Source organism: Pelodiscus sinensis, chromosome 17, assembly GCF_052426305.1.
Source record: "Pelodiscus sinensis isolate ZL-2025 chromosome 17, ASM5242630v1, whole genome shotgun sequence".
Classification (NCBI taxonomy): Eukaryota; Metazoa; Chordata; order Testudines; family Trionychidae; genus Pelodiscus; species Pelodiscus sinensis.
The window spans coordinates 26,455,411-26,595,755 of record NC_143068.1 but is presented as its reverse complement, the minus strand read 5'-3'; the positions used below and the strand labels follow the sequence as shown (position 1 = coordinate 26,595,755).

The following is a 140,345-nucleotide window of genomic DNA, read 5'->3' as shown; positions in this document are numbered from 1 at the left end:
CCAAGTTCACAGCAGTGACTTTGGGGGCAGAGGAATGCTTTAAGATTCCCGATCCACTGTATGCTTAACAGGCTTCTTGAGCACACGCCATCATCTTACATTGCGGCTATGTCCACACTGCCAGTTTTTGCGGCAGAAAATATGCTAATGAGGAACTCATTTACATGAGTTGCAATCTCATTTGCATATTTTCTGCCAATCCGTTTTTGCGCTAGGTGTTTTTGTGCAAAAACAAGCAGTGTGGAGATTTCCTTTTTGTGCAAAACAAACCCTTTTACCGCAAGATAGGTATACCTCCTTTTTTTGAGGCAGAAGGATCTTGAGGAAAAAGGGGGTTTTGCACAAAAAGGAAACGTCCACACTACTTGTTTTAGTGCAAAAACCTCTAACGCAAAAACGGATCGGCAGGAAATATGCAAATGAGATCATGACTCATGCAAATGAGTCCCTCATTAGCATATTTTCTGCCACAAAAACTGGCAGTGTGGACATAGCCTGCAAGTCCTACACTACCTGCGCTGCTATAGCACCTTCCATCCACGGAGCGCTAGGCAGTGTCCAAGAGGGGCACTAAGCCCATCAAGGCTCCTGTGGGGTAAATTATTCCTGTGGCAAATTGGGCCACAGAGAAGTTAGGCGACTTGCACAAGGTCATACTGCAAGTTCATGGTGGTATTAAGAGCAATTTTTTGCTTACAAGACCCCCAGCAGTCACATTTCTACACATACCCTCAGCCCAGGGTACACTATATGCATACATGCTAATGAAGAGTACTCAGAATCACACTATAAAAGGAGGGCACCCAGACTGGGCAAATTGAGTTCCCAGTGGGAAAACTCCAGCAGGATGCAGGAACGATCCCTCTACTGATGATCAATTGTCAAGACAGCATCAGAGCTTAAGAATACCATTAAGGATGTGAGACTATACTTGGAACTTGTGCAGAGGCATTTATTGAATTTCTAGATGCTTAGAAACGTTAATAAACTTGTAAAACAGACTGGACCTTGAACTTGTAAAATATGTTGTGGTCACTCTCCTTGGTCTTCACATTCCTAGAAGCAGTGGTGGGCAACTTGGAGCCTGAGACATTTTGTTTACCGTTGTCCAGGTGCAGGGCTGCCAGATTCTGCTGGTTGTCATCCATGTAGGTTTTTTTCCTACTGGTGTTACTAACGTGACATGCATATAGAGCAAGGGCACCTGAAGTGAGCTGCATGCTGGTGGCATGCCACATTGACTGTGAGAACCGCACACTCCCTCTGCATCCAATCAAAGTGCTGCGATGGTGCATCCAGCACTTCCTGCAAACTCTAGGTACGCAAGCACAGTTAGCAAGACAACCCTATCCCAAGAGACCGTCTTAGTCATGACAGTCTTGTGGACGATTGTAAACCAGCTGTGTAAGGAGCTATGGGAAAACAATGGCCAAATCTTGTGCCGCCTGCACATGTTAGATGGACTAGCTGTAAGAGGAGGCTTTACAAAAATGTAAGTGAATCCCAATCAGAGTGAAACTAGTCATTTAGCTAAGACCATCTAAGGACTTTGTAAAGCAGAGTTCTATGAACTAATGCAATGACAGCTATACCAATTATTTCCAGAGCAAAAGCATTTTCATTCATTTTACTCGCTAACTGCCTAATGGCAGGTCTTTCATGAGTAGCAATAAATCTGTTTCTTGCCATGGTATACTGACAGCATATAAAAAACAAAAAATAGTCTAGCAGCGCCTTAAAGACTAACAAAGCATGTACATGGTATCTTGAGCTTTTGTGGGTACAACCCACTTCTTCAGATGACCGGAGTGTTAGAAGTCCAGATCCATGAATAAGTAAGGGATAGGCCAGAGTGGGTGGGGCGGGAAGGGGAGAAAAAAAAAAAAAAAGAGAAAAAAATAGCGAACAGCAGTATTCCTCTAACAATGGGCCTTAAGTGTTTCCAATAAAGATCTCAGGAAGGCTGCTGCAAACTGGCAGACCAGCAGGTAGGCTATGGCTGTTCACCTAAAAAGCACATGAACAGGTGACAAACTCCATTTTGGGAGCTTCGGGGGTAGCCGAGTTAGTCTGTTACAGAAAAAAAACAGCAAGCAAATGGTCTGGTAGCACTTTATAGACTAACAAAACATGTCGATGGTATCACGAGCTTTTGTGCGCACAGCCCACTTCTTCAGATGACCGGAGTTATGATTAGGGGATAAGAAAACTCGAAATAAATAGGAGAAGGGAAGCGGGGGAGGGGAGGAAGATGCTCTGTCGCCCACCCCCCTACCTCTATACATAATGTAGCAGGAGAAAGGGTGCTAAACCTGAACAGATAAAGATCCAAGTCAGTGGATGGATTGGTAAGGTACCTTTGCACAGGGAGAACAATGGAATTCCCTCCACACAGCCAAAAGTATAAAAGGATCCTAGGGGCTCCTTCATCTTTATTTTCACTACTGCTCTTCACTTCAGAAGCATCTTTGCTATGGAGAAAGGGCCCAGAAGGACTTGTTGACCCATTCTAACAGAGGATGTACTCCAGAGACTTTCCATCTCTGCAAGCCTACACCAGGAACTTTGTGAGTGGGGTCTGTAATGATTTCTTTAACAATTCTACTCCCAACCATTTCTTTCAATTTTAGAGCCTAAAAGATTAGCACAGCATGCTCTCTTGGGTAAGATCTGAGGGAATGAAGCTGTTCCTTTGGGATTGGAAGAATCGGTTCCAATTCGGTGCGATTGGTTTTCATAACCTCTCATCAGTGTAAGATGCAGTGCTGGTTATGGCACAGATAAAGCTAGAGAGTCTAAGGGGGTTGTTTGTGGGATTTCTTGCTGGCCAGAGTGGGAGCTGAAGTGTTCTTGGTGACTGGTTGGGTGTGCCTTAGAGCAGCCCCAGTCTTGGGCCAATTGGACCTTCTCAGTGGTGCCCCATTATATTACAAGAGCAGAAATACTGCAGTCTCCCTGTCCTATTTGATGCTGAGACTGCTGCCAACAACAGTACCAAATGTGAAGGATGTGTAACATGGACACCTCTCTGTGGAACCTGGATGAGAACCAACTGCACACTGCACTACTCACAGAGCTTCCTTCAGTTCGTGAGTCTACTGCCCTGAACAAACACACACACAGTTGCAAGCTTCCTCGCTCTTCAACCTGACCTCCCAGAGCCATCAAGCCTCTTGTCTCAGTCCACTTCTCTCCGCTCTTTGATCAACTTTAAAATCTCCTCTCCATGCTGGCGGACTCAAAGTAGCTGGAAGACAACTCTCCTTACCCAGACGAGCTCACCTCTGCAGTGTTCTTCACTCTTGCTTTTATGAGAATGTTTTCTTTCAAATAATGGGCAAATATAATTTCTGTGGACTCTTTAAACTGGTGAAAAGGGACTCAGTGCCCTGCCAGCAATTAATTTCAGGATGTGGGAAGCAAGGTACATTTCATACCCTTTACATTTTTGCACTGAAGAGAGCCTGCAACTTTTGCTATGGGCCTGTCCACCCTTTCGTTTCAGTTGATGTAACAAGCCTCACTCCAGGGTTTGAAAAAGCCCCCCCCCAACCCCCCACTAACATAAGTTACATCAGTTTAAAGAGGCATCTCCTGTCAGCAGGAGAGCATCACAGCTATATCATCCTGCCAATACAGCTGCTGCTGCTCACAGGAGTCCCTAGCCCTGAGTGGAGTAATCATACCAACAGGAGAGCCCTTTCCCATCAGCATAGCGCATCTTCACCAGTGTAGCACAGTATAAACTAGCCCTCTGACTTCAGACTTCTGTACCTCCCAGTACCATTGGGCAAGCCTGGTGGGGGAAAGGGTCTATTTTGAAAGGATAGTGCCAATCCACTCACTCCACACACTTGCTGACCAATCTTGCTGGAAAGCTGTATTGCCTGCACAGTGCTGATTAGTTGACTGGAGTATCATCTACTTGCTTCCTCACCCACTGCTGCCTCTGAGAGGCAGCAAGGAGTGGGGGGAGAAACAGGAGCTGGTGCTGGGGGGAGCTACCTTAAAAGTCTGCTGATCAGAGGCGGTGGGAGGGGGTGGAGAATAGGGGAGGCTGATGAAAAGCAGCCCCTGTCCATGGGGGTCCCAGCAGGGAGCTAGACCCCACTGCGGACAGGGGCTGCTGCTGCCAAGCAGCCCAGCTCACGGCAGCCCAGGCTGGCTGTGCACAGGGGCTATTCCGGCAGTAGCCCCTGTTTGACGTGAACAGGGACTGCTGGACTCAGAGCACAAGCCGGGACTGAGCAGTGCCGGCTCACGCTGGTGCAGGACGCTGCGCCTCTGCATTTTAATTGTCGTAAGAGCCCGGCAGCTCTTATGACTTTAAAATTCAGAGCTGCAGCACAGGCGGCTCCTGGAGCAGGCACAAGCCAGGACTACTCAGTCCCAGCTCAAGCCGGCTCCTGGAGCTACCCCCTGCCGCTCTGCAGAGCAGTCCTTAGCAACTAATTGTGTAGTCAATACAAATTGTATCAACTACACCAGTGGTCTCCAACCATTTTACACCCAAGATCACTTTTTAAATGACAGAACAAGCCAAGATCTACCGCCCCGCCCCTTCCTTGAAGCCCCGCCCTCTCTATTCTCCTCCTCTCCATCACTCGTTATCCCCAACCCTTATACTGCTGCTTTTTTTCCCCAATTCTTCTGTAGGAAATTTTTCCAACATTTGACCTCTCTACACTAGACCAAATGTCAGAAAAACCCTTCTTTTGGAAGCCCCCTTATTCCTTGTGGAAAGAGGAATAAAGGTGACCGAAAGATCATGTTTGCTCTTCCACTAAAAGAAGTGGAAGAACAAACGCATCCCTGGATGCGGAAGAGTTTTTCTGGGATATCTCCAGAATCCTGAAAAACTCCTAGCTGTACCCTCGCTGGGTTGAGACAGGATATGTAGGCGCTGGGGTGGGAATGAGGGATTTGGGTGTGGGAAGGGGTGAGAGGTGCAAGCTCTGGGAAGAAATCTGGATGCAGGAGAAGGTGGATAAGGGGACACTGGCTCGGGGAGGGGACACCAGGCCGGGCAGTGTTGGGGTCAAATGTAGGGTTAGGGTACTAAGCAAGCCACAGACTTCTGGATGTGAGGGGTCAGGAATTTGGGTTGGGGTACGTGAGGGGCTCAGGGCAGGGGTTCCAGTGTATTACAGGCTCAGATGTAGGGTCTGGGGGAAAGGGGAGTGCAGGAGTGTTATGATGCTGTGGCCAGATGGAGGCTTGGCCCCAACTGGGGGTTTGTTGGCCAGGCTTCATTTTTAAATAAAATACTATGTAAAACACAAAAAGTTTCTGCATTGTCTTTATTTCTGAGAAGGGCAGGGAACCTGTTTTGAGTCAGGGGTCTCTGATGCACAGAAAAGTCAGTTGGAGCCACACAAGGGAGATGCCAAAACCCCCCTCCAATCCCTCCGCCCCCCCCACAAGCTTCACTAATGTGTCCCCAACAGTGTTGGTGGGAGCAGGGGACATACTACTGGGGAAGGGTGCTAGTGGGTGCTTTGGCAGGGGACAGGGTGCCAGTGGGGGTAGACTTCTGCGGCTGGAGGGTGGGGAGAGGGAACAGGGGGCCATTGGGGGCAGAGAGTTCCCTGCACCTGCCTCCTCCCAGGATTCTCTCCCCCTCAGAGGGAAGCCAGCGCACGCCTGACCCAGGGCCAAACCCCCTCTGTGCTCGACTCACCCCTCCTGCAGCGCGGGAAGCCTCTGCACTCCTCCTCTGGGGCCGATGCCCCCTCCCGCAGAGCACCAGGCACACCACAGAGCTGTGGGAGGGGAGCAGCCAGCGAACTTCCGGAACCCCTGGAAGTGGCACAAAGCTGCAGGAAGGACTTCCGTCCACCCCGCGGGAAGCCAGTACTACGCTGGAGGTAGGTAGTGGGGCATCGCAGGGGTGGGGGGAAAATGGCGGGTGGGGTGGGCCCCAATGCCTCACGATCAACTGGTCAAGGCCTCGCGATCAACCAGTTGGCGACCACGGAACTACACAATTAGTCAGGTAACAGCAATTTAACATCCTTAGTGCTGACTGACAGTCTACACTGACAAAAGTGGCACTTATTAATTCACCCCAGCACAGCAATGCAAGCGAAGATGCAGAAAGCATTCAGGGGGGTTTCAGGCATTGCCTTCACTTGTCATCGAACACGTGAAGTGAAATGAAGGTACCAGAGCCCTCCCCCCGCACTGGTGCTGCATGCCATGAATTACAGGTCACACTTTCGATAACACACCCATAGACTGAGTTTTAGATTTCAAGCTATAAGGGCAGGTCAAAGCAAACATACACAGCATTCAGTGACGCAACCTTGGATGAGGTCCCAATGCCACGTGTAAGAGTTTAAACCCTACAACTTGAATCAACATTAAATAATCAATGGAAAGCATCGGTAGGCAGGGAGCTATGCTCCACCGAACAAACCTTGGTGTAAACTCCTGAACCACATCTCTGGAAGGCTCACTGCACCTTTTTCTGGGAACAGATTGTCGAGTGAGGCAGAAAAGGTCAGAAAACATTACTCATCCAGATGCCTTAGTCCAGTGGTAGTGCATGCATCACAACTGGCACAAGTCCATAGACCAAAGTTTATAAAGCTTTATTGAACATTGTGAACAGCTGTGCAGTGAACAAACAGTACAATGCTCTGGAAGTTTCACAGCTGGTTTTAGTTTTAACCCCCCTTGAGAGAGCAACAACCATTTCTGCTGCTCTGCAGTAAGAGAAGCTTGTATGGAAACAAATGGATGGCAAATTGGAACATAACCTTGAAAACATATAAACCCAGTGTATTTCAAAAACTGGTTAAGTTTTTCACAAGCAAACATTTGCCATAGCAAGGAACACCATTCCTTCTAGGAGGTGTTGCTATGCACTGGACCAGAAGAGCAGGAAAGAAAGCTGTACAGCAAGTACCACAAGGGAAACCTCCCATGGGCTCCCCAAAACCAGCCTGCCAGGAGAGAACAGAGATCCCAGGACTGCTCACTAGCCCTTTATTACTCTCACCCTCCATTGCACATTAACAGTGGTTGGTTTGCTTGGGACAAAAGAAAATGCACAGACAGCCCCGGCCTGCAAACACTGTCAGTTGAATGGATACAACCATATGCTATTTTGAACCACCCCAATCATGCTTACTAAAACTCTGAACCCTCCCTCTCTGCTTTCACCTCACTACTCCAGCTAGAAATGCTGAAAGTGTTAAACTAACAGTGAAATGAAAACAACCTCAAACACCACAGCAGAGCATGCTTCGTATCCAGAGTCAAGACCTCAGTAAACTGTGGAAATACAGCAGAGAGGGAGGCAGGCTCCGATGCCTGTGAGAAGCGCTTTAGACACAGCTCTGTGACAACGCAAAGGTTTTTCAGTTCTGATCTGGGAGAACGCAAGTTGTTCAGAAAGCACTTGGGCAGTGCACATTTTCAATTTGGCATGATGAGCAGGAGGAGATGACTCAGCAGTCTCTGGCTCCAGCAGCTTTCAGCCGAGAGCATCTGTTAAGTTATTGCAAATCCAGAGCAATGAAGACTGGCTCCCCCGCAAACAGCAGCATGGAGAATCTTCTCACTGCTTCCACGGAATTGGTGGGCCCAATGCTTCCAGAGACAGCTGGGGCTGTATACAGACCATCGAGAGCCAAACATGGATGACCAACACCATGCAACAGTGGGAGAGCTGCAACAGGTCCTTCTTCCACCACTTCCCAGAGGAGAGGGCCAGTGTCCATTCCCAGAAATAAGGGAAGGGAAAATATATAACTCTTCTGCTTCTAAAAGCAGGTGGCAGTGCCAGATTCACACAGTAAACAACGGATGTCAAATTTCATACGCCATGTGGGAGGGCTGATCAGGAATTTACCGCTCTAGTCCACACACACGTTATAGAAAACAGGCTGCTTGTACTCCAGTCACATGCCTAACAAGCCCTCCCTCCCCCCAACCTCACCCAAACCCCTTCTTTTAAAAGCAAACCCAGCGCTGTTAGCAAGCTGGAGGATCCTTTAGGTACCAACTATGCTGGGATCGTGAGCAGATTCAGGCAGCTGGGAGCCACTGCAGTGATACAAGAAGCAGTTTCCCCAGCAGCTGTAGCAGATGAGAAACAAGGCTGCCAGAAAGACCAAGGCACAGATTGTGCATGGCTTCCGCTCCAGGAGGAAACTCAGCAGATAGAAGCCCATGAACATTGAGTGACTGAACCACAAAGCTGGGTTGAGGGGCTTAGGGATGAGGAGGACAGGCAGTAACCACTGAAGGCAGTACATAGCGGCTGGCAGGCAGGGACCCAGGGACAGCAGCAATCAGAAGCGCTCCTAGAACCTGTTCCTGCAGCTCCTCAGGCGAGCAGGATTCCCAGCATTGTTCTGTACCGTGAAGATAAAGCTTTAAAAGAACAAACAAACAGTCGGGGTTAGAAGAACATTAGAGAGGCCAGTAGCAATTCTCATACACAATCATATATTTGCTCTCAATGTACTGTACCCTGACAAGCACAGCTTTGTTCTAACATGGTATAGTTAATATTAGGAGCTCCTGACAGTGAGATTTGAGGTTGCACTACAGTCGCCCAGGGGAAATGGTGGAAACACCACCGACTCATATATAACGCTAGGAAAAAAACCCATCAAGAGGTGCGCAACCCTGCACTGACAGGGAGATGGACTTGGTCTAATTTCCTGGTCAACACTTCTATTTCCCAAAGGCCAGCTGTTACCAGTGTGTCTGGCCAAAACTCTAAAAAAGCAGTAAAAACCCATCCCTTTATGCACAACGAGAGGCTAGAGGGAAAGCAAAGGATTCCATGGAGAAAGACTGGAGCCGCTGGTGGAGATTCCATGGAGATGACTGGAGCATTTCTAAGGATGGAGATTCTGCCACCTCCGTGGGTAACTCATTCCAGCGCTTCACCCCCGCCCCTAGTAAAATAGTGTTTCCTAATATCCAACCTAAACCTCCCTCACTGCAATTTGAGACCACTGCTCCTCGTTCTGCCATCTATCACTACAGTACTGAGAACAGCCTCTCTCCATCCCCTTTGAAACCTCCCTTCGGTGCTTAAAGGCTGCTATCAAATCCCCCACTCTTCTGTAGACTAAACAAGCCCAAATCCCTCATCCTTTCTTCCTAAGTCATGCCCAGCCCCTCATCAATTTCACACAGATGCAGGAACTATAAAGACGGTCCTTGGAAAAGAAGTAAACAGCAAGAATTAAATTGTTTCTCTCAACAGCTTCTTAATATCTCAGAAAAGGGGAGACTGGGGCAGAAATCAGAGAAAGATGCCTTTGTGGCATTTGGACACATTTCTGAAAAACTCAGATCCTGAGCCCATCCATGTACCATCTCCTCTCCACACACCTGGGCCAATTAAAAAGTCCCCTAGTCCCAAATACAGCATGCATCTTCTAATGCTGCACTGACAACAGAGATCCCAAACATGCAACATGAAATTCAAGCCATGTGTAGCTAACCTCTGAATGACGACTGCATGTACACTACACTATAATGCAGAAGATGAATTCACAATGTAAGCTAGACAGGCACGTTCTGACTGGACCTGGGCCGATCTCAAAACAACAGTGTTTAGAAACACGGGATTCCTCTATTGGATTATCCTGCTAAAACCATGGGGAAGCAGCATGTTTTGAGAAGACATCTGAATTAGGGATGTAAAAGAACGCTTAATCAGTGAACTGGTTAAATGTGGGGTTTGCTTAAAGTTTAACTAGTTAACCAACTATGCGGCATCTGGGTGGGGGGGACCACTCCAGCCTGGCTGGAGTAGCCCCCAGCCTGTGGGGTTCCTGCTCCCAGAAACCTATGCTGGAGCTGGCTCTTAGTTCCCAGTCCCCAAGCAAGGGCTGGGGCTGCCACTGACTCCCATCAAACAGCCCCTGTCCATCAAGTGGGTCCCCTGTGAGGCTAGAGAAGTGTCCTGCCTCAGGTGGGGAGGTGCAGCACCCCCACGATTACCAGTTAACCTTTCACATCCCTAATCTGAGTGGAGAGGGTGGCCAACCAGAATACACAATCGCACTGCTTCTATTAACAAACCAGCGGTAGCCACAATGAGCAACCTGAGCAGCTCCAGCTAGAATCTTTAGCCCTAGACAGCATTTTTCATCCAAGGTGCTCACAGTACTTTAGAACAGACAGCATCTTACAGACAGGGCAAATTGCTAGAAAGGGAGGATTTTGAGACTTACCCAAGATCACACAGCAAGTCAGTGTTAGGATTAGAGTACTTGGCCTGGTTCTGACCCCTAGTCTAGTACCCTGCTGAAGCAAGGTGGTGCAGTGAAGGAAATCTCTCAACAACAGTTAAGAGAACAGTTTACATTCACACAGCACCTTTCATCTCACAGTGCCTCGTAACTACAATATACAGCACAGCTGAAGGGAATGGCAGCCAGTCAAGACACAAAAGGGCAGGAGAAAAGTATGACCAAGGGCAACAGGCAAACCCCTCCTCTTAGAAGTGCCAGGGGTTCTAATGACCATGCACAGCAAACATGTTCTTGGTTTGTAACAGCTTATCCTATGGCATGGTTTGCTCTGTGTCAACGGGAAGAAGGGCTGAGCCAGGCAGGAACTTGTGGTTGTGGGGGAAGGGAGAGAAAAGAGAAGCTGAGAAGATAAACAACATATCCCTTAGCTAAAACTAGATGGGATTTCCTGGCTAGGGGAGTGGGGATGAGAAGGGAAGAAGGGGCGGGTGAGAACCACACACACACACACACACAACACACAGCCACAAATTAAATGCTTTCCTGCCAAAAGAAAGTGAAGTCATAAAACAAATTAAGAAGTTCCTGGGCATGTGTAAGTACCTGCTCCACCAGCTCAAAAGCTGGGAGCACATTCCAGCTTCATACTCAACATTCCTCGCATGCTACAAGCAAGAGGGTGTATTTTAATAGTGATGAAAGAGGAGCCAGGCCAGCGGCTCCACCTTTAGAGCATTTCTAGAGAAAGCAGGGGGTGATGGGCAGAAGGTCTGGTGGAGAGGAGAGAAAGCACCCTCCAGCAGGGAGCAGGAATGTGAGGTTTATTTTATCAGTAAAACTAATGAGTTTCAGGCCTCACGATTACTAAGTTGTTTGTTTTGTGTGTCAATGTTTTCTAGTGGTTAGAGCCAAGAAATAGGAATCTGACTCCCAGACTCCACTGACTGGCTGGGTGTCCATGGGCCATAGTTAGTTAATAAGTTAGAAAGAGAATTCCTACTTCACAGAGGTACAGAAGGGCTATTAGCCATTGTAAAGCATGCTGAGATCCTCAGCTGAACCTCATTATAGAAGCTAAGTAGCAGTTAGCTCCTCCCCAGGGTAAGTTTTTACTGAAGTGAGTTAGCAGCACAGTTCCCAGGGGAGTTGAGCAGCTAAGTCACTGCTTCTTCCCTGCTCTCTCACTCATTTTTCCTTCTTATCTATTCAACCATCGGGTATGACAACAGGTAGCAAAAAAATGGTGGCAAGTCAACACTTTGTAGTGCACCTTGAATCCTTCTAAACTGCTCCTTATCATGTGCACAACATGAATCTCATTATTACTTATGTAGCAATTTTTGTCCCTATTTATCCCCCAAAGCACTTTGCGCGCACACTCGTTATATGAAGTATGTGCAAAAATCACTATGTCCACCAATGGACTGCAGCGTACTGGAATATGTTAGTTATTGGGCCCTTTAAGATTGAGAGCTGTAGTAGTAAGTCATAGACTCACAGAATACTAGAACTGGAAGGGATCGCAAGAGATCAAGTCCAGTCCCCTGCTCTCACGGCAGGACCAAGCACCGTCTAGATCATCCCTGACGGATGTCTATCCAACCTGCTCTTAAATATCTCCAGTGATGGAGACTGCACAACCTCCCTCGGAAATTTATTCCAGTGTTTAACCACCCTGACAGTTAGGAAGTTTTTCCTAATGTCCAACCTAAACCTCCCTTATTGTAGTTTAAGCTCATTGCTTCTTGTCCTATCCTCAGAGGCCAAGGAGAACAATGTTTCTCCCTCCTCCTTGTAACACCCTTTTAGATACTTGAAAACTGCTCTCTCTCTTCTAAATTAAACAAGCCCAATTCGTTCAGACTGCCCTTATAGCTCATATTTTCTAGACCTTTAATAATTTTTGTTGCTCTTTTCTGGACCTTCTCCAATTTCTCCACATCTTTCTTGAAATGCGGTGCCCATAACTGGACACAATATTCCAACTCAGGCCTAATCAGTGCAGAGTAGAGCGGAAGAATGACTTCATGTTTTAGTCGCAATATTTCTGTTAACGTATTCCAGAATCATGCATCGCAGAATCATGTTTGCTTATTTTGCAACAGTGTCACGCTGTTGACTCTCATTTAGCTCGTGGTCCACTATGACCCTTAGGTCCCTTTCTGCAATACTCCTTAGACAATCTCTTCTCATCTCATCCTGTATGTGTGAAATTGATTGTTCCTTCCTAAGTGGAGTACTTTGCATTTGTCCTTCTTAAACTTCATCCTATTTACCTCAGACCATTTCTCATGTTTGCTCTCAAGTGCCTAAAGGCAATCAGAGAAGGCTTCTTGTCCTTGGTCAGAGAAACGGCCAGAGGAAGAAGGCAGACAAAACGACACCTATAGGGAGCAGGGACTGGCTGGGGAGAAACCTCAGTAGAGTAGGGCTGTGAAGTAAGAGACAAATGCTAACACACAACCCTGAAGGGTAATAATAAAGCAACCCAGTATAATCTTAAGACGCCAAGATTCAAAACATTAGAACTCTGAGCTAAGGAATTAAACTGTGCATTTGTCTGGAACACGGATCCCATCTTCCCTGACTGGTGAATCAGCTGTAACTAGTAACAAGTACTCTCTTTCTACCTGTTTTTCCTCACTCACTCAAGTCCCACTATGAGAGTGTCCCACAGGGACTCTGTCACCTTACCCATATCACCTTCCTTTTATTAAAAAGGTGAAATATTTGCTTGCTTGGGGTCTTTGACACTATGTTTAATCTACGTTATGAAAGTATTTTAAAAGTGTCCAACTATGCCGAGACTTGTAGGCAACAGTCTGAGGGAACACAGCAAACACACTGAATCCCCACCTGATTTTCTTTTTCTTTCAGAAAATTAGAGTTATCTGCTCTTGACCCCAAGAGGAATGCTTTCCCAGGTACTGACAGCAAATTATTAATTGACATCCAGCAGCATTTTATTGTCTGTGCTTCCTCTTCTCACAATGGCAGTCTGCTTCTTCCAAACCTGCTGATCTCATTCACCTCTCCCTCATCTTGGCTAGGATGGTGCATTGTCATCTTTCCAGACTGCAGTTCTTGTGCTCACTCATCTGGTTTGTCAGCCACTCTTGTTAGTCATTCCAGGAGCAGTGACTCCTCTGAATCCTTAGCAGCTGTTAGCCCATTAATTTAACTTTAGACTCCTGAGTCACAGAGTGCACAAAAAACTGCCTAAGATACTCACTGCACTCCACAAATTCACAGCTCCTTTCTATGATTTTCAAGCAGCACGAAGTCTCCTGCCCCAGAGTTCCTGCAGTACCCGCAGGGACTGAGCCACAACACATCAGAGGTAAGCAAATACAAATGATTTTCCACATGCTCATTAGTGAATCCACTCACATCCTTTCCACTTACTCCCATGAACAATATTTAAGCACCAAGAGGATAATAGGATTATAGGGAATAGCCAACATGGATTTGTCAAGTACAAATTCCCAAACTAATCTGATTGCCTTCTTTGACAAGCTTACTGTCCTGGTGGATAGCGAGAAGCAACAGATGTGATATTTCTTGATTTTTGAAAGGGTTTTGACAGTCATACATGCCATTCTCATAAACTAACAGGAAATGGGATCTAGATGAAACAACTATAAGATGGATCACAACTAGCTGAAAAAACATACACCCACACAAGAGTAGTTATCAAGTTTGCTGTCAAACTTGGGGATGTATTTAGTGGAGACCCCTGGGGGATGTCTTAGGTCCAGTATCACTCATGACCAGGGCTCGCCAAGCCGCGGCGAGCCTCGCTCGCCAGCTGTGCTGTCCGGCGATCTGCGCATGCGCAGATCGTTCTGCACATGAGCAGATTGCCCAAACCCAGCTCTTCCGGATTGTAATCTACTCGCCACCAGTGAATAGATTACATAGTTTGTCGAGCCCTGCTCATGACATAAATGACTGAGTGGAGAGTTATATGGGTATATAACTGTAGAGCTGTGTTTCTTAAACTTTTTAAGAGCGAGGAACACCAAACAATAATTACTTTTATGAGGAACACCAAGAATTTTTTTTGTTGAGGGGAGGGGGGGGGAAAAAAAAAGGATAGGGGAGGAGAGGGGGGGGAAGATATTGAGAAAAAAAGAGTTGCCTGCCCCTTTAAGGGTGGCCATTTTGAACTCTGTTGTTCCAGTGTGCTACGGGACACAGTTTAAGAAACACTGCTGTAGAGCCTTGCACAGATACAAAATGTTGTATCCGCATCCAAAAAAATAAGACGTGGATATGCATGCATTTGCAGGGCTCTAGAGAACTGGTCTGAAATTAAAAAAAATCAATAATGAACCATGAATAGCTCTATCCTTAGGAAGAAAAAAAAAATCAAATGCACAACCAGAAAATGGGAAACAGCAAGCTAAGGGTGCTGCTCAAAAGGATCAGGGGATTGTAGTAGAACACTAACTGAATACAGCAGAGATAAAAGCTATGACTTTGGGGTGTGCTAGCAGGAGTATTGGGTTGAAGACACAAGAAGTAATTGTTCTACTCTTCTCAGCACTGGGGAGGCCTCAGCTGAGTACCGTGTCCAATTCTGGATGCCATGCTTTAGGAAAGAAGACAAATGAGTGAGTTCAGAAGAGCAACAAAAACAATGAACAGTTCACAAAACCTGACTATAAGAAAAGATTAACAAAACTGAGCATGTTTAGTCTTGAGAAACGAAAGCTGAGAGAGTACCTGAAAACAACCCATAATGTACTTGAAGATTGTTATGAAAGGAAGGTGGTTAATTGTTCGCCATATCCATTGGACATACAGGACAAGTGGTAATGGGCTTAATCTGCAACAAAGGATATTTAGGCCTAGTCTACATCCCAAAATTAAGTCAACAAAGTGCTTGCATCAACCTAGCTTTGCACATTTAAAATTTGTCAGGCCAGATTGACACTATGGGAGAAAATTGACCTAAGATACAAAACCCCAGGTACCAGAACAGTGTAGCTGGAGTGGACGTACATTAGGTCAAATTTCTGCGGCATCCCCACTGTGGGAGGTCCCTGGAAGAAACTCTTGTCCACTTCCCTTACTCCTTGCGACCCAGTGGTGTACTGGGGTCAATGTACACACCAACAGTGTTTGATTTAGCAGGAGTTTATTAGACCCACTAAATCCAACCCCAGATCAATCTCTGGAGCATCAATGTCAGGGTAAGTGAAGATACACCCTAAGTGTCTTGTTACAGCACCACAGTTAACACCAACTTCCTGAACAGGGGTGAAAGTAACTTAAATTTCCTACAGGATACTGTCCTCTCCTACTGTTCTTGTGGGGGGGGCGGGTTAGGGTAGGGAAATGGCAGCATGTGGAAGAAGTGAGAGAGGCTCAAGGCAGGGAGTTGCGGTGCAGGAGTCAAGGCAGAGGATTGCAGGTTGTGGGAGACTCAGGTCAGGGCATCAGGAGTGCAAGAGTCAAGGCAGGGAGTTGGAGTGTGGAAGGATTGAGTACAGGGGGTTGAGTGTGGGGGGGTACAGGAGTCAGGGCAGGGCCTTGGTGTGTAGGGCTCTGGGTTGGGGGTGTCATGATTATGAGGGTTACCCAGCAGCATGGGGATTAAGGGGTTAACTACACCTAGCCAGGTGGAGTGACCAGTAGGAATGTAGGTGGGACTTTCAAACTGGGACAAAGGAATTTGGGTTTTTTCTTTTCTCCCTTTTCTCTCTCTGGGTGGGTTCTCTGCAGCTACAGAGAGGGACAAGCATGTCTCTCTCTCTCCAAGACACCATTCTTCATTTTCTGTAAGTAGGGTAAAGTTTAGATAGTTTCGTTAGGCTTTATTGTTTTAAGGGTTGGGTATGGGATCTGAGATCTGGCACGGTTTAAAAGATGTTTTGGCTTTTCTTTGTAACTAAGTTCTAGGCCCATGGAGTTTCTCCATGAGTATATTTTGTTACCTTCCTATCTAGTCATTATGCTTGCAACAGGAATACTGTTGTAATAATAAAAGTTCTTTCCTTTTTATTAACCTGGCAGGGTTAATTGTGTGCCCTGATTTTTATTTTAGGGGTGAGATTTCCCAAATGATCTCTTCCCTGATTTCTTATCAACATTTGGGTGGTGGCAGCAGAAGTTTTATTCCCAAGATCTAGGTTTTTAAGATTTTGGGGGAAGTTTTATACCAAAGCCTGGTAGATGAGGCTTTGGGATACACTTGCTGGCCCCCACTTCTGCATTTATCATGCCAGAGTGGGGAAGGAGCCATGACAGGGGGCACTTAGGCAATCCGGTGAAGGGGCTCTGGGCTGGCCTGGCAGTCCTGGTCACAGTAAGTTACCTGGTGGTCCCTGCTCCATGCTGCTCTTATTCTTGGCCAAAAGGAGCTGTAGCTTTGGGGGTGCTGCTTGCCACTTGTGGCACATGAAGACCCCCAGCCACTTCCTTCCCCTTCCCACAGGGACTGCACATTGTAGGGATGGCACATGCCTGTGTGACATCCATCTAGCGTGGCAAGGGGCAGCAGGACAGGCTGAGATGCACCACCAGGAGCCTGGCTGGGAGCACGCCTCCACCTGCATGGCCCCCCAGTTTGCCTCTTTCACAGACAGCATGCATGTGACTGCTGCTTAGCACAGTGCAGTGCCAGGCTGCAGGACAGTGGGAGCCCCACTGGCAACTAGCAGAAGCTTGGTTGAGTGGACATGACATCTTCACCTGCAGCAGAGGGCCTCCAGTGCAAGCCCCTTTCTTATCCGTGTGGCACACTGGGATGTACTGCTTGAACACCAGTACGCTCAGAGGTGAAGGTAGGCTGGTACAAGTATAGACACTGCTTTACTGATATTGACCCTAACAGTCTTTCAGTCCCACAATGACTGATGCTGACGGCTCTGGTCACAATTGAGAACTCCACTGCCTGCAGCCATGGAGACCAGCCCCTTTCTTCCGTTTTAAAGCCCTGCATATTTCTGAAATGCCTTTTCTTGATTGTCCCAGTTGGTGGGCACACCTAGCAGCTCTACTGTTTCATGAAACTCCCCAGCTGACCATGGTAGCTACATATTCCAAATGCACTTCTGCTAAGAGTAGACACGAGATACTGGATCTCCTGAGCCTGTAGAGAGAAGGAGCTTTGCAAGCACAGGTACAGATCTACCGTAGAAACATGGACATCCTTGAGCAGGTTGCTTAGGGGATGCAGGAGAAGGTGTATGATGGGACCAGCAGCAGTGCCATATGACAGGAATGAAACTAAATCAGGTATCTCAGAAGACCAGGCAGGCCTATAGTCAATCTGGTGCTAAGCCACAGACCTGCCATTTTTACAAGCCGCATGTCAAATATGGCAGAACTCCTACCACTACCCTGCATACCACCATGGATGCCCCCAAGCAGCCTGGCATGAGAAGTGAGAACAATGGGAGAAACAAGACCTGGAGGTCCTGCTATGCCACAAGACAAGACCTGCTGAGACTCCACCACAGTGGAGAATGGGTGAGCCTGATGCAAGAGAAAGAAACTTGTGTACATGTGTAAATTAGAATGATGGCACCCCCAACTTTAGAGCACACAGCTACTAACTTCATTAATTTACTCATACTAGAAAAGGTAGCAAAGAGAGGTATCACTATCATTTGATTTTCATTCCCCTGTAAAGTTAAGCACAAGGGGTCACGCAGAGCATTTTGTTGTAAATAGCAATGTCCCTTGAGAGGTCTCGATGAAACTTCCATGGAGGTACTCTGAAATCCTCTCCAAAAGATTTCTAGAATAGCAGCCTTTTTTCTTCCTCTGATGTAGGACACTTTTCCCATACCAGACAGTGCTAACGTCTGACAGGCACCACTGCAGCACACAGACTAGCAGCATACAGTCCTGGGTAGCTTCAGGATGCCATAAGCAAATGTTCTCTCTGTGCCTTTGCTACCTTCCGGAGTGAGATAAAAGCTAAAATCATTACCACCTGTCAAAAAATGATGCCAGTATTCCAGGGGCGGGCAAAAGCTTCTCACCAGGCCAGATCCGTCCTGCCTAGGATTTTGATCCAGCCCGCAAGGCAGTTCCAGGCCCCACCCCCTAATGGGCATGCCCAACCTATGGCATGTATGCCGCAGGAGAAGGAGCTCAGCCCCGCCCCTCCTCCCCCCACACACCCGCTGGAGAGGAGGCAGCCCTGGGGCCACAGCTGACCCATGGCTCCATGCGCAGCAACACCGCACAGCTGATCCCGGGCTCAGCTGTGTGGGGCTGCCCCTTTGAATGTTGCCTCTCCCACCGCCCCTGCTGCTTCTATCTGATAGAGGCAACAGGGGTGGGGTGGGGTGGAATCGACTCGTCCTCAATATCCATAATCCTCCACTCTGGGTGACATTAAAGAATAACCACAACTTCACCCTGATCTGGGAATGCCACAGTTGCTGTATGTGGATGTAAAATGTTCTTTCCCCTTGTTAATAAATTAATGGAACAGAACTTAAAACTTTTAATGTACAGGCAGTCCCCGGGTTATGTACAAGATAGGGACCGTAGGTTTGTTCTTAAGTTGAATCTGTATGTAAGTCGGAACTGGCGTCCAGATTCAGCCGCTGCTGAAACTGACCGCCAGTTCTGACTTACATACAGATTCAACTTAAGAACCCCAAGCGTCCCCAAGTCAGCTGCTGCTGAAACTGATCAGCGGCTGATTCCAGAGCAACTCTGCCTCGGGCTTCCTGTAGTCAGCGCTGGTCAGTTTCAGCAGCGGCTGACTTGGGGACGCCTGGGGCAGAGCAGCTGGGGTGCTGCTGGGTTGGTCCAGTAGTGCCCAGAGCGGCGCTGCGGGACCAACCGGCAGTGCCCCAGCTGCTCTGCCCCAGGGTCCACAACAAAAGCCTGGTCTGCTGGGGGGGGGGCACACTAGCTGCGCCCCCCCCCCCAAGCAGACCAGGGACACAGGGAGCAAAGCCGCAGTGGGGTGCCGCGCCTCTGAGGCTTTGCTCTGGCAAAGCCTCAGAAGCGCGGGACCCCGCCGCGGCTGCGGCTTTGCTCCCGGTGCCCCTGGTCTGCTGGAGACGGTCCCCAGCAGACCAGGGGCACCAGGAGCAGCTTTTCTCGCCCCGGAGGTCGAGGTGGCGGGACTGCTGCCTGCGAGCTCCAGGGCGAGAAAGCCCCGTTCGTAAGTGCGGAGCCGACATAAGTCGGATCCGCGTAAGTCGGGGACTGCCTGTACTTGCTTTTAAATTGCACAGATTTTTCTTGGCACTGGTTTTGTTACTGAATAAAATTCTATTACCTGGAAAATAGTTCATCTCATCTTTATTAGTTCACAAACACATGCTGCAGAGTCCCAAGCAGTTCTGAAACCACGCTTGTTACTGCACAGTGTAACTCCTAGGATCAGTAGCAAACATTGTAAAATCAAATGTATAGCAAGCACTGCAAAATTAAGGGGTGCTCTGACAGGTATATTCATAGATGTACACTAAGCACCATAAAATTCTTAATAAGCCCCAAACAGCAAGGCCAGGTAGAGCACAGTATACCACCATTGTGGCTTGCTGTACAAATGCTTTTCAAAGCCTTCCTGAGCCATATAGCTCCTTGTCGCTGGCTGCTCAAATACTGCAGACAGCTACTCTATCTTCACCCTTTGCTTCACAGATATTACCCACTGGGATATTTTTCTCACTGAAATCCAAACTTGATAGTAAACATCAACATCCATTCAAACTACCAAAGCACATTCAACTCTCATTCTGCATCTGCTGAGCTGGTAGTTAAATCTTTCCTTGGAATCATCAAGGAGACCAGTGTATAACTTCACAAGCTGGGAAGCTAGAGGTAGGCTAAGTCCACCAGGATCACTACTGGCATTTCTTCTTCACCTACGGTGAGTGTCATGCACCTTAGCTGACCAGCCAACACTCCTGTCTGTAAAGCATCCCTGGTGATCCTCCAAGGCTTCCATAGCCACAGGAAAGGAGCACTGTTATGTACTCTGTGGCATGGTGGTCTGGTGCCAAACAGATTTGTGGGCTGTCTAGCACCCCACTACTGCAAATCTATCCACTGTGCTCTGCACATTGTTGAAAGTCACAGTCATGCACAGCAAGAGACAATTAATTGACCTGAATGTTTGCAGAACAACTCCCCTCAAGGTGCATTTTCCAATTCCAAATTTCTCATTGATCAGTAGCAATCTGGCACTGCAGGTTTTCTCAATGCAATCATCACTTGTCAGTGCAGCTCTCATTTCAGCATCCAGTGTTGGAGAGCTGGTGCAAGGTTGGCATACAGATCCAGGAATTTAACCTTGCAGAAACTTCTGCACCCACTTCTAGTCACCTCAAGTATGCGGTATGATGTAGTCTCACCAGTCAGTGCTCATTTCCTCAGGCCTAGAAGTAGCATCTGTATCTGCTGAGTGAATGGCACCAACTACATTCCTCAGCGGCATATCCTCCAGGAAACTGTCATGTTCCCCACTGACTCAATTATTCTTATAGCCCTGCAAATACCAGAGGAGCATTTATCTTGTGCTTGCAACACTTAGGACAACAGTACAGAGATATGTGGGCTTCGTGCTTCTCTCAGAGATTGAGGACAGTGAGAAGGGCCGACGCAGGTTCATGGGACTTTTACTAAAGGTGCAAAGTATATAGATGACTTGAGACACACACAGTTGCATGCTAGGAAATTGACACTTAGCTCCCTATCATTTCTGTACCACCAAAACTTCCCAAAAGACAAGCGTGCTGGTCAGTGGTGGGTTGCACAATAGGATACCTATCCATGGTTCACCGCACTGTTCATCAGTATAAGCACTTCTGGTAAGTACACACAACGCCAACACAAAGAACCAAGCATGCATACGCACATGCAATATACTGACTGCAGCAGCTTTATGACAACAACACGAATAGACAAAAGTTTGTAGAGTAGACTTGGCCTTAGGGCAGATTAAGAAAAAACTAACTATATGGGTAGTTAAATTGGTTGAAAGACAGGAAACAAAGGTAGGAATAAATGGTCAGTTTTAAGAATGGAAAGAGGTGATGAGTGGTGTCCCGCAAGGGTCTGTACTGGGACCAATCCTATTACACACACACACACACACACACACACACACACACACTATATATATCAATGCACACACACACACACACACACACTATATATATCAACACACACACACACACACTATATATATCAATGATCTAGAGAAAGGAGTCAACAGTGAGGTGGCAAAATTTGCAGATGATACTAAACTTCAAGATAGTTAAAAACAAAGCAGACCATGAAGAGCTTCAAAAGGATCTCACAAAACTAGGTGATTGGACAACAAAATGGCAAATTAATTTTAATGTTGATAAATGCAAAGTAATGCACATTGGAAAAAATGATCCCAACTATATATACAAAATGATGGGGGCTAATTTAACTAGAACCACTCAAGAGAGCTCTCAGAGTCATTGTGGATAGTTCTCTGAATACATTCACTCACTGTTAAGCAGCAGTCAAAAAAGCCAACCAAACGTTAGGAATCATTAAAAACAGGATAGAGAAAAAGACAGAGAATATCTTATTGCTTCTATATAATTCCATTGTACACCCACATCTTGAATACTGCGTGCAGATGTGGTCTCCTTATCTCAAAAAAGGTATGTTGGCTTTGGAAAAGGTTCAGAAAAGGGCAACAAAAATGATTAAGGGTTTGGAACGGGTGCCATATGAAGAGAGATTAAAAAGACTGGGACTGTTCAGCTTAGAAAAGAAAAGACTAAGGGGGAAAAGATAGTGGTCTATAAAATCATGACAGATATGGAGAAAGTGAATAAGGAAAAGTAATTTACTTGTTTCCATAATATAAGAACTAAGGCTCACCAAATGAAATTAATAGGTAGCAGGTTTAAAACAAACAAACGGAAGTTTTTCTTCACGCAGAGCACAGCCAACCTGTGGAACTCCTTGACTGAGGATGTTGTGAAGACCAGGATTTTAAAAGGGTTCAAAAAAGAACTAGATAAATTCATGGAGGTTAGGTCCATCAATGGCTGATAGCAAGGATGGGCAGAGGTGGTGTCCCTAGCCTCTATCGGAGACTGGAAAAAGATGACAGGAGAAGGATTACTTGATCATTACCTGTTCTGTTCACTCTCTCTAGAGCATCTGGCATTGGCCACTGTCAGAAGACAGGATACTTGGCTAGATGGACCTTTGGTCTGACCCAGTATGGCTGTTCTTAGGTAACTTCTAGACTAGGCTTCAAGGGAGTCAGAGATGTTCTAGGTTTACTTGGTCCTGCCTCAGCATAGGGAGATGGATTTGATGAGTTCTTGAGGCACTTTCCAACTCTACTTTTCTACGATTTGGTTATTTAACCCATCAAGTACTAACTTGTTAACGGGAACAATTTTAAGATTCACATGTATAAGTACTTGCACATTCAGGGAACAGAAACAATACTATAAATTATCTAACCAGTCACAAGTTACCAGTATGGCTCAAACTTTTAAATGTTTGCAATGAAGTATTCAAAAAGCTCTAGAATAAATATATTTGAGTAGCCTGTGATATGTTCCTGGATAGGAATTCATCATAACTTTAATTGTAAGGTATTTATTCCCTAGACATTAGTCTGTGGATACCCATTTTATAACCCCTCTCTTTTGCAAAGAGAGCATGACTTTCCCTCTAGTTTTGACTAATAGAGCCCTATTGGGAATAATCAGAGGTGGCTTTCATTAAACACCCAAGGAAGTGCTTAGAGGTAATCTTATTCATCCCTCCTTAGGGTTGCTGTTAAGCAGTTGTTGGTCCAGAGGGAAGGCAAAGCTTAGATGATTTATGAATAGTTCTCTCCCAGCAGGTTAGTCAAGCTGCCACCCGGTCTGACAGCTGAAGCACTTCTCAGCAAGAAATCACTTACATGCCAGCAAGAAACTGGCCAACTAATCAGCTTTTTAGAAAACCAAACGTCTCCATGGAATTTAGAGACATCAGGTGTTTAGAGCAAATGAGATTTCCCAAGTTAATTCAACAAAGTTTGCATATACTTCCGCCCTAACTGCAAAACTGAGCACTTCCATACAGATGTACATGTTCGAAACATTTTACGAACATCGATCCAGCCTCACAAAACATCCCCAAAAGGGAAGGGCATGAGACAGATTAAGTGACTTGACCAAAGTTCTGATTCTGTCACTAACTCTCTGCCATGCGTTCACTATATAAGGTCACCTCAGAAGCTCACTGTAGGAGCCCTTCTTATACAGCTTATCTACAAAACCATTTTTAAAACTACAGTTCAGCTGGAATAAAAGCCTTGTCAGGACCATGTTCTAAATTCTCTCTCTGTTTCGCACATGGTTTTCTTTTAAAAGAAGGTTTTGACTCAGGCCTGAGTTTTTCAGCTCTTAAATCAGTCCCACATGGGGTCTATAATTGCTACTAATGCATATTCTGACACCCAAACCTCTGCAATAAAAGTGAACCAAGGAAGTATAAATGACAAGTACCAGGGAACAGCTTTAGTAGCACAGTCAGTAGCAGAATGGCTTATCTGGAGTTCCACAAGATTTTGCTGTTGTGTGGAAGCAGTTAAATTCATCAGTGCTTTGAAGATGAGCTGTTTCTGGAGACAGGAGTTGTGTTCTATAACTGATCATGACTATAGGTGTTGCTGCCTCAGTTCTTTCAAAATCTGTCACCAAGATTCAAAACATTCCTGCCTGGAAAATGAGTCTACCTGTTCACATATTCCATTTCCCTGAGCTGTCTGAGCCTAACATTTTAATTGTACATCTGCACAAACATGAGACCAGACTTTGTACTAAATAGGAGTAAAGCATGTACTCAATGTAGGTTTCAGATCACAGAATACTGAACTGCTCAGCATAGCCTATATTTTTGGTATTGTGGAGGGCAATTTCAATGGCACACATTATCCAAAGTGCTTAGGAGAGAAGCAACCCTGGGAGGAAGTTTTGCTTCTCCATAACTTGAGTGGATCGGAAAGAGGCAAAAACATTCATGGAGTTCTGGTAGTGTCTACATTCAGGAGAAATGGTAGTTTCATAACTAGGGACGTAAAGAGTTAAACAATAAGCATTTACCTTACTGGCATGCTTATCGGGGAAACAAAGCCCAGGCTGGGATGATTTAGTTGGAATTGGTCCTGCTTTTAGCAGGTGGTTGGACTCAATGACCTCCTGAGGTATCTTCCAACACTATGATTCTAACCAGTTAACCAGCACCCAGCCTGGCTGCAGCAGCCCCCCACCTGCAGTGCAGAGGGGTCAGACCGGCCTGGCCAGAGGAGCCAGCACTGCAGCAGGCCCAGACAGGCTGGAGCTCCCCCTGCCTGCAATACTATATGGTGGGCTGCTTAACCAGTTAAACATAGAGTTTAAGTGGTTCCCAAACTTTTTGGCATCACTCCTCCTTTTTGAAAAATCCTTACCCCCCCCCTCCAAAATAGCAGCAAAACTTGTTGATCAAAAAAACCAAAAACAAAAACAAACTGACCGGGGCAGCAAAACTTGATGGGGAGAAGGAGAGGCTGGGTCACCTCGCGCTCTCCCCCCCCCCCCCAGAATTTCTTCACGCCCTTCCAGGAGGGCACCCCCCCAGTTTAGGAACCCGTGGTGAAGGGGTTAATGTTTTAAACCGTATTTTACATCCCTATTCATAACCACTCTAAATCAGAACATACTACTGGCTAATAAAGCAGTACTGGATTACTGGTATTTATGTTTTGTTAGATGTAATAAAACCCCAAATACACATCTCCTTTCATGAATAATTCCACTTAAAGTATTAAGTTGTCTCTACAGTACAGCTAGGTTGACATAAGGCAGCTTCTTATGTCAGTGTCTATATTACAACCTTGTTCCCGCAGATGTAAGAACATGGGGAGGCAAAGGGCTTCCGTCAGTGTAGCTATTGCAGGGCAGGCAAAATATGGCCTCCGGGCCAGATCTGTCCCACCATGAGGGAAGCCTCCCTTTACCCTACTCCATCCGGCTGGGAGTTCAGAGGTGAGAAGCCCCAAAGGACAGATGAGTTCCCAGTGTGGCACTGCCCCTCACAACACACACCCTCTTTACTGGGTGGAAGCATTTCTTGCAGGATGTACACTGCCAACAGAAAGAGAGTAGTGTGAACACCAGCCACCACAGTAAGTATAGCAGTGGCTGTAAGTAAACCTAACAAAGGTGGTCTCTGTACTAAATGACTGAAGAATAGTTAATGTAACACCAATTTTTTAAAAAGGCTACAGAGGTGATCCTGGCAAGTATAGACCCACAGGCCAAATTTCAGTACCTGGCAAATTGGTTGAAACTATAGTGAAGAAAAGTAGTATCAGACACACAAATGAACAAAGTGTGTTGAAGAGTCAATAAGGCTTTTATAAGAAGCAATTAATGCCTTACTGATCTATCAGAATTCTTTGAGGGAGTCAACAAACATGGGCACAAGGGTTATCTAGTGAGTACAGTGTCTTTGGCTTTGAGAAAGCCTTTGACAAGGTTCCCCAGGCTCTTAAGCAAACTAAGCTGTCATGGGATAAGAGAGAGAATTCTTTTATGGGTCACTAACTGGTGGGAAAAAAAGGATAGGACTAAGTTGTCAGTTTTCATAAGTGGAGAATGGTAAACAGCAGAAACCCCCAAGGATCTATACTGGGACCTGTGTTGTTCAACGTATTAAAAAATTATTCGGAAAAAGACTAACAGTGAACTGCCAAGATATACAAACAATACAAAATTACTTGAGTTACAAATAGACCTCGCATAACTGGGTGACAAAACTGCAGATAAAATTCAATGTTGATAATTACAAAGAAATGCACATTGGAAAAAATAATCCCAACTATACATACAAAATAAGAGGGTCTAAATTAACAGTTAACACTCAAGAAAGATCTTAGAGCCATCATGCATACTTCTCTGAAAATGCCCACTCAATGTACAGTGGAAGTCAAACAAGCTAACAAAATGTTAGGAACTATTAGGAAAAGGATAGATATGAAGACAGAAAATATAATAATGCCACCATATAAACCCATAGTATGCCTATACTGCTTGCAGTTCTGGTCACCTCATTTCAGAAAAGTTACATTAGGAGTGGAAAAGGTGAAAGGAATGGCAACAAAATTAATTAGAGTTATGGAACAACTTTTATAAGAGGAGAGATTAAAAAAGACTGGGACTGTACAGCTTAGAAGAAAAACAATTAATGAGGGACTATAAAAACATGAATGGTGTTGGAAAAAGTGAATAGGGAAGTAATATTTACCCTTCATATAATACATGAACCATCTAAGGAAGTGGGGTTTGCCCACGAAAGCTAATGATACTAGATGTATTTTTGTTAGTTTCTAAGTTGTTTTTAAAGTTACAGACTAACAGGGCTACCCCTCTAAGACTTTTAAACATGAACAAAATACACATGCAACCGGTTTAAAACAAACATAAACCCTACTTCACAATAAGGATGTTAAGAAGTGGGTAACTGTCTAATCGTGTAGTCGATACAAATTGTATCGGCTACACAAGTAGTTGAAAAGGGGAGGCGTTCGCTACCTCCACTGTGGCTCTGCAGTTTAAATATAGTAGGAGCCAGGCACGCAGGCTGCCCAGCTCCTACTACATTTAAACTGCAGAGCCACAGTGGGGGTAGCTCCCAGGACCAGCACAAACCAGGACTGTTCATGCCGGCCTGTGGACTGCTGCAGCTCTGCATTTTAAATGCAGTAAGAGCCCCGCAGCTCTTACTACACTTAAAATGCAGACCCACAACCGGGGGATAGTTCCTGGGGCTGGCGCAAGCCAGGGCTGAGCAGTCCCGGCTTACACTGGCTCTGGGACCACTGTGGCTCTGCTTTCCTGCCCCCCCCCCCAACCCGTGCACTGCAGAGATGGTACTGTGGGGAACCAACTTTCAAGCCAGCTCAAAGAGTGGGGGGGAGTTAACCTGATAACCCTAGACTTATGGAGTAGTCAACTATTCAAGGTACTAGTCGCTTACGTTCCTACATCACACAACAGTGTCAACACATGGAACTCACTGCCATCAGGTGTTGTGAAGGCCAAAAGCATATCTGGGTTCAAAAAAGAATTAGAGAAGTTTATGGAGACTAGATCCATCGATATCTATTAGCCAAGATGGTCAAGGACACAACTTCATGCTCCAGATGTCCCTAAACCCTCAAATGCCATAAGCGGAACAGACAACAAGGGATGGTTCACTTGAAATTGACCTGTTCTGTTCATTCCCTCCGAAGCATCTGGAACAGGCCACTGTCAGAAGATAAAATACTTCTGGACTATTGGACCTTCATGCTACCTGCTTGACTCTGAAAGGAGAGAAAGAACACAGATACATAGAAGAGAATGACAGCATGGAAAGAATAGCAAATGCAATTTAATTTTTCCACTGTAAATTATAGATAATTATTGCATCACTAAAAAAAAAATATTTGAGAGCCTGAACTATTTTGCAAGTAATTAACCCTCCATTGGTCTTCAGGTAATAGTATAGTATCCCTATCACAATTTTAAAGAAGAAAAATCAAACCAAAGTAGTCTATAAAACAGCGGCACAATTATTTGTCATGTCATCCATCTATGCTTGCATCTCAGCAGGAGGTGTAACACAACATCCACTGACATGAATTATATGCCTGTTATAATTAAAACAAATTTTCAACATATTTGTTCAGCGCAGTGAGCCCTACCAGGTCAAGCACTGCCTTACAATCCTCAACTGCATCCAAATTACAAGCCTGGTTCATCACCAGCAAAGGAATGGATCAACAGTAAACAGAACTACTGCTGTTTGTGGCTGTCAAATTTAGCCCAGACCAGTTTTTATGAGGTGTGCACATTTTTTTTTTTTTTATTAAAAAAAAAAATCAAAGCTGTGAAAACTAAGAACTGGAATAAAGGACATCTATAGACCCAAAGGACACGAAGGGGGATTAGAAAAGAACTACATGATTACAGTGGTTCTCTTTTATAATGGTAACCCCTTTGACACAGCAAGCCTCTAGCATAATCCCCTCCCACTTAAAAAATAAAACATTTTTATATTTAATACTATTATAAATGCTGGAGATGAAGTGGGATTCTGGGATGGAGGAGCAAAATGCAGGACAATGTAGCACTTTAAAGACTAACAAGATGGTTTATTAGATGATGAGCTTTCGTGGGCCAGACCCACTTCCTCAGATCAAACAGTGGAAGAAGGAGTGGGATGGAGGCTGACAGCTCACAATCCTCCATGTAATAATCCTTGGGGCCACAACCCCCCGTTTGAGATCCCTGTGGTAGAGGATTCAAAGAGGAGGGGACTATGTCGATCTAGAGAATTCAGTCAAATGGCTCAGCAAAGAAACGGCAACGGAGGCCACATTCCACGCCCCTCCCAGTGCACGAAAGGCAGATCTGCCAGAGCACCCTGCTCTGCTCTCCGCGTACCTACCAGCCCCTGGCGAGACGGGGGCCACCCCTGCCGTTTGCATCTCAGCTCTAGAGAGCGCCCCGCGGCTGATCTTCGCCGAACACTGGAATCAGACCCCCCCCCGCCCCGGCTTTAAGCAGCGCGGGACTCCCCAGGCAAGGGAGGCCCCGCGGAGTCTCCGGAGTCACTGCAGCCCCCGGGCGAAGGGAGACCCCCCCCGCCGGCTGTCAGAGCCCGCGGAATGCGAGCCACGAGGCGGCTGACGGGATCCGTACCTCGGGGGCAGCAGCCGGGCCCCAGCGCGCTGAGCGAGCCCCGGCTCCCAAGGCAGCTACCGGCCGGCGCGGGGCGGAGCACCGGAGACAAGCCCCGCCTCCCCCGAGCCGGGGGCCTCACTTGGGCTCGGAGAGACCCCTGCGGTCCCAGGCCTCACAAGCGGCCCAATTACCTGCGCTGTCCGCCATGGCGCTCGCCCCAGCCCGCCCCGCTCCCCTTTGCGTCCGTCACTCTCTCAGGCCACGAGCTCGCTGCCCGACGGGTCCTCCCTGGGGCTGCCCTTTACAACCGCCTGACTCTCCACCCCATGTCACCCCGGCGGCCTTGCTCACTAATGGGCAACACGCTTCCCCGCTCTGTCTCAGCGCCCTCCGGGAAAACCTGGCCCGATGGAGCTGGTCTGGGCGTATTTTGATCAGGCAGCGTCATGGACAGCCCCGGCTGCGTTCCGCGGCCGCCTGGAGATTCCAGGCTCGTGCAGCAGGCTGGTGGGGAGGGGGACAGAAATCGCTTGGAACCTCGTGGTCGAACTGCAGCAGGCCGGGCTGCGTGCGCTGTAAAAGTCGTAGGTGCATTCAGCTGGCGGTGGCAACTGAATAGCTCTGCTTGTGTCTGCAGCACATCCCTCCCCAGGCACAATGCAGCGGGGCATTTAAAACCAAAGCAATGCACGCATTTCTCTGGGGATCTTACAGATCCAATTTTGCAACGCCGGGGGCTGCGAGCTGCCTCCATATGCGCCCTGCGAATCAGTGGAGCAAACTTCTGTGCGGGCGGAATTGGTGGTGATGGCTGGGTCAGCCTCAGTGGTGCATCTCTGATATTCTCCTCTCCTCCCTCAGAAAACCTCTCGTGCACAACCCAATCATCTATCATGCACTGCAGTACATAGTGAGGGGAAACGCACTTTTTATACCCAGAAACATGACTACCCTGGCATAGCTTGCATAATAAGGACATGGATTCTGAACTAATGTAACGGGCATAGCTTAATTGACTTTAATGAAGGCTCATCAATTTATCCCAGCTGAGAAAACAGACTTGCCAATTTCAAATATTAAAAATATCATGAATCAAGCCCCCCAAAGCATTAAACAGGCTTAGTAGTCTTTAGAACTATCTTATACTTTTATCTTTGTAGCAGATTCAATGAAAACACTAGTTCCAAACACCCTTTGCACATCAGTTTTAATGGCTTTGGCTTACCTGCAAAGCTAGGTAATACCTAGAGCCATGGGGCTAGTTTGTCATGTGTCTCTGGTGGATAAGCATCATAAAATGCACATAATAGGGAAAGGTAAAGAGCTACGTTGCTGATGTTACCAAAATTACAGCCCTTCTGTGACTTTGTACCGTACCGTTGTACCTCCAAAAACCAGCATTCTCTGGTCTGGCAACAAACATCCGTAAGCCAGCGGGACCACTGATGCTCCTGGACCACAGTGTTTTCATTTAATCTGCTACAGGGCTGTGGCTGGAGCCCCCTGGCTGCTTCTTGGAGCACAGATCTGGGGCACTGCAGCAGCCCATGGGAGCTTGGGGCTGGAGTCAAGCCCTGCAGCAGAGCAAGGCCAGAGCCCCACAGCAACCTGCTGGAGGATGGGGCCAGAGCCGGGGCTAGAGCCCTGCAGCAACCCCGGTGCCACGGAGCCCTGCAGCAGCCTGCTGGAACACGGGGCCAGCGCTGGGGCTAGAGCCCCGCAGCAACTCTAAGGCCATGGAGCTTGGAGGGCAGAGCCAGTGCTGGGGCCAGAACTCCGCAGCAGCTTGCTCGAGCAGGGGTCTGGGTACAGAGCCTCTGCTGCCTAGGAAGCTGGCAACAATAGGGCAAGGGTTGCGGGTGCGGGAGGGTGAGGCAGGATGCTTGCTGTGGCAGCCTGCCAGCAGTGGGCGATGGGCTTGGGAGCCAGTGGCAGGAGACCTCCCCTGGTCTGGCAAATTCTCTCATTTGGGACTGGTCAGGTCCCAAAGGTAGTGGACCAGGGAGATCCAACCTGTAATAGAAATATTGTTTGTTCATGTACATCTCATTCTGTGTAGCAGACTCAATTGTTAATGGTTCACAAACCTGCTCGAAAGGTATAACAAGTGGGGTTCTGCAGGGGTTTGTATTGGGACCGGCTCTGTTCAATATCTTCATCAACGATTTAGATATTGGCATAGAAAGTACGCTTATTAAGTTTGCAGATGATACTAAGCTGGGAGGGGTTGCAACTGCTCTGGAGGATAGGGTCATAATTCAAAATGATCTGGACAAATTGGAGAAATGGTCTGAGGTTAATAGGATGAAGTTTAATAAAGACAAATGCAAAGTGCTCCACTTAGGAAGGAACAATCAGTTTCACACATACAGAATGGGAAGCGACTGTCTGGGAAGGAGTACGGCAGAAAGGGATCTAGGGGTTATAGAGGACCACAAGCTGAATATGCATCAGCAGTGTGATGCTGCTGTAAAAAAAGCAAACATGATTCTGGGATACATTAACAGGTATGTTGTGAGCAAGACACGAGAAGTCATTCTGCCGCTCTACTCTGCGCAGGTTAGGCCTCAGTTAGAGTATTGTGTCCCGTTCTGGGCACCGCATTTCAAGAAGGATGTGGAGAAATTGGAGAGGGTCCAGAGAAGAGCAACGAGAATGATTAAAGGTCTAGAGAACATGACCTATGAAGGAAAGCTAAAAGAACTGGGTTTGTTTAGTTTAGAAAATAGAAGACGGGGTGGGCGGGGGGGGCCTTAATAGCCGTTTTCAGGTATCTAAAAGGTGTCATAAGAAGGAGGGAGAAAACCTGTTTATCTTGGCCTCTGTGGATAGAACAAGAAGCAATGGGCTTAAACTGCAGCAAGGGAGGTTTAGGTTGGACATTAGGAAAAAGTTCCTGTCAGGGTAGTTAAACACTGGAATAAATTGCCCAGGGAGGTTGTGGAATCTCCATCTGAGGAGATATTTAAGAGTAGGTTAGATAAATGTCTATCAGGGATGATCTAGACAGTATTTGGTCCTGCCATGGGGGCAGGGGACTGGACTCGATGACCTCTCAAGGCCCCTTCCAGTCCTAGTATTCTATGATTCTATGACTGTAGCATGATTACGTGTCACTCCTATCTGATCACATTGGGAGAAACCCATGTTGCCCCCTTTGACCTGAGTAACTAGCCAAAAATAGGGTCTAGTAGGTTTTTTTGGTTAGGAGTTGAAATTGGTGACAATGGTGTATTTTCTTGAATGCAGCTTTGTCTATTTAGGAAGAATGTACAAAGCCCTGTGTCTCTGAATGCAGAAGGGACCAAATAGAAGGAAGCTGCCTTTGTTCAAACTCCAAGGGTGCTCTTTTCAGCCTGTACCCCTGACCCAAAAACCAAGGTTTCTTCCTGGGACAGTCACTGGGCTTTCAACTGCTCTTTCAGGCTTTCTGCAGTCCTGTGTTCTATACCCAGCTCTGGCACAGAAGTCCCGGCTCCTGCATCAAACCCTGTCTCTTCATTATACCTGTGCAAAGTGGGGAGTTAAACAGCATGGTAGATCTTTTTGCTGTGCACAGATGTTGCCTAACAAGAACTTCACAGTGTCCTGCCCAGTCTCTCTTAAAGCCAGAGCCCCTGCACAGAGTTCCTGTGTGACTTTGGGCAGTTACTTGGGTCCCTGTGTATCAGTTCTCCATAAATGGGGGCAATAATACTTCCTTTCCCCCATCCTTGTGTGTCATCTATTTATGGTGTATGTGCCTTGGAAAAGGGACTGTCTTCCTTTTCATGTACATACAGTATCCAGCATGTCAGCAGTTGGGTCCTGTGGTGTACTAAGAATCAAGCTACAGGTACAGGCTATTATTTTAAGTTTTGAAGGGGTTTCCTAGTCCGGCTTGCAGACGAGGGGGCTCTGTTGTGACGCATGTGATCTGGAGCGAGTGGTATCTCTCTGCCTTAGTAAGCAGCCTGCTTTCTCGCGGGGTGCATCTACACAGCACCTTTTCCTCGAAATAAGCTACGCAATGTGCACCATGCAAAAAGCGTAGTTTATTTTGAGGTAATTTTGAAATAGCTTATTTCAAAGACAACGCCAAATTTTGAAATAAGGCGTGAATCCGAAATGTCCCTTAACCCTTGTGCAATGAGGTTTACAGGGACGTCGGAATAGCGCACCCATTATATTTCGATAGAACTGGCTTGCTCTTAATATGTGGAATAGCTCCACATTGTAGACGTAACCTCAGTGTTTGATGATTGTGAGGAAGAGTTCTGGATTATTAGAAATAAAGAGATGTTACATTTGCAGTCTTCCAGGAAGATGTATGGGAAGAGGGGTTCTAATATTTTATGCATATGCCATCAGTGTAAGAGGGGTGCTTCTGTAATATGTCATAATCCTAAATTGACCTAGACTGTAGTGTAGGTTCTTGGTACCAGCTGATAAATATGTTGTCTTAGTGATGTTGCAAAGAAACCTCCATGTTAGAGTGGTGATGTCTCTATGTCAGATATTTGTGCGGCTGCTGAGGTCACAAGTGTAGTATAGATAGGCCCCAAGTACCCCCTAGTGCTGTGATGTCCAACACACTAGCCACATGTGACTATTGGCTGGTTGAGTGTGGCTAGTTCAGAACTGGTTGGACACTGCGGCCCTAGTGGCCTAGCAAGACTCATGAGGCATAAAGGATCTGATAACAAAGGGTTCTGGGGGCAGCTGACCCCGTATAGACTACCGCTCTGTGCTGACAATCAGCTGATTGGCACAGCGTGGCGGCCATTTTTATGTACATTTTGCTATGTCTAGTAAACTCATCTTCATGGCTCTATCAACAGAGCCATGTAGTCTAGACACACCCCAACGTTCTAATGTGGTTCCCTGCTCCAAAAGAAAGCATTAAGGCACTTGATCCAGCTCCCCAGCTGCCTGTACAGCTGCTGTTCAGTGTCAGCATGAAGCATGGATGTCTATACTTACATACCTGAGACCTCTGCCAACCCATACAGCAGGTAGTTATCATTGTCAGTTTAATTACAACTCTGCTGCTGTGGTGCCATGCAGTGACACATTCTATTATTGTCTGGTATGTGGGTCTCTCATCCCAGAAGGAGCCATGCTGCTGTCAGTGCTCACATTACAGCCCCACTATGAATCCGCTCTAGCTCTGTTTGTGGGACTAATGGCAGACTAGGTAGTACCCTACTGGTTCTGTGAAAGGCTGGGGAATGCTACAAACCTGAACAGGCTCCATTGCTCTCAACTGCTGCCAGCAAATGCGGGAGGCAGGAGAAATGTGTGTTTGAAAGAGGGCTGGAAAAAAAAGGTAAGGATCACACTGGCTTCAGAAATCCTCAAGGCACAGCTTCAAGGGAGGTTTGGGTTGGATATTAGGAAAAGCTTCCTAACTGTCAGGGTGGTTAAGCATTGGAATAAATTGCCCACAGAGGTTGTGGAATCTCCATTATAGTGAATTTCTAAGAGCAGGTTAGACAGACATGTGCCAGGGATGATCTAGATGGTGCTTGGTCCTGCTGTGAGAGGAGGGGACTGGACTTGATGACCTCTTGAGGTCCCTTCTAGTTGTAGAATTCTAGGATTCAGTTAGGGACTATGAGGATAATAGACTTGGTGCTCACTCCCAGCCAAAGGTATGGGGCCTCCTCACCAACTCCTGATGTTAGTGTAACCCAGGGCCTGTAACACATGCTCACTAGTGGGTTACAATGGCTCTAAACTTGTGCCATGGCTCTGCTTCCATTTGCAATGCAGTGCATCTGTGGGTGAACATGCCTGTGTTCACCTGTAATGCCTGCCCACCTATGTTCGCATGGATGATACATAGGCAAGTGGGTGTGAAGCCACAGCCCCCTAACAGCCTGAATTCATTGACATCTTCAGTGAGATGGCACAAAGGTGGTTGCAGCAGAACAACAGGGCTTCCTGCTCTCTATGCCTTTCTGAACTGTGGGACTTCAGCGCCTCATGTTCAAACCATAGCAAACCACGAAATGGTCAGGTAAGATGTCTCTAGAAAGGATGGTAGTGTGACAGGAAAAAGCAAACCCCAGGCTCACCAAATGCAGGAAATGCTCAGCTGAGCTGCTGCTTTACACACAACATAACCTTAACTCTGCCTGGCACCTTTTAGTCTTATTCTTGTGGCAGTAGGGTAAGAGGACGATGGACTTGTTTAGGACACACTTTAAGGATGACTTCCATAGGAAGTGATAATATACCACCACCTGGAAAAAAGAGGACCACCAAGAGACCTGTAACAGAACCACAGAAAAACAAACCAAATCCATCAACATGACACTCAGAAGCTGGAGTAAACCAGCACAAGTCTGAAATAAATGGCAGAAACTGATGGATACCTAAACATCTGAAGGTGCAGGAGGACAAAGAAGATGCTAATAACAAATCAAAATCAAAATGAATGTTTGATCTAGTCAAACAAAATGAGTTTGAGGGCAATTTTTAGAAAATCACAATGAAAAAATTTAAAAATTCAAAATCTTTCAGGCAACAGAACTTCTGGAAGCTGCACAGCTCTGATTATTTACCATTTGGCTGTGACTGAAACAAAGAGGAAAGGCAGTTCCATGTGCCCTGCGTGGTACATGCCACAAAAGGGTACCCACAGACCTACCTGCCATTATTCTTGAACCCCTGGGTGCTGGATAACATACAAAGCCTAAGGAAGAGGACAAGTGTAGAATCCTGCACTTGGGACGGAAGAATCCCAAGCATTATTACAGGCTGGGGACCGAATGGTTAAGTAACAATTCTGCAGAAAAGGACCTGAGCATTACAGTGGATAAGAAGCTGGATAGGAGTCAACAGTGTGCCCTTGTAGCCAAGAAGGCTAATGGCATATTAGGTTGCATTAGGAGGAGCATTGCCAGCAGATCTAGAGAAGTGATTATTCCCCTTTATTCAGCTCTGGTGAGGCCACATCTGGAGTATTGTGTCTAGTTCTGGGGCCCCCACTATAGAAAGGATGTGGACGCATTGGAGAGGGTCCAGGGGAGGGCAACCAAACTGATTAGGAGGCTGGAGCCTTGATGACCTATGAGGAGAGACTGAGGGATTTGGTTTGTTTAATCTGCAGAAGAGGAGAGTGAGGGGGGATTTGATAGCAGCCTTCAATTTCCTGAAGGGAGGCTCCAAAGAGGATGGAGAAAGGCTGTTCTCAGTAGTGACAGATGGCAGAACAAGGAACAATGGTCTCAAGTTACAGCGGGGGAGATCTAGGTTGGATATTAGGAAAAACTATTTCACTAGGAAGGTGGTGAAGCACTGGAATGGGTTCCCTAGGGAGATGGAGAAATCTCCATCCCTAGAAGTTTTTAAGTCTCCACTTGACAAAGCCCTGGCTGGGTTGATTTAGTTGGGATTGGTCTTGCCTTGGGAGGGGGCTGAACTTCATGACCTCCTGAGGTCTCTTCTAGCTTTTTGAGTCTATGAAGCGACAGTCCCTGGTTCCAGGAGCTGACAGTCCTGCTGTCAGCACTGCTGCATGGAGGATCTTGAGACTGCAGGGCTGAGTTACTGAGGACTCATGAGATCTGGAATTGTGATGGGCATAAAATGACATTGCTGTTAGGGGCAGGTAAGGTAGCATGATGATCCCATTGCCAAAAAGGACAGAATTAAGTCTGTGTGGTTGTAGCATATTTTAAAAAGTTTTTCAGTTTTTTAAATTCTTATCTGAAAGATCATAACCCCTTACTTATTTGTATTATTCTCCATCCTCACAGGTTGGATTTCATCAACTGCTCTTTGCAAACACCTGCTTCTAATAATTTCCTCATGTCCCATTTAGACACCTTCATCAATTTCATTGTGGACAGTTGCTAGTCATCACTGTCACCAGCGCATGTCACAAAAGGGCTACCCAAAGACATGGTCCTGGAAACACAACCAAATCTTACTGGCTTAGCTCCTACTTTCTAATTTAGTACTTTGAGTACACCTTGTGGCTAGACTGAGCCATTGCAGAAATGGTTGTAATGACTAGAGAGAGGAGAGGAGAAAAAAGTAGAATGAAACTATGGTTATGGGAAGTTTATTGTCCTGTATTGAATGGGATGTTACTCCTAGACTAGGGGTGACACCAGCCTTCAAATGTGAAACAAGATGGGTCTTGTAAAATTTTCCTTACACAGAAGCTGAGGGCAAGCAGGCTTTTCTTTGATGGAAAGAAAAATAGCAACAAGGTGCAACTGCACAAGAGTGATCAGGACTCTTAAGACTAGAGAACTGTGTGAAGAAAGCAGCATGGGAGCAGGTGGGATTAATTGCTGATAAATGCAAAGGGATGCACATTGCAAGGAATAATCTGAGCCACATGTGCACCTTGCTGGGATCTAAAATTAAGTGTCTCAGAAAATAGAACTTGGTCTCATTCAGTAAAGAGCTCTGCTCAATGAGCAAGTTATAAAAAAACAAAAGCAAATAGCTAAGAGATAAAAAGGACAGGCTAGACTAGAGAATCGCACTATAATTAGGTTAGCAGTGGTTGACCCTTACCTGGAATACGGGGTTCACTTCTGGTCACCCCATTTCTAGAAATCAGAAGTAACAGAATTAAAGGGGATTCTGATACAGATAGGAAAAATAGCTAATGATCTACAGAGATTTCATAGGTAAAGAGAAGGGATTAGGACTGCTTAGTTTGGAAAGGGAACACAGGAGAGGAAAATACACTAAATGACAAGTACAACAAAGGTCAGAAGGTGCTCCTATTTATCTTCCCATTTTGCCAGGGAACAATTAATGAAATAAGGCAACCTATTTAGAATTGTAATAAAGGACACATCTCCCCCAATTTCCCCCTCCCTCATAATTAATCTGTGGAACTCCCCACCACAAGATCTCAAGGATACAAAAAAGGGTCAAACACCTATGAGTACAGGCAGTCCCCGGGTTACATCGGATCCGACTTACATCGGATCCCTACTTACAAATGGGGTGAGGCAACCCAGCACTAGCTGCTTCCCCCCAGCAGACCAGGGAGACGCGAAGCGGCTTTTCTCAGCAGACACCTCAGCTTGAGAATAAAGGACTGAGGGAAGTGAGGTGTGGGAGAATAAAACTGAGCTCTGGAGAAATGTTTGGCTAGAGTTTCCCCTACAATATGTACCAGTTCCGACTTACATACAAATTCAACTTAAGAACAAACCTACAGTCCCTATCTTGTATGTAACCCGGGGACTGCCTGTAATGAGCACATCCTCAGCTACTCTAGAGAAGGCAATAAAGATAAGGGATCTGAACCTGCAAGCCTTGTGCCACACACGTAACACATACAAAAGGCATACAAACCTTTTTGTTCAGCACTGGGGAAAAATAGTTGCCCACAGCAGTTTCTTTCTCTAAAGCAGCTAATCTTTGCCCTGGGGAATCAAAGTATTGCAGAGTATAGCAGGAGCTGTAGCTCTAGGCTGACACTATGCAGCTGTTCTTTTGTTACTAAGGGATAAGAAGTTAGCTAGAACATACGGTCTTTTAAGAGATCTTCCTGGCACTGACTAAAATATAGGGAGCCCCCCAAGGACTCAAGTGAAGCTCATGGGAGTCTTGCTAAGGACACTGATCCCAGATCTGGGCTAGGGAGATGCAGTTCCTCTCTAGGTGCATTTATAGTGTGTTAATTGCCCACTACTCAGAGCTGCCTAGATAAGACCAGCCTGGAGTCCTGGGGTGTAGCAATGACATTGTGGAGGTAGTTTTTGCTCCAGATGATTGCTTTATTCTCTGAAATCCTGTATCATTTTCCTCACTGCACCAGTGGGGCCATGTCACTAAGCTGGATGTATGGTGAGAAATAAACACATGGATGTGGACCCATAAGAACTAGGGATCATCAAATGAAATTAATAGGTAGCAGGTTTAAAACAAAAAAGTTAGTTTTTCTTCATACAGTGCATAGTCAACCTGTGAAACTCCTTGACTGAGGATGTTGTGAAGACCAGGACTTAAATAGGTTTCAGAAAAACTAGATACATTTATGAGGATTAGGTCCATCAATGACTATTATCCAAGATGGGTAGGAACGGTGTCCCTAGTCTCTGTTTGTCAGAGGCTGGAACTGGATGATAGGAGAGGGATCCACATGATGATTCCCTGTTCTGTTCACTCCCTCTGGGACATCTGGCATTGGCCATTGTCAGAAGACAGGATACCGGGCTAGATGGACCTTTGGTCTGACCCAGTATGGCCGTTCTTGTAACCCTAACAGGTCCCTTTGTGTCACTATGGCTCAAGGCCAGAAGAAGCATTCAAGAAGAAATCATCAACCTCCAAGTCTGGCCAAAGATGAACTTCAATGTATGATTATTCCACCAATCCACTATTCCCAGCTCCTATTGGCCCTGGTTCCATCTACAGTAAGATTCCTCTCCTCCATGTCTGTTTAGTGTTACTACAGCAGCTGAGGTTGAGAATGTTCCCAGGGAGCAGAAGAGGCTGTAAAACAGCTTCTGACTGAACCTCAAAGCAGGGCCATGGCTCCAGCCCCACTAACGGTATTCCTGTTGCAACATGGGGAGGAGCCACAAACCCCAGAGCAGAGTGTAGGACTTGTGGCCACATGGGGTTGTGGCTGTTGCTTCTCCCTCTTCTGTACTTGGTCTTCAGAATTTTGCCAGCTCAAGCCCAACGTTGGCCCCAGCAGGGCAGCATTGCCAAGGGATTTCTACAATTCTATGTCCAAGTTCTCGGATGTTTATACTACAGAAGCTACAGAGAGAACAGTAACTGTTCCATCCTGCTACAGGAAAGTCTTGAGTGCAGACTCCTGAATGTGACAAAAAACCCATGTGGCCAATCAAAACCTGCTTCCTGTGTAGAGCTAGATAGATAAATCACTCATTAACTTTGGCCTCTCTTTCTATGAATACATTTTAGTTTGTATGTGATTCTCTGAGTATCTGTATCGAAAATTCAAGATCTTTTGCTCAGTTACAGGTCACATGATACTTTTCTGTTCTGACTGGATGAGAGCAACTCTTGTAATCAGGATCCAGGGTAAAGAATTACAATTACACTAACATTTTCTTACCACAAATATTTTCCAAGACGTCATTAATTCATTTTTAATGCTCCAGACAAGTTATCACATTCCTGGCAACTGAATGCCAAAGGAGTGAGCCTCACCTCCAAAAAAAGAAATGGAAAACTTCAAAGTAGTGTTTAAGAAAGTCTTTCCAATTATCCAAGGCAGAGTACAACTGCCAACAATGGAAAGATGCACACATCTACATTTGCATGTTCACGTAAGCGGTCTGTGCAAAATCAAATCACTGTCCTTTCACATCCATTTGCTACTCATGCCCTCACTAGAGACACAATCCTGGAAGAGTTGCCCTTCTGCCAAATTTTTTTTTTAGACCCTGGGCAACAGAGACCCCCTGCTAGCGAGATCCCCAGCTCATGACTACTGCATTGGATTTGACTGACTGTCGTTCTCCATGCTTAGTGAAATGTAATTAAATTTCAGACTTCAGAACGTACAATGATCCAGGCAGCAGTCAGGCGAGATTTTAAAATCTCCATGCAGCATTGCTCCATCAGCCAGGGAAAACATGGGGAATTGTTAGTGTTTCATGAAACCTCACAGACAGGCACTGACCACTGCTGCATGCTGGACATACCCGTGAGCTGGTGCAGAATGGCAGGTAGAAGCAATTAAAAAAAACAAACACCAAAAAAACCCCACCACACACAAACAGCACAGGCCTACAAAAACAGCTCAGATTTATTTCTTGAATCTTTTTACAGAACATAAGTTACCCCTCCCCAGAACTGGACTATAACACTTCTTTCCTGATTATTTGGCTCTGCATTTCCCTGTGACAATTCCCAGCAGCCTCTTAACTGGTGGAAGTTCTCTGACCTGTTAGTTTCAAGGACTCCAGGAGACAGAGGTACATGAGGCAGCAGGGCGCCTCTCCTCTCTTCAGGAGGAGGTAAAGCAGCAATGTTTTTTGTCCCCTTGCTTTCCCTGCAAGCCCTGGCTACAGCATTCCCACTGAAGCCCACATTACATGCCAACTGCACTGGCTGAGTTGGCTCCTCTCAAAGGGGTGGAACCCCTCGGACTCTGCGGATAATGTTGGCCAGTCGCTTTGCTAAGCCATCCCTGCTTGGCTCTTCCACATGAAAGGTTCTGGTCAGCAGATTGTAGAAGGAGCCATAACACACGGCCACCACAGTGCAGGTCAGGCAGATGACGTTATATGGCATGCTGAAGTCAGGGGTTGGCAAGTTCACCAGTAGTGGCTCCGTGTAGAGACGCACAAAGTAACTGGAGCCATCGGAAGAGGGAAATCTGGAGATGAAAACAGGAGTGGGAAATGTCACCCAGCACAAAACATTCCTGAAGGATCCTTCCTAGTGTGATGGAGAGCAACGCTGCCCAACTTCTCTGACAGACACCCCAAAGGAGTGCCTGTTAGATCCCACTCAAAACCCCTCTCTCCAGCCAGCGTTACAGACAGCACCTGAGCTCCATGGGAGAGGCCAACAGCACCAAAGGGAAAAGCAATTGTAACCCACACCGCCTTTGGGTGTGGTGGCACCAAGATCAGTTAGAGAGAGAATAATGAGTCTGCTCTACAGTCTTAGGTAACAGGCTTTTAAGCTCATGTGGTAGAGGCTCACACATTAAGCTCCAGAGGTCCCAGGTTCGATTCCTCCCACAGACGACTGGGCTCTGTCTGCATTACACAAACACAAGAGGAATAGTTCATCTGGGCACAGGACTATCCCAGACTAAGTGTAGGGCTTACAGGGGATACCACTCTACAGACTCTATAGGTTCACACTGAACCTGTAGCTGTCCAATCTCACAGAGATGGTCACACATGGTTCCCCCTCCTGGAGCTGGCCATTCCCCTCACTTGGGCTCCTAAGGGATGCAGCGTGGGGCTCAGATTCTGAGCATGCCACCAGCAAGACTACCGAGTAGCTACAGGGAAAGAATGCTAGCACATGTATTTTAGCACTTACGAGGTGGGAGACCCGTGTGCAGTAAGTAGCTAGGAATTCCAGCCCAACACATGCAACCCTCCCTTTCCCCCATGGTCAGAGACAAGGTCCACTCACAGCGAGGTGAAGAGAGGACTCTGCTCTGCATCTTCTGCCTTCATTGCTATGACACTTGGCACCAGGGCACTCAGGACAGATGGGCTAAGGAGACAAAAGCAGCAGCAGAGTAGGAAAGATGCTTGAAAACAAATGGCAAGTAATATACCCAATGGGAGCCAAGTACTGTGAGCTGCACAGGGCCCGGAACCCATGACAGATCTAGAACAAGAAAGCCCAGCAGAAGCCTGGCTCAGTTCTGTAAGTTGCCCCAAAACTTGGGCACATGGCCTTACCTAACATAAAAGCCATGGTTGGGGTCAGGGGTATACTCTGTCCACTTCAGTAAGGCTCTCTCAAACTGGATGGTGATTTTGGTGACAGAGTTTGCTGGGAGCTGGATCAGCATCTCCAGCAGATGGGGCCGCCTTCGGTCCTGAGCCGGCTGGTAGTGGATATAACCTAAACCAAAGACAGCCACATGTCACCCTGCGGGGAACTTTCCCCACTAACAGACTGCCCTGAGTGATACTGATGCCTCCACCCTCCCCTTCAAGAGTCTGCGAGAAGGGGAGAGGGAGGGAGGGAGGACGCACGCACGCACACACCCTTCTGTTCTTCACAACTAGAACATGAACTCCCTGAGGCAGGGACTGAGTTATGCTCTGTTCTGGACAATTAGAGCTCAGCATGTAAATCACGGGAATATTACAAGGCAAAAGATGCTCCAGTTGATCAGCTCTCACTAACCCAAAATGACACACAAAGATAAATACGATTCTCATGTCCGAGGCTCTATGATGAATACACAGGATGCCTCTCCCCATCCACGGAGACACCATCGTAAAGGAAGAAGTTCTCACCCACCCTGTTCCACATCTCAATGGAGGAGAACGGAACATGGACAGACGGACTGTTCTATGTCCGTTATCAGTCCAACCTCTTTACTCTTAAAGTGTAATGCCCTCGAAAGCCAGGCTGTAACTGAACTGATATGTGCAAGCTTCATGAATGCACAGCTCTGACACCCTAGGCCTGGCCTGCTGCTATTCCAGCCCAGGGCGCTCCAGAGCAGACACTGCTGTTAGTGGTAAACTTGAGAGTGTTTCTGAAATTAGCTTTCCACAATAACACAGCATCTAAGGAGCTCACACTGAACCTCTGGTGATCTGGGCAGGGACTGATCTGTCTGGAATAAGACCCTGTTACCAGGGGAGGCTGCAGAGTGTGTATTCCTTACTTGGTTTGTTTTCCTTTCCCTTGGTGGTGATAACCAAAGTGTGAACATAGAGTCTCAGATACCAGGGCACCGTCTCCAGTAGTATCACAGGGAAAGCCCGGTATGGGTGGGTGTTATAAACCAGGGTGCAGATTTCCCCTGTCTGCAGGCCATATCCACTCACATAACGCTGAGCATAGAGCACAGGAGTTGACAGATCCGCTGCAACAGAGTAATCACACAGGAACCAGTAACACCTAAACCCAGCTGGAATTCTGAACACAAAAATATTCCTATTAACTCAGCAAGGAGCTGAGAGGCAGGGGGCACTTCCGTTTCACATGGCTCCTACTGCCTCCCGTTTCACAAGGAGCAGAAGAGGGGACAAGGAGTAGTTTTTTATCTCACGCCCTGAGGAGTACAGGAAGGGTTTCCTGAATGTTGCTGCTCTGTGGCTCTCCGCAGCAAGCAGCTCGCAGTCTTCTCCCCCTTCTCAAGGCTCACACAGTGGGTAACAGCAGCAGGAGCCTGAGAACCCCCATCCCAGATTGGCGCATTCTGAACTGGGGAGGGAAGAGGGGTAGAATGAAGCCACTCATCACTCACAGCTGTCCTGCGGACGTTTCCACTTCAGCTGCACATTGAGGCTGCGAGATGCATTAAAGAGCAGTGGGCTCAGTAAGTCGTAGACTGCATAGGTTCTCCTGTCTCCTTGCACAGATGCTTCATGCAAAGACAGTGGGGACGGGGTTACCTCCAGCAGTTCATTCGCCTGAGAAGGCAAGCAGAGCATAACGGAGGGGAAAGCAAGTCCTGCATTAACCAGTAGACAGAGAGGCAGTCCTTAGCATCCCCCTCATGGAGGTGACTGGCCTACAGTCTAAGTATACTCCCCTACCTTGCATGGGGCTGGTTTGCATAGGGGCCAGCTGAGGCTCTTCCCTAACACAACTGCAGTAGCTCTGTTTCTGGACTGTACTACAGTTATTTCACTCTTCCAAAAAATAGGCACATCTGCCCAACTTGCAACAGGAAGCCTTTGATCAAGAATCCCATTCTTGCAATGAGCTCTAGATGGGGGCATTCCAAGGAGTTCCATCTCTGTGCTCTGATGCAATTAGAGATGGCAAACAATGCTGTAGGGAATCCAAATTCCTCCTATCAGGGTGCTATGTCAGGGTACTAGGCAGAAGAATGAACAAGTGTTACCTGGGTCTTACTAGAAATATCAACATAGATTTTGCTCTCAGATGCAAGAGGACAAGCATCAGTGATGGTGCGCGAGAACATCTTAAAAAGGGACCAGTCTGGAGGAGAAATACACAAAAAGAGAAGTCAGCCAAGATGCAAGTGAATGAGGCTCAGTGCACCCACAGAACACAACATATTGAAGGTTATTCCAGTTACCACTCTTTCCTTGACCAATGGAGAAGGTGTCAAAGACCACGGTAAGCGTCTGTCTGAGCTCCCAGGAGACACTGAGACACAAAGCATCCTGCAGGACAAGACAAACCAGAGTCTGGGTTCAACACAAACTCAAGGGCAAAATATCATAAGAGGGAGATGGGGCTATAATAGGATAATGAGACGCACTGCAGGGCCCAGATGGGACTGATAAGAGTGGAGAAGAACAGCACAGAGTTGGATGAGGGTAGATTAGGTCCCACACGGCCAATTTCACAAGACCAAGGGTAGAGCTGTTCCCTAATGAGTATTCTCCAGAGCTTTGTCTGGTTCAGTTTAATGTCCCAAATGATTAGGAAATGATACACTCCCAGTTTTTGGACACGAACAATGGTACTCACCCTGCAGATGGGGCGAATATGCACTGCCTGGGAGTGGTAACTTGTGTGGAACAAACGTTCTGCCTTCAGCAACACCGCAAGACCAGCCTGCAGACAGGGAAGGAGAAAATGTGATTTACTCACCAGCCATATATGTAACCAGTCCCACACTATCAGGCATCCCAAACTTTCAAAGAGCCAAGGAGAGGCTTCACCACTCACCAAGTATCCCAACTCCATCTGCTCCTACTGAGATGGGAGCAGACTCCAATGGACGGTATAGCCATTCAGTAACATGCTATTTGGGAACCCAGTTCCAAAGACTCTGGCTATGACCTCATCGGGCTGTAGAAAGCTTGGAATATGCCCTTACCTTTGAACCACATGGCAGCAGCTTTTTCCAAGGTGTGAGGTTCTCAGTGCAGACAACCTCCCGGGGCAAGACAGCATATCTCAGGAGATGGTGATCTGTAACTGGAATGGGAACATGGAGGATTAGGAGCATGGGGTCAGTCTGACCAGGTGCATCAAAGCAAAAACTCTTCTCTCCCCAAAGCTGATCAGTCTCTGAAGGGATCTAGAATCCCAAGAGTTCTGTGGAAAAGGGAAGAAACTACTGCAGGGCTACTTCATCAAACAATAGATCTGAGGGGACAGCTATGTGGTGTGAATCCAGCATATAGGAAAAAAATCTGTTGGTCTAGTTTCTGGAAGACAACCTGAAAGCTTCCAATCCCCATTACTTTCCAAAGTCCTTTGCATGGACAGGCCTGAACAACTTGAGATATGAGAGGGTCTTTGCGTCACAGGTTCAAATTAAACCCAGTTTGGTAGGGACTAGAAGATGCTTCCAGCTGCCTAGTATCTGGTCTGAAGTTTAAGATTTGAGACCTGTTCTTGCTATGCAGGTATCCATATCACAATAATCAACTGGCACTAACTGACCCCCTTGTCAGAAGTCTCAGAAAAGAGGCAGAGGACCAAATGAGTCAGAGAACCTAAATTCCTCTTTCCCCTAAAAGTGTTCCCTTCAAGTTAAGAATGAGACCCAGATGGGAATAATCTAGCATCGCTGCTCCCATGCTTTTTATGTCCTGTGGACATAGGTAGCTTCCATTTCTAGAGCTGTCCAATACCTCACCACTTCCAAATTCGCTTAGAAGACCTACGATGTTAGCACAACCAAGTCCTCCCAGGACCTGCATCCAAACTCTGCACTCAGAACAACAGTGACCTGTCAATCTACCAGCATTCTCCCGCAGAGCAAAGCAAGCCCTTCCACAAAGGTTGTCTGTCTGTCTCACCATTAGCCAAACCCAGAGGTTTGAATGATGCTGTTGGAGTGACGGTGTTGGTGGAATCAATGAAGTTCAGAGAGGCACAGAATATCCCAGAGAGGATATTACTAAGTTCTTTCCAGGCTTTATCAACACTGATGGAAAAATATAAGAGCAACAAGTTATACGACTATCATTCTCCCCATAAACTATAGGGGTCTGCTTAAAGTTAAAAGTTTGGAGAGTTTTTTAAATAAATGAATAGATCACTGCAGAGAGAGCTTTGTTAGTAAATGTGTAAATATAATTACTGGAGCCTTAACGAGACAATAATAAAACAAGGGCACAGGAGACAGCCAGAAGGAAATGAGGTTATGGAGCACTGACATTGGAAGGAGGATAGGGATGATTGCTATGTACAGTAAAAACTCCAGTTGTCCAGCATCCAGTGGTCCAGCACTCCTGATAGTCCGGCACCACCTGGAACCCAGAAGTGCTCCAGCCAGCCAGACAATTGGAGCTGCTCTGCCTTGGGCTTCCCCAAGTCAGCCGCAGCAGCGGCTGACTTGGGGATGCCTGGGGCAGAGCAGCTGGGGTGCTGCAGCGCCGCCCCTCAATCTATGCCCCCCTTATTGCCATAATGTTCAAGCATGATCATTTATGCCATCAGATGAATCACCCCACATTGTTTGGAGCATGCGTGAACAACAAGCAGCACCATGGGCTGGATACAGTTTGTCAGGGCTATCTCTTGGCAGGATACTGAACTGTTTACTTGATAATCCACAGGTACAGCTTCTTGCAGTAGTTGTGGTTTGCTGTTTCCAGCCAATGGCCAGTAACGGCAAACTACGGCCAAAGGGAGCTGCAAGCAGTCATATCTGCAGAGGCTCATATAAATAAAAGTGTCTGGAGGCTCACCAAGGGCTAACCCTGATGAGTCACATGTGGCCTGTGACATGTCTACCAATTAAAGATATGAGCAGCTGCAATGGAGTCTATTGGGTGAAAGCTCAGTGTGACCCATGGGCTGCTGGGAACGGGCCATTGCTACATTCTTGGATGGGGAAGCTATAATACTTCCCTTTGGAAAAGTGACTTGTGGTACCACCTGAGACACTCACTCGGTCACAGTGTCCTGGAACCAGACCCAGAGCTCAGCCCCGGCTGGAGCTTGCAAGTAGGGTTGTCCCCAGGTCCGCGTTCGCCAGAAGCCCTGGGTGAGGGACAGGTGCAGTTCCCGCACCAGGTACTTGGAGAGGAGCTGACCCAGAGCCTTGGGGAAGAGCCTGTAGTGAGAGACTGCGGGACGCAGAGTGAGCGAGACACGTGCACAGCGGGGCCAGTCATCCCGTAGCGCCCGCGCCCCCATTCACCCCGCCGGACACGTCACCAGCCCCGCCCCTAGAGCCCCCCCAGGCCCCGCCCCTCACCTCCCTCCCGGTGCAGCTCCGAGTCCCAGCGGGCCCGGAACTGGAAGGTGGCAGCGAGATCGCCGGAGGGGAGCGGGCTGAGCAGCAGCTCCTCCCGCAGACTGTCCCGGGGGGGGGCCGTCGAGCCCCCAACGCCGCCGGGGGCCCCCAGGAGCAGCAAGAGGCCCAGAACCGCAGCCGCAACCCCCGCCATCCCCGGCGCTTCCGCTTCCGGCCCGCTCATCCAATAGGGCGGCACTTCCGGCACCCATGACGGAGACTGACGAGCTCTCAGAGCTTGTCGGGAAGGGGTGGGGCGCGATCAGGGCTTTCAAGCAGAAATGGGGCGGGGCCTTATGGTAGCCTCACGCCAGCAGCGTTCCCGTTGCCGGGGTAACCGCTAACCGCCCGGTGCGGGGGGGCCACGTGCAGCACACGTGCTTGGTCTCTCGCGCAGGGAGTTCGCAGCTGCCCATCCAGAGCGGACAGGACCCTGGTCCCCCGCGGGGCAGCCACAGAGCGGGGCTTGGTCACCGCCATAGGGAACTGGAGCCTGGGGGAACGCGGGGTGCACAGGGAGGGGGCATCCGGGAGCGCCCTAATTAGCAATTAACATTTTGGCCAGGGCACCTCCCCTATGTCCGACTGGACTGGATCCAATACGGTGCTCGCCATGCAGAATGCTCCTTGTGCTCTTCCCTGCCCCTATATCCCCAGCTAGCTAGTACCCCTCGCCTAGGGTCACACTGGAGATGAAGGCCTCTGTATCTCCATTCCATAATTGCAAAGACACATTCTCCGGCCTGTCCCAGTTCTTGGGGGTGGCACCTTTCTTAGCTGTGGGTTTGTGTGTGTGTGTGTGTGTGTGAATGCAAGTCAATATCTGTTTTTCAAGGAAAGAATAGATGGATCATCCTGGGGAAATGAGACTTTTATGTGTATATCAGATCCAACTGCAGTCCATCTAAACCACTGGCTTGTCTCAGACAGTGTGGTCTGTTGTAGATACTTCAGAGGAAGATGCTAAAAACACACAATAGACAGTTATGTCTTAATTTGCCCAAAGGAATTTTCTTCCTAAAATGGCCATACTAAGTCAAACTAAAGGTCCAAATAGCCCTGTATCCTGTTTTCCAACAGTGGCCAATGCCACCTTCTCCAGAGGGAATGAACAGAAAAGGTAATCATCAAATGATCCTTCCCCTGTCACCCATTTCTGAAAAATGCTAGGGACACCGTTACTGCCCATTCCTGGCTAATAGCCATTGATGGGCCTATCATCCATGAATTTATCTAGCTCTTTTTTGAATGCTGTGAAGCAGGAAGATTTCTATTACATTGATATGTTTACCTTAAAATATATCTGAATATATGTGTACCCAAGAACCCCTTAAAGCTGTGTTGGTAACTAAGTGCATTTGCTAGAGTCCAGAGCCAGAGCAGGGTATGCTGGTCTCTCCACTTTGCCTTGCTTTCTTATAAAATTCTTCTACATGAACCTGAAATTCCAGTTCTGAGAGAGTGTTTGGTCTTTTATGGCCTTTGCTACGTGCTCTAACATTCTTTGCTTTGCTACTGTGGCCAATGTATCTGTGATTTAGCACTGGGATTATTCGTCTAATGAACATTCTTCAGACACCATGTTCCTGTTGTTTTGAGGTTTTGCAAATTTAATCCTGGAGTTGTCAGTATGGACAACAGGAGGCCAGACCAGTTCCCCCAAACAGCTGGCGTGATAAAGCAGACTCTGATCCTGGCAAACTTTCCCTTGCTTGAAATGCTTCATTAACAGTACTTTGCAGTTGTTTAAATTCTTCTGGAGCTAGAATGTTGTGTTTGTTGAACTGTACAAGTGCCTGGCAGTTGTGTTTGCTCTCTATACCAGTGTAAAACATATCAGCAGGCCTCCTCTGTAAGAGCATGGCATAGCGTATAGGCCAATTCCTGAACTCATTTCTAATATCTAATTACATTCCCCACTAGGGGGCAGACACAACACACATCTTAACTTGAAATTTTATTGAACCATTAACCCCCATGACTACATTGCAACCTCTTCAGGGTTAATGGATTATACAACACAGGGCAGGTTTAGCATCTCACTATGAATAGTCTGACCTACCTGCTGGAGCAGGGTGCAGCCTTTCAGCAAAGCTTTAACATATGCTAAAGAGCAGGATCTTACATTATAGAGTAGACACAGTACAAGGACCCCTCAGCTGTACAAGAGACCTCCTGGTTCCGCCCTACTTATCCTTAACTGTACATAAAAGCTACTCACATCAGTTTGTATCTCAGCCAGACAAGCAGTCACAACAGTGCTGTTGTTTTGTCCAGTAAGTGCATATGTAAAAAATCATTCCTAAAATACCACAGTCCAACCTTGTGCCATTTCTGCCATCTCCAATGTATGCTGAATTCCAGAGCTCCCCAAAAAACAAAGATAATGAATACTACGATCCATACAAAACATTCAGGGTATGTCTAGACTACAGGCTTACGTCGACATAAGTTTTGTCGACAGATACTGTCGACAAAGAGCGTCTAGACTACATTCAGTTCTGTCGACAAAGCAAGCTGCTTTGTCGACATGGCAGTGTAGACGCAAAGGACAGTTTAGATGCAATAACGCCTTCTGTCGACAGAACTCTGTCGACAGAAGGCGTTATTCCTCGTAAAATGAGGTTTACCAGCGTCGACAAAACTGCTGAGTTCTGTCGACGTTAAGTCCACTTTTGTCGACAAAACCCTGTAGTCTAGACATACCCCTCAGAAACAAGTCCCGTATGTTGGAACTGCTCCCTAAGTATTGACATGAGTGTAGGGGAAATTCAGCTAGCCCATTTAGGGCTTGATCTTGCAGTGTGTAGAGCATGCTGGCTCTGATCAAGTGAAAGTCTTATGCTTAACATTCAACACGTGCTTGTGAATAAACCCATTAACTTCAATCGGCTAGCCACCTGCTCTAATGTTCATGCTTCTCTGCATCAGGGTCAGAGTGCTCCACACCTCGCAGGCAACAAGTGCTTGCTCAGAAGCCCATATGGAATCTAGACACATGAGCTCTGTGCCAAGAATTTGTAAGAGAATATGAGGGACTCCATGCTTAGGAGATTGTCTGGGGGCTACAGATGCCGCACAACAGATCTAGCTTGAGTTTGTGAACTAAATCTAACAGCTGGGAAATATCTGCCGAATTCTGCCTTGCGAAGTCACAAACAAGTATTTGATGCAGCCCCAAGTAATCCCCCAAAAGTCACAACATATGCCCAGCCCTACCTCCCCCAAAACAGCTGGGACCTGAAAAAGCACTTCTATAAGGAACGTGCCAAGTTTCCTAACACAGGAGTAGAGACTTGCAGTGCTGGAATGATTAAGCTACGCATGAGCCCAAATGGCCAGAGGCACTGGACAGAAATTCTCGGTGCTTAGGCAATTCCATGCACAGCTCTGTCCCCAGACTGCTGCAAACTGGTTCTAAAACCAGGGTTCTGGGGACAGCCCTTGCTCAAAAGGGCTCTTTCATTTCTTGGAGTTTTCCATAGGCTTAACTGATTGCTAGAACTTTGTATGAGCTACCCCCATCTCTCAGGAGTTGCCAGTCCCCTGAGTCACTTCCTCTTTTCAGTAGAATAGTGATAGAAATGTAGCCGTGTTAGTCTGGTGTAGCTGAAATAAAATACAGGACTATGTAGCACTTTAAAGACTAACAAGATGGTTTATAATAAAGTTGGTTTATAATAAAGCACTTACAAAGTGCTACATAGTCCTGTATTTTGTTCCTCTTTTCAGGCCTTTTCCCTTAGTCTCTTTCTCTGGATAGTGCTTTAGGAGGCAGTATTGTGGACAGAATGTGACTCATCTGCACCTGGCTAGTAGTTTTATGGTACCTGGGGTGCTAACTGCTGCAGCCAGGGGTCAGCAGTGTCTGCTGAAGTTAGTATATGTTCTGTGCTGCTCTGAGAGCTCCCTGGGAAATGGCCTGGATCTACAGCACTACGCAGCCTCTGTTAATTATATCCTAGACTCCCCTCCTTGCTGCTCTACATTCATCATGGTCCTTACTTGGTTTTTCCCTTTACATACAGTTTCCTTTTGGCCAAAGCTTTCCTGTATTAGAGCAGTTGGTGGCAGTAGCACACCTCCCTAAAATGGTAATGCAGCTTGATCTGCATGTGGCTGTGCTCACTGGAGAGGGCAGGGAAAGGGCAAGATAAATAGCAAGGAATCTTTCACTCAGCATGTAACATCCTGGGTAAGGCAGCCAGCGGTCAAGCTGGGTGTTGTGCTGTACTTAAGGGGCTAGTCTGCTATGCTGCACTAGATGGGTGCTAGACTCAGGGACATAAAGTTCATGGGGAATTGCATTCTCATGGGGTCATGTTACAGATGTCAGCGCTCTCACGCCCACCAGTCCTGTGGGTTTAGCCCTGTGGGAATCGGTGTTCTCACTGCGGTCTCAGGCTGTCTCGTCTGTAAGCGTAAGTGCAATCAAAGCCTATTGAAAATGCAAAGCACCAGAGAAGTTCTCAGTATTCTTATTGGGATGGGTTGGTGATTTTGCCCCATTTACCCTCATAGTTCTCATGATGTGTGATGAGGACTATGCTACTTGTATTTATCTTGGGCATAGGAATGGCCACTGGATCGGGCTGGTGTCTGGTTTGGGAACAAACAACCTAAGACCCGCCTATACTCCAGCAACTGAGAAAATCTGGCTCATCTGCTACTGTGGTCTTGTCCTTGATAGTGCAGCTGTGATTGCTTCATCCCCTCCCTTAAGCCTGTCTCCCTTGCTCTCTGCCCTTCTGAGGCCAACCTTCTCCAGCCCCACATCCCCACCATCCAGTGAGCATTCAGGGCTCTCCAATAACACACACCACCCTGACTGCTTATTTGACAGGTTATTGAGTGTTATTGCTCTGTAGATTCTTGTTACACATTTGCCTGGAGAGGGAGGTCCCACTGGGACTGGGGGGACTGAGATCCTGTGGGGAGGCCTTGCCAGGAATGGGCACAACTCAATCCATGGCTCATGTCACAGCTGAGGTGACTGAAGCGGGGGTTAGTAGCAAAGCCTGAAGAGTTAATTTCGGAAGCACTACAATACCCCCTCTGCTTCTGCACCACTCTCTTCCCCTGGCTGACTGAAGAATGTGCGGGGAAAGACGTCTCTCCGCATCTTGAGGGCGGCAGCAGCTTGGGATGGGGAGATTGCTCGGCGTGCACTGAGCAGCAGTCAAACAGCCAGCAGCCTTCCTTCCTCTCATGCTGGCAGGTCCATGCGGAGGGTGGACGAGGAAAGAGCAGGGAGCCTGCTGCTAGCTTCTGGCTGCCTGCGCTTCAGGGCTGTCCTCCTGTGGCTCCTCGTCATCTGACTGCACCACGGGGGTCTCAGCCCCCTCCTCACTGGTGTCCAGGCTATTCAGGTCTGTGGAGACGGAGGATGTGGATGAGATCCGAGATTTTATCTCAGCCGTGTTGGGCACTTGCAGGGTGATTTCCTCCTGGTAATGGCTGGGCTCTGCCCAAGAGAAAAGCAAGATTAGCAGAAGGAACCAACACCCTAGCACAGTGGTCACAGACCAGTCGATCGGGATCTGCTGGTACATCCTGGAGCCTCTGACAGGTGATCCTGACTGGTTTGTCCAGGAGGTTATCACCTGCCAGCACTTTGGCTGCCCCTCCCCCTTGCTGCCATGGTTCTCCTGCCTTGGAGCCTGCACTCTACATAAGAACGGCCGTACTGGGTCAGACCAAAGGTCCATCTAGCCCAGTAGCCTGTCTACCGACAGTGGCCAACACCAGGTGCCCCAGAGGGGGTGGACTGAAGACAATGATCAAGCGATTTGTCTCCTGCCATCCCTCTCCAGCCTCTGACAGACAGAGGCCAAGGACACCATTTTATCCCCTGGCTAATAGCCTTTTATGGACCTAACCTCCGTGAAATTATCTAGCTTCTCTTTAAACTCTAAACCCTGAGATCTTCTTGCTTGCTGTGTATAATGGGGGAGAAAAAGACGGAGTGGTAATGTCAGGGTTTCCCCCTCTTCCTACCCCTGTACCATATCTCCACAGAGTGAGCAGGGCGAGGCCTCTGAGAAGGAGTGGGGCAGGGGCAGGGCTTCAAAGGGGTGGGGAAGGAGGTGGGGCAAGGGTATTTGGGTTTCAAGTAGATCCTGGATTGACTTAAATAGAAAAAGTGATCTTGTGCTTAAAAAGGTTGGAGGCCCCTGCGCTAGCATCTTCACTGGCCCTGTGCCCAGCCCCCTTCACTTCCACAGCAGGCTAAGCCGTCATCCCTTCCCCAGCCCATTGCAGGGGCTATATATGTGCAGAGCACCACTTCCGCAGCGGCAGTGAGCCTGGTGCACGGGGTTTCTAGGCCCTTTTGGAGGAAAGGAGACGAGGCAGTGATCCCTGGCAAATAGAGATGGGGTAGGAAGGATCTGGGTCGGAGGCCCTGGACTCAAAATGTGCATGGTCCAGGAGCTGTCTGTAAGCAGGGCTGTTATGCAGACCCACTGACCTCCAGCACAAGCTGAGCTACTAACCCCTACGCCCTGCTTTGATCCCCAGCGGCAGCCAGCTGCTGCTGGAGCTGGGTCTCCTTCCCCAGTTCCAGACTTTGGCAGCAGGGCATGTGGCTCACATTCCTTCTCCATTTTTGGCAGTGGAGCCTTTTCTATCTCACTTGTAAAATTCCAGCTTCGGGCCTTCATGTGTGCAGCCGTTTAACTGGAACAGAGGGGAAGCTGCTGGTATATGGCTTGACTCACTCTCGGTGACTCATTCTCAGAGTCACTCCAGGGAGTGCAGTCTGGGGCCATCAGGCTCCTGATGGCTCCTCCTCATCCACTGCAGCCTGCTCCTCCCCCGACTGAGGCTCCCCTCCCCAGGTAATGAGCTCAACACAGGGTACCTGGGGTCTGCCTGGCTCCCCACTCTCATGCGGTGAGCCCAGCCTGGGTGCTCACGCTACCCCTGCCATGCACAAGGTCGCTCACCGCAAGACAGGGCCTTGCCACCACCCCACACTTCGTGCAGAGAGCTCACCATGGGCAATCAGGCCCAGGGGGAGTGAGTGTGACAGAGCAGTGGCTCTACAGCAGGTTGGAGGGCCCAGACCTGCAAACCCTAAAAAGCTCAGAGTGCCTCCACCCTGGCGAACTTGGATCTAGAAGTCTCTGCTCACTGCAGTGGTGGCTATTAGACAGGAGACAGGCGTTTGTACAATGGTATTGCTCCCTCAGATTAGATGTCGTCATGCTGAAAATGCCTGCGCCCTTTCTGCTCAACAGCTTCCCATGCCCATGTCGCCGAGGGAGCTGCACTAGGGGAGCTGGTGTGTACTTTTCCAGCCCTACCAGCCAAAGCCCAAAGTTTGTTTCCGGGACTGGGGAAGTCACAGTAGTTCTTGGACTGGGTCAAAGAACTAAGTAGGCAGGCAGCAGGGAGCTAACAAGCAGGAGTGAGGATGTACCTGGCAGGAGACCAGCAACACTGTTATCCTCTGTCCCGCAGCTGAGAAACACATCTACAGTGTCCTGGTCAGAAAGGTCCATCATGTCCATCTGCTCCAACATGTCCACGTTCACCTCCATGGAGGAAATGCTGCCCAGAGGAGCTGCAGAGACAAGGACCAGAAAACCAGGGAGAGACCATCACTTAGCCCAGCCACATGAAAACCTATTCGCCCTGGACCTTTCATGGAGGTTAGGTCCATAAAAGGCTATTAGCCAGGAGATAGAAATGGTGTCCCTGGCCTCTGTTTGTCAGAGGCTGGAGAAAGATGGCAGGAGACATATCGCTAGATCATTGTCTTCGGTCCACCCTCTCTGGGGCACCTTGTGCTGGCCACTGTCGGCAGACAGGCTACTGGGCTAGATGGACCTTTGGTCTGATCCAGTACAGCCGTTCTTATGTTCTTATGACCAGCAGCAGCTGGAAGATGATGCCATAGGAGGCCAGCCCAGGAAACTATCCTACTGGCTTGTTTATATTGTGAGCTCTTCAGGGCCCTTATCTCTATGGCCTGTTCAGGGCTCAGTAAATAACAGGTCACCCCCTCAGCACTGCCTTCCATCCTCTGATGTGTGTGACAGGCACTCCCTCCCGGCTGCACTTACGTCTCCTGTGCTCGATCTGCAGGTGGGACATGGGGAAATAGAAATCCACATCATGCTGGAAAACCTCCTCAAAGAACTTCTGCCTGTCACGAAATTTGAGCTGCTGCTGCATCTGCTCTGGCTCCAGTCCCCGCTGCCCTTGCTCCATGTCAGCTGTAGAGGAACAAGGTGGAAGATCAGGCACAGGCTAGATGCTGTCACATGTGGCATGGGAGACGAGCCAAGGCCAAATGGGGGCTGTGCAAGTCCTCTCTGTTCCTTCAATGGGTGCCTTGCAGGAGAAGTACTGCTCTCTAGGGCTGTGTCCAGACTCCATGCCTCCGTCGACGGAGGCATGTAGATTAGCCAGCTCGGAAGAGGGAAATGAAGCCGCGATTAAAATAATCGCGGCTTCATTTAAATTTAAATGGCTGCCCCGATCTGCCGATCAGCTGTTTGTCGGCAGATCGGGAGAGTCTGGACGCGATGCCCCGACAAAGAAGCCTTTCTTCATCGACACAGGTAAGCCTCGTGAAACCAGGTTTACCTGTGTCGATGAAGAAAGGCTTCTTTGTCGGGGCATCGCGTCCAGACTCTCCCGATCTGCCGACAAACAGCTGATCGGCAGATCGGGGCAGCCATTTAAATTTAAATGAAGCCGCGATTATTTTAATCGCGGCTTCATTTCCCTCTTCCGAGCTGGCTAATCTACATGCCTCCGTCGACGGAGGCATGGAGTCTGGACACAGCCCTGGGGTGCCTTTTGACTTGGTAGCAATGGAAGAGAGATTACAAGCCATGGAGCTTGCTCCAGCAGTGCAGTGTGTGCTGTGTGTGGGGGGGTCACTGCTACAGATTCTGCTCCTGTGATATGGCCCAGATAGTTCCAAACTTTGGGCTTCACCACCCGGGATCTCAAAGCCCTCTACAAACTTTAATTCTCACCCCCTCAGTGAGTGGGGGGGGGGAATGTTGGGTGATCCCCATTTCCCAGTGAGAGAAACCGAGGCATGGAAAGCAGAAGTGACTTGCCCTAAGGTCACACAGCAAAACAGTATCAGAGGCAGGAATAGAACCAGGTCTCCCAACTCACAGGCCTCTGCTCTAGCCACTAGATGATGCTCCTGCCTCTCATGGCAGAGAAAAAACAGGGCAGCCCAGATGTTGAACATTCAGCATTGTGTAACCAGGGAACTCAGGTGTGTGTGCTAGGAGGTAGTCTCAGCTCCAGCCTGTCACACTCTGGTTTTCCTGCTGCTTAACAAAGGGTTAACCCACGAATTGCTTTTGAATATTAACATGCAGCAGAAACTCTCCAAGGAACAGAGTCCCTGTGATACTCAACTAAGAAATTTGACAGTAATATAATGGGATTAAGATTCCCAGCTCCACCTGCAAACATTCCCTTCCATAGGCCAGTCTGTAATCCCAGCCCCGCTCTCCTCCCACATGCACACACACAAACAGGCTCCTCCATTCGCCCCACCCCTTCCACACACAGCCAGCCTGGATTTTGCTTCATCCCTCCCATGGTTTAACTCTGCTCCAAAGTGCAAAGAGGAGCCACTGGGAAGCGGCAGGCTGAGCCCTCTGCAGGGAACAAGGCATGGAGGGTCAGTTCCTCCTAAACACAGCAGGGCCTCTCTCTGTCCCTCCGGCTTCAGGAACCCGGAGGAGCAAAGAACAGGGAGACCTTCTAGCTTGGCCGGTTGCTTTCTTGGGCCCAGATCCGCTAAGGTGTTTGAGTTCGGTGGAATTTAGGAGCCTAAATACCTTTGAGGAACTGGGCCTTGCTGGAATATTCCAGCAGCTGCCTGGATGCTCCTAGACTGGAGTCTCATTCCAGGATCTGTCTCCGCTGCCCCCGGGGCAGCATAAGTAAAATGTGACAAACCAGCGGAGCAGGGCAGTAACCAAGGAAATCAAACAAACATCCCAGCCTGTTCCCAACCCAGCACTGACCAAACCCACGTCCGGTAGCAAAAGGCAGCAACTGCCTGGGAGCCCCACCCTGTCTGGCAGGGGCTGTGTCAGTATCAGGACTAGAATGGTAAAACATAGGACCCCAGAGGAAACAAACTTTCCCCTTTCCCCGGCACTTGCCCCAAGGAAATCCTTCAGGGCTACTCCCGGCCAAACACCTGCTCCAAGGAAATCGTTCAGGGACAAATTCCCTGCCCATACATCATCCCCAGGGAAACCCGGAAGCCTCTCAAGGCTAAACTTCCCTCATGAGATATATGCCTCAGGGAAACCCTGGCCTCAAGACTATTCCCCCCACCAAAAACCCTTCAAAGCTAACCTCCCCCTGGAAATCCCTTAGGTTGCACATGGATGTGTGCACCCCCCCAAAATCCCTTAGGGTGCACATGCACAGTCGTATTAACCTTCCACCCAGAAATCCCTTAGGGCGCATGCACATACATGCAGAGCCCCTCCCTCAGAGCTGAACTCAAAAGAACCAGCTGCTAACACTTCAGAATATGTGGCTCAGAGTGACCTGCACATTTCCTCAGGGATACTATTATTGCTGGTTCTGCTTATCCCATCACTACTGGGCCTAGGTCCGTGCTCTAACCCGCCTGGGATAAGTTCTAGTTTCCCGGTCTAGGCCTCTCCACTTACTGCAGCCCGTCGCCGTCTGTCTCCGTGTCTATCGTCAAGGACAGGCTGGAAAGGTGCCCGTGTAGCCAGGATCTCACACGCTTTGCCAAAAGACTAAACCGCATGTTGAAAGCGCCTTAACAGGATGCTGCGATTAAGCCCATTTTGCTTTCCTTGCTGATCTCACCATCTGCTGCTGCCCACTGGCCAGGATCTCATTCTCCTCCTTATCCTGGTGCAAGGCCACACAGAAACCAAGCCCCCACCCTCACCCCCAAACACATACCCACTAATCCATCAGCAACTCCAGGCCAGTGTCACAGAGAGTCTGGGAGGCAGAGGGCGATAGGGGGTACAGCTCCGGCACATAGGCAAGGAGGAGACCGGGGTGGTCTAATTACAAAGCTGTGGATTGCACAAAGAACAGGTTAACCCTGGAGGATTGTGTCTCCTTCAATTAGCATCGAGGTAACTCGGCCCCTTTGACAGTCGGTGCAGGGTAGCTAATGACACAGCCCAGCTGCATGGAGCCTGCCCTATTGTACTCTCCCACCCAGGCAGAACCGCAAGCTTCCCACTGCTCCAGGAAAGCTGCAGCTGTACCACTGTTGGAATCCGTGGCTAACGGGCTGGACTAGCCAGTGGCTTGTCACAGTTTTCCCAGGGAAAGTGGCCAGCAAAGTTGAGATGCCAAGATTCATATCCTGGGGGCATTAAAAAGCTCCTAGCAAAACCACCGAGAGCTGGGGACACTTTGGAGTAGGTGATTCGGAAGTTCTTGCACCTCACTTCATCTCAAGGTCTGCATTCCCCATCTCCTTGGTAACCACTGTGGGCAACACCACCACAGGCTGGCTTCCAATTCATCTCTCTGTGCTGCAAGTGTGATTCTTGCTACGTGTTTGTACAGCACCTAGCATGGCTGATCCGGGCCTCTCGATCCTATTGCAATATCAATATGAACCAGACAGATTAATAACACTACTGTTTGGGGGCCCAAGAGCCCACGTTACAACTTCACTTTCCAATGGAACAACAAGCACCATGCGATCCACTTAGTGCACCTATTCCAGTGGAACAGAGGACACAGAGACATGCTGACCCCAGTCACATGAGTGGTGGAGGAAAACAAAGTACTCTGGCTTCCCTTTGATTTGAGCCCTCCTGTCTGTAGAGATGAGCTCCCAACAGCTGTCAGTGGGGGAAAAGGGGAGCTCACAGCTAGTCCAGGCTCAACCTCCTCTCTTCCAAGAACATTGCAGGATAAAGGGCAAGGCCAGCCTAAGAATTTGACATTTTCTGCACAGTTAATGCACACGACACACAGCTCTCTCCAAGGTGTGGCCATTGCCACCATGGTATGCAGCCATGAATCCAGATAGAAGGGTAGGTGCAGGGAGGTGGCATGGGTTGGCACATTAATAGTTGCTGGTGGTGGTGCATTACCCTCACTCAAGGGTTGTGCTGGAGCCTCAATGGTAGAGCCCTAAACAGATACAAACTCTGTATCCCCATTCATATCTGTATCTGCAAAAATGTGCTACGGAGATCTGCATCCATATCTGTGGATACCTGTGGATATAAAGTGGATATCCACAAATTTGCAGGGTTCTAGATACAAATTTGTATCTGCCTCCCCAAAAATGAGTTGTGGCTGTAAAGCGGATATCTGCGGATTTGCACGGCTCTAGCAATGATGTGCCTGGATTTATTAGCAAACTTGTCTGTAAATTCCTCCGTGAGATTTTATTAGCCAGCTGGGCAGCTGGCACTGCAATACCATTATGTAACTAAAGCAGACATCAAGCGAGATGTGCAGCTGGGTGACTGACAGGTGACTGCAGTGAGAAACGGAGACAGAACCTTCTTCCCACTCCCTCATTTCCCCCTCTCCCCTCCCCCTCGCTCTGCTCCTGGTATCTCAGCACTCTGGCAGCCAAGAGTTCTGCTCATGTATTTGCAGCTAAATAACCACCATGAAGGAAATAAAAGAGAGTAACATTCCCTGTCTCTGCCCTTCTCCACGTGACTGATGGTCGCATTCTCCTCGCTGTCAGTCGCTGTGATTGTCTCATCGGGATGGCATGTTCCCAGCAAGTGACACACACACACACACAATGCAGCCCCTGTGAGCTGCAGGCAATTCATTCTGATGTTTAAATACCTGCTGGTGGTCTTTTTTACAGGGCACTCAACCAACCGGCTGTGGGTTGAGGCTTATGCTCATTCACAGCTGGGACACAGCACTGCTTTCCCTGGATCGCTGACCCCCCTCCCCCCCAACACGTCAGCCTGTCACTTCCCAAGAGTGTGAAATGGCACCAGGCTCCCTGCTGCCTTCAAATCCTTCCGGCTCTTGCTGCTTATTAGGCACCAAAGCCTATAGAAGACCTGGACCTGAATGCTAGTGTGGGGAATGGTGGGAAAGGAGCCAGCCTACCACAGGCCCGTGAGAAGGAAACAGAGAGAGGGGATTTCTTTCTCCTGCCACTGCTCAGTTTCTCTGGGCTCAGCCTGTCCCAGCAGGAAGCAATGTAAGGAGTAAGGGGAAGCATTCTGACTCCATTGCTACCCTGCCTTTGCAAGAGGAGCTGAAGGAGACAGGGCAGAAGTGCAGCTGGGTTGCACAGCGGGGATCATGTGAACTGAAGTAGGGTGCCTAGAGAAAAGCCAGACATGAAAGGTGCTCATAGCTTCTCTGTTCCCCCATCTTCCTGCAGGAGGCATAACAGTGAATCGTGTAGGGGTGCCAGCCACGAGGAGTACCCAGCTATTCCAAGTCAGCAGGGAATGGAGCGTGGGCACTGGCAGTGGGTAGCTCCCAGTGAGGGAGGGTGACATGAGCCTGGGGGTAAGAAGGCTGAATGAGTTTTCTGGGACACAGAGAGATCTTTTCATCAGTGTATTGGGCCAAGTGCTGAGTGCATTGCAGTGTGTCTGACTGTGCTTCCGCTGGGAGTGAACATGTTTGTCCTTTTCCCTTATCCTGCTGGATGCTAGTACAACCCTCACTCTGTGCACCAGGCAGTATGAATGGGTGAGGAGGGCATGCTTGTTAAAGCAGGCACAATCCAAGAGGAGATGGAGAGAGGCTTTCTTCAACTGATGGCTCTTTAAATGCCTGAAAAACTCTCCAAGAGATTAAAGAGACAAAGTAAGCCATGAATGGGGTATGGTCAGAGGGGGAAGGGGAGGTTAACAGAGTATAAATGAAGGAAGGGAGTACACTCTGCAGGGTATGGATCAGTTCTTGAGTTAACAACTCCAAGAAGCACAGCTTCACACCTAATCTGGCCATGTCATGACTGGGCACTCCCTCAAAAGCATCACCCCTGGTCCTCTGAACTGGAACAGGGACACAATGACTCCAGTCACACTATTGGTGGAAGAAATCACAGTATTCTGGATTCCCTTTCACTGGAGCCCTGTCTGCAGGGGTGAGCTCCCAACCCCTGCCAGAAGGAGGCACTGTAGGGAACAAGTTGGGGTACTTACTGTGGGGGAAGCAGGCACAGCCCCTCTCAACAAGACCCTGCTATGTAGAGCCACCCTACAAGTCTGCAACTTTCTTCAGTCTCAGAGAAAGGCAGCTGGAGCAGAACCTTTGGGATGATCTAGAAGAGGCCTGTGGTGATGAACTGACCATAAAGTGGATGCTAAATGATCTGGTACAAACTCTCTCCACAGCCTCCCTCTCAGACTCCGCATCTGGCCTCATGTTGCAGCTAAAGGCAAAACTAACCCCAAACCCGCAGGGCGAGGAATGAAGAGGAAGGGGAGTGGGAGGGAGATGGTTTTAGCAGACAAAGCAGGAAAAAACAGGAGAGAGTCAGTGGGGGGAGGAAATGGCACCTTGTGATCGAGGTCTCTGACACGGATTCTTAGTGAACGTATTCCAGCCAATCCTCAACTCCTCTGTGACTCCACACTAAAAATATCCCCACAGCCCAGGGCTCTCTCCTCAGCAGAGGCTGCGTCACAAGACCCTGCTATTTACAGGACCTGATTCACTTGACATAGAACCCTGAGCAGGATAAAGTCAGGAGAGCACTAGGGAGGACGAAAGGGGGTGGGAGGCTCGTAAGCCACAGAGGAGACCTCTACAAGCCGGCAGCAGGTTGGCAGACAGGCCAGGAGAGCTCGCACTAGAGCTCTAACAGCAGCGAAGTAGACACCGCTGTGAAGTTGTGGTGCAGGCTGGAGCTCTGTAGCCTGGGGATGGGATTCCCAGCCCGAGCTCCAGCCCAAGCGTCAAAGCGCTGCCCGCACAGCTACTTCTAGAGCACTCGGGTGTTAGCCTGAGTCTGTCAACCCAGCAGGGAGGCTCACAGCCGCAGGCTGCATGGACAGACAGCCTCTGTGCCACATGCTGCCCCACACACCAGAGCTCTTCCAAGTCCTGCTGAGAGGCCATGAAAGGAGCTGGGATATCACCCGGTCTCTCCTCCCCAGCTTGGCCTGGAGCTGGCCTGGCTGTGCAGAGACCTTACTGACCCTCTGTCTGCTCAGCTCCACAGAACTTCTCTACCCAGAGCACATGCTGCTTCCCCAGCCAGCCCTGGGCCTGGCTTCTGGCAGCAGCCAGTACCTGATGCTTCACAGCAAGGAAGGCTGCATCCCACCCACAGGAATGCCCCAGCCAAGGGCCCAGAGTGACCCTTGCAGGGGCAGGGCAAGCCCTCCCTGACACCCAGCATGGTTCAACTGCCTGGATCTCAGCATGTAGAACTACTAAGGACATCACAGCAAGACATGAAAGGATGCAGGGGCCGATCACTATGCGGTGTGTGGGAAGGGAAGCTTTAGGGGAGGTTAGTGCATGGTGACTGTGACATGAAGGTGGGGGGGTTTGGCTGCGCAGAGGTGAGCAGCCAGGAAATAAGAGCTGTAGAGCTGGGGGCTTTGGTGAGGGAGCTGCTGCTTAGTGGGGTAGAGAGGTAGACAGCACAGAGGGGACGGAGAAGAGCTGGGGGATGGGTTGCGTGGGGTGTATGGAGGGACGTACGTAGGCAGGTGCTGGCAGAAAGATATTTTGGTGTGGTGAGACATGAGCAGATGCTGGCCGAAGGGTGTTGTGGGGCTTGTGGAAGGGTGCTGTGGGGTGTACAGAGGGATGCAGGAGTGCGCTAGTGGTTGGATTGTATGGGGTGGATGGAGGGACCTGGGCGGGTGATGGCGGAAGGGTGCTGTGGGGTGGATGGAGGGACGCAGACAGGTGCAGGCAGAAGGGCTGTGTGGGGTTTACAGAGGGATGTGGTAGGGTGCTGGTGAACAGACTGTATGGGGTGGATGGCTGAGCAGTCTTCGGAAGGATGGAGAAGAACTATGCCTATGAGAGGAGAGGGCTGTAGTAGCCATGGGACCATTTGTGGGGGGTGTTCTGCCTGGTGCCTGTACCCAGCACATTTTGTGGCTGCTGCTTGGTGAGTCTCTGCAGTTCCAGGCAGGGTCTGGCAGCTGCTTCCAAGAATGAGCCAGAGCTAAAGAATTCACTAAAAAAGGAAAGGGGTCGTGTGCTGGGGGGAAGCAAGGAGGTTGCCAGGGGAGCAGAACCCCACCGAATGGGCACTTCCACAGGCACCAAACCCCAGCTCCCTCTGTCACACAGCTCACTCCCTTATGCCACGGGATCCTCTCAATCAGTACCTTCTGGGAAGTGTACACGCACACGCACAGACACGGGACTGACAGAACACACAGAGGCGTCTAGACAGAGCAGACGTATGTGGCTGAGCAGTAATTGCTCATGTCTGACTGTACATTTACAGAACAAACGTTTGGCTGGGAGATGAACATAGTGGGGGCTGATCCAGGTGTGGCTGAGTGGGTGTGTCAGTGTGTGAGTGAGGGGCCAGTGGGTGTAGGTGAAAGTTGTGAGAATGCGAATCAGACGGGAAGTGTGTGTGAGTCACAGGAGGGACAGTGCCAGTGCCCATGATATATGATACTTTGGGGACAGAGGTGAATCAGCCTGTTCCTGTGCAATAGCCAGGATTGTTCTGAGCTGCTGACGGCTGCAAGATAATTGTGAATCCCTAAACTCAGTGGCTCAAGGGGCCTGGAAAAAGCGGGGGAGGGGCGGTCTGTGGTACTCCCACCACTAGGACCAAACGCTAACAGCGCCCGACGCTCGTGGCATCCTTTTTTGCCGGGACTGGGACCCACTGCCACCCTGCCCACTGTAAGCCCGGCCGAGTGTCAGCAGGGTGCCCCGCCTGCGGGAGGCTGCCCAGACAGCTGCTGTCCGTGCGCGTGGGGGAGCGGGCACTGGCAGGGGTGCGGGGGCTGCTCCCAACCCCGCTCTGCGCAGCGAGCACCAGGAGCCCCACGTGGGTCTCGGCCCCGGGGCGCTGTCCCGGCCAAGGAGGGCGGGTCCCTCCTGCGGGGAGCGCACCGGCTCCGCTTCCCCACCCTGCCTGGGCTGCCCGGTCCTGGCCACGTCCCTCCACGCCGGCTCCCGGACCGGCAGCGAGCGTGGGGGGGACAACGCACCAGCCCCTCCAGCCCCCAGAGCCGGGACTTACCGGGCAGCCGCCGGCTCTGGCTGTGAGCTCCGGGTCCGGACATGGCCAGCAGCGGGCGGGCGCTGTCTGCGGCGGGCAGCCCGGGGCGCGCTCAGGGCTGGGCGGGGGCAGCGGGCGCTGCAGCCCGGCGCTCGCTCATCCCGCCGGCTGGGCAGGCAGCGCTCCAGCGGGGCTGGCCCGGCCGAGAGTCCGGGGGGGGGGGGGGGGGCTCTGCTCCCGGCCGGGCTGGCTGGGGCTCGGCAGACTGTACCAACTGCGTGATCCGCCAAGGGGGGAGGTGCTTGTGCCCGGGCCAGGCGCGGGAGGGAGCGCAGGGCAAGCGCCTGTGGCTGGCCAGGCAAGGGGCAGGAGAGGGAGGAGGAAACGCTACGGGCCCCCGAGGGAAGCAGGTGCAGGCGGGACCGCAGACAGCGGCCTGCGCCCGGCTGGGGGGCGGGGGGGATCTATGGGGAGCTTCCCAGCTCTGAGCCCGCAAGTGGCCCCCTGCCCCCCAGGAGCTGCCGCGCTGGCCGCCTGCACAGCGTCCCCTCTGGCGGGCGCTGGGGAGCCCTGCGGCAAGGGGGCACCGTGCACCAGGGCACGGGAGCGGGGCAGCGAGGCGGCGCCCAGGGGACTCCCGTCGGCTCCCTGTCTTCACCCCTCCTTGGGCCGCTGCATGGAGCTTGGTCTGCAGCTCAGCACTGCAGCCTGAGGCCTGCCAGCAAAGGGAGCCAAAGAAATGACAGCGGCCTCCCTTGCTGCGCTGCACTCTGCTGCACTTCGGGCAGGAGCCGGGTGGGGCTGGAAGATCAGCACCTCCCCCCCTTCCCAGAGCAACAGGCAGCCCCTGCTGTGGAGAGAGCTCTGGAATCCAGCCTGCAGGACCCAGTGCATCTGGAAAATGGCGTCCCCCTGTCTAGCTGGTGCTAATGTTAATAATTGATGTTTTGTGCTTTATATGCATGGCACAGATGATCCCCTAGAGAGCAGACAAGGGGCTGCCGACTCCATTGGTATCATAACTGATTCTCTGTCGCCAGGACATGGATTCCCTAGAGGCCTCTGTCTGCCCCAGTCTGGCGTGTTATCGTCATTTGCTCTTTGGCTGTCACTGAAACTACTGGGCTTGGTTCTGCTCCTACTGGAATCAATGGCAGAGCTCTCAGGAACAGGGCCTCTGTTTCCTTCCTCTGTCTCCAGCAGTGACTCAGCCCCTCCATCCTACCAGTCCCCACTGGGCAGGCAGGATCTGATCACAGCCAGGCCAGGGAGCAGGATTCCCTTCCAGGGATACAGACCAACTCAAGAGTGTGTTTTATGGTCTCCCTGCATGAAACAGCCAGAAAGGGAGTTTCCAGCCACCATTGTCCGTCCCACCCAGTCTGCTGCCTCAGAGGGTTTGCATCACCACGTTACCAGCCAAGTGAAGAAGTTGTGTTTGCGTCCCGGCTGTTCCTGGCATGGTCACTCTGGGTACGTCTACACTACAGCGCTAGTTCGAACTAACTTAGTTCGAATTAGTTAATTCGAACAAGTGCATCTAGAACTAAAAACTAGTTCGAACTAGCGTTTTGCTAGTTCGAACTAGTAAGTCCACATTGAGTGGACTCTGAACAGGGCTTAATGATGGCTGGAAGCAGTGCCGGCAGGGCATAAAAGGAGGACTTAGAGCATGGAGATACTGTCTCAGGCTAGCCGAGGGCTGCGCTTAAAGGGTCCCGACCCCCACCCCGGACACACAGTTCTAAGGGGTGCCCCGCTTGCAAAGAAGTTCTGGCTTGGAGTGCCCTGAGTGCCCACACTGGGCACATCACACCACTCGGCCATCAGCCCGGCTGCACTTGCCGCAGGCTGCCATCTGGGGAGAGGGAGTAATTGGGGGGCTGCAGGAGAGCTTCCACCCCCAGAAGCCCGCAGAGCCAGCCCAGTCCTCCCCATCGGGGGCTCGTACCCCATTCCTCCCTCACCTCCTTCCACTTGCCCTTCCCTAGCCCCCCTTCTTATTGATGTACAAAATAAAGATAACGTTTCTTCCAACATTGACTCTGTCTTTATTGAAAAAAACTGGGGGAGACTGGGAAAAGGAGGTGGGAGAGGGGAAGAGAAAGGCTGGGAGAGGGGAGGGCAATTAACATGATCAGGGGTTGGGAACAGGTCCCAGATGAAGAGAGGCTACAGAGACTGGGACTGTTCAGCTTAGAAAAGAGGAGACGGAGGGGGGACAGGATAGAGGTCTCTAAAAGCAGGGGTTGGGTGGAGAGGGTGCATTCAGAAAAGTTCTTCATGAGTTCCCATAAAGAAGGACTAGAGGACACCAAAGGAAAGGAATGGGTAGCAGGCTTCAAAGTAGTAACAGAAAGTTGTTGTTGTTGACAAAGCAAATAGTTAACCTGTGGAACTCCTTGCTGCAGGAGGCTGTGAAGGCTACAACTAGAACAGAGTTTAAAGGGAAGTGAGATCAAGTCATGGAGGTTGGGTCCATGGAGTCCTATTAGCCAGAGGGTAGGAGTGGTATCCCTGCCCAAAGTTTGTGGAAGGCTGGAGAGGGATGGCACGAGACAAATGGCTTGGTCATTGTCTTCGGTCCATCCCCTCCAGGGTCCCTAGGGTTGGCCGCTGTTGGCAGACAGGCTACTGGGCTAGATGGACCTTTGGTCTGACCCAGGACGGCCATTGTAAGCTCAGGGCTCAGTGTCGGGGGTCTCAGTGGACCCCCTTGATTTTCATGCACACCTGGTCCTGGGTGGCCAGGCTGGCAGCTCTCCTGCCCTAGACGGCCACTTTCCTGTGCCTAGTGCGGAGATCGTGGACGAGGTCCACGATGTCCGCACTAGCCCAGGAAGGTGCCCGCCTCTTGCAGTCCAGGGGAAGCTCCCGGGAGCCGCCAGCCTGGTCCCGGCAAGAGGGGGTGGGCTGGGGGGCATCGGGTGGGTGGCTCTGTGCCGTGCCAGGTGCAGGGTCTGCTAGCTGGGTGCTGGCAGGCTTGCACCTGGCACGGGCACCGTAGCCAGCCCGTGCCCCTTTAAGGGGTCCGGGGCCGGGAGGGGGGCATAGAGTTTCCCTGGTGTTGGCCAGAGTGGCCACCAGGGAAACCTGGGGAGGGCTAGCCTCCCACTAGTTCGAACTAAAGGGCTACACAGCCCTTAGTTCGAACTAGCTAGTTCGAACTAGGCGTTAGTCCTCGTAAAATGAGGTTTACCTAGTTCGAACTAAGCGCTCCGCTAGTTCGATTCAAATTCGAACTAGCGGAGCGCTAGTGTAGCGCATAGGAAAGTTAGTTCGAACTAACGTCCGTTAGTTCGAACTAACTTTCTAGTGTAGACATACCCTCTCTTTGCTGTTGCCCAACCCACAACTTTGGCCCCTCAACATGGCAGTTGTAACACAAGCCCCTGCCACCAGTGGCAGTTATCCTGGTATAGTAGGGTGCTGGTCTGAGGGAGCGAGATGATTCACACCTCATGCTCAGAGATTTATTTGTGCAGATTTGATGCCACTGGTACCATCTGATGTAAGTTAAATTAGTTGTGAGGCTTCTGTTTTGCCCATTTAGCCATATTGATAACACACCCCAGATTTTCCTGTCATAGTTTTTGTCCAGGATTGGAATAGCCTGGTATCGGGGCTAAAGATCATTAGTAAGAGCCCAAGATTAGCAGAGGGACTGCAGGTCAATATTATGGGTCTCAGCAGAGTGTCTGTCAGGGGCACAAGATTAACATAACAGGAGTACTGCAGAACTGAAATGGGTACACTAGTAATGCTCTACAGCCGTGGTCACCAACCAGTAGATCGCGATCTACCGGTAGATCTCAGGGGCTCTAAGAGTGGCTCTTGAGCCCTCTCTGAACTGCGCACCTGCACAGTACATTTACATTAGATTTCCTCATGTAATGTAGGCGGGGCTTCAAGGAAGGGGCGGGGCAGTGGATCTTCGCCTGTTCTGAGACTTAAAAAGTAATCTTGGGTGTAAAAAGGTTGGAGACCACTGCTCTACAGAGAGCTGTTGCACAGAATCTATGAGTATTATGAGTTGCTTTAGCCAGTAGTATTTAGCCAGTAGTATTAGAGGATTGGGCCAAAAGAAATATGATGAGGTTCAACAAGGACAAGTGTAGAGTCCTGTACTTAGGACGGAAGAATCCCAAACATTGTTACAGGCTGGGGACCAAATAGCTAAGTAGCAGTTCTGCAGAAAAGGACCTGGGGATTACAGTGGATGAGATGCTGGATATGAGTCAACAGTGTGCCCTTGTAGCCAAGAAGGCTAATGGCATATTAGGTTGCATTAGGAGGAGCATTGCCAGCAGATCTAAAGAAGTGATTATTCCCCTTTATTCGGCTCTGGTGAGGCCACATCTGGAGTATTGTGTCTAGTTCTGGGGCCCCCACTATAGAAAGGATGTGGACGTTTTGTAGAGGGTCCAGCGGAGGGTGACCAAAATGATTAAGGGGCTGGAGTACATGACCTATGAGGAGAGACTGAGGGATTTAGGTTTGTTTAGTCTGCAGAAGAGAAGAGTGAGGGGGGATTTGATAGCAGCCTTCAACTTCCTGCAGGGAGGTTCCAAAGAGGATGGAGAAAAGCTGTTCTCAGTAGTGATGGATGGCAGAACAAGGAGCAATGGTCTCAAGTTACAGTGGGGGAGATCGAGGTTGGATATTAGGTAAACTATTTCACTAGGAGGGTGGTGAAGCACTGGAATGGGTTCCCTAGGGAGGTGGTGGAATCTTCATCCCTAGAGGTTTTCAAGTCTCAGCTTGACAAAGCCCTGGCTGGGTTGATTTAGTTGGGATTGGCCCTGCATTGGGCAGGGGGCTGGACTTGATGACCTCCTGAGATCTCTTCCAGCTCTTTGAAGTAGGAATAAGATCCTCCGGAAAAGGGCGCTTTTTCCGGAGGATCGGGGCCAGTGTAGACACTCTTTTCCAGCTTTTCTAAAAGCCGGAAAAAAGCGGCGGACATTTTTATTTAAATGCTGTGGGGGATATTTAAATCCCCCGCGGATTTCCCTATTGCGATCTCTGAAATTAACATGCCCCTTCCGGAAAAGGGGCCAGTGTAGACGTAGCCAGTAGGAATAAGAGAAGCCTAATCTGGCAAATAACACAGCAAATATGCACCCATTTGCTCTCACACTTTACAGTTTCCATGGCGAAGAGATATCTTAATTGTTAGATTTAAGCAACATTGCCTGCTGCAAGTAGAATATATTGAAGCATCCTGATGTTTCATTATAGGCCCACTACTTCTTGCAAATCAGTTTTACTCAAATTAACTTAATGTAAACCAGTCTTGCAAGTTCCATCTTGGGCTCTGCTGCTTCTTTCTGACTGGTACCTGAAGGGTCTGGTACTTTTCTTTACACTCGCATCACTTGTGGAGCGAATAAAGTCTCCGTGAATTGAACTGCCTCTCTCCAGGTCATCATGAAAACTAGTGCTCAAAATTACTGAGATGACATCATAATCACGGGTCTGCTGTGACACCCTATTGTGAATCTAAGTGGGAGACATGGTTCTTTCATCACCATGACATAAAGTTCAGTTCCTGCCAGAGCTCATGAGGCAAGCTGGTAATCTGATCTTCAAAATAAAATGCAGCATGATTTGTTCATCCTGCATTTCCTGCTCATGGTTGTTTCTTTCCTCTATTACAGGTTTGCAGAATACAGGAGGTTACTCAGGCTCCTGGCCACGGGGGTGGGGTGGGAGGATTAGGGAATAAATCAGCTGCAAAGTAAAAGGTGAACACGCCCCAGCCAGACACTGAATCATTAAGCAGTGAAAATAAATCTTATTCTTTGCAGGCACCATGCGTAAGAGGTTGAATGCGAGATCTGGCTTGATTTGCTCAGTGAGTTGCTGGAGTGAAGGAGGAAATGGGCTTTTTGCCCATTTTGGGGACAGGGCAGAGTTTCTATCCTAACAAATGAGGCAATACATGACAGCTGAGCCAGAGTGCAGCCCATTCAGGGTGAAACACCATCTCTGATCCCAGCAACCCTGCAGTTCCCTTAAAAGGGAGAATTTGATGTTGGACAGATGGGAGCCTGAAAAGCCATAAATTCCATTGAAGGAGTGTGGCTGCTGTGACGTGAACTGTCTCAAGAAGACCTAACTGGCTTTGACGAGAAGCCCAGCAAATCCATTAATGCTGCTTCAGAGGCAATGTCAGTGATGTACGGGAGGCCTTACAATGGGGTCAGTTAGGCTGTCTCCCCTTTGTGCTGCTCCTTTAGATGGATGCACCACTCTGACCTGCTCAAGTCACCTTCTAAGTCCTGTCTTGGGGCATGTGGAGCTAGTTAAGGTTTGCCAGAGCCAAGGAGGGAGTTCACAGCAGGAAGTTACATCTTTACGATCTCTCCCTGTCTTCTGCTGACAGCACAATATGCCTAGAGCAGGAGTGGGGAACCTTGGGGCCGGATCAGAGCTGGCCCAAGCTATGGGCTGACTGGGCTATTGACCAGGATGCCCCATTGTATGGGGCACCGTGCGGGGCTGCTGCGCATGCACTGGGTGCCCAGGGTGGGGGGCGCGCATGCCCTGGGCCCCTGGGAGTGGGACCACACGTGCCGCGCTCCTGGGGGCGGCGCTGCGCTCCCGGGGCCTTGGGCACACAAATGGCTCAGGCCAGCCCTGGGCTGGATGTAGACCCTGGCTTGCCTGGATCCAGCCCCTCAGTATCAGAGGCCCCTCCCGCCCCAGCATTTGGGAGCCCTCACTGGAGCTCCAGCCCCACTGCGGAACTGGAGCTGCTGCCCCACTGCGGAACTGGAGCACACAAAATCTAAAAGGCTGGGCCGCCCTTGGCTCTGGTGTGCGAAGGGAATATGGGGGGTGTCTTTCTCTTCAGTTGGGGGACTCGTCAGTGAAGGGGTTTTTTTGGTTATGAGTTTTTTGTTCTTTTGCTTCTCACTTGTGTGTGGCCACCCGCCAGATTTTTTGTGGGTCAGCAGCCCCCGACCCAAAAAGAGGTTCTCTACTCCTGGCCTCGAGCAATAGAGCATAGATGTTTTGAGATCTGGGGACTCAGCTAACAGAAGGTTGTTGAACTCGACATCTTAACTTCATCTGATATGCTGTCTGTCCCATGCACCTCCTCTAAGGAGACACTTCAGGTAATGTCTGCCCCCCACCATGTGCTTTTACCCTTGCAAGAACTTTGTTTAGCTACTTTTCTGGGTTCTAAACAATGAGGAATACTGCCACTAGAGCAAAGAACTCTGATTTGTCAGTAGAGCTCTGCAGAGAACAGAAATTCTGTTTCATGGAGGATTTTGAGATCAGATTTCCCATTTTGTTTCTATTCTGAACAAACTCTGAAAAATCTGAAATCCTCTGCAAAAGAAAATATTTAAAAGAGTTTCATTTAGATCAATCAAAATGTTTCCTTTTGATTTTAACTGTATTGTAGTATGACAATACTAACTCTAGTATAGAATACAAAACAGGTTTATACAAATAAAAAGGAAAAGGAAAATGTTTCATTTTGAAAATGTTAAGCTCAGATGTTTCAACACTGTCTGAACTATTCACACGCCTTTTGTTGTCCTAAATGAAATTTCAGCAACATTAATACAATTCCATGAAACACTGCATTGTTAATGGAATTGCATTTTCAGCTGGAAAATTGTTCCAGCCATGTTCTTCTGAACCACTCTACCTGGTAGGTCTTCACCACCACTACCCTCACTCTTGCAAACCTCCCACCATCCCACATCCCCAGCATTCTGCCCTCTCCCCCTATATTCCCAAGACCTTGCCCTGGCTACTGCACCCTCCTCCCCCCATACCACAAGCCCCCTGCCCTGAAGGACTCAGGCAACGCCGGGTAAGTCTTCTAGTAATCTCTAAGGAGAGGAAACTCACAGCTGCACTCCCAGGTAGGGGACCCCTTTCTCCATTCATAATCCTCCTCACCCCAGTGTTGCACTCAGTGGAGTCTGCACTGAGAACAGTTTGCTCCTCCCTTACTCCAGCTGTTGTTAGGAGCAGCAGAAAAATGCTCCAGACATTCCCAGAGTGGTTGATTCTGAGAGCTGATGAACAAAACAGAAATGTTGGTCCCTTCTTTGCTGCCCATCTCAGGACCAGCAGGGATCCAGTGCCCCATGGCCTATGGGGACAGGGATCCAGAGCCAACAGCAGGAACTTTACACAGCGTGTTAACAAGGCAGCTTTCACAGGTAAAGAAATCAGCTATTCTTAAAAGAATTAGTCAATTAGCCCGTTATAAGACGGGATTTTCAGGTCTCTCCTCCACGTCAGTCTTCTCTCCTGAGCAGCCTCCCCCTCCTCCCTCTCTCTCTCAGCTCTCCTCTGCCTCCTGCCTCTCTCTCTGTCTCTCTCTCCCTCTTCTCCTCCCACTCCTGCTTCTCACTTGGGGGACTACGGAGCCCAAATAGCTGTTTGGGCACCACGCTCCCCGTACTGCATGGGGAGCATGGAGCCTACACAGTCACTTGCGTCACTTGCTCCCCTGCGGCAGCCTGGCTGAGTGGCGCAGAAGTCAGCTGAGCCCCACTGCGAGAGGCGAAGGAGGGCGGGGCAGTGATGTTCACGGCCAGGGGGCGGGGCCTGGAGCCACTGTCAAGCCCCCCCGTCACTGCCCCGCCCCCCTTCGCCTCCAGCCATGGTGCTCGTCTGACTTCTGCGCCACTCAGCCGGGCAGCCGCGGGGCCCTTTGGGCTCCCCCGCGGCGGCTCGACTGAGCGGCACAGAAGTCTGCTGAGTGCCACGGCGGGAGGCGAAGGGGGGTGCAAAGGGGGGCGGGGTGGTGACGTACACAGCCAGGCCCTGTCCCCTGGCCGTGTACATCACCGCCGCACCCCCCTTCCCCTCCCGCCATGGTGCTCGTCTGACTTCTGTGCCGCTCAGCTGGGCCACTGCGGGGGAGCAAGCAGCGCAAGCAGCTGTTTGGGCCCCGCGCTCCCCGTGCTGCATGGGAACCGTGGTGCCCAAACTGCCGCTTATGCTGCTTGCTCCCCTGCGGCAGCCTGGCTGAGCGGCACAGAAGTCTCCCGAGCACCACGGACGTGACTCAGGCAACAGCGCCACCCAGAGGGAACAGCCAGCATTTCAGTGTTACAGAATCACAGACATCGGGCTACTATATATATGATGTCTCTAAAGCAGGCATAGAATCATAGAACATTAGAACTAGAAGGGACCTCAAGAGGTCATTAAGTCCAGTCCCCAATCACTGTCTAGATCATGGGTTCCCAAACTTGGGGATGTGACCCCTTGGGGAGAGTGAAGAAATTCCAGGGGGTGTCTGAGGCAACCCAGCCCATCAATTCCCCTCCCCCCCAAGTTTTTCGGCCCCGGTCAGTTCTTTTTTTTTTTTTTTGCTCAATAAGTTTTGCTGCTTCTTTGGGTGTGTGTGTGTGTGAAGGTTTCTCAAAAATCAAAAAGGGGGCGAGATGCCAAAAAGTTTAGGAACTACTGGTCTAGATCATCCTTGACAAATGTCTGTCTAACCTGCTCTTAAATAATACAGTTCTATTTCCCATCTTCATAATGTGCTTTGATATCTTTTGATGAAATGTGTTTTAAGGGCAGAGCGATAGCACTGTCCTCAACACCAGTGATATTTTTGACATCACAAAAACCAAGCACACAATTTGGTACTTGAGTAGACAATGCCAACTGTCAGATCAGAACAGCGATATCGATACAAAACAGATCGCTATTAACTGGCAGACCCACCTGTGATGTTACATATGTGCAGAGCACAAAGGTGTTATAGCAGATTACGGTGCCTTGGCAGCATGTGTGGGAGGAAGATGTTTTCAGAGTGTCTGCTTGTAGTACAATGGGCTCAAGCTAAAGCCATATGTCCTTCATTTCCCCGAGTGATCCATTTAAAAGGCACCCATATGCAGTTACCACTGATTTATTCATAACCTTTATCTTCAAATACTGCATTAAAATAAAACCATCGAGAACTCACTGAATGGAAGGGGGAAAGGAAGAAAGGAAAGTCTGAACAGTGTGAAAAATAACTTAGTCCCCCTCTAGTCCAAACCTGCAGAATTCAGCCTTTGTGCTGCAGCTCCTGTCTCTTCTGTGCCTCACTGATGAATCATACACTGACCCCACTAAAAGGAAAGAAAAGAGGGAAAGTTTCAAACAGGAAAATGCCCTCACGGGCATAAGAGCATCAGAATGGCCAAAAGTTCATTTACTTCAGTCTGTCTTCTGATAGCGGCTAGTGCCAGGTACCCCAGAGGAATGAACAGTACAGGTACTGTTGTTATTATTTTGAAATAACTAGTGCCAGTCTGAAATAACTTAGTCCACGTCTACACATCAGGCAGTTATTTCGAAATAATGTTGAAATACTGTCAAGCTGGAGGACTTCTTATTCTGACTCCTGTAACCCTCATTGTACGAGGAGTAAGGGATGTTGGAGGAAGGATGCTCTATTTAAAAATAAAATACAGGACTATGTAGCACTTTAAAGACTAACAAGATGGTGTATTAGGTGATGAGCTTTCGTGGGCCAGACCCACTTCCTCAGATCAAATAGTGGAAGAAAATAGTCACAACCATATATACCAAAAGATACAATTAAAAAAAAGTGAACACATATGAAAAGGACAAATCACATTTCAGAACAGAAGGGGGATGCGGGGGGGGGGGGGGGGGAGGGAGGAAGGTAAATGTCTGTGAGTACTACACCAGACTAACACGGCTACATTTCTATCACTATTTAAAAATAAGTGCTGTGTAGATGCTCCCTATTTCAAAATAGATACGCAACTGACATAGCTCATTTTGCATAGCTTATTTCGAGTTAAGCCCTGGCAGTGCAGACACACCCTTAATCATCAAGTGATCCATTACCTGTTGCTCATCCCCAGTTTCTGACAAAGAGAGGCTAGGGACACCATCCGTGCCCATTCAGCCTTATAGCCATTGATGGACCAACCCTCCATGAATTTATCTAGCTGGTTTTTTTTAACTCTGTTATAGTCTTGGACTTCACAACATCCTCTGATGAGTTCCACAGGTTGACTGTGCATTGTGTGAAGAAATCTTTTCTTTCTTTCTTTCTTTCTTTCTTTCTTTCTTTCTTTCTTTCTTTCTTTCTTTCTTTCTTTCTTTCTTTCTTTCTTTCTTTCTTTCTTTCTTTCTTTCTTTCTTTCTTCTGGTGATCTCTAATTCTTGTGTTTTGAGTAAATAGTATTCCTTATTGACTTTCTCTACACCAATCATGATTTTATAGCCAACAATCATATCCCCCTCTTTGTCATCTCTTTTCCAAGCTGAAAAGTCCTAGTCTAATCAATCTTTCCTCATACAGAAACCATTCCATGCCCCCTAATAATTTTTGTTGCCCTTGCTGATCTTTTTCCATTTCCAATGTATTTATTCTGAGATGAGGTGACCACATCTGCACACAATATTCAAGATGTGGGCGTACTATGAATTTATATTGAGGCAATATGATATTTTCTGTCTTATTATATATTCCTTTCTTAATGCTTCCCCAAATTCTGTTAGCTCTGACCGCCCCTGCACAGTAAGTGGATGTATTCAGAAAACTATCCACAACGACTCCAAGATTACTTTCTTGAGTGTAACAGCTATTTTAGACCCCATCATTTTATATGTACAGTTGGGATTAAGTTTTCCAATGTGCTTTACTTTGCATTTATCAACATTAAATTTCATCTGCTGTTTTGTTGCCCAATCACCCAGTTATGAGAGATCCTTTAGTAGCTCTTCACAGTCTGCCAGGGTATGTCTACACTACAAAGTTAATTCGAACTAACAGACGTTAGTTCGAATTAACTTTGATAGGCGCTACACTAGCAAACCGCTAGTTCGAACTTAATTCGAACTAGCGGTGCGCTAAATTCAAACTAGGTAAACCTCATTCTACGAGGACTAAGCCTAGTTCGAATTAACTAGTTCGAATTAAGGGCTGTGTAGCCACTTAATTTGAACTAGTGGGAGGCTAGCCCTCCCCAGCTTTCCCTGGTAGCCACTCTGGGCCAAACCAGGGAAACTCTTCTGCCCCCCTCCCAGCCCCGGAGCCCTTAAAGGGGCACGGGTTGGCTACGGTGCCCATGCCAGGTGCAAGCCTGCCAGCACCCAGCCAGCAGACCCTGCACCTGGCACAAGATGAGCCAGCCACCCACTGCCACCCAGCCCTCCGCCTCTTCCCGGGACCAGGCTGGCAGCTCCCAGGAGCCTGCCCAGGTCCGCAAGAGGCGGGCGCCCGCCTGGTCTAGTGCAGACATCGTAGACCTCATCCACGACCTCCGCACTAGGCACAGGAAAGTGGCCGTCTAGGGCAGGAGAGCTGCCAGCCTGGCCACCCAGGGGCAGGTGTACATGAAAATCAAGGTGGTCCAGTGAGACCCCCGACTCTGAGCCCTGAGCTTAGAATGGCCGTACTGGGTCAGACCAAAGGTCCATCTAGCCCAGTAGCCTGTCTGCTAACAGCGGCCAACACTAGGGACCCTGGAGGGGATGGACCGAAGACAATGACCAAGTCATTTGTCTCGTGCCATCCATCTCCAGCCTTCCACAAACAGAGGCCAGAGACACCATTTCTACCCCCTGGCTAATAGCACTCCATGGACCCAACCTCCATGACTTTATCTCACTTCTCTTTAAACTCTGTTCTAGTTCTAGCCTTCACAGCCTCCTGCAGCAAGGAGTTCCACAGGTTGATTATTTGCTTTGTGAAGAAGAACTTTCTGTTATTAGTTTGAAGCCTGCTACCCATTCATTTCATTTGGTGTCCTCTAGTCCTTCTATTATGGGAACTAATGAAGAACTTTTCTTTATGCACCCTCTCCACACCACTCGTGCTTTTATAGACCTCTATCATATCCCCCCTCAGTCTCCTCTTTTCTAAGCTGAGAAGTCCCAGTCTCTTTAGCCTCTCTTCATATGGGACCTGTTACAAACCCCTGATCATTTTAATTGCCCTCCCCTCTCCCACCCTCTCTCTTCCCCTCTCCCACCTCCTTTTTCCAGTCTCCCTGAGTTTTGTTCAATAAAGAGAGTTTCTATTTTTAAACACACGTGTCCTTTATTTTGTACATCAGGAAGGGGGGCTAGGGAGGGGTAAGTGGAAGGAGGTGAGGGAGGAATGGGGTACGAGCCCCCGATGGGGAGGACTGGGCTGGCTCTGCGGGCTCCTCGGGGTGGAAGCTCTCCTGCAGCCCCCCCGATTGACCCCCCTCCCCGGATGGCAGCCTGCGGCAAGTGCAGCCGGGCTGATGGCCGAGTGCTGTGATGTGCCGAGTGTGGGCACTCAGGGCACTCCAAGCCAGGACTGCTTTGCTGTCCCTCATCGAGTTATACAAGCAAGCAGGGAACCCTGAGAACTGTCTGTCCGGGTTGGGGGTCGGGTCCCTTTAAGCACAGCCCTCGGCTAGCCTGAGACAGCAGCTCCTCATTCTAAGTCCTAATCTGATGCCCTGCCGGCACTGCTTCCGGCCATCCTTAACCCCAGTTCAGGGTCCACTCAATGTGGACATGCTAGTTCGAATTATCAAAATGCTAATTCGAACTAGTTTTTAGGTCTAGATGCACTAGTTCAAATTAGCTTAGTTCGAATTAACTAAGTCGAATTAAGTTAGTTCGAATTAGTGCTGTAGTGTAGACATACCCCCAGGGACTTAACATGTATGCAGGACTGTTAGATGCATGCACAGGTACATGTGCCCACACACACATACATACACTGGGAACATACATACATTGGTAAAGCTCTTTGAATTTAGTAGTGTTTTGTACACAGGCAAATATGCTACTATTATGTTGACATGGATGCATTTCTAGATTTATACACCCATTTGAAACACAAGCATATGCACACATAGTTCAATGCACACTCACATGCATATATATATATATACACAATGCCTTCAACCCAGCAGCACTGTAGGCACACAATCTACACACACATCTGGGTCCACCATCTCTAGGCCCGACAGGAACAGTAGCAAGAGTGGCAGTCTTTGTTCACCTAGTCATCCTGATATTAAAAGGAGAAGGTAGCACTGTCCTTGTCTTGCTATATATTTTAGAAATGTGGGTCTGTCTGTCCGTCTGTTCATCCGTTTGTCCATTTGTTCAGAATGCCTCCTAAACGTTAAGTACTAGGACCACCACATTTTGCATGGAGCTTCCTCGTATCACAGCTTAAAGCAAGATCAGGGTTTGGTTATGTCAGGACAAAGGGATGTGTCTGGAATTTGATTGTTTCTTATAAAATGGAAAGGGAGGGGAGTCTGATTGTTGTACTGAAGAATGACCACAAGGGGGCAGCAAGGGGCCAGAGATGGGGACCAGGACAGCTATAACCCCATCGGGCCAGCAGGGGGCAGCTATCTCCTATATATTTCAGAGAGTTTGTCTGTGTGTCTGTCTGTCCCCCAGCCAGCCATAGACAGGGGCTTCTCATCTAGCCCTAAGCTGCTGTAAAGACAGAGAGCTGGGGTTGTCCTCTCTTCCCATACTGACTCCCTCAGCCCCACCCCAGAGCAATGATTCAAATGAAAAAAAAACCAAAATGTATTTTAGTTAAGGACCCAAGCAACATCAGATATATCTTCTAGTTCTGTATATGTGATCACTGACCCCATTCACTCCTTGGCCTTTCCAGCCCCATCGGGAAGCTCCATCCTCTGGCTACGTCTAGATTGCATCCCTTTTTCGTAAAAGGGATGCAAATTAGACGTATCGCAATTGCTAATGAAGCAGGGATTTAAATCTCCCCCGCTTCATTAGCATAAAAATGGCTGCCGCTTTTTTTCGGCACAGAGCTTTGCTGGAAAAAAGCGCCAGTCTAGACGCGGATCTTTCGGAAAATAAAGCCTTTTCCAAAAGATCCCTTATCCCTCTTAATAAATAAAAACACTCCAGTCCTAGCTTTCCCCTTCCTTTTTGGGCTCAGTTCTCCTTTATATTATTCAACTGAGGGTGTGGGCCAATCATGAGGTGTTGCTCAGCTGTGTCAACCAAGCTCCCAGCACCTGCCTCTGGACTTCTCTCTGGGGCAGGGGCAGGGGCAGGGGCAGGGGCAGGGGCAGGATTCTTTGTCCCCCTTCTGCCTGCACTATTAAAGGAGCAGACTGCCCTGTTATTGATGTTCTCTCTAATTATTTTCCATTCGTGTGTGGAATACATTTTGTCAGTGAGCCAAGGTGTGTGGATGTGCACCACCAGTCAACACACATACTGCTGGCTGTGGGAACTCTGCTAATCAGCTGCATGGCATTTGAATCTCTCCTGTATAGCTGCCCAAGTGCTCAGCTCAGGGAGAACACTGCCTGTTATACCCACTTTTACCTCCAACCAATTCATCTTCCTTTATTATGAATGACTGGCATCAGAAATGCCGGCTCGGGAGAGAGGTCACCAGAAACATTCTGTATGTAAGAAATCCAAAGCTGGTTCCTTTCACATTTCCCCACCTTTTCTCACCGTGGGAAGGACAGGTCTGTGCCCTTACAGAACTACCCAGAGCCCCAGCACATGGCCAGTCAACGCTTTTCTAGTGCCAGGAATCGAGAGAGCTCCTGCTAGTTATTTATTTATTCTTAATCATAATTAAGTTTGCACAGCTACATTGTCTTTCATCTCAGGATCTCAGCAGCTTCATACCTACTAATTAGCAAAACCTCACAGCCTCAGGACTATTCCCATTTTATGGATGAGGAAACTGAGGCATGGATTGGTTTTTCTCAAGGGATGGCATATTGGGAGTGGAGCCCAAGAGTGGCTGCCAGTCCTCTGCCCTGAACATTTGCTGTACTGCTCCACTTCTTGGTTTCCTATGTTATATTAGAAACTGTCCTATTGGGGAGATAGAACTTCTCACTACTAATGTTACACCCTTCTTTTTATTCCTCCCCCAGGTATGCATCAACCCCCCCCTCCCCCATCATCCCATCTGCACCTCCCCAAGCAGACCCTGTTATCCTCAATACTGACATCTGGTTTCAGGTGTCACAGATAAATGAGGTCACAGCCTCTGTCTGAGTTGACATCACCCCAAGATATCAGACCCCGGAGGGGGCAAGTAGCATCTCAGAGCAAGAGGGAGCTCCCAGGTACCTCTCAGATATCTTGCTTGTCTGCTACAAAACCTCCTATCCAAACCCTTACAGAACTATCCCTGAAGGACTATGAAGGCTTCAGGGAAGAAGAAAGCCCCTGTTCACCAGGTACGGTCAGTCCTTCTTCAGACCCTTCATGAATTGTAGTGATCTCCTCCCTGAACCTCTCGAGTGGCAAAGGGACTGTGTGTGTGGCCGGGGGAGAGGGGAGAATTTGCCCTCAGATGGGAATGTTGCAGACTCCCAGGCCTGTGGGCCGGGACCTGGTTTTCCTACACGTGCTGTATAATGCTGAGCACTTTGATGGGACTCAACCACGAAAGCAACAACCAACACACCCAGAGGGGGAAGTCCCAGCAAGGCCCTGATGTAAAGAACTCTAAGGCAATGCTGCACACGTAGTAGGGTGTTCCAGCAGTGCTATTTAAAATGTGGCCCTAACTCAGAGACTCAGAGACATTAAAGATAAGAAAAAGACTGATCAGGTCCCATCTAGACCCTGGTTCCCCCAGAGAACAGGGCTGCATTGCTCCCTACAATGCATTTGCTAGTGCTTTGTCCACTCTAGTTTTAAATAGAATCCTAGGGCTGTTAGAGGCCGCAGGAGGCCATTGAGTCCAACCCCCTGCCCAAAGCAGGACCAACCCCAACTAAATTATCCCAGCCAGGGCTTTGTCAAGCCAGGACTTAAAAACCTTCTAGGGATGGAGATTCCACCACCTCCCTAGGGAACCCATTCCAGTGCTTCACTGCCCTCCTAGGGAAATAGTTTTTCCTAATATCCAACCTAGACCTCCCCCACTGCAACGTGAGCCCATTGCTCCTTGTTCTGCCATCTGTCACTACTGTGAACAGCCTCTCTCCATCCTCTTCGGAGCCTCCCTTCAGATAGTTGAAGTCTGCTTTCAAACTCCCCCCTCACTCTTCTCTTTTGCAGACTAAATAAGCCCCGTTTCTTCAGTCTCTCCTCATAAGTCATGTGCTCTGGCCCCCACATCATTTTTGTTGCCCTTCCTGGCACTTTCTCCAATGCATCCACAACCTTTCTGTAATGGGGGCCCAAAATTGGACGCAATGCTCCAGATGTGGCTCATTAGTGCCGAATAAAGGGGAACAATCACTTCCCTAGATCTGCCGGCAATGCTCCTCCTAATGCAGGGGCAGCCCGTGGCTATAGGACAACTCGGCTGTTGCCTAGGGTGCCACCTTCAACGGCACCTGATGCTGATGTCATGGGGCACCCAGAGCACCCGATGATGATATCACCCCATTGACAGCCGTGCAAACGGAGACACCAATTGCGCATTCCGCCTGAGGCGCCAGCTGCCGCAGCCTGCCTCGGGCCACTCCTGTCCTAATGCATCCCACATGCCGTTAGCCTTCTTGGCTACAAGGGGACCTCTCTAGCTCCAATCTATTGCCTTAAGTGTGCCTGGTTTTTCCCTTTCACAGACTGAAGATGTGGGGATTGCACCATGTCAACTGAGTGACATGGAACAAGAGAAGAATCATCTAAAGAGAGTAAGAAGCCACCCTGGTTTTGTGCATGTACCAGCTGCTGGTAGATAGGTGTCACCCTCACTATGAGGCAATAGACACTAAAACTGGATGGTAGTGTGAGATCTGTGCATGTCTCTTGTACCCTGCCCTTCTGCAAGCCGAGCAGCAGTACATGGATTCCTGAGATGTATGTTCATCTCAAGGTGTCCCAGGCTTGTGGTTGGAATGTAAACAGAGGGCGATGGTGTGCATGTCACCATCTAAGTGTTTCTCTCGTCTATGGGCCAAGGGCTGTACAACTGGGGATCTGTCTGACATGATAACCCAAGGGGCTGGAAAGGATGTGTGGGTGGATGGAAGTGACCTGTAGCTCCTGTCCTGTGACAGCCTCAAGGAAGGCAATAAAGTATTTCAGCCCGTAATTCCCATTGTATCCAATCTGGCAGATACTCAAGAAACTGTCGCTGCTGAAGCTGCTGAAGAGCGCTGATCGCAGGATCCTCCGTCTACGGGCATTAGCTGTCAGCTACTGGAAGTCGCTGGCATTCGAGGAACCTCCCAGCCTCCCAGCTGTCCCCTCAGGGTGAGTCACTGTGTAACAGAACCTGTGGCTTTTTGCTTCCCTGTGACTATCTCATGGACATGCTGCATGGGACTGAAGATGCTTCCGTGATGGGGAGCATTATGTGAGTACAGTGTGGGATGGGGTGTCTTTGCAGGCTGGGCCAGGAAGCATGACTGGGGCCCAGGAGAGGGGGAAGTGAAAGGTGGCAGGTGGCAGGTGGCAGGTGATGAAATAAGTTCATTCCGAATCTTTTAGGCCTCTCCACTGTGATTCCGCGGGGTTGCACAGTCTGATTTCTGCTTCTGAATGCGAGAGATAAAAAGAGGGAAATGGTTTTGTGCCCAGATCTCTCCAAGAGGCTAGTGGGCAGGGGTGGAGGGACCAGAGGAAGGACCCCCGGTAAGTGGAATAGAGGGATTTCAAATAAAAGGTGGCTATTTGGAGTTGGATCCTGTAATAATCTTGGGGGACAAGAGCTGTCTGGAGATGGGAGAGAAAAGTGCTTGCACTTTGTAGGCAACATCAGCAGCAGCCCATTCTGCATAAGCTGGAGTTGGGAGAGCTGGGCCATGGAGAAGTGTAATTGTTGAAGCAGGATGCAATGATGGACAGGATGAGGCTGGGAAGCAGGCTGTCCTGAGGTCTAATCCTGGCTCTGCCACTAACTCAGAGCTTGGCCTTGGGCCATTTCCCCCTTTAAATCAGGCACTCAGAAATAAAATGGTCTGAAGTACCAGGATAAAATTCAATAAGGACAGCTGCACAAATGTATCTGACTTAGGAAAGAACAATCAATTGCATATGTACAAAATGGGAAATGTCGGCTTGGGAAGGATGGTGGAAAGGAATTTAAGAGTCATAGTGGAGCACAAGCTAAAAGCAAACTTCATTCTGAGTGTATTAACAGGAGTGTTGTCAACACAAAAAGTAATTCTTCTGCTGTACTTCATGCTGAATAGGGCTCAGCTGCGGCCTAATCAGCATGACATTTTAGGAAAGATGTGGACAAACTAGAGAAAGTCCAGAGAAAAGGAACAAAAATGATTAAAGGCCTAGAAAACATGACCTATGAGGGACGATTGAAAAAACTGGATTTCTTTAGTTTAGAAAAGAGAAGACTGAGAGGGGACATGATATAACCTAAGTACATGAAAGGTTGTTACAAGGAAGAAGGAAAAAAATATTTTCCTTGAACTCGGATGAAAGGACAAGAAGCAGTGGGCTTAAACTGCAGCCAGGGAGGTTTAGGCTGGACATTACACACTTCCTAACTGTCAGGATGGTGAAGCACTAGAACAAATTGCCTAGGAAAGTTTTGGAATCTCCATCATTAGTGACTTTTAAGAGTAGGTTAGACAAACACCTGTCAGGGATGGTCTAATACTAAGTCCTAACAGGAGAGCAGGGACTGGACTGGATGGCCTCTTGAGGTTCCTACAATTCTATGATTCTAGTCATTTCACCTCTCTGTTTCAGTATCTCTGTCTGTCAAAGAAGAATAATACAAGTTCCCTTCCCTTCCTTCCTCATAGGATGTCGTGAGCTGGAGTAATCAGTTAATTTGCCTGATGAAAAAGCCATGCATTTGAAATAACAGCAGTACAGTCACAGTCTGGACCACTGTGATCATCTCTAAAACTTTGTTTTCCTTTCACTCATGTCATCGTTCCCCACCTCAACCTTTTGTCCAGGCCCTTGAGACTTTCAAAGTGGCAGGTCCCTTGTGAATGTCACCTCGCAGGACCTCATCCTTCTCTCTTTGCAGCAGCTCCTTTCCAATGCTTGTATCCTGCCCTCCGTCCCTGAGGGTATGTCTACACTACCCCCCTAGTTCGAACTAGGGAGGTAGTGTAGACATACCCTGAGTGACTCTCAGACTGTTCCTCCTCCTCCTTTTTGTAGCGAGGTATCTGTTGTGTGAATGGTTCCCAGCATGTTTTCTTTTGGGTTCTCTCCCTCCTGCGCCCACTTGCCAGAATGATCATTACCATTCCCCACGGGTTCGGAGCTCAGTCAAAAGGGGGTCACTAACTAGGAGATCTGGGTCAGGAGGAATTTGTTTCACAAGCTGTTTTGGAATCTGCAGATGGTTGGAAGTGGGACAAACAAGCATGTTTCTGGATTTTGTTTTAGGACAAGTGTCTCCTCCAAGGACCCAGACACGCCTCCAGCAGATGCCAGTGCTGATCCGGTCTCTGATGCTGATGCTGAGGACATGGATACAGACCCTGCAGCTATGCAGAGTAACCTTGAGCTGCCCTTGGAGACCCAGCCTCTTGATCTGCCCCAGAAGTGCCGGTTCGAAGGCCTTCCCAAGCGGCTCCATGTACCCGCTCCCAAGGTGCTTTGTAGACCAGCGACCCAGCGATGGATGAAACCCTGCTGCACCCGGTCATGTGGCGAGACTCTGGAGCACACTCTGACCATCCAGTACCAGGAGTGACAGGGTCTGCTTCCTGTAAGCTTCCCGCCTCTGGCTTTCCCCTGCATCTTTCTCTCCTAGGCGTTAAGTCCCTGCAACTTTCTCTCCCCTAGCCAGGCTGGTTCCTTCTAAATCCAGTCAGGGGCCAGAGGAAGTCACTGCAGACCATTCCCACCCATCCTGTTGCCTGCACACTGCCAGGATTCCTAGTCCTTGATCGTCCTGTGAAGCTGGTGATTGAATGAGGGGCCTAAACTGGAACTGTCTATGTAGCGGCAGCCGGACTAGTATGGGACTCCCCTTTTCTAAAAGTCCTTAAACCTCACTCCTCACCACAGTGTCCAAGCACATAGAATTTTCACTCCCCAGCCATGGCTCGTGGGGGATGTGAACCCAACCATGCTAGCAATACAGGCAAGCACCAAGGCCTCCTTTAATACTTTCCTCCTTTTTGCCCATAGCTAGCCACTCTTGTCTCAGCCACTCTGCACAGATGGGGAAGGACAAATTGGGTCTATCCAGTGCCAAGTTTGTACATGTCTCCTTGAAATTTTTGCCAAGATTATTCCCAATAATGGTCGTGCCTGACCCTGGTCACCAGTTTGGCCTGTTCTTCACCGGTTCTTCAAAGAACCATACATGGACCCTTTGCCAGTCAAGACAATCCCTGCTATGCAGGGCTCACATTTAAAGTCGGCTTTCCTTGATTGGGTAACACATTGTCCCCAACAGAATACGTTCCTTCCCCATGGAGGAGGCCACCGCTCATTAACAGCCCCCTTTGATGAAATCCCACCATCCCCCTTGACACTAAGAGGATTAGGATGCATGTAATCATCACCCACATTAGCTCTGTCCCTGCATGAAGCACAGGATTCCAAGGCAGGTAAGCGGCTACTCTCCTGCTGTGCGGTTGGTGTTTCACTCTAGAGAAGCTCTGATCACTGCACTCCAGGATTCTTCTCTCTAAAAAACAAACCACACTGATGTTTGCTTTCCTTTCAGGGCTTGCAGATATTCTGAGCTGGGCAGAGACTGAGATGGGCTTTCAAGAGAAAGATGAGCTGTGTGATGCACTGATCCATAATTCTACAAATAAAGGGAATAATCTGCATCCTTCAGAGACAAAACGTGTCTCTGGCATGTGCCAAAGTGGGAGCCGGTTGGAGTAGTTTGGCAAATGGGGGAGGGAGGTTGCAGTTTTCACCTCCCTTGCATTCACAACAGTAATGCAGCTCTCTGAATGGCCACCGTGGCTACTGAGGCTACTTGCATGTAGACAAAGAATTTGATTTTACTTCTTGAGTACAGACACTTGAACTTCTGCTCTCAATAGGGCACGTCTACACAGAAGGGCAAAATTCAAATTAAGATACATAACTTCAGCTACATCAATTGCATAGCTGAAGTCAAAATGGCTTAACTTGGTTTTTGGCACCGCCTACACAGCAGGAAGTTGAAGCAAGAGCACTCTCCCTTTGACGTACTTCCCTTAATCCTCATGAAATGAGGGTTACAGGAGTCGGAGTAAGAAGTCCTCCAACTCGACATTATTTCGAAATAATGGCTTGCTGTATAGATGCATACTCTGTTATTTCAAAATAACGTCGGTTATTCCAAAATAACGCTGCCATGTACACATAGCCTATACAGTAATTACTCGTTGAACACATGCCTGCTTAACATATTTTCACAATAGCACGATTTTTTTTTAGGGAACATTTTTCGAATAACATGACCGTCCCCAAAATAACACGAAAATAATCAAGTGGCGGACTACTTTGCGCGGTGGTATAAGTTGGTGAAAACAGTGGTAATACGCATGAGCGTATGAATACACGTGGTCACAGCGCTCCTCCACTCACTCACGTGTTCATCTTTGTGTTTTAACAAACCGTGGTGTCTTGTGTTGCTAGATATCTAATGCTGACGTTGACGACCCAGCACCAACAAAAAATTGACTTTGCCACCACCATCTGAAACGCAACCCCCACCTTTTCCATTATTTTTAATGGGAAAATTGACCCCCCATAGCACGGTTTCGCTTAGCGCAAACATTTTCAGAGATGCATCTATAGTGTTAAATGAGGAATTACTGTAATTGGTCTCTGTAAACTCCATTGTAACACCACCTAGCCCGACGACAGTGGGTGGGAATGGGAGGGCAAAGGGGGCAGTTGCTCCAGGGACCGGCGGTAGCAGCGGCAGCCAGAGCCCTGGGCCCTTTAAATGGCTGCCGGAGCTCTGCGCTGTGTGCTCCATGCATCTCTGAGAGCTGGCTGCCCCGCCCCCACCCCTATTCCCGCCCCCGCCCCTTCCACCCGAGGCCCTGTTCCTTCTGAGAGTGCAGGTTGTCCCCCCCACCTTGCCGAGGGGCCCGTGGAGGCTGTCGGCTCCCCTGAACTCCACTAAAGTCAATGGCATTATTTCAGGGACCGATTTAGCTCATACTGATATATTTAAATTAAACCCAAAGAAGAGCTCTATCGTTTACCAGCCAATTTGTTCCTTGTCCTAAACCAACAGTCCTAGCAGAAGGTCATTTGTATGCTCTCCGTCTCCATCCTCGGAGGGTTCTTCTCTCTGCAGCAGGAGAAAGGGCATTCCCTGGGACATCTGTAGCCCAAAGAGCTTGCTTTGTCCCTAATCCACAGATCCAGGAGGGAATGGAAAACGACACAACCCTGTGCCCATCTCCCACTTCAAGAAGGCCTTGACACTGGTCACAGGCAGGGTTAATGTGCTGTTACAGTGACAAGTGAAACATGCTGCAATGTGATGTCACTAGGCTGAACTGTGACACTCCCAGACCATGAAGTGATGTGAGAGTGGGCAGGAAACAGCGTGTCTGGGTAAAGGTGGGATTCGGCCCTGATTACTACCAGTGTAAATGAAAAGTGACCCCTCCCCCACATCACTGGATGTAAGCAAGAGCAGAACCAAGCTCTAGATATGCAAAATGGTAATCTCCAACGCACACGGGGTGGAGGGATGGAAACAATGGTGGGCAGATTTAGCAAGAGCAGATTTGTTTCTGTGATAACATTTAAGGCCTTGACCCAGCAAAGACTTACACATGTGCTTAGCCTTATTTACCATGACTAGCCCCATTGACTTCAATTAAGTTAATTGAACTGCTTACTGTGCATAAAGTTAAGCACATGGATAAGTCTTTGCAGGATTGGGGCCAAATGTACAAGCCTTCAGGAAAAATATCACCTAGATCCCGAGAGATCATTGAGAACACAAATATATGAATTATGAATTAATTATGAATGATTATATGTATATAGAATCTTGTGATGATGCAGAATTGTTTTAAACAAACAAATAAATAATAATCTGTTATTGTAGGGTTGCTTATAAGGGCTGGCCTGCCCACACTAGTTTGTTGGTTGGTTGAATGTAGGTAACTCCTGAAAATCCCAGCTATGGATCATGGCCCAGTTGTGCTAGGTGATGTACAAACAAAGAACACAAAGGGTTTACAATTAAGACAAAATGCAATACAGCGAGCTCAAGGAAACAATGCAACACTACTAGCCAGCATGATAAACAGTGGTTCCAGTATCCCAGCCTACCCAACGCTATTGGCATCAAGGCAGAAGTTTGGTACTGTGAGTTGCGTCTGAGGGCAGATCTACTGCCATTGGTTTTGTGTTAGATAAACGTTTGCAGAGACTTTTAAAACAGAGACAAGAGTGATAATCTCCATGGAAAAAGGGCACTTGAAAGTCCTCAACTTTCTAATCCAGGGTTTCCCAGACTTTTTCAGATGTGGAGTCCATAAGGAATCTTGAATATCTGGCAGAGCCCTTAAAATATCATGATTTTTAATTCAATAGGTATCCAAATACATAGGGCAAGTTTTGGAATTCTGTTTTTATTTCTTGACTATTTCTTATAAATTCTTTCCCCTCTCCCCCAAGAAAACAATCAGAAAGTTAGTTACAAAACAACAGGATCATATAACTGTCATTAATATTTTCTCACAGAGCTCCTGTACCTCCCCAGGGCTCCAAAGAGCACATTTTGGGAAACTCTGTAATCCATGGCTACTCAACACATGGTCTGTGGGCCACATGCGGCCTGTGGCCCGTTTATTTCTGGCCCGTGGTGCAGTTTGGATTTACACAGGGCTCAACATGTGGGTGGGAGCCAAAAGAAAAAAGTAGTCAATATAATGGTCTTCTGTTGATATGTGTTTTAGTAGTTAAATTCCTGGACTGCCATTGCTCATTAAAAGTGCTGTCCTATGGGTGGAAATCGAGTAAATATTGCATTTTATTAATATCAGCAGAACTGACTTCAATGGAGCCTGCGTGTTGTGTAGTCTTGCCTTAATCTTTGTATTCATGCCCATCAGTGTGAAATAACTTGTGTATATTTGCATATATATGCAACCACACTTAAGTTGCGGTGGCCCTCTGCATGTGCTGTGAGTATCTTTGTGGTACCCGGGGCTTCCAAAATTGAGTAGCCCTGCTGTAATCTAATCCATGTCCTCCATGAAACAGGAGAAGAGGCCAGCAGGTGGCACTAGGATTTTGCATTACAATTCAGTTTAGGGAATTGGCCGTGATAAAGCCTAAACGGAAAAAGACAAGATGAGTCAGGTGTGGGAGGTGGGAGTGGGCACCACTTGCGCAGGCTGGTTCACATGCTGTGTCTGGGGTTTGATCCCTTGTGTCCATTTATCATTTCAGCTCTGGTGGCAGCTTATCGGCCAGGATGGTTTTTCTATTCGGGTCTGACCTCAGGTTGCCAACCCTCCAGGATTGGCCTAGCATCTCCCGGAATTAAAGATTAATCTTTAAGTAAAGATTAGGACATGTGCTGAAATCTCCAGGAATACATCCAACCATAGTTGACAACCCTAGCTAGCCTGACCTGAACTGGGCTGAAATCCAAGGGCCTTTGGATCATGCCCTGAGTCTCCAATACCCCTTGCCATCTCCACGTGTCAATCCTTGTTGCTCCTTTTCCTATCTCTAGCTTTGCTGCCCAGTGCCCTCTATACTTTGCACAGTTTCTTGAGGGGAGCTGACAGAATTGCCAGGCCCCTGGGCAAGGTGGGAAAAGGGGGTCCAGCTCCGTGCACCTGGAAGGGGCAGGACCTCGGGCGTAAGGGATGGGGCTTGGACAGCCAGACTGCAGCACCACCCCAGAGTGCACCAAACTGCAAACCCTCCCTCTCCTATCCAGCCCTCTGAACCACCCAAAGTGTGCCATGTGGCACTCTGGCATGGGTTTAAAGGGCCCAGGGCTCTGGCTACCACTGCTGCTGCAGTAGAGGCATCCAAGAGCCCCAGGGCCCATTTGAATTTCCTGGCCTGGGGCAGCTGCCCCATTTGTTCCCCTCCCCCTCATCAATGGGTCTGGTAATCTCAGATAAATGCCTCTTCTCTTAGCAACAGCTCCCTTGGGACAGCCTATCTCTGGAAGGAAGCCCTGGGGCATAAAATCCTCCCGTCCCAGCCAGAGCTGAGAACCTCACATGCCAGTTCCCTGCTGCTGGTTTCTTTGGTTCAAAATGGTTGATGGTTACTGTTATTATTTATGTATTTGTATTACAGTAGCACCCAGGAGCCCCACACAAGGATCAGAATCCCACCGAGCGAGGTGCTGTATATGCACAGTACAAAACATTCCTGCCCTGAAGAACTTAAAATATAAGGTTAAAATGAGATGGATACGGACAGAAGGGCAGTACCAGGAAACATAATATTGGTCAGCATGGCGGGCTGTGGTCTTAGCACACCAGCAGCCTAAGTGCTGTGAAATATGTTGTAGGCATCTTGGCAGAGGAGAGCTTTAAGAGAGGATTTGAAGGAGGACAGAGATGGCTTTGCACATGATGACAGGGAACTGCACTTCGCCTTCCAAAGAACAGCTGGTGGCCTAAAATATTCCTTCCACTGAGTCTGCACAAGCGCTATTTGCCGGTGAGGGAGAAGGTGAATGGGAGAGAGAAATGTGTGTGAGACTGGGATGTTTCTGTGTGTCTGAGACGGTGGGTGTGTTTGAGAGTGTGGGCTTATTATGTATGTTTGGGAGTTTGTGTGTATGTGTACACGATAGGATCTGTATGTTTGTAAGGGAGAGTGTGTACATGGGAGGTGTTTCTGTGGGTATGTTTGGGACTGTGCATAGGATCTGCATGTTTGTAAGGGAATGGGAATGTGTGTCCATGGGAGCTGTTTCTGTGCATGTGTTTGGGAATGTGTGCATTTGGGAGTGTGCGCACCCAGGTGCATGATGGGATCTGTGTTTGTAAGGGTGTGTGAGTGAGTGTACCTGGGGGTGTTTGTGTGGGTATGTGATGGGATCTATACATTGACAAAGTGCAAGTGTGTCTCCATAGAGAATGTTTGTGTGTGCCACCAGGTGTACCTGTTCATAAGGGGAGTGGGTACCTGACTGCCAGGTAGCATGAGCACAGAAGACCCCTACATTCAATTCCTTTCTTCTGAGCCTCCTCTCTGGACCATGGTTAGGTGGCTCTCAAGGCTGCTCTTTAGAAAAGTGTCCTGCCAAAGCCAGAGCCCAACCTGCCACACCTGGGGAATCAGGAGGGGCCAGGTCAGTCTGGCCCGGCTAAAGAAAGGGGAAAGGGGATGGATTGGTAACAACCCCCAAGGCTGGGAACTAACCTGCTTGCTGATGCACTTTCGTGGGTTTCCTGATGCTGGGCCCCTCACTTAGGATGGAAGGGGGGGATATGTGAGAGGAGGAATATCCCTCCGCCCCCCAGTATTCCCTATCCCCTCCCAGGCACCGCCCCTTGAGCGTGCCCAGGGGCTGGCTACCCCTCTCCCCCAGGAGCCAGGCTCAGGTGTGGGGTGGCGGGGCTGTGGGAGGAGCAGGGAGCGGGGGGAGGAGAAGGGGCCGGGGAGGGAGCTGAACTCTCCAGATGCCCGAGCCGCCCAGCGGTGCCGGGCCAGGAGCTGCTGGGGAAGGGAGCTGGTGGATGGGTGTTAAGGGGACTCCCCGCGGGGCTCACCCCCCCGCAAGCTGCACTGGGGGGCCCAGCGCGGACCGAGCGGCCAGGGGGCAGAAGCCCCGGGGCAGGCAAAGGGCTTGAGAGGCAGCTGGAGCCGGGCAGGGCGATCGCTGAGTCTCCAGCACCATGGACTGCCCCTGCCGCGCCGGGCTGCTGCGGGTCCCGGGCAGCGAGCCGCGCCGGAGCCCCTGAGGAGCGGAGCCGCCGGAGGAGGCGATGGGCCAGAGGCTGGGCACGGCGCTGCTGCTCCTCACGCTGGGTAAGGGACGGGCACCCCGCGCGGCTCGGGTCCCGCAGGGGACACGCTGGGGCGAGCCCGCATAGAACCCCGCGTAGAGCTCCGCGCCCCGCGTAGAGACCCCCGCCACCGCGCACAGCACCGCCCGGTGGGGTCGCCCCCGCGCTGCCCTCTGGCGCCCCCTGGCGCGGAGCTGCGGGCCGGCTGGGTCCTGTCCCCCGCCGGGGTGGCTGGAGGCGCCCACAGCGCGGCGGCTGCCCTCGGCGGTCGGGCTCAGGCAGCTGCGGCTTCAGGGAGCGCATCCCCGCCCGCCAGCGCCCAGCCGCGGGCCCTTCCCGTCTGACCCGCGGCGGGGGCGAGACCTGCCCAGCAGCAGAACCTCACCCGGGGCTTTCCTTCCTGGGCGACTCAGTGGCTTGCAAGTGCCGCGTTTCCGCTCCTCCCAGCGACGGCTAAGCAGCCCCTCGCCGTGGGAGGGGGCACGGCTGCCCGTCCCCTAGGCATGGAGCAGGGGGGTTGGCTCGGAGCCCTGCGGGCTGCTTAGCCAGGCTCTTGTCTCGGGTCATAGAGGGAAGGACACACAATGAATAAACTAAGCGCCTCAGCCAGAGCAGCCTCTTCTCTCCCACCACACAGGACTCTTTGATATCTGTCTCAGAGGCTATGTCTAGACTGCAAGCCTCTTTTAAAAGAGGCTTTTTCGAAAGATACTTTCGAAAAAGCCTCTTTCGAAAAAGAGCACCTAGACTGCAAGCAGTACTTTCGAAAAAGCAAGCCGCTTTTTCCAAAAGAGAGCACCCAGACAGTCTGGATGCTCTCTTTCGAAGAAGCCCTGTTTGCATTCAAGAACGCCTTTTTTCGAAAGAGCACTTTCGAAAAAAGGCGTTCTTCCTCGTGAAATGAGGTTTTCCGCCATCGAAAGAAAAGCCGCATTCTTTCAATTTAATTTTGAAAGAACGCGGCTGTAGTCTAGACTCAGGGGAAGTTTTCGAAAAAAGGCTACTTTTTTCGAAAAAACCGTCAAGTCTGGACACAGCCATAGATTCCAAGTCCAGACCATACCCAAGATCTTCATCTGACCTCCCCTATAGCACAGATCATAGAACACAAAAATGAGGAGGTTAGTTAAACAGAAATTAAAAGGTACAAGGACAAAGTAAAATCCCTGCAAGCTGCATGGAAACTTTTCAAGACACCAACTTAAATGTATACCGCAAATTAAAAAACACAGTAAGAGAACCAAAGAAGTGCCACCTTGGCTAAACAACCAAGTAAAAGAAGCAGTGAGAGATAAAAAGGCATTGTTTAAAATGTAGAATCTTAGTGAGGAAAATAGAAAGGAACATAAACTCTGTCAAATTAAGTTTAAAACGATAATAAGAAAATCCAAAAAGGAGTTTGAAGAACAGCTAGCCAAAAAAAATCAAAAAGTAATAAGTAGCAAAATGTTTTTTTAAGAACATCAGAAGCATGAACCAATGAGACCCCTGGACTATCAAAATGTCAAAGGAGCACTCAAAGAAGATAAATTCATTATGGAGAAACTAAATGAATTCTTTGCTTTGGTCTTCACAGCTAAGGATGTTAGGGAAATTCCCAAAGATGAGCCATTCTTTTTAGGTGCCAAATCTGAGGAATTGTCCCAGATGGAGGTGTAATTAGAGGAGGTTTTGGAAAAAATTGATAAACAGTAACAAGTCACCAGGACCAGATAGCATTCACCCAAGAGTTCTGAAAGGACTCCAATGTGAAATTGTGGAACTTTTAACTGTGGTTTGTAACCTGTCTTTTAAATCAGAGTCTGTACCTAATGACTGGAAGATAGCTAAAGTGACACCAATATTTAAATAGGGTTCTAGAGGTGATCCTGGTAATTACAGTCTGGTAAATCTAACATCAGTACCAGGCAAATGAGTTGAAACTATAGTAAAGAATAGAATTGTCAGACACATAGATGAACATAATTTGTTGGGGAAAAGTCAACATGGTTTCTGTAAAGGGAAATCATGCCTTACTAATATACTAGGATTTTTGAGGGGGTCAAAAAAAACATGTGGACAAGGGGGATCCAGTTAATACAATGTACTTAGATTTCCAGAAAGCCTTTGACAAGGTCCCTCACCAAAGGCTCTTTAGTAAAGCAAGCGGTCATGGGATAAGAGGGCAGGTCCTCTCATGGACTGATAACTGGTTACAAAGACAGGAAACAAAGGGTAGAATAAATGGTCATTTTTCAGAATGAAGAGAGGTAACTAGTGTGGTCCCTCAAGGGTCTGTCCTGGGACCAATCCTATTCAACCTATTTATAAATGATCTGGAGAATGATCTGGAGGTGGCAAAATTTGCAGATTATATTAATCTGCTCAAGATAGTTTGGTAAAATCTTTTTGAAGCTCTTCACAGTCTGATCTGGTTTTAACTAAGTGGTTGGGCAACAAAATGGCAACTGAAATTTAATGTTGATAAATGTAAAGTAATGCACATTGGAAAAAATAATCCCAACTGTACATACAATATGATGGGGACTAATTTGGCTACAGCTACTCAAGAGAGCGATCTTGGAGTCATTGTGGATAGTTCTCTGACAACATCCACTCACTGTGCAGTGGCAGTCAAAAAAAACCCAACAGAATGTTAGAAATCCTTAAAAATGGATAGAGAATAAGACAGAAAATATCTTATTGTCTCTATATAAATCCACGGTACGCCTACATCTTGAATACTGCATACAGATGTGGTCACCTCATCTTAAAAAAAAGATATATTGGCATTGGAAAAGGTTCAGAAAAGGGCAACAAAGTGATGAGGGGTTTGGAATAGGTCTGATATGAAGAGAGATTGGAAAGACTGGGACTTTTTTATCTTAGAAAAGAGGAGACCAAGGTGGGATGAGATAGAGTTCTATACAATTATGACTGGTGTGGAGAAAGTAAATAAAGAAGAGTTATTTACTTGTTCCCATAACACAAGAACTAGGGGTCACCAAATGAAATTAATAAGGAGCAGGTTTAAAACAAAAAAACCTGTTTCTTCACACAACATAGTCAACCTGTGGAACTCCTTGCCAGAGGATGTAGTGAAGACCAGGACTTTGACAAGGTTCAAAAAAGAACTAGATAAATTAATGGAGAATAGAGCCATCAATGTTTATTAGCCAGGATAGGTAGGAATGGTGTTTCTAGCCTCTGGTTGTCAGAAGCTTGGAACAGGTGACGGGGAGGGATCACTTGATGATTTCCTGTTCTATTCATTCCCTCTGGGGCTCCTGGCATTGACCACTATCAGAAGACAGTGTACAGGATTGGATGGACCTTTGGTCTGACCCAGTATGTCCTAGTATTTGCACGGTGTGCTGATTGAACCGTAGCAGCACTTTGATTGGATGCAGAGGGAGTGCATGGCTCTTACAGTCAATGTTGTGTGCACATACCTCACTTCATGTGCCTTGGCTTTACGTATTTGTCACTTTGGTAACACTGTGCAGACAAAAACCAGCAGAATCTGGCAATCTTGCGTGCAAGCCACACATAGAACCCGGAGGAATGGGGGGAGTGCTGCAGGTGACGCACAGGCTGCAGGGTGCCCACCACTGCTCAACAGGCTTTTACATGTGTGGAGCCCTTCAGAGAACATGGCTCCTTTCCCAAAGAAAATGCTAGAAGTGGTGGGGAGGCGACCACACTGGGTTGATGCAGGGCTGGTTGCCACACTGTTACATAAATCCCCTTTTTGGTTTATAGGCTATTTGAGCAGGTCGTTGGCCTCAGAAACTAAATGTGAAAACATTTACCAAGGCTTCTCTGACTGCATCTTAAAACTGGGGGAAAACATGGCCAGCTACGAGGAGGCAGCCGGGGATGATGTGCAGGGGCTGCACACTATTTGCGGGTGAGTAGCAAACCCTAGCTGTGGCTTTTCTTCCCTACGAACACATGGCAAATGCACATGCTGCCATGCTCACTCGGACCCGAGAGGCAGAACACACCCCCAGGTAATCATGCACCCTAATACTCACAGTCCCATGCAGACTTGGACAATAAGGCATCACAGAGGCTGCAGGACAGGGAGTCAGCAGACCCTCCAGGGACTCCCGATGCAAGCTGAGGATGCAAACCATACAGTGTAGTTTTGGGTATTATTATTATTATTGTGCATTTTTAGCCGTCTGAATAGATACTTCCTAAGGGTTTAGATACTCTGCTCCACTGGGATTCTGTGCTTGCCTCTCACTGCTCTGACAAAGATTTCTTTCAAATATAAGCCAGGAGCTCACTGCCCTCTGGCTTCTCAGCCCTGGAGGACCTGGGTCAGAGGCTGCAGTTTGCATTTACCATGGAACCAGTCCTTAATAATAATTTCTTCCCCACCCTCAGGCTACGTCTACACTACAGGGTTTTTGCACAAAAACATCAATTTTTGCGCAAAAACCCACGGAGTGTCCATACCTCACACGTGTTTTTGCGCAAGTAAATTTACAGTAAATTGACAGAACAGAGGGGTTTTTGCAGTGTAGGTATTCCTCTTTCTACAAGGAAGAACTCCTTTTTGTGCAAGAGCTCTTGTGCAAACAGGTGTGTGTGGATGGGCAACAGGGTTTTTGCCCAAAAAGAGCCAATCGAAAAAAGCACAGGTGCCCTGGTGGCTGTTTTGTGAATGGCAATCAGAGCTTTCTTTCGAGAGAGCGTATATGCAGTCTGGATGCTCTCTTGCGCAAAAGCACATTGCTTTTGTAATGCGCTTTTGTAGTGTGGATGCGCTCTTGTGCAAGAAGCTTTTTGCAGAAGAGATATGCAAAAACTTCTTGCACAAGAAGCCTGCAGTGTAGACGTAGCTTCAGATTCTGGCAGCAGACGCTTTGCACCCAGCTAGTGGAGGTGGAGATAAAGGTTCCTGCTAAGCATGGTTCTAGCCTTTAGGGCCTCATGAGACATTCTCTTACCCACAGTGAGTAAGGTGTCAAACAACCCTGCCAGGGTAGGCCACGCTGAGGACTAAGCACACAATAGCAGTTGGCATCACGCTGCATTTAATCAGGTTTCAGCAGCCTAAAAGCAAGCTGAACTCAAGGGTCCATGCTGCAGGGTCAAGGCCCAGCTTGCTCCTAGTGAAAGTCTATTAATTTCAGGCCACTCAGTGAGCAGATGAGCTTTGCAGCCCGAGTTCCGAAGGTGGAGGTGGAGGAGCTATTCAGTTACCAGGGATGATAACCTAATCAGGACCAAAGGGTGTGATGGCACGTCGGGGTTCCCCCGACTCCTGCACCCCCGTAGTGGCACAGACAGACTCCACCAGCCAGTAGAATAGAGGGAGTTTATTGGCTTCTCCAAGATACAGCACAGCATAGATGTAATCCGGTTACAGGGCCAGGCCTAGGATGCCTCAGCCCCCCTTGAGATGGGGGAGACTGGGCCCCTAAATCCCAGCCCCTTGCTTAGGCTGCTTCCTCCGTGAAACCAGACCGAAAACTAAAACTCTCCTCCAGCCCTACCCCCCAGCCAGGTGCTAGTCTCTGCCCTCCTTCCTTTGTCTCTCCCTGGGAGGCTGAGCCTGGGTTAATACACATTTGGGAGAGTCAGTGAGAATCTCCCATCACAGTGCAGGGGGACCCCGGGTCACTGAGCAGACAGCACCCCCACTATGCCACAAAGGGAAAGCAAGAAGGGGGTAAAATAGCAAAGCTGCTGGAATTCACCACAGAGCATGTTCAGGGAAACCTTGGATTGAAACAGAATGAATTAATGCAAGTGAGAAGAGGGGGACGAAGAGAGAAAATGAAAAGTTGGCAGAGATAAATGAAGGTGCTTGGAGTTTCGAGCCCCCTCAGCAATGAATCCACGGAGTGAAAAGGCTGGGGGTGTGGGAGGGAATAAGGAGGTGCAGAAAGCAATCAAAGGAAAAACAGATGTACTGGGAGGTGTAAACCTTTCCACCCAAGGAGGAGGGCTCAGAAGATTAGAGGAGGAAGGACATTTGAAACTAATAGGGAATGAAAAGAAAGGGGGAGGGCTGGAAATGACAGGCAGGATGGGAATGAAGGCATTTCTCTCCTACCTCAGAGTTAGAAAAAGGGACAAACAGTGGGACTGGGATTGATGGGGCTGCTGAAAACTGAAATGAATTCCTAGCCTTGCATGGGAACAGGAACGAGATGCCACAGGCAACCCTTTGCCAGGGAAGAAAGATACAGGACCGAGCTGAGAAGCCCACCAGCCCAAGCAATTGGAAATTGGAACCTGACAGAACTCCTGCACCACTGGAGACTCCTACCAGCTCTCTGCAGGATCCCTGACCTTTAGTACATGAGCTATTTGTCCCAGATGGAGAGAAGCCAACCTCCTACTGCTGTGCAAGAATGTGGAGCAAAGGGGAACATTGCTCTGAAAGGGGTACAGGATGCTTCTCTTTTCTTCCTGTCACCATCTATCCAGGGATCTCAGTGCTTCCCAAACATTCACCTTACAGCTTCTTCCATGCCCCTATGCAGAGAAGGATCACTATCCCCAGATTATAGGTGTACCTGAAGAACAGAGGAAGGAGGTGATATGGCTAATGTCACAAGACAACTCAGTGTCAGTTTTAAATATAGGTTACAGATCATTTAAGATAGCTCTGAAGAAAGTAATGCAATCCAGGAGCCAATTATTTACATATGTATCTCCAGCTTCATAAGGGGTGAAGTCTCTGTTTAGCTGACACCATTAAGTTCATGTCAGGGGGCTCCTCCCTAGTTTGGGGTTGCCACCCCCATCCGGGACATCGTTCAGCTCACCTGGGCCTAGCCCCAAAGTGCAATGCCCCTCTTTTAGGGGTAATACAGCCCACTGGCCTAGTCCCAAAGTATGAGGGCTCTGTGGCCTAGTCCTCAGGCCGAGCGCCCCACTCGCCGGGGTTCAGGGCAGGAGGGGTAGGGGGGGCCCGGGCCCTCCCTCTCCACCGGGCCCCGACCCAGGGCCCTATGAGTGGCGGGTGGCTCCCACCACTGGCTCGGCAGGGGGTCCTCCCCACAACACACCAAGCCCTCAGGGGCTTTTCCAACTCCCTGCCCTGGGTCACTTCCTACCCCCGGCCCGTAGCGGTCCCACTTGTCAGCATTGGTCGGGTGGCTGTTGCGACACTTCCCCAGTCAGCGTCAGGGTCGGCAGTATCCAGTCTGGTGCCTGGGTCACGGGGGGTCGGCCAGCGGCTCCATTGCTGGGGGTGAGCCAGGCTGGGGCCTGGCAGCAGCACATTCAGCAGTCCTGGCAACTCCCTCGCTGGCAGCTGGGTGCTAGCTCCCACTCAGACCATGGTCTGCCCCTTCTGAGCAGGCCAGCAGCCTTTTATATCTTGGCTCCCCTCAGAGCATGCCCAGTAGGGCTGTGTGGGTGGGGCCCTCTCCACCCCCCGGCTCCAGGTGGTTTCCCTGGGCTTGAGTGCAGGGCGGGCCGCCCCGTCACAGTTCACAAGATCTATTTCTGGGATACATCTGCCATCTTATAGCCCAAGTAACAAAGGCTATAGAGTGGTAAAAGTAAGTGGGGTGTGCGTGGTTGTGCATGGGGCGTAGTGGGCTGAGCACAGCATCCTCAGTCTAAGCTAAAAGTAGAAGGGAGCTGCCCCACTTCTCCTTGAATTGACCCCCTTCCTCTTTGACTGGTCAGTAAGAGCTGTGCCCTCTTGTTCCTGTTGGCTTTAACCACTAAATAGGAGTGTCCTGAAAACTAACATTAGGCCTCCCAGTGGATTAGAACGGTGAGATAGGAGGAGAGATCTTTGTTAAAACTCTGGTGCCTTGCTAGGCTGGTTCAGAGAACAGATTGGAGTTCTAGATAGTAAGTGCCCTGAAGGAAAAGCTGCCTTTCTGATTTCCTGGGGGATCTTTGGAGTAACCCTGCCTTCATCCCAGTAATGGAACCTGACCCAGCAGCCAGGTGCGAAGTAACCTCTCCCACACTGCCAGGTGTACATAAACCTGGCCTAAGTACTCTTTGGTTTTTGATGGCTCTTTCCCATCACCTTTGCACACGTGACTTTCCCCAAGCCTGTACTGTGAACCAAATCTGAAACTCACCCATTTTCCACATTAGTAATGCTGCACCAGCGTGGCTACATCAATTTTAAATGGATCTATTTAAACTAGTGCAAACTCTGATGTAGACACACACTAACTAGTTTAATCCAAGTGGGTTTTAGTTAGCATGGAATTAAACTACACCAATCTGGGCAATGATTAAACTGTTTCAAGTGTGTGCATGTTGCAGGTTTGTACCACTTTAACTAGACTGATTTTAAATCAATTTACTTGAACCATTGCATCTTTTCTAATGTAGACCAGCTCTAAAGAGGAGAAATATGAGGCCCAAGCTAGTAAAGCTGGTCACAAATCAGAATGTTTATGCCATGGAAAATTCCAGTATGTCACACTTGGCTTTTGTCTTGAACTGGTGCATCATGGGAGATCTTGTCCATTGAGAAGGAAAGGGGCATGAAAGACTTGAACTGTAAGTCCCTTGAGGTAGCATGACAACTCAAACACACAGATTAATATCACACTGACCTGCAATGAAATGTCTCCATTTATTTTGACAAACCAAAATGTTTTGTGTCAGATCCACCCAGCATTAAACAAACTAATTTTGAAAATAGAACATTTTGTACATTTTTCATTAATTGTTTTAAAATGACAAATCCCATGTACAAACTAGAACTTCCATAAGCATTAGAAGGGGGTAGCATGGAAAACCGCCTGGAGTGATAATGCTGGGCAAAGATTCTGGCTTGAATTAGGAAAGGAAGATAAATAGGATCTTGCTAGTTGTAGAAAATGCCCAAGTTCCTTTAAAGGGGCTTTCAGTGGAATCCATGTGTCATACTGCAAATTGTAGCCTGTATCTCTTCCTGGCAGCACACAACAGCATATCATACCACTGCACTTTTTGACTTTTACTAAACAGCTCTTTGGTGTTTCTAAAAAACAAAGTTGGTTTAATTTCTAAAGAAATTGATTTCTGTTCCAATTTGCAATAATACCTGATTTTCTAGGAAGCTGCTGGAGTGGCTGAAAACAAATATGGATTACCAGTGAAAGACTGGAACTGCAGATGGTGCTATGTGGCACTGGAGTCCTGACCACGCTAGCAGGGGCTCTTGTGCAGTTCTTAGTGGATAGACTACCCTGCAAGACAACCTGGGCTATTGTGGCTGAAGGAAAATAGTCACTATTCCCTTTTCTGCTAAGTATTATCTTGGGCAGTTAGGGTACATCTACACAGCAGCGTTAACATCAGTTATTCTGAAGTATTTCAAAATAACAGAGTGTGCGTCTACACAGCAAGCTGTTATTTTGAAATAATGTCGAGCTGGAGGACTTCTTAACTCCAACTCCTGTAACCCTCATTTCATAAGGAGTAAGGAAAGTCAAAGAGCATTCTTCTTTCCATTCCCTGCTGTGCAGGCAGCGCCAAAAGGCAAAATAAGCTATTTTGACTTCAGTTACGCAGTTGACGTAGCTGAAATTACGTATCTTAATTTGACTTTTGCCCTGCAATATAAACTTGCCCTTATTGGCCTTTAGCTCTTAACTCTCCCTTTGCCATCTACAGCTTAGCTGATGTAGGATGGTTTTCTCCAGCCCATCCTGTGCCATGTTCTCTCCAGGAGTGAGATACAGAGGCCACTGACAGATATGGAGATCAGAATAATTGATGTTTTGGAAGGCAGCCTAGTATGAAATCGGCACCATTTGTTCTTCATTTCTGATCGTGCAGTATTTCCCCGAAGCCCAACATGGATAAGTCATTTGATCATAGCCTGTCTAGCTGAACAGATGGAGCCTGGGAAGAGGGAAGCATTGTGGGAATTGTGACCACCCAGCTGAAAGTAGAACCACCACTAAAAGTTGACATTCTCTCTCCCCTGCCCCACTTAATCTTTTGCTTGAAGAGAGAGATCATTTTTAACCCCCTACCTGACCATGCTGTGTTTTCCTGTTTAGCAGCTGCAGGGTACTGCCGTGCAGCTCCCTAATGAACACAAGAGCTTACCTTGTTAACACCAATGTTTCTCATTATGGTCTCCAGACATTTATTCTGCCACACTGGCTTTATTTAATGAACTCTGTGCAGCTGGTGTTCTGACATAAATCCCATTTAAAAAGAAAAGCACTCATATGTCTATTCTTCAAGAAGAAATAGTGGACATTTCCAGGAAACAAGAAAGAAGTGGTCTTCCCATGCTTGTGGTGCTGACCCCAGCCAGACAGGGGCAGCCTGTCCATATAGGTAAACTAGGCAGTTGCCTAGGGCGCCAAGTTAAACGGGGCACCAAATGGTGGTGCAATATCATTGAGGGGTTTGGAGGCAGGGGCGCTGATTGCATGGTTTGCCTAGGGCGCCACTTGCTAGCAGCTAGTCCATCTGGCTGCAGGGGCGGCCCTAGTCTGCTCAAACCTCCCCAATTTGAGATAGAGCATCTAGATGTGTGTATCAAATCCCTCAGTGAGGAATATGGCCAGCAAACCCAGTAAGATGACAGAGGAGAATTCACCATCAGGTCTAATAGGTCCATCTACAGTCTCTTGAGTTATTTACCTTCAGCAACCTGGGGCAGGACAGGGCAGTATAGCTCTCCTCTGCTGGCCTGGAGGCTCCCTGCACAGAGGGTTTTCTCAGGGGGCCCTCCTCTTATCCCTTCATGTTGTCCCAGAAGCATAAAAGGGACATAATGTAACCAAATAACAGAATTGGGTCCCCTTGTTATAAAAAATTCTCTTCGCCTCTTCTACAAATGACGCTGTCAGAGTTAAAGGGTGAGCTGCTCTTTGGATCCCTTCAATTCCCCTTGAGAGCCTGTCAAATGACAGGCCTTCCTGCAAATGACAGAACCCCAGAGTCCAACTGCTCTTGGGCTAGATCTCTGTGTGGGAGCCCCGTTTCCCTACCGTGTTGACATGCCATGCCAGCCGCATCTGGGCTCTGTAAACCCTTTTCCTCCGCAGGCCCCTAGAAGCAACCAATTAAAGTGACTCAAAACCAGGTTCTCCAAAACAGCATTATGCATTCAGTACCAACACACAGTATGCAGAGAGAAGGGATAAAACAACAAAAGCTCATATGGGATTTATCCAATGCTAGCAAGGAAAGAAGAAAGATTAGTTAAATTCCACTAAGCCCAGAGCTGTTTACTCCAGGGCTGGAAGCAACACACAACCCCTGAACATCCTTCCTCTCTCTATGTCAGAGATTCCTGTCCAGCCATTACTGCCTGCGCACCCCTCCTGCCTCCCGAGACCAGGGTCTTTAAGGTATTAGATCTCCCTTTGATCCTAGGTTCAGGCATGGGAAGAAAAAATCTTGTTGGCTTACTTCAAGCCAGGCATTCTTCAATCAATTCTACATAGTTTTATCCAAAACCTTTGGTATTTTCTTCAAAGTGTCTTATTTTTGTCATTGTTTCATTTCCTGTTTCTTCCTCTACCACCACCCTATTAATAGAGTTTTTAACTTCTATCAGTCCGGCATGATATCAAGTAAAAAAAAAAAAATGAGGTACATAAAAATAGTGATAGAAATGTAGCTGAAACAAAAACCAGGACTATGTAGCACTTTAAAGACTAACAAGATGGTTTATTAGGTGATGAGCTTTCGTGGGCCAGACCCACTTCCTCAGATCAAAAATCTGATCTGAGGAAGTGGGTCTGGCCCACGAAAGCTCATCACCTAATAAACCATCTTGTTAGTCTTTAAAGTGCTACATAGTCCTGTTTTTTATAAAAATAATAGTGAATCCTTCATACCGTATAGACACTGGATTAGAACACTGAAAGTTTTCCGGAGCCAATGTCTTTATCCCCAGTCTGTGCTTACATTGTGCCCATCATTCAGTCTGAACAAAGACCAGCAATGAAATCAGTCAAACATTTGTTCTCAATCTGTTTCACTTTCAGTTTGAGTTCCAAGCATAGGGCTGGTGGTGGGGGGGAGGAGGAGAAGGGGACACATCAGTTTATGAAAAATAGATTTAATTGGCTTTCAAAAAAGTGTAAAAATACTTCAACAAGTCTGGGATTTTAGTTTTTCGCAAATAAGCTCGGTGAGATCAGAAAGGGGGATTAATGACATGAGAGTGGGGAGGTAAAAAGCTAAATTTCCAGTAAGAACAGTAGGACAATGGAACTGACTGCCTAAGGAGGTTGTGGAAGCTCCTCCATTGGAGACTGGCTAGCAGGGGTGGCCCGTGGACCTAGGCAAACTAAGCAGTTGCTTAGGGTACCGCGGGCCCGAGCGCCCGATGATGACGTCACGGCCACTGACGGCTGTGCAGGCGGGGGCGCCCATCATGCCTTCCGACTAGGGCGCCAGCTGCCGCAGCCGGTCTCAGGCTGCTCCTGCTGGCTAGTCATCTGTCCAGGATGGTTTACACCTAACAAAGCCTGCATTTTGGTAGGAAATTGACAAAATAACCCTGGCAGTCCCTTGTAACTCTCTCGTTCTAGGATTCCATTAACTAAAACCACCACTGGGTCAAGTCTCCCACACATTTCCCAGTGCATCTGGCTTCTGTTTCTCTTTAAGGCTCTGATCTTGCTGCCTCAGTTCAGGTAGAGCCATAAGCCTGTGCAGAACCCAACTGCACTCAAGGAAGTGTAGGAGTCCTCATGTGAGAAGCTCATTGCAGGATCAGGGTCTTACACTGTAAGCAGTTCAGGACTAAGGCTCTATATTGAGGCATTGCATAATGCCAAACACACAGCAATCACATGCCAAATAAGTTCTCCAAATATAAGTGTTGGGGCCAACTGAACAGACAGTTTCCAGTGGGGAGAAAGTTCATTTAAAATGCCAAAGAGTAGAAAGATCCAAGACAGAACCTAACAGCTTCCAATCTTCCCTTGGCTATAGGTATTGGGATGAATTTCACATGTGCACCATGACTGCTCTTTGGGAATGCCAGAAGGAGGCAGCCAATATCTGGGAGACTCTGAAAAAGGAATCTAGAAAAATCAAATTCCAAGGCAGCTTGTTTGATCTCTGCAGTCCCAACAGCTCCCATAGCTTCAGCGTGACAAATGTTTCAAACTTTGTTGTCTTAAGCATCCCTCTGATAGTCACTTGGCTCAATTTGTAAATGGAGCCCTTGGTAAGTATTGGAATGAAGAGGTACTGTCAGTGACATAAGAGTAGTTCTGATCAGAAATGTAGTATTTCCAACCCTCCTTTGAGAAATACGGCATATGGTGCTTGATACACACTTGATTTTATTATTCCAGGTCCATGAGCCTCAGCAGCATCTCCTTGGTTGCACTGTCTCTACATAACTTACATGATTAATCAAACTCAACACTTGCTATAACTTGACATTGTCCAGCTGCAAGTGCATCCATAGCTCCCACTGACATGGTGTTAGTGTTGGAAGCTGTAGACTGTGGGCCAGAGCACTGAGGAGGAAATTCAGGATTAGTGCTAAACGCTAGCCTCTTTTGCACTCTTCTATCTATAGTCACAGGAAGTGCATCTGTTTATTCAGCTGCCTGTTTCTGCCAGACAATTTCCCCACCTTTTTTCATTGGTGATGGGTAGGAGGAAGCAATTACTGGTGGTGTTTTTGAAGTGCAGGGAGAATGTACTGAACCTGTCAAAGGCAGGAAGCATTCTTTGTCATATTGCTAGTAAAGTTCTCCCCAAGGGGAAGCCCCGCCTTGCAGAACAATCTCGGACATGTCTGTTTCTTGTAAGATGCACCTTGCTGCCTAAATGGGTCTTGTGTTATGTGCAAATCTTTTCCTAAGGAACCAAGAGGGAAAAACATAATGGCTGTGTCTAGACTGGCCAGTTTTTCCGGAAAATCAGCCGCTTTTCTGGAAAAACTTGCCAGCTGTCTACGCTGGCCGCTTGAATTTCCGCAAAAGCACTGACTTCCTACTGTAAGAAATCAGTGCTTTTTGCGGAAATACTATGCTGCTCCCGTTCGGGCAAAAGTCCTTTTTGCGAAAAACTGTTGCGCAAAAGGGCCAGTGTAGACAGCTCAGATTTGTTTTCCGCAAAAAAGCCCCGATCGCAAAAATGGCGATCGGGGCTTTTTTGTGGAAAAGCACGTCTAGATTGGCCACGGACGCTTTTCCACAAAAAGTGCTTTTGCGGAAAAGCGTCCGTGCCAATCTAGACGCTCTTTTCCGAAAATGCTTTTAACGGAAAACTTTTCCGTTAAAAGCATTTCCGGAAAATCATGCCGGTCTAGACATAGCCAATGGGAGATGGGGAGCGCTGGGCTAGTGGCAAGACAAAGATTTTGAATACTCTATTGCTTTAAAAGTATCTCAGGAGGCACCTGTGAGCAGCACAGTAACTGACTGTGTAATTCATGACTATCAAATGTTTGTTGTATAACCTACACCTGTCAAATTGGAAATAATCTGTCTTACTTTCTTGGTCTATAGAACAATCACTCCGTGTCTCGTCCTGTGCAGCCCTGAAAATTGTTCATCTCACAGCTTCAAACACTGCCATTAAATATATTTGCAATACCTAGAGACTCTTGCATGTGATTCAGGATATGCTGAAACACTCAACTGTGTTATTTGGCAGTTGGAAGCAATGACTTAACCATGCCCTTTCAATTCCAGGGCACTAAGAACTGTCTCTTAGGCCCTACCTGAGTATGCAAGGAAGTAAAAATAATAATAATAAAAAAACCCCCTGAATGCTGGCCTGCTCCTCCACATCTAATACAGTGCTTCAGAGAGAACAGAAATTTCCAGAATGGATCCAACTCAAGATCCACCTCATCCGGTAACCTATCCCTTGACAGGCCAGTACCAAAAGCTTCAGAGAAAGGTGCAAAAAAATCTGCAGTAGGCAGATGTGAGATAATCTGTTCCCGTTGAAGTATCATCCTCATTCCTAATAATTGGGGATTGGTTTAAGACCTGAGCGTATGGTTTTAAATCCTTTCTAAAATGTATGTTAGCTTCCCTTATTATAACTTCAGATGCTCTGGTCATTGGTATTACTCCAATCTCTTTCTGAATCTTGCTATTTACTTGGGCTCACCAACTTCCTATGACGAGTTCTTGTTTAATAATGTGCTGGATGAAAAAAGTCTTTCCTTTAATCAGTTTTCAATTTTCCATCATTTAATGGTATTGAAGGTCCCCTTGTTTGTGAATTAGGAGACAGGGAAAACTGAAGCTCCTCCTCTACTTTCTCTGTAGCATTAATTCTGTATACTTTAAAATATGCCACTCATGACCATCCATCCTTCCCTTTTGAATAGAGAGAAGCAATAGGTAGGGTCAAAGTATGGATGAGATGCACAGCTCTGAGGATTCCCATTACCACAGTAGGAAAGAATTTGTTAGTTATCCCAAACTAGGAGTCTGGGTTTATTGTTAGTCTGTCTCACACACAGAGATTGGTTCAAACCAGCACGTATGAATGAGGAAGAAGAAGTATAAAAGTTCTAACAAAAACTCACAAATCTAGGAACGTGCTTTAGCTAGGGATGGAAAATTCCATTTAGAATGTTAAACAGTTAAATTATATGTTTAACTGGCCCAGGGCAGTGGGCCCAGTCAGGCAGGGCCCACTGCATCATGCCACAGGCAGGGACTGGCTCCAGTCAGCCGGACGCTAGTTAACCAGTTACGCCGGTAAGCATGTCGGTAAGGCAATGCTTACTGGGTAACCAGTTAAGTGGTTATCCCTTTACATCCCTAGCGTTAGCGTGTTAACAGTGACATTAGTGGGCCAACCAGTGAGTCATGGCTAGCCCTTGGGATTTAGCCAGGTGTGTTACAGAGATGTATGCAAGCTTCTCATTCAGCAAAGAACATCTTTGGTCTTTCTGCTGACACTGCAAACAAGAGGCCCTTCGTGCCACCCTTGACAAGGCAAGTACCTTCCTAACATCTTGCACTCTGCCTACTGCCCTAGTTACTATTTACCTCCTAAACAACCCAGCTCTCATTGTCGGCAAGGAGAGACTCCTGTACAAAATCAATGAAGTGGCAGCTCCCAAGAAATGTGAAACCGCTCAGGGAAAGATGAGCAGGTATTTAAACTCCACTTCCAGGTGATGCATAAACTCCACTTCCAGGTGATGGGAAAGACATTAACACCACGCTCATAACAGTGACACGCAGGGCTTCAGGGAGACAAACACCTCTGGCACTGGGCACAGTGGTAAACAAGGCGCATTGTAGGATTCAGATTGAATTAGTTTCAGCTCTTTATCCAGCTTGGCTCTTGTTTCCGCTCTGATACAAATGCACTATATTTGTGGTGGGATTCTGTGGCTTGCAGGCCATAAACATCCCGACAGGGTAAACTGTGGTTGGACCGCCAGAGAGGTTGTTTACTTGCGTCCACAGGTACAGCCACCCACAACTCCCACTGGACACAGTTCACCATTCCTGACCAATGGGAGCTGCAGGAAGTGGTGGCCAGAAAGTCTATGTGGCCTGCATCTTACCTTGATGGTTGCCCACCACTGCACTACATCCTGTGGCTTCACTGCATTCTCTCCTCTCCCCGCTACCTGTGTCTCTGCATATTCCCTACACATCCTCCTGTGGAGAAAAGCTAGAGTAGCTGGGCACTACCTACTGCCAAGGCAGAGTCTGCTTTGTGGTCACACCTGTTTAACTCTGCTTTAGAGGAAGCAATTTAAGGTAGATCACTACCAAACAAGCTTCCTCTTCTTAGCTGCTCTAACAGACTGGTATCATACCCTTTGTTAATCTTTCAAGCTTTTAAATAGTTCTAGAAGACAAGATAATGTCCTCATGATTAGTGCCCTCTGCAAAACCTCTTTTCTGACAAATCTAACAGACCCTGGACGAAAATATCCAGTTGACTGACACTACTGCAATCCCCAGAAAGAGCGCAGGTGTTGGAGAAAATCTCCCTGGGAGCAAAACCCTTCAGCTCTGATATACTAAAGAAAAAGTTAATTAAGAAATAAACCATCTGCCATTGCTCTGGAGTGGAGTAGTAAAAGTTGCAAGAGCAATTCATCAACTATGTGTAAATCAAAATTAGGCTTTGTGACTTGGCATTTCCAACTTCATTTTGTATTTAAAATGACTCTCTCTCTCTGTCAACTAAGGATAGTTAGGCATTACATTTTCCTACAAAAGGCATTGACGTATGGTATAAATGTAAGTTCTCAGAGGCAAAGTATCCTGAACTTTAAACAAATATTTCAAATCCCACATTACAGCATTTTGTGCCAATGAAACATGGTCCAATCCAATGGTTCTCAATCTTCATTGCACTGCAATCCTCTTCTGACAACAAAAATTACACAGAAAGTGAAGCCCTCACCCCACTGCCTCAACTCAATCCCTTGAACTTCAGTCCTGGATAGTGGGGTTCAGGCGTTAGCCTCAGTAAGGGTAACACTGACTAGGGATGTAAGAGTGTAATCGCTAATGGGTAATGAGCTTATTGGTTATACACCAGCTCCCAGTCCAGCTCCTGGGGAGCCAGCTGTCACCCTGTACTGCTGCCTCCATATCACCTACATCTGTCATCTGATGACATTTTCATCATATAGACCCACAGGAAGGAGATCCTTGAAGAATTCCACAGGGATTTCAGCAATTTCCAGCCCACTATCAACCTCAGTCTAGACCAGTCCACACACGAGATCCACAATTGAATACTACAGTTAAACGAAGGCCACATTAACACCACTCTATACTGGAAACCTACTGACTGCTATTCTTATCTACATGCCTCTAGCTTCTACCCAGGACACATTCCACAATTGATTGTTACAACCAAGCCCTAAGATACAACTGGATTTGCTCCAATCCCACAGACAGAAACAAACACCCAAAAGATCTTTATTAGGCTTTCTTAACACTTAAATACCCACCTGGGGAAGTGAAGAAACAGATTGACAGAGCCAGACAAGTACCCAGGAATCTACTTTTTTCCAAGACAGGTCCAACAAGGAAAACAACAGAACTAAGGATGTTAAGTAGTGAGTAAATGACTAATCATACAATTTGTATTGAGTACACAATTAGTTGATAAGGGGCTGCTGGGGCTCTGCCGTTTAAATGTAATAGCAGCCCGGCATGCAGGCAGCCTAGCTCCTACAACATTTAAACTGCAGAGCTGCAGCAGAGATAGTCTGCGACCCAGCACGAACTGGGACTGAAGTAGTCCCGGCTTGCACCAGATCCAGACCGCTGCAGCTCTGCCTTTTAAATGTAGTAAGAGCCACAGCACCACTATGCCTCTGATTCCCCTGTCCCTCCGCCCCCGCCCCCTGGCTATGGTGCTGGGGGAACCAGCTTTTAAGCTGGTTCCCCCCAGCACTGGCTTCTGCTTCCCCATGCCCTTGCTGCCTCTGATATAGAGGCAGCAAGGGGAGGGGGGAGAAATGCGAGTAGCAGTTGACTAATTGACAGCTCTTTTACATCCCTAAACAGAACACCACTGGTCATCTCCCTATAGCCCCCCAGTTTAAATGCCTCCAGTGCATTGACAATCTACAACCTATCCTAGAAAACAATTCCTCGCTCTCACAGGCCTTGGGAGACGGGCCAATCATCACCTTCAGACAACCCCCTAAACCTGAAAAATACTTTCCAGCACCTCAGATACACTCATCCAGGAACCTATAACTCTGTCCACATATCTTTACGAGCAATACCATCACAGGACCTAAACACACAAGCCACATCATCAGGGGCTCAGACAGCTGCACTAATGTGATATATGCCATTAAGTACTAGCAATGCCCCTCTGCCATGTATATTGGCCAAACTGGACAGTCTCTACAAAAAAGGATAAATGGACACAAATCAGATATCTGAAATGGTAACAGACATAAAACTGTGTAACCTGTAGGAGAAGTAGGAGGACATGTTAACCTGCCTGGGCACTCAGTCATGGATTTAGAAGTAGCCATTCTTCTACAAAGGATTTTCACAAGCCAATTAGAGAGTGTGTGCACAATTGGTATTCATCTGCAAATTTGACACATTAACTGGATGCCGCATTATAAAGCCAGTCTCTCTTGTCTTTAACACTGCATTTTTACATCAAAAGCTAAATGTGGGACACTTCCAACCCACTTAATTAGCTTCAACAACACTAGTGATGTTAGCATATAGTGATTTAAATGATTAACCAATAAGTCTGGGCTTATCGGTTAATCCAAATGACCACACACACACACCCTTGCTACCTCTGTATGGGGAGAAGCAGGAGCCGGTGCCTGTGAGGAGCTGGCTTTTAAGCAAGCTACCCACATGTGCGGGTTCCCGCGGAGCCACCGGCCAGAGGCAGCACCGCAGAGGGTGAGGGGAGCAGGCAGGAGCCAGTATACGGAGGAAGCCGAATTTCAAGCCAGTTCCCTGCGTGTATCGGTTCCCGCAGAGCTGCTTGCCCTGCCCCCCCTCCCCCCGCACTGCTTCCTCTCTCTCAGAGGCAGCAGCGCGGGGGGGGGGGGGGAGGAGGGCAGGAGCCAATACACAAGGGAAGCCAATTCTCCATGCGTGCTGGCTTCGCAGAGCCGCCTGCCTCCCCGTGCTGCCTCCCACAGAAGCAGCAGGGAGGAGCCTTTGCATCAGAGGCAGCGGAGCGGGTGGGGGAAGAGGCAGGTGGGATGCCAGAGCAGCCTCTATCTGCAGGGAGCTCTGGCCCCATGTGGACATGTGGGATGGCAGGGGGTCCCTCGGAGTGGGGCTAGGTGATAGGAGTGCACTGGCTGCTGGACCCACTCCCAAAGGGAGCATTTTAGTAACCATAACAGCTAAAAATTATTCTGACTACATGATTACTAAAATAAATGATATCTAACACCCCTAATTAGCACTGGTCCTACAATTGACAGGTATTTTTTTTCTGTTATAAAATACCTGGTTTCTGTTATTTTACTTCAGCTCATTATCTCAGGAAACAGGTTTTGCCCATGAAAGCTCATACTATACAGTTGTTTAGTTACAGACTAACAGGGCTAACTCTGAGACTTCCTTTCTAGGACAGGAAACAGTGCCATCTCCTGGAAGAAATGGTAATTCAGATGCAGGATTGAATATGCCTAAAGGAAAGAAAGATATTCCTAAAAACACACTTGGAAAGAGTAGAATTTTGGCCTAGGCAAAACAGGACAGGGTGGTTTAAGGCTGGTTGGCTAATGCAGTTTTCAGAGGCTATTACCTACTCTTTGCAAAACATTTGTAGGGAGATCTTTTTCCTAAACAGAGCACATTCCTCCTCCTTTCCTAGGGTTATTTAATGGAATCAGATTCTTGAATTCCTAAATCAAAATGGAGTTCATTGGAAAGACTTGTAATGCCAACAGAAGAAGATTCTGACTTTACTGGTACAGCAGGGAACAATTGAACTCTGAGGAAACTAGGACCCTGTCATTGTACAAATGTTTCCCATATCTATGTGTCCAAAGTAGTGAAGAAAAAAACAGATTAGCAGAACTTTGCTTAAATTGAAATAGTTTGTCTTCTCCAGACAACACTTAAAGGTCCAAGAGGACAGGCTGAAGTCTCACACTGTCCCTAGTCACATAAGACAGATGAAAACCAAGAGATACCAGCCCTCATAATTAGGGATGTTAGATAGTAGGTAACAGAATTCTTAGTTGACTATTCTATAGTTCCCAGGGGAGGGGCCAGAAGCCAGTGTGCTCTAGCACCATCCCAGGGAGCCCCCTGCAACCCCATGTTGCTTCCTTTGTATCCCTATCTGCAGGGGTTCTGAGGTTCCCAGAGACAGGGGCTGCTCCAGCAGCACCCCCCGGCAGACAAAGGCTAGTCCCTGGCAGCAGCCCCTCTCTATGGTGGGCCCAAGCGGCTTCCCCTCCCCCACGTGCTGATAGAGGCAGCAGCACACAGGGGGACACGTGGCACCATGGAGCTGGTGCTAAGGGAAACTGGATTTTAAGCCAGCTCCATCCCACCACCAACTCCTGCTTCCCCCTTGGAAGGAAATGCAAGTAGTCGACTAGATTAACCGATAAGCCTAGGGTTATCTGTTAATCGTCTAGTTAACTATTCATTGACATCCCTACTCATAATGCCACTGTGCTCTAGTCATGAAAGCAGCAGCAGTCTATTCATTGACAGTACAGAGAGGCTCTCTATTCCACAATCAGTCAGTTTCAAATAAATAAATAAATTACCCTGGATGAAAACACTATATAAGAAGTACGGATGTAAGCAGGTAGTCGAGTAGTCAACTACTTGCTCCCCGCCACTCCTTGCTGTCTCTGGTACAGGAGCCTGTCTCCACGGTGTTGCCTCCTCCTAACCTCGCCACCTGGCTCTTACTATGTTTAAAATGCAGAGCCACAGTAGTCACAGCTCTGTCCTGGCTCGCAGCTCCACAGTTTAAATGTACGTAGTAGGAACCAGGCTGCCTGCTCCTTCTACATTTAAACTGCAGAGCTGCAGCAGAAGTAGCGCCTAGATTGGTGTGAGTCAGGACAGAGCACTGATACAAATTCTACTGACTACATAATTAGTCAATTACTCGCCTCTTAACATCCTTAATATGAACTAGGTAATTGGGCAAACATGTAACCGCTGAAAATCTCAGCAGTTACATGGTTACCTGCACCTGCAGCCAGCTTTTAAGCCATCTCCCGCACACACCAGCTCTTGCCTGCTGCCTCACTCCTGGGGAGCTGGCTGCTGTCCTGTGCTGCTGCCTCTTATAGAGGCAGCAGCTGTGGGCAGGGTGGCAGCTGGCTCCCCTGGTGCTGAGTGGGAGCCTGCGTGTAACCATGAATGTTAATCGATAAGTCCAGGCTTATCCATTAACTGTTTACTTGTTTACACTTTCACATCCCTAACATGAACATATGAGATGAGCAGTTGCAGTAAACTTTGAAATTAACAATAACAAAAATCAAGAGAGACATTATCAAATGCCATGTCAAATCATCCCAATTTCAATTATTTACAAACCGCACATTAAATTAGCAATATAATTTATTTAAACTAATAATATTCACCAATATTAATGTACAAAGAAAAGAGGTGGGTAGCAGCAAGACACACAGGGGGAAAAAAAGGAATTTCAACATTAAAACCCTAGTTTGCCCCCATTCAGAATGACACAGTCAGCACAGACTTAACATCCCTTAAAGGGAAATTGCACAACTAGAGATAAGACTGTCCCCTTGGGATACAAGACCATAGGAGACCATTTGGCCTCCAGCTTGCTTAGGAAACACTAGGGTCAGTGTCTTGTGAAGGGAGGTTTTATTTAAAGTGCCCCATCAAAGGCACCATCTCATTAAACAGCATAAGAGACAATTAACAGTCCTCTGTATGGCATTCTCCAGCAAGAAACACCTACCAATTTCGGAAAACAGTCTCTGGTGGCCACTTTCAGGCAGGATTAGGAACTGGAATCTGACAATTGGTAGGAAGATGTAGGTTATTATAGAATGGGGATGATGAAAGATACTTGTAACATACAGCAGCAGAAAGCTTCCCTCAACCAACTCCAACCTACAATTCAACATTTGGTGAATGTTATGGCCAACCCTCCGTGCAGGATGAGAATAAGATGGTTAATTTTAACTGGCTTCTGGATTTCTGGTTTGCCGTGTTTAACAAACCTTAGAATGCGATCACTGATGTTCCTTTCTGGCCAGACCTTACACCACTGCTATTATGTGGACATTCACTGTGAAGCTCAAAATGTTCAGCTCACCAGGAAGGCAACTCAATACCATTTTTACCACTTTGTTAAAAAAGAGTTTCTTCAATCCACCAATGTATGTTGCCTTACATCTACACTAGGAACTAAACACAGCAACATTAACTGAACCTGTATGAACTTACAGGCCTTTGTAGGTTCACAACTGGTGACTCAGACAATTATTTTTAATCCTACATCAGTTTAGCACCTTGATTTTAAAACAAAAAAACAACAAAAGGAAAAAATGTGTTAGAGGAGGTAAGCAGCAGCTCCTAGTCAAACACTATGCATTTCTCCCAGACAGTTTGATCATTCCAGCTCCACCATCCAAGGACCTTGCACCTTGTTAAATTCCAGTTGATTCTCATGCTCTAGGTTTTGTTGTCTGACTTTTTCCTGGACCATATCACTTGAATGAAGAGTGAAAACACTCACATGTAATAGTCATGTTAAATGCCTTGTGTTATTAAAATAAATCTTCTGCTTTGTTCATTTTCTTATGCCAACCACAAAGTTCTTCACACTCCTGCAGCCTCCAAAATCTAAAAAAAGTCTAAACAGACCAGCTGTGCTTCTTTAATGGAAGTTTTCTGCACTGTCTCATGCCACTGCCAAGGTCCTGGAAATGATGACCAGATACAATACATCCTCAGAACAAGTTTATACACTGGATTTGGGGGCTGAATTCAATGGGATTTCTTTGAGTTCTGTTCTCATACAGAGATATTCCCCAATCACAGCCATGAGTGCAGTGCACACTATATGTACTAGCCACCATGTTAGAGCTGTGGGAAAATGTGCATTATAAATCCAGCAACTCAGCAGATGGAAAAAATGAATCGTAACTGTGAAATCCAAACACTGCTTTCCTCGCCGGACAAAGTACAACAAGCCCAAAGCACTGCAAGAAGAAAGAAGAGACAGATGTAACCGGAACTATATGTAAACATTTTAATACTGTAGGGGCCAACTGAGGGAGGGATCTAGCAGCACCATCTGGAATTATCTATACTAATAATTTACTGGTTAAAAATAAATTTTAACTGTTCTGAAGTCAGGACTATTCTGACATTGCTCAACACTACTACAATAAAATGTAAGCACTTGTGGTATTTTAATTACGTGAAGGCAGAGGAATGAGATTTTAGTTTAAAAATTCTAGGCTGGCTCTCTGCCTTGTCTCTCTCTGTAGTCTTTGGCCGCAGGCTGTGACTAAATACTTTGCATTTTTTTAAACACTTTATACACAGATAATTATTTACAAATATTAATTTCCATAAAATCCATCAGGTGCAGATTTTATCCCCACCTTAAAAGATGGGGAACTGAGAGAGTGATGTTAAATGATTCAACCAGGGTTTAGAAGAATCAACATCAGAGTCAGGAATAGAACTCAGGAGTTCCTCATTCCCAGTCTTGTACTGAGACCTTCTAATTGCCAACTGTTCCATTGAGGGATTATTACTGAGGGTATGTCTTCACTACAGGCTGGATCCTTGGCAGCGATTGATCCAGCAGGGGTCTATTTACAGCATGTAGTACAGACATAATAAATCGACCGCTGAGCGCTCCCCTACTGTCTCTGGTACTCCACCAAAACTAGAAGAATAAACAGAGTCGATGGAAAAGTGTCAGCTGTCAATTTACCATGGTGAATATACCATGGTAAGCAGACCTAAGTACATTCACTTCAGCTACATGAATAGTGTAACCGAAGTTGAGTAACTTAGGTCAATGACCCATGGTAGTATAGTCCAGTGTTTCTCAATCAGTGGTACGAGTACCCTCAGGAGTACTCGAGAGAAGTCTGGGGAGTACATCAACACAACTGAAATTTAAAGAAAACTGAATTTTTGTTTAAGTTTTACAGCGCATTATTACCGGTATTTTTGTAGTTCTTACACCCAAAAATTTCATCAGCCATCCAGCTACGATTAAGATATTTAAACAAATGTGTTGCAGTGGTAGAAAAAAAGTTGTGTGTCTGAAAACTGTCAGTACTGAGGACACAGACACACACGTATTTAAAAGGGGTAAATCACCAAACCCAAATGACATCCCAGCACCTCGTGGAGCAAAAGCCTTGCTAATATGGTTTAATTCCATCACACAAGACCATCAGACAATACCAGCTGTCTGCTTGGATAACTTGGCAAAGGGGCAGGGGATAGGAACAACCCTGGAAGCTTTTGAGAGCGGGACTAATGCAGCATTGCTGAGGAAAGGGCAATTGTCGCAGGAAGAGGATATGCCTGGGATTGACATGTGAAGTAAGGACAGGAAGTCGCTGGATAGCAAGGAAGGCTGGGGAAAAGATGACTGTCCAAAGGGGGCACTTTGCCTGGAAGAGCATTTTAGTTGATTGAGATGGAGGTGATTAGGAATACAATATGTGCGTAAATGTATGATCTGATTTTTATAGTCTTCATCTGCCTATTCTTCCTATTGTTTGTAGCTCTCACTTGTTGTACGATGCCTACCATTAGACTGAAAGCTCTTGGAGCAAGGAACTTGTGGCTCTGTATGCTTTGTAAGTGTAGGATACCAGCATCATGCCAGTGCTAAGAACAAGTAAATAATAAAAATAGGGTCTCTCACTGTGACAGATTTTACTTACTGTCAAAGCCCCAGGCTCACACAGTGGATACATAACAGGCACCTACATCACATCCCTTCAGGCTGCAAGAAACACAATTTCCCACAGAGGCTGCAAGGTTCACCAGACAAGACTTAAGCTAGTTCTGAACCCAGTCCACAATCCTATCATCAGCACAGCATGAGTCTCATCAAGAGTCGGGAAACAAGCTGTGTTGTTAGCAGGTTACCTAATGTGTACTAAAACATTTGAAAAGTCTAGCACAGACAAGGCAGCATGGTAGACTTTAATACATGCTAAACTGGTTGAATTAAAGCCTCTGTTCCCCACTGTGTTAAAGGCAGTATGTCTTGTCTATAGTGGCCTTTTCAAAGATATTAGGTAGCACATGCTAACATTTAAATTCTAATGTAAAGGCAATGATGACTAATCTCAGTATGGCTAAACAGAAGCTCGAAATCCTGCAGAGCTGACTTACCAGGTAAGTGCATTGAGGATGAAAGCCATCATGGAAAGTCTTCCAGGTGGGGTAGAGAATCCCAAGATCTATATAGGATTTTAAATAAGACAGGCACTGAAATAAATTGAAAATTGCTTCAGCTAGGATTCTACTAAACTCGGGCTCTTCCCAGTGACCCAGTTCCATTAAAAAGCTAACAAACTGATATTTCTAGATTTGAAACAAAAAAAGCCCAAAACAGAAACAACAAAATTATTTTGTTTTCCTAAATTATGGATTTATATTTACAAAGTTAACTCTACCTATATATCTGAGAATTGTAGAGCTTGTGTGTCAGAACACCTAAGGGAGAAATTCACCTTGGATAGAACTTAACTAATTTAGTAAACTTACCCCAAGGCTGAATTTGACCCTATAGGTCTGAATGTAGGGTCTTGATAAGACTGGATAAGCTTCTGCAACACAATTGTCTTTAGGTTTCAGAGCAAGGTTCTCTCATGATCATTCCCCATGATTATTGCATCTGATCACTAAATACAGAATGCCAGTTGCCCTCTGAGATACTGACTTTTCTGGAGCACTCGAAAAATTTGAGTTTTGGAAGAATTGCCTATGTGCACACTGCAAAGAGAAGTGCTGTATGGATTGTTGTAGTCCTCTTTCTAACAATGGTACTGCCAGAAGATTAGGTCTTAAGCCACAATCAGTAGCTGAATATTGTCATGTATGAATTTTTAGTTAGACTGAACCCAGATCTCCACCGCGGAATCACCCTAATTCTGTGCTCAGTGGTGTTAGATACTCAAGATTCAATGTGGTCTCAGGGCTCCACATTTCAGAGTATGCCAGTGATCATGTTAGACAGCAGTGTTTTATTTTCTAAATGTGTGACACCTTCTCTATGTTCTAGTTAAGGAAAAGTGTCTTACCTCATCATTGAAAATCTGGTCAAGAGAAGGGCTATTCTGTACCAGGCTGTCTACCAGAGCTAGCCAGAGTCCTAAGGAGCTGTAATAGACTGCCTGCATGAGGACAATCTGTGTCAGAATGAGGACAGGATCCCAGACATAGCTACGGAATTGTCCCGCCATTTCCACTGCTGATTGCACACAATCAAAGGAAAGGCAATTCACCTCAGCCCCCAAAGGAAACACTAGGTGATTTCCTCAACAGCACCTGGAAGTAAAGAGCAGGGGTAATGCCAACAGCAGCTCTCAGCTCACACCCTCAGCCCAGCCACAGGGACACCCCCCATCCTACTCTCAAGAGCTCTCCATAATTACATGGTGTCAGCTCCCGAGCCCCTCCCCAGCATCCCCCTCGGCTCCCGAGCCCCTCCCCCACCACCCCCCCCCAGGTCTCGAGCCCCTCCCCCCCAGCATCCCTCTCAGGTCCCGAGCCCTTCCCCCACCATCCCCCCAGCATCCCTCTCAGCTCCTGAGCCCCTCCCCCTCCCCCCCCATCCCCATCCCCCCCCAGCATCCCTCTCAGCTCCTGAGCCCCTCCCCCATCATCCCTCTCAGCTCCCGAGCCCCTCCCCCCATCATCCCTCTCAGCTCCCGAGCCCCTCCCCCTCCCCCCAGCATCCCTCTCAGCTCCCAAGCCCCTCCCCCATCCCCCCCAGCATCCCTCTCAGCTCCCGAGCCCCTCCCCCACCATCCTCCCCAGGATCCCTCTCAGCTCCCGAGCCCCTCCCGCACCAGGATCCCTCTCAGCTCCTATGCCCCTCCCCCCCATCGCTCTCAACTCCCGTGCCCCCCCCCCTCAAGCCCCGTACTCACGAGCCGCTGCCCTCGGCGTCCGCCTGCCGAATCCCTCCTCCCGGGACAGGGCGCTAGGGCCGGCTCCGCGCGGCGCTCTGACTCACTCGGGACGGGGCGATAAACGTCACCTCACAGCCAGGCCGCAGCTCGGCTCCTGACAGCACGGACCACAAAGGCCGCAACGCTCGCCTAGAGCGGCCCCAACCCCTCGGCCATCTACCATAGAAAAGACGCCCGCTGCCTAGAGCGTCATCATGGGACCAGCTTTCCGGAAATACCATGGAGACGGAGCCTGGGCCTAGCGCGGCCTCTCGGACCCGACGCCGCTTGCGCATGAGCAGTGGCTTGCAGCGCTCGGCGCCGTCCCGAGGTTCGGAGGGCCGGTGAGCTCTGAGTCCCTCAGGGCGGTGCGCAAAAGGAGGCGTGACGTTGACTCCAGCGTGGCTCTGCTGGGCACGGCGCTGTGACCTCTGACCCCGGCTGCCTGTCAGGCCTGGGTTGATCAATCGCCCTGCCTGGCCCAGGTGGGGCTCACAGAAGGGCCGGGGGGGTCATTGTGGGGGCTCGACAGCGGAGCACGGAAGTGAGCAGCACAATCAAGAGCAACAGGACTCACTGTCACATGACTGGGGGGGTGTAAAATGACAATCTACAAATTAACAGCCTTGGGAGACGCAGGGGTTCATATAGGCTGCAAGGCCAGAAGGGGCCACTGGGACCACCTAGTCTGAGCACCCATATAATAACATGGCCCATAGAACAGTGGTCCCCAACCTTTTGGGGCTGCTGGGCGCCCGGGGGCAGAGCCATTCATGTGCTGTGCATCCGGGAGCAGGGCCGCTCACTGTCCATGTGCCCGGGGGCAGGGCCACGCATACTCCGCATGCCCAGGACAGGCATCAGCATGTGCCATGATCCCAGGCAGGGGCCACCCATGTCCCCGGGGCTTGCACCGGCATGTGCCGCGACCCCAGGGCAGGGGCCACCCATGCACCCGGGGCTTGCACCGGCATGTGCCGCAACCCAAAGCAGGGATAGCCCATGCACCTGGCGCCCAGGGCTGGCACCAGCATGTGCTATGTGTCCGGGGCGGGGGCATCCCAGTTTGTTCCGCGGGCACACATAAATGACCTGGCGGGTGCCATGGCGCCCGCGGGCACTGCGTTGGGGACCACTGTTTTAGAAAAAAGCACCCATACTTGATTTGCAATTGTCAATGATGGAGAAGCCAACAAGATAGTTGGTAAGTTGTCCCACTGGATAATTAGTGATAAAAGTGTTTTATGTTCACTCTTATTTTGTCTAGCATCACTTTCTAGCCATTACATCTTATTACACATTTTTCTGCCAGATTGGAGAGCTGATTAGTAAATATTTCTTCCCAGTGTAGGCATTTACAGATTGTAATTGTCATCTTTTTGTTGAACTAACAAGATTGAGCTCCTTAAGTCTATCACTGTTGAGCACATTTTCTAATTCTTTAATCATTTTCAGGGCTTTTTTTCTGAACCCTCTCCCAAGTTTATCAACATCCTTCTTGAATAATGGTCACCAGAACTGGACCCAGTATTATAGTAGCAGTTGTACTAGTGCTAAATACAGAAGTAAAATAATCTTTCTATGCCAGGGATGGGCAAGATGTGGCCTTTAGAATCTACAGTCTAAAGTTTTATTACTACAAGAAAGAAAAGCATGCGAGTAAGGTTGTTAAAGTATCATACATTACATGCATCGAATCTCCCAGTTCTCGATGCAGACTTGTAGCAGAGATGTTATAGCTGCTGGCTTAAAAGTCGTTGGTGCTCATCCTATACCAGGATGGGTCCACAGTTCTTCCCGGCTCGTGAATCCCTGCGAGGCCGCATCTGGGGTCAGGAGCAGATCTGGAGACCAAAATGGAGTTGACCACATGGCATATTTATACCTCCTTCCTGGTCTCTTCTTGGCTGCAGCAGGTCACCTGGCCTGTGGCCTATCCCTGTGTCCCCTGCTGGTAGCCCTTAGGTATCCGTCACCATTCTTGAGGTGTGTCCTTGGCCTATAGAGGGCTATTCCAGAGCTTTGCTCGTTATCATGTCCATGGGCAAACATTCCTGGCCCATTACTCAACCCCATACAGAGAAACTTCCAGTCTCCATACAGAGTACCTATTCCTAACTCCACACACAGACATTATACAGATATATGAAGAGCATATACAGAATCAGTAGAAAATAAGATTTTGTTTGACACCTCACATTGCCCCCTTTGTACCAACTTTTGGGGCAAACACCCCCCCCATGGGTGCAGCAGTGATATGGCTGCTCCCCTCAAAATCCAGTAACGTGACAGCAGCGGAAATGCTGCCTCTCTCCCTTTGAAATATAGAAGGGATGCAGGCAGCTCCTGTACATTTCAGAGGGAGAGAGGTAACGGGAACCACACCAGTGGGGAGCAAAACAGTCCTTCCTGGCATGGGTTTCCCTCTGTGCCTAGTCCTTGGAAATGTACAAGAGCTCAGGAAGCTCTTGTACATTCCAAAGGGAGAGGAGCAGCAGGGGGGCTGGTGTGAGCGAGACTGTTTCAACCCTCGCTTGCACCGTTTCCCCGCTGCCCCCTCTGTCCCCTGCGGAGACGGTGCTGGTGGGAGGAATCGGCTTTTAAGCCAGCTCCCCCCAGCACCGGCTCGTGCTCTCTCTGATAGAAGCAGCAAAGGGAGGGAGCAACTAGTCGAGTTCCTACTTGACTACCCAATAAGCATTTGCTTATTGGCTAGTCGACTAGTTGCTTACATCCTTACCTCTGACCCTGAAGGGCATGTGACAGGCAACTTCTCTGGCCCCAAAGAATGGGTGGTACCCAGTCCCAAGAGACTGGGGGAAATGCTCTGAAAGGGTTGTAATGTGGGTGGGGCTGGGATGGCATTGCCTTCCCCTGCCTCTTATACCTGTCACTCATTGGATTCAGTTCTGGTCACCTAGTTACAAGAAAGATATTGACAAACTGAAGGAAGTCTGAAGAACCATACCAAAAATGATTAGAGAGCTGGAGGGCTAACAGGAGGCAGACAGGACATGGTGACAAAATAATTGTCTTCAAGATCTGAGGGTAAAACAGTGAGGGAGAGAAACTTTTCCATGTGTTACATTGGGCTCAACATCTGAACGGCCAGACTGGGTCAGACCAAAGGTTCATTTAGCCCAGTATCCTGTCTGTGGACAGTGGCCAAAGCCAAATGCTTCAGAGGGAATGAACAGAACAAGTAATCATCAAGTGACCCATTCCCTATTATTTATTCCCAGCTTCTGGCAAAGAGGCTAGGGATATCATTCTGGCTAATATCCATTGATGGCCCCATCATCCATGAATTTATCTAATTTCTTTTTAACCCTGTTACAGTTTTGGCCTTCACAGTATCCTCTGGCAAAGGTTGCACAGTTAGCCTGTGGAACTATGTGAAGAAATACTTCCTTTTGTTTGTTTTAAATCTGCTGCCTATTAATTTCATTTCCTAGTTCTTGTGTTAGGCACTATAATCTGAGTGCCTGCATGGCCATCCAGAAAAGATTCAAATGCCACTCAGATGATTAGCACAGTGCCCACAGCCGGCAGCATGTGTTTCTACTGGTGGTGCACATCCTACATGCTTTGGTGCATGTGACAAAATTTATTGTGCACATGGATAGACAAAATTAGAGGGAACATTGGTTAGCAAGAGTACTCTATACATCATGATTTTATAGACCTCAATCATATTGAAGACTGGAAAAGGGCAAATATTGTGCCCATCTATAAAAAGGGGAATAAGAACAACCCAGGAAACTACAGACCGGTCAGTTTAACGTCTGTCCCAGGGAAGATAATGGAGCAGGTAATTAAGGAAATCATATGCAAACACTTGGAAGGTAATAAAGTGATAGAGAATAGCCAGCATGGGTTTGTGAAGAACAAGTCATGCCAAACTAATCTGATAGCTTTCTTTGATAGGATAACGAGCCTTGTGGATAAGGGAGAAGCGGTGGATGTCATATACCTAGACTTTAGTAAGGCATTTGATACGGTCTCGCATGATATTGTTATTGATAAACTAGGCAAATATAACTTAGATAGGGCCACGATAAGGTGGGTGCATAATTGGCTGGATAACTGTAGTCAGAGAGTTGTTGTTAATGGTTCTAAATCCTGCTGGAAAGGGATAACAAGTGGAGTTACTCAAGGGTCAGTTTTGGGACCCGTACTGTTCAATATCTTCATCAATGATGTAGATATTGGGATAGAGAGTACGCTTATTGGCTACGTCTACATTGGCCCCTTTTCCGGAAGGGGCATGTTAATTTCAGCCATTGTAGTAGGGAAATGCGCAGGGGATTTAAATATCCCCCGCGGCATTTAAATAAAAATGTCCGCCGCTTTTTTCCGGCTTTTAAAAAAGCCGGAAAAGAGCGTCTACACTGGCCCCCGATCCTCCGGAAAAAGTGCTCTTTTCCGGAGGATCTTATTCCTACTTTGAAGGAATATTTCCCTACTACGACTCATGAAATTTACATGCCCCTTCCGGAAAAGGGGCCAGTGTAGACGTAGCCATTAAGTTTGCAGATGATACCAAACTGGGTGGGGTTGCAACTTCTTTGGAGGATAGGGACATAATTCAAAATGACCTTAGCAAGTTAGAGAAATGGTCAGAGGTAAACAGGATGAGGTTTAATAAAGAGAAATGCAAAGTGCTCCACTTAGGAAGGAACAATCAGTTCCATACATACAAGATGGGAAGCAACTGTCTAGGAAGGAGCATGGCGGAAAGGGATCTAGGGGTCATAGTGGACCACAAGTTGAATAGTGTGATGCTGTTGCAAAAAAAGCAAATATGATTCTAGGTTGTATCAACAGGTGTGTTGTAAGCAAAACTCGTGAAGTCATTCTGCCGCTCTACTCTGCACTAGTTAGGCCTCAGCTGGAGTACTGTGTCCAGTTCTGGGCGCCACATTTCAAGAAAGATGTGGAGAAATTGGAAAGGGTGCAGAGAAGAGCGACAAGAATGATTAAAGGTTTAGAGAACATGACCTATGAAGCCAGGCTTCATGAACTGGGCTTGTTTAGTTTGGAAAAAAGAAGATTAAGGGGGGACATGATAGCGGTTTTCAAATATCTAAAAGGGTGTCACAAGGAGGAAGGAGAAAATTTGTTCCTCTTGGTTTCTGAGGACAGGACAAGGAGTAATGGGCTTAAAGTGCAGCAGGGGAGATTTAGATTGGACATTAGGAAAAAATTCCTAACTGTCAGGGTGGTCAAATATTGGAATAAGTTGCCAAGGGAGGTGGTGGAATCTCCCTCTCTGGAGATATTTAAGAACAGGTTAGATAGACATCTGTCAGGGATGGTGTAGACGGAGCTTGGTCCTGCCTTGAGGGTGGGGGGCTGGACTCGATGACCTCTTGAGGTCCCTTCCAGTCCTATTATTCTATGATTCTATATCCCCCCTTGTCCTGTCTTTTCCAAGCTGAATAGTCAAAGTCTTATTAATCTGTCTTCATACATAAGTTGTTCCATACCCCTAATAATTTGTTTCCCTTTTCTGAACCTTGTCCTATTCCATTATAATATAAAGTGGTCTCCAACCGTTTTACACCCAAGATCATTTTTTAAATATCAGAATAAGCCAAGATCTAACCCATCCTTCTCCCAAAACCCCACCCCTTCCTTGAAGCCCTGCCCTCTCTGTTCTCCTCCTCTCCATCACTTGCTATCCCCAGCCCTTATACACTCTCAGGGTATGGATACACTGCCGCTTTTTTTTCGATTCTTTTGTAGGAAGAGGTTTTTCCAACATTTGGCCTGTCTAGACTGGGCCTAATGTCAGAAAATCCCTTCTTTCATAAGCCCCCTTATTCCTCGTGGAACAGTGAATACGGGGGTTGCCAAAAGAGCATGTTTGCTCTTCCGCTAAAAAAAGCGGAAGAACAAACGTGTCCCTGGACATGGAAGAGTTTTTCCGGGATACCTCTTGTAGTCTAGCTGTACCCTCCCTGGGTTGAGACATGATGTGTGGGGTCTAGGGTGAGAATGAGGGATTTCAATGTGGGAAGGTATGAGAGGTGCAAGCTCTGGAAGGGAATTTGGATGCAGGAGGAGGTGGAGAAAAGGATGCTGGCTCAGGGAGGGGGCTCCAGGCTGGGGAGTGTTGGGGTCAGGTGGAGGGTTGGGGTGCTGAGCAAGCCACAGGCTTGTTGATGTGAGGGTGCAGGAGTTTGGGTTGGGATGTGTGAGGGGCTCAGGGCAGGGAGGCTGGGAGTATGATGGGCTCAGGACACAGATTTGTAATGTGTGGGTGGTCCAGAAGTGTTGTGGCAGAAGACTGAGGATGTGGGAATGCAGGAGTTTGGGGATGAGAGGCTCAGTACAGCAGGTTCCAGTGTATGACAGGCTCAGGTTTGGGGTCGGGGGTGTGTGCAGGAGTGTTATGATGCTGCAGACAGGGGAATTGGCCCCAACTGGGGGCTTGTTGGCCAGGCTTCATTTTTAAATAAAATATTATGTCAAACACAAAAAGTTTCAGCATTGTCTTTATTTATGAGAAGGGCAGGGAACCTGTTTTGAGTCAGGGGTCACTGACCCACAGAAAAGTCAGTTGGGGCCACACAAGCAGGGCTGGACAGAGGCATGGGTGAGCGAGGCAGCTGCGCAGGGTGCCAACACACGGGGGGTGTCTGATGGCAGCTGTAAGGAGTGCGTGGCATCCCTTACAGCTGCCATCAGGAGCCGTGTGCCCGGCTCCCACAGCGCTGGCCCTGTGGCGCCGGACAGCAGCGCCCTTGCCCCCATGGCTGCGGGGCTCTGCACGGCCCGGCGCGTGCGCCAGCAGCGCTGGCCGAGCCGGGCTGGGAAGTGCATGCACCGTGCGCCCTGCGGGCGGGCCCTGGCTGTGCACCAGCGGCCGTAACCGGCCCGCACATGCGCCAAGCATCCCAGGGGTGGGTCTGCGCATGCACCCTGCGCCAGGGGGCAGCGCCACACACCCAGGCCCAGGGCGCCAAAAGGGCTCGGGCCGGCCCTGCACACAAGTGAGATGAAAAAAAAAAACTCCTCCAAAAAAAACCAAGCCTCACTAATGTGGCCCCCAACTGTGCTGGGGACATGGTACTGGGGAAGGGTGCTAGTGGGTGCTGGGATGGGGACAGAGTGCTAGTGGGGCAGAAGACAGGATGCTGCGGCAGGGGACAGGGTGTTGGTGGGGGCAGGGACAGGGTGCCAGTGGGTGCTAGGGTAGGGAACAGGGTGCTGTGGCAGGGGACAAAGTGTTGGTGGGGGTAGGACACGGGGTGATGGGGCAGATGGCAGGCTAATGGGGCAGGTAGCAGGCTGCTGGTGGGTGCTGGGGCAAGGAACAGGTAGTCCCCAGCATGCGCCTCCTCAGGGGACTCCTAACCCCTCCCCCCCACCCCTCCCGTGGTGGAGAGAAGTCCGTGTTTTCTTCCTCCAGGGACTCCTACCCTCCCCCCCCCCGCTGAGGATGGAAATCCACACACACGCCTCCGGGGACTCCTACCCCTCCCCTCCACCCCGCAGGGGAAGGACGTCCTGGCGTGTGCCTCCTCTGGGGACTCCTACCCTCTCCCTCCTCTATAGAGGAGGGAAGTCCACGCAGCCAGCAGGAGTGGCCTGAGGCCGGCAGCTAACGCCCCAGCTGGAAGGCGCAATTGGCAACCCCCCCCTCCCCCGCATGGCTGTCAATGTCCGTGACATAATTATCGAGTGCCTGGGTGCCCCATGACATCATCATCAGGCACCCCGGGCTAGCGGCGCCCTAGGTGACCGCCGGGTCTGCCTAGGCTCATGGGCTGCCCCTGGCAGCCAGTGCATTTCCAGAAACCCCCGAAGTGGCGCGCAGCTGCACGACTTCCGTCCACCCCACGGGAAGCTGGAGCTACCTCCATTGTCGCTGGAGATAGGTAGTGGGGCTTTTTGGGGATGGGGGGATATGGTGGGGCCCCAAACACCTTGTGATCGACTGGTCGGGCCCTCCCAATCAATGGGTTGGTAACCACAGCACTATATCTTTTTTTGAAATGAGGCAACCACATCTGCATGCAGTATTCAAGATGTGGGTGTATCATAGATTTATATAGAGGCAATATAGTTTCTGTCTTATTTATCCCCTTCTTAATGATTCCCAACATTGTCTGGTTATTTGACTGCCACTGCACATTGAGTGGATGTTTTCAGAGCCACAAAGACTCCATGATCTCTTTCTTGAGTGGTAACAGCTAATTTAGACCCCATAATTTATATGTATAGTTTGGATTGTGTTTTCCAGTGTGCACTACTTTGATTTATCAACATTAAATTTCATCTGCCATTTTGTTGCCCAGTCACCCAGTTATGAGAGATCCTTTTTTAGCTCTTTGCAGTCTGCTGGGACTTAACTATCTTGAATAGTTTTGTACGGTGCTTTTTTTGTGATGGTACAGTGCTTCTTTTTGGGAGCATTTGCCACTTTCCCCCTATATGGGACAACCAGCAATTAAAGGGGCCACAACTGCATTTTGGCTTTCGGCCCTGACCTCCCATGTCTCCCTGGCACTTTTTTTTTTTTTTTTTTGCTGAACAAATTTTTTGAAACCCTAGTACCAGCCCTTTTTCTTTTCTTTTTTTTAAACAAAAAAAAGCACTGGTTTTGTATCATCTGAATGTTTGGGGTTTGATTCTTGAAGCTTGTTTCGATCATTTTCCATTTTCCGAAACCATGATCATACCTAGCTAGTTGCTCCCCTCCATACTGATGATTGAGGGGACTTGAGAGCTTCCTCCCACTACTCTTGCTATCCTCAAAAGGTATAGGACAACTTGGGCTTATGCAGAGGCTGTTGGGTAAATATGACCTGTCGGAGTTTACATTGGATTTACTGTGAAATGTTAAATGGAGATAAATAGCAGTTACTTGAAGCTTACTGGTTTTTTATTATTATTATTTGCTTCTAGTGCTCAAGAAATGCGAGGCACTTTCTAAATAAGACACAATTCCTGCTCAAGTACCTTTCACTCTAAAGTAAGAGAAAAGAACAAAGATTAGAAGAAAGGGGTACAATAGAAGAAAGGGTTACAACATATAACATATGTCCAAGTAACACTGCATCTAGGATTATGTAGTATATGTCCATTTGATTCCGCATAGGCATTGCAGCAGAAATGGCTCTTCAGCAAGGGGCCTCATGACAGAGGGTGCACCAAGCATGCAAGGCAGTATGGAATACAGGATTTTCCTTGGTAAGCTCACTGCACACATTTGTTTACTCTAGGGCTATGTCTAGACTGACATGATTTTCCAGAAATACTTTTAACGGAAAAGGTTTTCCGTTAAACGTATTTCCGCAAAAGAGCGTCTAGATTGGTCCCGGAGCTATCGTTAGAATGATGCGCTTTTGCGCAAAAGCACGTCTAGATTGGCGGCGCACTTTTGCACAAAAGCAGAAGCCCGGAACCATTCTGAAGAGGGCAAAAGGGCACCAGCCCTTTCCGGGGGCGGGGCTGGAGCTCTGTTCAGACACGTGCTTAAAGGGGTTTCGCCGGACAGCCGTTTGTCTCCTGCTCCATGCATTAGGACCTCTTGCAGGGACAGACAGCCATAGCAGGTTTGGTGGTTGCCCTCTGCCTTTTGGACACCACCCTTTTGCCCCCTACTGCTTTTTCCTGGTTTTGGTTTCTTGTGCCTTGATTTGTCTGCCATGGAGCCACGGGTGGCCATGTGCCTGCTCTGGCCCCTGTCGGCCATTTTCGAGTGCCTGCAGCTGGTGCTCCAGGCTGATGCCCTCGTGTTCCAGGACTAGGAGGCGCAGATCACCTTGGACTCCCTCACCAGGGAGGCCAGAGATTCCCTGTGGCATCCCCACCCCACTCTGGAGACTGGACACCAGAATGGACTGGTGGGACCAGCTGGTCCTTGGGCAATGGGACGACCAGCAATGGCTCCGGAATTTCCGCATGCGAAAGCGGACGTTACTGGAGCTGTGCGCCTGGCTCACCCCCGCGCTCCAGAGAGCCACCACCCGGCTGCGTGCACCCATCCCCATCGACAAGAGGGTCGCCATCGCGCTATGGAAGCTGGCCACCCCGAACAGCTACCGATCGGTGGCACAACAATTCGGGGTGGGAAGATCCACCGTCAGTGTGATCGTCATGGAGGTAAGTCCCAGGAGGAGTGGTGTGGGGGGAGAGTGCTGCACTCCATGCCCAGGGGCAGCCAAGACTCCAGGCTGGGTCACCCAGGGGTTTGGGCCGTCCCTCCCTTGCACAGGCCTGCTTGTGGGGAGGGGGGCGTGGGGGCCCTGGTGTGTGTGTGTGTGTGCATGCGTGAGGACAGAGGGAATCACGGGGGGAGGGCCCAAGGGAGCGCACACTCACCCCTGTCTTATGTGATGTGTTCCCTTGTGTTTCTCTGCACCCTTCTGCAGGTTGTCCACACCATCAATGATGTCCTGCTCCCGAGAGTGATCTGCCTGTGCGACGTGGATGCTACGCTGGTCGGCTTCACTGCCCTCGGGTTCCCCAACTTCGGGGGAACCTTGGATGCAACCCACATCCCCGTCCGGGCCCTGGAGCAGCAAGCAGCCCATTTAACGAACAGGAAGGGGTACTGCTCTATTGTTCTCCAGGCCCTCGTGGACCACCGGGGCTGCTTCTTGGACATCTACGCGGGCTGGTCCAGCAGGGCACATGACGCCCGCATCCTCTGCAACTCCGGACTGTTTCCCCTGGCGGGAGTTGACTGTTGGGGATGTGCCTATCCCCTGCTGCCCTGGCTAATGCGGCCCTACACGGGGCGGCCGGACCAGAACCGGGCCCGGTTCAATGACCGCCTCAACCGGGCCCAAAATCAGGTGGAGCTCGCCTTCAGCCGCTTAAAAGCCCGCTTCCGTTGTTTGCTCACCCGTCTCGAGATGGGTGAGCAGAATGCAACAGAGGTACTGGCTGCGTGCTGTGTGCTCCACAACATTGTGGAGCGGAGTGGGGAGGCCTTCCTCCCTGCATGGATGGCAGCCGAGGCACAGACGTTTGCACAGCCCCACACAGCTGCCATCCGCCAGGCACACCAGGATGGGGTGCGCATCAGAGAGGCCCTGACGGACATGTTCGCACAAGCCCCATAGTAGGGTTGCCTCGGTCTCCCCATACAACTCCCTCCCATCCCCTACCTTTCCCCCTTCCCTCCCCTTGCCTCCCCCCAATTGTAAAGCGTCGGTTCCAAGCACATTGGCCGTCATCGTGAATGTTCGTTGGGTGCATCGGACGTAGCTAGGGTTTTTCTTTTTAGTTTAGGCTAGGGTTTAGGCCACCATCGCCTGTCCTAGCTGTCCTAAAGAACAGGAAGAGGATTCGTGGTTCGTGCGGAAGGCTCGAGTCAGCGTACCCGATTCCAGTCATCTTCGAGGGATCTCCTGGCTGTTCCTCTCCCGAGGCCCGGAAGGACCAAAGGATTGAGGTTGCCAGCAACACTACAATCATCCCCTGCGTCTAGCCTACGTACATATTCTTTTGTGTGCGTCTTTTAATCTTTCTTGCTTGTTTGTTATCTATGTTAATATAGTTGTGGTTTAAATTTTACTTAAAAGTGTCAGTATTTATTTATTCGCCACAAACCAATGACCACTTAAAGGAACAACTGGTGATAGATACAGAATTTGGTGTCCGCATTTTATAATTTTAAATTTAGTTGGCTAATTGGCATCTCAAATCATTTATTACAGTTATCTCGAGTAACACAATAACCAACACAGTTTTGTTTTCAACTGAAAAACTTGTATGTTTTTATTTACAAGGGGGAGGGGGAGGAGACCTTCAACTGGGAGGGGGAGGAGCTACTCCTGGGAGGGATGGCCCCTGCGAGCGCTCCTGCGGGGGCGGACCTGGACATGTGCGGCAGGCCACATTGGGGCAGGCTGCACGGGAAGGTCGGCAGGAGGGGCTATTGCAGGAGGGGGCATTGCAGGAGGGGGCATTGCAGGGGCAGGAGGTGGCATGGGCAGTGCTAGGGGAGGGATGGCGGGGGCATGGGGTAAGGCCATGCCATAGTGAATGGCATGGGCTATGTGGGCAGTGAGGGTGGTGATGGAGTCAGCCATCCGCGTGCACTGGGCCTGGAAAGCGGCCCAGGCCTCCTGGCGCCAGTGCAGGTCCCCCTCGACATGTTGCCGAATTGGTGCCTAAATGCGCTCAATGGCCTGCACATGCGGGCGAAGGAGCTGGTCCCGGTGGCGAAGCCTGTGCCTTCGTGGTTGGGCAGCTGGGGGTGCCGCTGCTGCTGGACTGGAGGGTCCCTGGCTTGTGCTTGGTCCTGCTGCAGGGAAGAGAAGAAAGGACGGGTCAGTCAGGCAGGCTGGCCACTGTCCCCACACCTCATGCCCGCCACCCCTGAGCCCAGGTGACACCACAGTAGTATGGCTTGGGCCCACTCGGTTCCCTCCCTGCCCCCCGTGTTGTATGTTTGCAAGGAGGACCGCCCCTAGAGTAGGGTCCCCCTCCATGTATTGTAACCACCGGTCTGTGTCCTGGCCCTGTGGAGGGTGCTTGTGTTGCGTTAACCTGTGGAACTCCCTGCCGGTGGAGCCTGTGAGGCTTTAGGCTAATCACTGGTGTTTGACAGGGAGCAAGATGCATCCCCACACAGTGCCTGGGAGCACATCTGGCAGAGGTGGTCTGGGCTCTCAGATCCCCATCACGTGGCATATCTCTTGGACAGAACCAGAAGAGTGACTGGGGGGGTATCCCATCCTTGCAGCAAAACTCAGGCGGCCCTAAGGGTGGCCCGAGCGCTTTGCCCCCTTCTCCCTCCCACTATCCCTCACACACGTAGCCCAGGGACATGTGTGGCCGCAGTGGGGACTTCCCTCGGGGAGCCAGCCAGGGCACCGGGAGCAGGCGAGGGGCTCAGTGGGGGCCATGTTCACAGGGCTGTGACGCTGCGGTTTTCCCAGGAGCAGCTGGCTGTGCCTCACAGCCAGGCATGGGACAGTGTTGCCATTCTCCGTGCTGCACCCTTGCGGAGGTGCGGGTTCTGGGCTGAGTCCCTGGGGCCCTGGCTGGTTCCAGCCGGCATCCACCCTTCCCTCTGGTCCCGCCGAATGTGTGTGAGCAGCACGGTCCCAGGCGTGCCCTGCAGCTGCCTGCCGCAGCCACATGCCGCTTGGTCACCAGGCTCACGTGGTTGCACATGCTGCTTGCTGCCTAATGCTACACAGCGTGCAGCTCACGTGGCCTGAGTGACATGCTCTCCCCCTCCTCCCTCCGGGCGCCTGGCTCCCCCCCCCCGCTCTTGTGAGTGCAAAGTGCAAGACTCACTGGTGGATCCTTCCCCGGCCTCGGAGGATGCGCAGTAGACATCAGGGCTGCTGGAGGGGGGCTGCTGGGTGGAAATGCTGGCCTCCTTCCCCCACCTCGGTGGTCCTGGTGACGGGGGGGCGCATGCTGCTGTCAACTGGCACGTCCGGGGCTGGCTGGCCCAGGATGGCGTGCAGCTGGTCATAGTGGGGACAGGTGTCTGGTCCTGCCCCCCTGCCCCGCACATAGCCCAGGTGCAGTTCTTTCACTTTAGCCCAGACCTATTCCAGGTTCCGGGCTGGATGGCCCTACTGGGCCAGCGCCTGGGCCATGCGGCCGAAGATGTCGGCGTTGCAGCGCTGGGACCGGGTGTCGTGGAGGCCCTCCTCCTCCTGCCACAAGTTCAGGAGGGTCTCCAGCTCCCCTGAGGACCACAATGGGGCCCTTCTTTTCCAGCCCCTGGGGGCCTCCTGCGCTGGGGGTGCAGGTGGCTGAGCGCCCGGAGCTGCCATTCTGCCTGCGAGGTGGCTGCTGGGCATGGCAGGGGCACCGTGGCAGACCTCAGGCCAGAGGTCTGAGGCACGCTCCTGCCTGTGTCTGCTTTGAGCTCGGGTTACCAGGAAGTCTGGAGCTCCTACGGGGTCTCCCAGCGTCCAAACTGCTTTTTTCATTTAGCCTGCTTTTGCGCAAAAGTCTTAGCTAGCTGTCTACACTGGCCCTTTTGCACAACAGTTTTTCGCAAAAAGGACTTTTGCCCAAACGGGAGCGTCAAAGCTTTTCCGGAAAAAGCACTGATTTCGGACAGTAGAACGTCAGTGCTTTTGCGGAAAATCAAGCGGCTAGTGTAGACGGCTGGCAAGTTTTTCCGGAAAAGCGACTGATTTTCCAGAAAAAGTGTCTAGTCTAGACACAGCCTAGATGTGGAAATTCCTCAGTTAAGTTAGCATTTGTTTTTCTCTGATCAGGTGAGTGGCCTAGTTTTTCTATGGTTTTTTATTTGTCCTCTTCCTGAATAGTGTGAGCTGTCATGGCCAAAAGGAAGCCTGGATACTGTACATTAAAAAAAAAAAGTCCACTTATCCTACCTGTCAGTATTTGTTCACTTCCTGTGGACCAGGAGTAGTTAGTTCATTAGCTAATGTGAAACAAAGAGATGGTGGAGACACTTCAGGTTCTCTGTGGAACAGAGGAAGAATCCCGGGTTTTTGTAGGATGTAGGGGGTAACTGAGGAATTCTAGATCCCTGGGAGAGGAAGGAGGATGAAGAATAGCTACCTCTTTTTGGTGTAAGAAGACAGTGGAGGCTGGGGAATGTTCCCAACAAGAAGTTGCTTAATTCTCTCTGGCAGATTCTTCAGTGACTCGGTTTTTCCCAGTGACCCAGCTGGGGAATTCCTTCTGTAGTTTTGATGTTTTCCTTTCCTTCCCCATTCTGGGTGACGTCACTGCATGACTGCAATGATGCAGGCTCAGCTCTTGACAAGTTTCCGCCCTCTGAAACCAGCTGTTTCTCTCCTTCCTCAGAAGGGTTTGTGCAGAGAAGAGGAAGCTCTTTATGGCTACACGATTTTCAAAAAGCACATGCTGGCTCAGTGCCCTCCATATAGCTTGATTCTGATGAGGTAATTTCTAGAGCTTATTAAATATCAAAGAAATGAGGGAAAGTCCTAAATCCTACATGGAGGCCCACACAGTTTCTCTGCTGCCTGCATATAAAATTACAAGCCATAGCACTAGCTCTTTTTAGTACTTTGTAGGTGTTAGTTTCCAGTTTCTAGCCCTGTTGTGCAGTGAAAACTGAAAGCCATTAGCTAGACTTTAACTCCCACTTCCTAGTTTCGTTTTCAGTCTTTACTAAATGACTTTCCCTTTGACTGTAGTTTTTTAGTACAAAATTAAAAACTCAAATACTATGCTAGTGGTGACTTTGGAAATGCTTATATAATAATCTGATCTCCCATCAATCCACTATAGTAACCCAGCTAGAACTCTTAGCAAGCAGCTCTCTGATTCAGCTTGTGATCATAGAAACCATCTGATACTAAAGACATTTTTGGAGGTTATAGAATTTGAATCTCTGATAAAAATCACAAGACTTCCACTTGCACAGCTACTGGACAGTGGTCCACCAAGCAGCAGTCACCTCAGAAAAAGAAGAGTGTTGAATGTAACTGGGCTGGAATTTTGAAGAGACTCAGCCCCAAAGTAATTAAAAGAAAGGGTCTCTGAGGTTATGTCTACACTGCATTCCTCTTTCGAGAGAGGAATGCAAATACAGACGAATGAAATTGCAAATAAAGCACGGATTTGAATTTCCCGCACTTCATTTGCATAATCGCGTCTGGCCGCTTTTTCGTAATACCCTATTTAAAAAAAAGAAATGCTGTCTAGATGCGGTTATTTCGAAAGAACACCCTTCTTTTGAAATAATCGTTAAACCTAGTTTTTTTAGGAGTAAGGATTATTTCGAAAGAAGGGTGTTCTTTCGAAATAACCACGTCTAGACAGTGTTTCTTTTTTTGAAATAGGGTTATTCAAAAAAGCATCCGGATGCGATTATGCAAATGAAGCACGGGAAATTCAAATCCGCACTTCATTTGCAATTTCATTCGTCTGCATTTGCATTCCTCTCTCGAAAGAGGAATGCAATGTAGACATACCCTGTGTCAACTGCATAGCCTAGGAGCAGCATAACAGATCCAAACTTATTTCCTTTCTTAGTCAGAGGCATGTTGCATGTTCAAATGATTTACATTCATTCATTAAACCAACCTTTCCTCTTCCATGAGGCTCGCTCCATTTCAGTGGCTTCATTACCCAGCGAGAGTGCCTGAGTTATCCTCCTTCCACATTTGGAGAAAATGTCAGTGAACAGATGGCAAAATGTGCAGTATTTACACACCTAATTTTCCAAGTTTTTAAGGAAGGATAAGGACATATGTGAGCTTCAAAAACAGGAACTTTTGGGATAAATTAGCAATACATTTTAAATACTATTTCTTAATCTTAGCCCATTAGTGGAGAGAGCCGTTTTCAGGGAATGTGAGTTGGGGGATGAGTCCCATAGAAATACTACCACTTTCTGATGGGAGACAGTTATTTTCAACCTTTTAATACAACAGCTCTTCCCTCCTGGATCAAAATCCTTTATTTCTCTAAACAGTGGTCAATTTTATGGCTATACCCTTGGGACACAAAGGGTACGTCTAGACTACATGCCTCTGTCGCCAGAGGCATGTAGATTAGGCTACCAGACATAGGAAAATGAAGCGGCGATTTAAATAATGGCCGCTTCATTTAAATTTACATGGCTGCCGCGCTGAGCCGACAAACAGCTGATCAGCTGTTTGTCGACTCAGCGCGATAGTCTGGACGCGCGGGTGTCGACATCAAAGGTATCTGTCGACCACCCAGGTATACCTCATCCCAGGAGGCATACCTGGGTGGTCGACAAATACCTCTGATGTCGACACCCGCGCGTCCAGACTATTGCGCTGAGCCGACAAACAGCTGATCAGCTGTTTGTCGGCTCAGCGCAGCAGCCATGTAAATTTAAATGAAGCGGCGATTATTTAAATCGCCGCTTCATTTTCCTATGTCTGGTAGCCTAATCTACATGCCTCTGGCGACAGAGGCATGTAGTCTAGACGTACCCAAAGAGCACCAGATGGTGAGAAGTGGCAATGTGCCCATGACATGTAAGATGTCCTGAGAATTTGTTTCAGTGGAGATTACCCAGAGTCAACTGCACTTCTTAGGGTTATTTCTCTATCATTGGTGTGGACGAAGAATTACAAGTGAATTAACTTTTCCAGATATTTTTTACCCACAATTATGATTCAATTTTAAGATTTAATGAACAGTGCATTATTAAGTAATGGGACTGAAACAACAGAGGATGAGCCAAGCTGACTTTTGTGTCATTTCTTTGAAAGTTGTAACTTTTTTTTGTACAAAGGCCGAAATATACGGTACCTAAAAGTGTCATAATTCACTAGTCTGATCAAATCACAACATTGAGATGTGACTTTTTATGCCAGTGGTAGTGGATTTCAGAAGAGAAAATTTCAGTTACTTATTTTCTCTGAGCCCATTTTATTCTATTGCTCTCAGTGAGTCTCAGCTAAACAAGATTTTTTCCTGGATTGTTCTATTGAGAGTAAAATGTAAACATTTTGAAAGAGGACATTTGAAGGGCAAATGAACCAAGCAATATTGTATTATGAATTCACAGCACAGTGTTAAGATTTTTAGTATTGTATTTCCATGCAGTTTCTTTTTGTGATAATAGAAAGTAAACTTACATGTCAAAAAGAGAAAATATAATCTACAAAATGTGCTCAGAAGTCAGTCATTACTGGATTATGCAAATTTACTCTGAAGGCTGGAAAACACATTAAAGGCAAGTTTCATTTCCCATTATATTTTTGAGTAAGCCTGGGCCAAAGATTTTATCAGTTTGGTTACAAAGAGCTGAGGTTCTTATTTAAAGGGACCTTGTCAGGTTAAAAAGCATAAACAAATTCCCTTACTTTGGTTATTAATACTTTGAGTTGATTAAAACTGAAATATTTAGTCTTTCTTTTTACCATCTGCAATGTCTGTTTGTACTTGCCTCTGCTTAAGATACAGAAAACTAATCAAGCAGTTTTGCTTTTAGCATCTCATTGAGTGATGTAATGTTCCTGTTTCCAAATACAGCAGTAGCAGTTTTAAATTCAAACTGAAAACTATTTTCATTTTTTCATCAGATGTAACAAACATCTGTATTCATGTCAGATTCTGTAAAAGTTAAAAAAACCCTACATTTTGGACCTATGTTACTTATGCATATTCTTTTATGGATTCCACGTTTTTATGGTAATACTTGTTGCACCTTAAAAGCAAAAACTACCTAAAACCCAAACTGCAATGAGCTGCATGCAAGCAAAGTCCTGCACTTGCATGAGATTCATAGTGGGATCAAGCTCAAATTGCTACCTGTGCCAGATATTATTAGCATTGAAAGAATGTTATTTTAAAATATCTGACCTGAAGGCTGAAAATATTCCTTAAAATTCCACTGCACTAATCAAAAGCAGATATACATTTTAAATGCCTTACTGTGAAGCTTCCAGAAAAAAAATTAAATACCTGTTTGCTTCTAACATACATAAGTAACAGATTATTTCCATGTTTATCAAAATATTGTAGGCACTGTAATATATAATTTCAGTGTTAAAAAGTCGGTTGTAGTTGAAGTTGTAGTTCAGGGACAAAATAGATTTTCCTGGAAATTATTTTGCATAAAGATTGTCTCATGTAAGATTCCCTGGAAACATTATCAACCTTCACAGCTTAGTCTGAAATGGTGGACAGAACATGATTTTTATTTTCTAGTCAGATATTGTCCTGAATCTGTAATTAAATCCTTGTGGCAGTTAGACACTTATGCTGGAGTGATGTCTTATTGAAATCAATAGGGCTCTTCATTCTCATAGGGGTCTAAGTGCATTAATCAGATTACAGGATCCCAGCTTCATTCTTATAATAAAACATGTGCCCTGCTTGTTTCAGTAGAATGACCAAGAGAACATTTCTGGTACCCTTAAAATGCAACCTTATTTTTTTTACATTTCTTTCCCCCCCCAGAAAATAAAGTCACTAACTTTGTTATTTCATGGTGCACGTTTTTTATATTTCTTTTGACCCCTTTTGCAATAACCCATTATTTGTTAACTGCCAACAGTAGCATAAGTATTGTGTCAGATCCAGAACTATAGCCAGGCTTTATCTAGAAGGATTTATAATCCACAGGAGAAACCCAGAGAAGATAGGTAGAGAAGGCAATTTCGGAGGAGTGGATTACAGTAGGAATTTTTTAAAAATTCCATAGCTACATATATATAAAATCATGTTTAGAATGGTATTTTTGTACTAGCCAATTAGCCCGTCATAAGATGGGATTTTCAGGTCTCTCCCCCACTTCCTTGGTCTTCTCTCCTGAGCCTCTGGTCTCTTGCTCCGTCTCTCTCTCTCTCTCTCTTTCTCCTCCTCCTACAGCCTCCTGCCTCTCTCTCTCTCTCGCTCTTCTCCTCCCCCTCTTGCCTCTCATTCTCTTTGTCTTCTCCTCCCCCTTCTGCCTCTTACTCAGAGGACCGTGGAACACAAATGGCCGCTTGCGCCACTTGCTCTCACGCGGTGGCCTGGCTGAGCGGCACAGAAGTCAGCTGAGTGCCACTGTGGGAGGCAAAGGACATGACTCAGGCAACAGTGCCGCTCAGAGGGAACAGCCAGGGAGGCAACAGCGCCACCACGAGGGAACAGCCAGCATTTCAGCGTTACAGTCACAGACACTGGGCTACTCTCTCTCTCTCTCTCTATATATATACACTAACCAATTAGCCCGTCATAAAATGGGATTTTCAGGTCTCTCCTCCCCGTTGGTCTTCTCACCTGAGCCTCTAATATCTCTCTCTCTCTCTGTGTGGGGGGGAGGGGGTGTCCCCTCCTCCTACTGCCTCCCCCCCAAGCTTTCCTCCACCTCCTGCCTCTCTCTTTCTCTTCTCCTACCCATGCAGCACAGGCCGCCCAGAGGGAACAGCCAGCATTTCAGCATTACAGACTCAGACACTGGGCTACTATATATATGAGATGATGCTGGTTTCTCTTACATACCTTGATTTTTAAGAGAGACAGTGGAAGGAATGTTAAAAATTTGACTTAACATTTCCCTCCTTTCTCATGTGTCTCTAAAGTTCTTAATAGTGTAAGAAGGGGAGGGTGTATAGGAAGGTGGTAGAGGGTCAGGCTGAGGGCAGAAGGACAAGGGTGGGTATGCCAAGGACATTCAGGAAGCAGGATGTAAGGAGATGGCAGGGCCT

General features: G+C 48.3%; 6 protein-coding genes across 16 annotated transcripts; 2 read left to right on the top strand and 4 right to left on the bottom strand.

Moving 5' to 3' along the window:
- Positions 1-6,577: 6,577 nt before the first annotated feature.
- Positions 6,578-29,262, bottom strand: BLCAP (BLCAP apoptosis inducing factor). 6 transcript variants are annotated; one of them, XM_025184021.3, is made up of 3 exons: positions 29,104-29,155; positions 27,454-27,549; positions 6,578-8,382 (listed from the first exon to the last, which is right to left on the bottom strand). In XM_025184021.3, exon 3 carries the CDS (start codon positions 8,262-8,264, stop codon positions 8,001-8,003), a length of 264 nt encoding a protein of 87 aa, XP_025039806.1. In that variant the 5' UTR covers positions 8,265-8,382; positions 27,454-27,549; positions 29,104-29,155; the 3' UTR covers positions 6,578-8,000. The 6 variants fall into 6 exon arrangements, with proteins under 6 accessions (XP_025039806.1, XP_075757417.1, XP_075757418.1 ...); XM_075901302.2 differs by lacking the exon at positions 27,454-27,549 and having other exon boundaries at positions 29,104-29,262; XM_075901303.2 differs by lacking the exons at positions 27,454-27,549; positions 29,104-29,155 and adding an exon at positions 28,931-29,090.
- Positions 29,263-40,633: 11,371 nt separating this feature from the next.
- Positions 40,634-47,963, bottom strand: PIGT (phosphatidylinositol glycan anchor biosynthesis class T). Of its 2 annotated transcripts, XM_075901301.2 has the most exons (12): positions 47,700-47,893; positions 47,391-47,568; positions 46,294-46,421; positions 45,363-45,463; positions 45,011-45,097; positions 44,613-44,700; positions 44,415-44,512; positions 43,812-43,977; positions 43,227-43,427; positions 42,283-42,448; positions 42,008-42,091; positions 40,634-41,231 (listed from the first exon to the last, which is right to left on the bottom strand). In XM_075901301.2, exons 1-12 carry the CDS (start codon positions 47,890-47,892, stop codon positions 40,979-40,981), a joined length of 1,743 nt encoding a protein of 580 aa, XP_075757416.2. In that variant the 5' UTR covers position 47,893; the 3' UTR covers positions 40,634-40,978. The 2 variants fall into 2 exon arrangements, with proteins under 2 accessions (XP_075757416.2, XP_075757415.2); XM_075901300.2 differs by lacking the exon at positions 47,391-47,568 and having other exon boundaries at positions 47,700-47,963.
- A 1,719-nt stretch (positions 47,964-49,682) lies between these two features.
- DBNDD2 (dysbindin domain containing 2) lies at positions 49,683-88,184 on the bottom strand. 3 transcript variants are annotated; one of them, XM_025184023.3, is made up of 6 exons: positions 87,969-88,184; positions 86,320-86,440; positions 74,927-74,999; positions 55,808-55,960; positions 55,162-55,305; positions 49,683-53,202 (listed from the first exon to the last, which is right to left on the bottom strand). In XM_025184023.3, the coding sequence occupies exons 4-6, from the start codon at positions 55,953-55,955 to the stop codon at positions 53,000-53,002; spliced, it is 495 nt and encodes a 164-aa protein (XP_025039808.2). In that variant the 5' UTR covers positions 55,956-55,960; positions 74,927-74,999; positions 86,320-86,440; positions 87,969-88,184; the 3' UTR covers positions 49,683-52,999. The 3 variants fall into 3 exon arrangements, with proteins under 3 accessions (XP_025039808.2, XP_075757411.1, XP_075757410.1); XM_075901296.2 differs by lacking the exons at positions 74,927-74,999; positions 86,320-86,440; positions 87,969-88,184 and adding an exon at positions 64,915-65,510 and having other exon boundaries at positions 49,683-53,109; XM_075901295.2 differs by lacking the exons at positions 74,927-74,999; positions 86,320-86,440; positions 87,969-88,184 and adding an exon at positions 64,915-65,130.
- On the top strand, positions 80,937-86,630 carry TP53TG5 (TP53 target 5). The gene is made up of 5 exons (XM_025184022.3): positions 80,937-81,095; positions 82,440-82,508; positions 82,934-83,070; positions 85,186-85,510; positions 86,480-86,630. The coding sequence occupies exons 1-4, from the start codon at positions 81,057-81,059 to the stop codon at positions 85,493-85,495; spliced, it is 555 nt and encodes a 184-aa protein (XP_025039807.3). The 5' UTR covers positions 80,937-81,056; the 3' UTR covers positions 85,496-85,510; positions 86,480-86,630.
- Positions 88,185-88,288: 104 nt separating the features above from the next.
- On the top strand, positions 88,289-107,215 carry LOC112545585 (neuritin-like). 3 transcript variants are annotated; one of them, XM_075901298.2, is made up of 4 exons: positions 92,364-92,736; positions 96,456-96,603; positions 105,594-105,831; positions 107,129-107,215. In XM_075901298.2, exons 1-3 carry the CDS (start codon positions 92,694-92,696, stop codon positions 105,817-105,819), a joined length of 417 nt encoding a protein of 138 aa, XP_075757413.2. In that variant the 5' UTR covers positions 92,364-92,693; the 3' UTR covers positions 105,820-105,831; positions 107,129-107,215. The 3 variants fall into 3 exon arrangements, with proteins under 3 accessions (XP_089625842.1, XP_075757413.2, XP_075757412.2); XM_089769716.1 differs by lacking the exon at positions 92,364-92,736 and adding an exon at positions 88,289-88,436 and having other exon boundaries at positions 105,594-107,215; XM_075901297.2 differs by having other exon boundaries at positions 92,365-92,736; positions 105,594-107,215.
- A 7,699-nt stretch (positions 107,216-114,914) lies between these two features.
- Positions 114,915-120,615, bottom strand: SYS1 (SYS1 golgi trafficking protein). The gene is made up of 4 exons (XM_075901293.2): positions 120,214-120,615; positions 119,362-119,608; positions 118,451-118,518; positions 114,915-116,277 (listed from the first exon to the last, which is right to left on the bottom strand). The coding sequence occupies exons 2-4, from the start codon at positions 119,521-119,523 to the stop codon at positions 116,037-116,039; spliced, it is 471 nt and encodes a 156-aa protein (XP_075757408.1). The 5' UTR covers positions 119,524-119,608; positions 120,214-120,615; the 3' UTR covers positions 114,915-116,036.
- Positions 120,616-140,345: the final 19,730 nt, after the last annotated feature.

What these genes read in the sequence shown, in the direction of transcription:
- BLCAP (XM_075901302.2), bottom strand. Translation starts at nt 8,264, where the DNA reads ATGTACTGCCTTCAGTGGTTACTGCCTGTCCTCCTCATCCCTAAGCCC.
- PIGT (XM_075901301.2), bottom strand. Translation starts at nt 47,892, where the DNA reads ATGGCGGGGGTTGCGGCTGCGGTTCTGGGCCTCTTGCTGCTCCTGGGG. An exon ending in ACCTCTGGGTTTGGCTAATG is followed by an intron (nt 45,464 to 46,293) that starts GTGAGACAGACA and finishes TTCCCATTCCAG; the next exon opens with TTACAGATCACCATCTCCTG. An exon ending in ATATTTCTAGTAAGACCCAG is followed by an intron (nt 43,978 to 44,414) that starts GTAACACTTGTT and finishes TTGCCTTCTCAG; the next exon opens with GCGAATGAACTGCTGGAGGT.
- DBNDD2 (XM_075901295.2), bottom strand. Translation starts at nt 64,957, where the DNA reads ATGTCCGGACCCGGAGCTCACAGCCAGAGCCGGCGGCTGCCCG. An exon ending in CCAGAGCCGGCGGCTGCCCG is followed by an intron (nt 55,961 to 64,914) that starts GTAAGTCCCGGC and finishes GTTCCTCTACAG; the next exon opens with CTGACATGGAGCAAGGGCAG. An exon ending in GCAGATCGAGCACAGGAGAC is followed by an intron (nt 55,306 to 55,807) that starts GTAAGTGCAGCC and finishes TTGTCTCTGCAG; the next exon opens with CTCCTCTGGGCAGCATTTCC.
- TP53TG5 (XM_025184022.3), top strand. Translation starts at nt 81,057, where the DNA reads ATGAAGGCTTCAGGGAAGAAGAAAGCCCCTGTTCACCAG. An exon ending in AGAAGAATCATCTAAAGAGA is followed by an intron (nt 82,509 to 82,933) that starts GTAAGAAGCCAC and finishes CCAATCTGGCAG; the next exon opens with ATACTCAAGAAACTGTCGCT. An exon ending in CTCCCAGCTGTCCCCTCAGG is followed by an intron (nt 83,071 to 85,185) that starts GTGAGTCACTGT and finishes ATTTTGTTTTAG; the next exon opens with GACAAGTGTCTCCTCCAAGG.
- LOC112545585 (XM_075901298.2), top strand. Translation starts at nt 92,694, where the DNA reads ATGGGCCAGAGGCTGGGCACGGCGCTGCTGCTCCTCACGCTGG. An exon ending in GCTGCTGCTCCTCACGCTGG is followed by an intron (nt 92,737 to 96,455) that starts GTAAGGGACGGG and finishes TTTGGTTTATAG; the next exon opens with GCTATTTGAGCAGGTCGTTG. An exon ending in GGGCTGCACACTATTTGCGG is followed by an intron (nt 96,604 to 105,593) that starts GTGAGTAGCAAA and finishes CCTTGGCTATAG; the next exon opens with GTATTGGGATGAATTTCACA.
- SYS1 (XM_075901293.2), bottom strand. Translation starts at nt 119,523, where the DNA reads ATGGCGGGACAATTCCGTAGCTATGTCTGGGATCCTGTCCTCATTCTG. An exon ending in ACCAGATTTTCAATGATGAG is followed by an intron (nt 118,519 to 119,361) that starts GTAAGACACTTT and finishes AATCCTATATAG; the next exon opens with ATCTTGGGATTCTCTACCCC. An exon ending in ATCCTCAATGCACTTACCTG is followed by an intron (nt 116,278 to 118,450) that starts GTAAGTCAGCTC and finishes TTCTTCTTGCAG; the next exon opens with TGCTTTGGGCTTGTTGTACT.